Source organism: Passer montanus, unplaced genomic scaffold (assembly GCF_014805655.1).
Source record: "Passer montanus isolate IOZ18808 unplaced genomic scaffold, ASM1480565v1 scaffold108, whole genome shotgun sequence".
NCBI lineage: Eukaryota > Metazoa > Chordata > Aves > Passeriformes > Passeridae > Passer > Passer montanus.
The window spans coordinates 1639520-1757423 of NW_024357392.1; the positions used below are offsets into that span (position 1 = coordinate 1639520).

The 117904-nt window shown below is 39.5% G+C and overlaps 2 protein-coding genes across 11 annotated transcripts; both read left to right on the forward strand.

Moving 5' to 3' along the window:
- The first annotated feature begins 1654 nt into the window (after positions 1 to 1654).
- PDE5A (phosphodiesterase 5A) lies at positions 1655 to 106492 on the forward strand. Of its 10 annotated transcripts, XM_039722660.1 has the most exons (24): positions 1656 to 2333; positions 4452 to 4538; positions 33579 to 33682; positions 50637 to 50732; positions 69622 to 70204; positions 70891 to 70980; positions 76586 to 76657; positions 77724 to 77813; positions 79004 to 79141; positions 79592 to 79659; positions 81751 to 81859; positions 83566 to 83650; positions 86060 to 86235; positions 87619 to 87678; positions 90846 to 90992; positions 92464 to 92589; positions 93737 to 93831; positions 97005 to 97092; positions 98199 to 98299; positions 98394 to 98471; positions 98823 to 98886; positions 99107 to 99181; positions 99795 to 99878; positions 101180 to 101314. In XM_039722660.1, exons 4-24 carry the CDS (start codon positions 50656 to 50658, stop codon positions 101312 to 101314), a joined length of 2541 nt encoding a protein of 846 aa, XP_039578594.1. In that variant the 5' UTR covers positions 1656 to 2333; positions 4452 to 4538; positions 33579 to 33682; positions 50637 to 50655. The 10 variants fall into 10 exon arrangements, with proteins under 10 accessions (XP_039578601.1, XP_039578594.1, XP_039578619.1 ...); XM_039722667.1 differs by lacking the exon at positions 33579 to 33682 and having other exon boundaries at positions 1655 to 2333; XM_039722685.1 differs by lacking the exons at positions 1656 to 2333; positions 4452 to 4538; positions 33579 to 33682; positions 50637 to 50732 and adding an exon at positions 56966 to 57055.
- Positions 106493 to 111168: 4676 nt separating this feature from the next.
- On the forward strand, positions 111169 to 113055 carry FABP2 (fatty acid binding protein 2). The gene is made up of 4 exons (XM_039722997.1): positions 111169 to 111235; positions 111905 to 112077; positions 112668 to 112775; positions 113005 to 113055. The coding sequence occupies exons 1-4, from the start codon at positions 111169 to 111171 to the stop codon at positions 113053 to 113055; spliced, it is 399 nt and encodes a 132-aa protein (XP_039578931.1).
- Positions 113056 to 117904: the final 4849 nt, after the last annotated feature.

Genomic DNA, 117904 nt, shown 5'->3' on the forward strand with positions numbered 1-117904 from the left:
ATCAATAGCTATCACAGCACTGAAGTCATCCGACCTAATCATCCCCAGAGAGCTGCAACAATGGGAATTATAAATAGCAAAAATATCCTGGATATCATCTCCACTATTTTAAAAACATTGTTTTCATAGAGAACGGTAACTAAGAAGAAATCTCAGGACATAAAGTATCAGAATACGTGCACATTTGTCACCGCCAAGAGGTCTTTCCAAGGGCCAGGTACTTTTCCCTGAGCTAAAGCCACTTAATGCTGCGAAGGTGTCACAATGGTCTGTACATTCTCTGCCTGGCTCCTGGATTCTCTCTCATCATATTATGCAAGGGGAGAGCTGAAACTGTGCTGATAGATAGCCTGGAAATGCAATAGGTTAGACAAGGTAACAAAAAGCACTGTCCTAGCTTCTGGGTAAAAGGAAAATTGCATTCAAGTAGTTGTTTACTTCCAGTCTGTTTGCAGATGGATTCATTTTGCCATCTTCTGCACTGCAGTTTAAAGGTGTCCAGGACAGACTGACCTCTACAAGGTCTCTCTATTTGTTTTCTGCTTCCACACACACACAAAGTGTCTTAGATAATAGAATATGCATTATTCTAATAATTTAAGCATTTCTTTATTTTGGTGGAGTTACACATTTGTCCTTTCTGATGAGGATGCCTGAGAAAAGCTGGTATCGTGGACCCTTTTCACTGTTTTGATAGTATTCAGAAGATCCTCCAAATCCAGATAAAACCAACCAAAGATCTCCATACTTGTTGTTCCTTATGTTATTGTATAAAGTTTCTAATGCAGACAAAAATTGAAGTGGTTAATCAGATGTCATGGAGAAAGCCCTAACTCCATAATGTGTGAAAAGTTATAAAGCCAAACTTCAATATCTGGGTTGAAATTTCTTCTTCTTTGACTCGGTAATTTATTTTTTTAAAGTGAAGTTTGGTAGAAAATAGTTCAGCCATTTTTGGAGCAAACTTAGTGCAGGGTGGTTTTGCCAACATTCATATTTTTCATCTGTTTTCTGAAGAGCCATAGTGATTTATAAGAGGAGCTTGAAATCTGGCAGTGAGACAACCTCCAAGTTAAAATGATATCTTTGTCCCTAGGAAAATCCATTCCTAATCAGCCATGTTAGAAATTACAGAAAAAATCCCAGTTGGTATTTACAAAGCAGAAACACATTTTGATTTTCTGTGTTTCAGCTGGAGTGTGCAAGCCCTGAGCCTGCTGAGCCTCTTGTCCTGGGCAGGTACTACATGTCTATAGGAACAGCTCAGGGCAGGTTTATCTTGACCAGAGTTTTTGTTTTCTTACAGCAAAACTCTGACATAAACAAAAAAAAACATAACAGGGAAGGAAAAGCTAATTAGGAATTAGTTGGTTATGAGAGACTCCTAACATTATTAAACAGCATTAGAGCCTTTGAAACTCAGCCTGCACAATAATAATTTCCCTAGAATTTAAGGGCTTATTCTCCAGTTGTTCTAACTCAGCTCTATTAATATCACTGGAGTTACATTATTTTGCCCTGACTAATATCCTTTAGTTATGCAGACAAGCAAATAAAATTACTTTAGCTGTTCTTTTAAATTCATTCCCAAACACCATCTGAAAGGCTCCCTCAGTACAAAAAACAAACCCCAAACACAGGACCCCGATGCAGCCCTGAACTGGCTGCACATTCCATATTGAGGGTCAACGGGAGTTTCACAAGGATACCCTCGGTCACTGCTTCCTCACAGCCACTTCAGAGGGAGGGGAAGAAAGGGTTTGAAAAACATTCCAGATTTCAGCTGAGTTTATGTAGCTGTGCAGACACAGAAGTCGCTGAAATGTCCGGAGGGACAGCCCCAGCAAGCCTGTGACCTTCTATGACAAACCGGACCATGGCATTTCAGAAGGGATTTAGCTGGGATTGTTAAACATGTGCCAAAAAGAGAACTGCTTCTTGGATTTTTTCAATCAAGGAGCACTATATTTGGACTGGAAACAGCCTGTGGATGAGCAGGAATAACCATTAGAAGGCAAGTGAAAAGTTTCAAGCAGATACTACAGTCAAGGAAGAAACAACGCGAAGGTATCTGGGCAAGTTTCCATACTGACTGAAGCAACACTTTTTCCCATGACATCAGACTCAAAACAACCAATATATTATAGTCCATATGTTGATTAAGGAAAGCCCAAGCCGTGCAGAGCCATGCACCAGCCTTCTGAAGAGCGGCTGAACAAAAGCTGGATCGCTTGCAAGCCATGGGAGTTAATCAAACAAATAAAAAGCCCCAGGTTTTCAGGATAAGGCACCTGGGTCAGACTACTCAGCACCATGAGGTTGTGAATACTGAGGTAAGACTGAAAGCAAACTGCCTGGATCAGAGCTATGCAGTCTGACTAGATGACAAGGGCAATAAGTAAACAGTGCTTTGAATATGCAGCAGCCAAAAGGCTCAGAAAACTGTAAAGTTGGTTGCAGATAACGTGCTCAGAGAGCCTGGAGTTCTCTACCTACCTGAGGTCATATGGCCTTTGCATGAGAAATTTGGACTTTGGAATGGTTTGCAGTCAGAGTTCAGAAGAGCTTTTGGCAGGTTAAGCATGTTCCCAGTAAGATGATGCTGAGGATAAACATGCAAGAGAAATATATAAATGCTGTTTTCACAAGAATAGTGCTGCTTTCTTAGAACTGCCTGTATTTTAGGGAGGAAGGCTAGAATGCAGTTCTGATGGGATGCCAATACAATCCATCGAGAGCAGTTCGTAAATCACACAGCTTAGCAACTGAAAAGGACATGGTACATTTTCAAATATCAAACAAAAACAGAACCATGCTCCTCAGGAAAGAGGTACTTGTTTAGCATGTATTGATGCTGTTTACAAAAGGATTGAGAGTTTAACTCTTACTGTAAAATGGCCTAATAACATAATAATTACTGTATACAGATGAGTTCACTGAGATATTTTGTCAAACCGTGAAGTATCTGATCCATTGACCCTCTGCAGGAGGATAAGGAGCAGGAGGGCACCTTTGATCTTTCTCACAGAATTTAATAAGTCAAAATTAGAAAAGAACCCTTTCAAATGAGGACAAATTTGACTAGGAGGATAACTAGGCAAGCTGTTAAATTTTAATTGTATTTAAATAAAATTATCTAAGCTCTTAGATTTAATAGTCACAACAAATCAGAAAATAAAATGCTGCATTATTGTCACTGGTAGATTAAAGTGGCAGAACATAGGTTTATAGAAGTATTATGGGAAAAGAGCATTTCTCTTGTTTGCACAGTACTGAACACATTCACAAATCCAGCAAGAAATGTCTTGTTCCTTAGCCAGACTTGGGAAAATGCAATTCACTTAATGAGTTTTTTCTATTTGAAATGATGGATATAGTTAAAAGAGTTGTTTTCTAGTTCCATACATCTGTACATTTTTATTCCCTTATACTGTTTCCCAGTGCTTTAATCCAGGAATTACTTTTTTTAGTGTCAAACCACACAGTGAAAGTCTCGGCTAAAAAGCCCCTCTATGTAAACAAATTTGGCAACCACAATTCTTCATCATTCAATTTGGGTCTCGGAAGCCATTTCCTTTAAGATCGATTTTTGTCCACGGGGATCTTAAGACAACAGTAGACTAAATTAATCCCAGGTATTGTCAAGAAAAAAGGCACTGAAATGTGCTGCTTCCAAATAACAGCAACCCTCTGGAGACAACCGCTACAGCAAGCTGTCAGGAAGATCCAAGACCCTCAGTATTAGTGATGAGCTCCCACAGCTCTGTGGGCTTCACTGTACATCTGCCACAGTTATTTGGAACACATAGTCTTTTAAAAATTGAATTTTCCTGCCAACTGAGGTGTGTTAACATCTGCCTGCTGCTGCTGTGCTGATCATCAGTGCCTAAATCCTAAGGGAACACTTAACAGCTTTCTTCACAGATCTCTCAGTTCTGCTTTGCAGAAAGCAATGGTGGCATATTGGCCAAATTTGTGGCATGAAAAACACAAGGGTTTTGAAGAGAAAGAATTGCACATCTTTATAAGATTACCTGGATTTTAATTATCTAATTTGGTCTCCAGGTCCAGTCTGAAACCCCGGTATATAAATTAAAGACCTGCCATTGTTCCATACTCACTAGCAAGTCACTCAGGGTATAACGCACATCAAGGCTTCTTTACAACTCCAAATAAACACAAAAGATAATAACATTGGGTGCTTAACAGCTTACCTTAAGATATAGCTAACAGCAACTTGGCTTTCACTCATGACATCCATTCCGTATATTCATGAAATTCTAGAAGGAAAAAAAATGTTAACTAGTCAGGTAGCCATACCTAATCCTTAGGAAGCCATTCCTGTGAAATTATGGAAAACAAGTATGGGTATTCTAACAATTATCAGCCACAAAAGTTATCTTTTAGCCCTTGCTCTTCATTTTTAAGTTGCTGTTGTACATTCCCCTCAGTGTGAAGAAAGAAGGGAGCTCAGCCAGACCCAGCTGGGAAGAAACATTCTGAACCTGGTGACAGGGACCTGTGTGCAAGACTGACAGGTCAGTCATGTTTTCAACAGTGCTACACTTCTGCTCTTCGATGCTTAATTCTTGATGTACGGACAAGGGATGTGAAGGTAGAGACAGACATGGTGCAGTTTAACCTTGCATTTACTGCACTGCAGTGAGTACCCATTCCATAGGAAAAATCTACCTTTCGAATCTATTGTATGATTACATTATTAGGATCTTGATTAGGGTCTGTATAAAGCACTGATCACTATTACAAACCCTTCGTAGAAGCTTTCTCTGTGTTCTTATTCCAAACTCAGAAAAGTAACCTCTGCTCATTTAACAGTAAATTGTTTCAATTACAGCAAGAACCTTTTTCATTATTAATCAGCACAAATTACCCCAGTATTTGTTTCACTGGATGCATGTAAAACATCTCTGTGACTTTGTTTTGCTTTCGGTAGTTACACCACCGACAGTTAAAACCTTTCGGCTCCACAGATCATACTTTCCACAATTTACCTAGAGATTCTGTGAAACTTACTGCAGTGTAAATGCCAGCACGATTTAATAGAAAAAACAGAGATTTTCCCATTTTGTCCCCTTGTATATTTTATGCACATGATTGCTATTCAGACAATATTTATTTTAGTTTAGGAAAAGCAATTGAGTGACAGTAAAATATCAAGAAGCACTGGGCAAAGAAATGTTCTGCTGGGCTGAAGCAGCTGTCAAACATTTCTCCAAAATCCTGAAAACCATGTTAGCTGCTACATCTCAGTTTTTGTGCACCTCAGCAGTTCTTCGTTCTGGCTGGACACATAAGCTGTGAAACCACCGCTCACAGCATACCGAGTTTGGCCGTGGCCACGGTGTTCTGGAATTGTAACACTGTATTCTTTGGGGTCTATTCAATGCTAAACTAAGTTTCCAAATGTTTCTTGGCTCAGCAGCCATTAACTGGACCTTGAACTTCCCATTTGTATTCAGTGGCGGGGGGCTAAACCTGCCATCTGTTTTGACAAATGTTTTCCATTGCCTCTGCATAGCTGACAGAAAACGAGGCATATTCTTCTGAACCACCAAGAATTCTCTGAGTCCTCAGAAATCCCATCAAAACACAGCTAATTGTAATTCTGTTTGCAAAAGATTTTAGCTTGTCATGAGCTGCAGGTCTTAATATCTTCCTAGCTCCGTATCACTTGTTCTCTGAGCATCTGCCTACTCTTCATTCCTTTGGGGCAAAAATCTTCACTGAGTGGAAAATCATAGCTGCAGGCATTGTGGAAAAAAATAAAATAAAATAAAAAGACAGCATCACTTCTACTTGTGTCTTCTGCACTTTTCTCCAGCCTGAACAGTCCCAGCTTTTGGCAGAACCAGGAAAGTCAAAGGAGTCTGATAAGGGTTGCCAGTTATGATAGTAATAAACAAAAAGAGTGTCCAGGAAAAAGTAGTAATGAAAATATACTGTTCTTGACTTTTAGGGAGCTTTTCTAGATTCTGTGGAAAATATGTAATAATCAGAGACAATTGATCTTGCATAAATTGTCCTACATTATGTCCTACATAAAACGTGCATTTAAAATATTTGAAATGGAGCTGAATAATTAATTGATGCTACCACTACAAGAGAAAAAAGGAAAGATGAAAAAATATGGATGCGTTGTTAAATGAGCTCTCTAAGTTTGAGCAGACAAACCATGTCAGCATGGAAAAATATTCTTATATCATTCATGTCACATGTAAAAAAAAACCCCTACCTGTGAATGCTGCCGTGTGCCACAGAGCCACTGTGCACATGAATAAATCAAATGCTATGCAAGACATTCAATTAAGCTCAAAAAACTCAGTTTCAGATGGGAAATTTATCCACACAGATGTAGCTGTCACTATTTATAGACTAGATTGTCACTAACAGATTGTAACTAACAAAAACTAGGAGAGCAATATTCCACATCCTTTTCACTTGAAGCGTTTGGGTTCCTGGTCATAACACAGGTTCAGCCATCGTATATGTGCCAGGAATCTGTGTGAAGGATTCTGAGAGATTCCCAGCCTTCCCCTGGCAATCACCCACCCTACCAGGGCACAAGAGAGAGGTTTTGCTCTTTCCAGATGCATCAGTGGTGTCTGTGCCATCCTGTGCCCCACAAAGCATTAATGGTTTCCAGATGTTGCCTCACAGGGTGCTGACACAACTCTTGTACCATTAGAGTACAACATTATGAGAAGGAGCAGAAACATGGGACAATTTTACAGAATTTGGAATCTGCAGTGACAAAAAGAGCCAAATATGATGCTGCTGTAACAGTGAACTTGCTCAGCGTTACTTCCTAGGATCTTGTCCAGGTCAGGCTGTGCTGCAGCACCAGAAAGGGACAAACCTTTGAATTTGCTGTGCGATTTCTAGCACTAGTTATCATCCCTGAAATGCTGTGTAATTACTTAAGTAATATCATTAATAATTATTAATAGCTAGGTTTGGTTGAAAATGATACATTCATTTTACATAAAATAGTGAAACTTCATTTTCTCTTTCAATGTATTTAAACACATCCATTTCCTTTATGAAGGAAAAAATTCTTCCATATTTGTCTTTTCTCCTTGTCTTCACTTACAAAACCACACTGAGAGAAAAAGAATATAGTAAAATTTAAAAAACTGTTCATATCTCTAATTTTTTAATCATTATCAGATTAAATTATAAAACTTTCTTTAGGGAAAAAAGACTGGCAAACATAAAAGTGTAATTTAGAGTTAGAAAATACAACAACAGTAGTATTTAAAGACTTGAGACGGGTTTTAAGAAGATTAATTGAAACTTCTCCTAGCATATGTGAAAGACTTTAGACTCTGAGAAACCTGCTATTTTTCAGAGATATCATCTCAAATATAAAGAAGAATATAAGGAGTTCTTCACTTATCCCATTTTGAAATTATTCCCTTATCCATGAAAGCAGAGACAACAACTCTGTTGATATAAATGACAATAAAAGCAGCCTCTGATTTGTGGCTGCATTTGTATTGAAAAAGGTGACCATGTAACTGCCAATAAACACAAAACATGAGAAGAAGAGGGAAGCCCAGTGATAGTAACCATAAAAGATTTAAAGAGCAAAACTAAGAAAAAAATATTATTTTAACTGTTTTAGTCTATCTGACATTTTTATATCCACATTTAACTAACAGGTCATTAATATCCACACAAATGTAAGCAAGGGAATTTTGAGCCGAGATGTCTTGTTCAAAGCAATAAAAGCTTTATTCACACTCTGCTTGTACCTCAAACATTTCGTAACTTGGCAGCCCTGAGAAAGTACTCTGAGAGCCGCCAGTCCAATTGCACAGAACGGAATCAGTCAGCATCTGTTCAAAAAAATCCTTGCTCTGCTATGGAAAAAAGCAATTATCATTAAAGTTTTTCCCTCAGAAAAATCTGGCTACACATGAGGGAAAAAATGAGATAGCAAGCTGCGTGCAATAGGGAGTTTTAATTTTCCCTTTTTGCCTTCTAAGTAAAAGAGATTCCTTCAAGTGAAGTCCTTTTGCAGATTATAACTTCCTAAACAGCCACATGAGGATTTACTCATCCAAGTTCCCTTAATACAGCCCTGTCCTATCCTGAAACATTCTTCAATGCTGAGATCAGCAGATAGCAAGAACACATGTCAGAAGATGTGTTCTTTTTCATTCAGGGGAAGATACCAGGGAGCACTTTTTCAAGTTAGTTATTTGCAAATCTCAGCTTCCCACTTCAAACAATGGTTTCTGCAGCTGAATTTCTTTGTGCAGACTGTGCTTCATAGAAAACAAAATATAACAGAAAATAAGAAGGATTAAAATATTAGAACAGTATTTTTACCAGCATAGTACTTTTAATATTTTTTTCCATTTTCTTGACAAACTAAAGGGAAAAACTTGTTTCTGAGATGACCCTGTTTTTAAAAAGAAAACCAAACAAAATCCCAAGCAGAATGATGTTTTCCCAACCCTAAATCAATTTGTAAGGAATATTTCTATAAGGTTTGCATTTAGGCATGACTAAAGTTGTGACTCTCACAATACTCGTAAGACTAAAAACTTCAGTGTTCCAAATATATGCAACAATTAAATCTTCAAGAAAGGCTTCAATGACTTTGGGGTCCCCAGCTCTTTTTTTTTCACAGCTTTTTATTCTAAAAACAGCACTATGGAGCTGGTGCTGTAGGGAGTCTCATTTTGAACTGGGCTGGAACTAGGGTTCACCCTATTCACTGGGGTAAATAAGGCTTCTTTTATATATTTCCCATACTAAGGGGAGGATCCTACAGTACCTAAATCTCGTAATTTTATGGCCTGTTGGGAGAGTCATGGTGTCTTCAATTTTAATGCAGCATTCTTTAAAAATTAAAGATTATTCCTGAGGGCCTTTAGCACAACAAGCATATGTTAGTAAAAAATACACTCTGTGTACACAGAATTACTGTAATACAGAGTTAGATCAGCAATAATTCAAAGCAAAGGATGCACAAAGAAGAAGCTGATAGGAGACACAGGCCAGGCTTTGAGAAGCCTGACTGAATCAACAACATGACTAATGGTGTGAATCTCAGAGGAGAACACACTTTTTGGGAAGTGCCACTCTAAAGATGACTGGTGAGAGCAGGAAAACTGATGACTTACTTTGTCAAAAACATCTCTGAATGTCCATGCAAGCAGAGAGCATTTTCAGGATATCTGAAAATCAGATTGTTTTCTGGGCTGACATTAGTCACTGTCCATGGATCAGGCTGTGGGTTGTGTGTGCCCTTGGTGAGCTCATCTTTCCACAGCTCCAAAATATGTTGTGTGATACTGTGGCCATAGACAGCCAGTTCAGCAAATATTATTCAAGGTCAAACACTTTGAAACAATGTGGAGACAGCCACAGCGATCAGAAAAGTCTGGGTTTAATTGCAGACTGCTCAGATAATTGACATTCACATTGGATTATTACTTCAGGTCCATGATTTACCTTAACATTTCTGTAAGTAATATGCTGTGTTTAACAAACTTAGCTCATCATCTGTGATTTCAGTTTTGCTTGGAAGCCCTCTTGAAAGTTTGATTGCACTGCCACTTGTACATGCATTTTCTCTCGGTTAAATGCTAAATTAAACTGATTTACTTCAGACAATTCCTGAGGCTAAATTTCTGCAAGGCTCTGGGCTTTCCCTGTGTTAAAAACTAATGGCCTCTCCTACTTAAAATCTGAAGTGACTTTTAGTCACCATGAAGTTTTTCATGTGCCAGCGTTATCACTTAAATAATCTCTTCTCACTAGCATTTATCTTCTGTTATGCAATATGTATGACACATCACCTGTCTTCTCATTTATTAGCCTAAACATAACAAATTTTCCCATCTTTTCTTATATGTTAGATGAGCTGGTAGATTCCATCAAGCTATCTTTAATATTAATTTTTTATGTTTTTCTCCCATTTTCAGTTTCCTGACAGGTATCCTGAATGAGTTTTGTAGGTAAAATCTTTTTGCCTGTGGCGCGTGGCAGGGTCTAAATAAATCACCAGTCCCAGTCAGGAAGAAACAAGAGAGCACTCAGACTTCAGGATCTAAGTGAAACTTTTGAATTCAGAGTAATATCAATAAGTCAAAGGTGAAAATAAAGTAATCTCTTTGCTTCAGAGAATTTATCGAATCTTATCCTGAAAATTGTTGCCCCTCAGTTCTCTTGTTGTTCTCTGAGACATGTTCCTGCAGGAGAATATTTTGTACCAAATGATGAGCTCATGTTGAGAGCAGCTCTCAACAAAATTTCCATATGGCATATGAATTATAACCTTCTATCATGGACTTAACAAGCCGTGGGCTGCTGTTAGTTGTCACTTCCAGCTTTCAGTGTCGTTTATATGCCACTAATAAAACCTGCTGTTCTTCTTAATAACAAAGCAGAAAATTTTATTTTTTAAGGGATACACTTGGCACCCTACTTTCCTTCTCCTTCCTATTACATTCCTGCCATGACTCTCTCCTGTGCCTTTCGAACATAATCAGCAATAGTTCAAATCTTAATATTTTATTGAGATTTTCTTCATACCCTTTTCAAGCAAAATTCTTTGAGGGAAGAACTACATGCCAAAACCCTTCTGCTGTGTCTGTTCATTACTGAGAAGAATTTTTTCCTTTCCTGGTATTATTGTGAAGCAAATTCAGAGTCCCTTGTGAATAATATGTAAATAGAATGTGCACAATATGAAAATGCATTTAATATTTTATTATATTTTAGTTGCCTGTTAGGTATCTCACCCCAGCCAGCAATTTATAATCATGTGCAAGAGGCAGCTTCCTGAATTTCGCATAGTTTAGAAATAGCAAAGCAGAAACAACATGGTGAGGGCAATTACTTTTAAACAATATTAGAGCAGAGCTTAGTGGATCAGTGCAGCCTGTGCAAAGTTCTGCATAAGAACTGCAAAGCCTTCAGATGAGGCCCTGAAGAACATGAGCTACATAAATTCAGCCTGTTAATTGCAGAGCTTTTATTAAATTAGTTGTCAGATAATTGTAAAGCAGACGTTGGAGTTGGGTCTTCCAGAGCTGCTTGAGAAAGTTCAGGGTATAGAAAACAAACCCTGCCTGAGTGACCAGAAACAAGGCCCTGGTGTCAGCACAGTCTCTGCACAGGACTCCTGTGCTTCCCCACAGAGTTAATGGGAGCACTCAGCACCTCAGGCTGGCAAGGATCACGGCCCCAGCTCCCTCTGAGCTGGCCAGACCTGTCTGTACAGATCAGGAGGGCCCTGAATGCAGGGAGTGTGTGCCAAGAGAGGTGAGGGTGCTGAAAGGCACCATCTCCCATCAGCACATTCCTCCCCCCACAGCAGCATTCGGGAAAACAGGCCAAGGTCATCCTTCATAACCACAAAACTGCCTGGCCAGCCCATCTATGGATGGGATCTCCAAGGAAGTCACTTTAACCTCAAGGCCACACATACAGCTGTAAAACATCTACATGGCCTGGAGGGAAGGCTCCCTCCTTCAGCCTTCAAGGCATTTCCCAGCACAAAGTGCAGCTGTTTGGGGTTTGTGCTGGGAACAATTTGGAGTTACAGCTTTGAAAGGCCTTCACTTTTTATAGCTATTTGAAAAGTAAATGCAACTGGAACTCACCGCAGAGAGGTCAGCTAACCCAGCAGTGTGGTTTGCACGCTTCCTCTGGACACACATCAAAGGCAAACCCAAACAAAAAGGCTTTTCTTTGCACTTATAATTGGCACTGGGCAGAGGCCTGTTCTCTCATGCAGTAACCTGATAATGCAAGCTGGAGGCAGACAATTCAAAAGAGCTGTGCACCCCAGCAGCTACACAGATGCCTGGCAGGGCCAGTGACCCCTTCAAGCTGATTAGAGAGTAGAGGAGAGAGGCACATTCAGAGCAGGTTACAACAGCACAGCCTGGCAGCTCCAAGAGGGACAGCGTCACTTGGTCACCAAAAGCACCCCCCTATCAGCCAGCTCTGCTCAAGCCTTGGTCTCCTCACCTACACATAGGAAAAATGTTATCCTGGCTCCAGGAGAGACTATACACCATGGACTTCCATCCCTTTGTTCCAAGTGGCTCTTTTAGGTTCCAACTGCATCTTAAGCCTTTTTCTCAGTATGTTAGTCATGCTTAAAAGACAAATACTGCATGAATGCATATGAGATTCCAACATGCTACAGCCTTCATGCAAAGCAGAAATAAAATCCCAGTAAAGCTAATTTTGAGGCTGTCTCCCTCTCAGTTTCTGGGAGTAACTCCTGCTTTGCCTTTAGAAATCTCTTCTCTGGCTCCATGCACTAATACAGTTGGAACTATATGTATGTTGCATATTAAGATGTATGCACAGTACATTCCTTTAATCACTCATAAGCTTCCTGAACTGTATTATTTTTCATATGTTTTTTGAGTAAATAATACAGAAAAAAAAATTGCTGTGTTCTTGCAGTGTTTTGGAATGTGTATTTTGGGGTAAGAAAGTATTATGTTGGATTTACTGTACTTTGGTACTTCTGTCTCAGTTACTGAAGATCAAACCCAAATTCCCCCAGCCAGGGGGAGGGTGGGAACCACAGTAACCCAGGGTTACATGGTACAAATGATATTTACACTTGGCTATTATCAAACAAATCCTACCATCAGTAAGACAACCAATCATTGAAGGATACTAACCAAATTCTGTATGTTCTGTGAATTAAATCAGCTGTCCTGACTTTGTTTCCATACGCTGGCAGACATTATATACCTCCTGAATTGGTGTTATTGGCTTTAAGTTGCAGCATTTTGTTCTTTAGGGTATTTTGGAGCAACTGCATTCAGAACAGCAGAGTGTATGTTTTGGAGTATTTTCCATAACGTTAGTTATTTCAGTCAGATTTTAATTCCTACAGGAATGGTTTTATTTCATTTAAGAGGAACATCTCTGCAGCAGCTCTTCTGGCAGAGACAGCTCCTTCAGGAATCTCTTGTTTCCATACATATTGGGTCAGCTTCTCTCAGGGGTCAGTCCTGCAAACTCTTTTTGGGCCTGGGGAAAGAAGTGTTCTCTTTCTTTTGGACAGTCAAATCAGATAACTATAACCCATTTCTTGATTTATTTTTTTTTAAATTTGTCTCTTTCCTTTTGCACGCTGATTTTTTTCTCACATATTTTCTGCTGTGAACAGGCTGTGAAATATTTTCTGCCTTCAACACACATCACAGGATAAGACCTGTCCTTAGCAGAAGGAATTTTCAGACTTTCACATCCTATTCAAACCCCTCAGATTTTCATGCAAGTAGCTTCAGCAAGTACTCTGATAACACCAAACTTCCTGAAAAACATACCAGCCAATAGAGAGAGGTTCCCCAAAAGTCTCATTCATTGACCCAAAAATTTTCATTTCCCTCACTCTCTCAGATGTTTGAATCCCTACATAATCCAAATTGCAGAGAGCAGAAGTAATCCTGTGCTCAGAGGAAAGCAGAGCTGAAAGGTCAAACAAATCTCAAACTATGCTTCCTCAAGCCTTTCTGCTTCCAAAGGAGTGGCTAATGACTTGTTCTTTGGGAAGACTGGAAATAGTTCAAATATGAAGGCATGATTAAGAGAAGAGAAATCTTCCGCACCAATTACAGCTTCCACACTTTTGGCCAGAATCTATAACCCAGCTTCCAGGGGCAGCCCGATGACTCTTCAGTTGCCTTATGCTCCACAGGGTCAAAAGGATAGAGGCATGCTATCAGCTTGCTATTTTATAAGCTGGAAAAGAGAGAAATTGGATGGGCAGGCTGCCTCGGAAATTCTTTTGGAACATAATTGGCACTGAAAGTTTTCCCAGAAGAAAATTATTCAGGTCTCAAAATTTTCTGAGATTGAGGAGTGCACGCAAGCTATGCTTCTCTCCAGCTCATCATCACTATGTCTCCAGTGCCATCAAAGCATCAAAAAAACCTTCCAAACACAGGAAATTAGAATAAAGTAACAAATTCCAGCACTTTTTAAAGCACCATGCTCTGCATGCTCTCATTTGGCAGCCTGCTGCTTTCCAGCACTTGTTAGCATGCTCTTGCCTCTGCATTTGTCTGCTGCCTTTCCGGCTGACACAGCCAGAATTGCTCGCAACCATCCCAAGAGCATCCAAGGAGTTCTCCAAAGTGAGAGCTTGTGCATTTACTGATGGTTGCCCAATGATGTGGAGAGTTTCAGATCCTGACAGTGCTCTAAATACTGCCAGGTGAGTGAGAAATGTGTGACTCTGTGGTGAGGGCATAAGAAGAGAGCAGAGCAAAGATACACAGTGACAAGGCATTGTAGTGCAATACTCAGAGCTGCAGTAATGAAGGCAGAAATTTGAGAAGGAACCATCAGGATCACTGTTACAATTAGTTCCTATCCATCCTTCAGGGTTTGCCACCGATTCAGTGGATAAAACCCACAGCTCTCATGATTCTTCTTTGAGCTCCTGTAGGTTTTTTTGCCTTACCTCCACTTTACTCGACCCCAGGAGCAGTTCAAGGGTGAGGCAGGAGGAAAGGGTGCAGAAAGTATTCCAAGGGTTCCAGCTGGAAGAACAGCTTCTTTGAGAAAACATCCATGTAGCTTAATTTGCATTAGATAACATCTTGTTCCACAAAACTCAGAGAAATTATCCCATTTCATTGATCTGATAAAAAGTAATTGGGATCACCCCTGTCTTCTTCTGCATGGTTTATGAACAAAAAGAAATTGGGCCAGTGTTTGAGGTTTGACAAGCACTTGCTGTTTTTTCACTGACTGGCTTTATACAGCTATGATCAGAAGCACTTTAGGGAAGAGTGGAGCTGGTATAGATATTTCCAGTTCACCAGCAGTAATTAGATATGTGAGCATGAATATAAATCTAAAGACCTGACACCCAAATGGCTGCTTCTGGGCGTATTTCTATTTACTGCCTCAAGAGCCTTCTTTAATCTCTTGTAAAACTGTATCTCATTCAGATTAAACCCTGGGACAAATTTCTTGTCTTTCCACTTCATGCCCATGGAAATGATTTAGCTGCATTACACTGCAATTCCAAGGACATGATCCACAGATATCAGAAATGGCAAGAACTTACTTAAGTAGCAAACAACAAGCACAGCCAAGGTCACATACACCTTTAACTTAAGTGGCTGGGCTTCAGTTTTCCTCTCCAAGCAGACAACCAAATATACAGTTTTCCTTAACAGAATTGAAGACACAAGTGGAATTTCCTTTTGGATTTCCTTATTTCCTCACAAGAGCACTAATGCATTATTTCTCAATTACATTCTGTATTTTGGCACAGTTTAACTGAGTGGGAGGACAACAAACTTGGGTCCTGTGAGGGAGGAATACAGCAGGCAATGATCAGAACATGGATGTGACTGCAGCCCTTTGCCTTTTTTTTCAAAGCAAAAGTTTGTCAGAAATAACTGGGAAATGGATAGTGAGAGGATGAACAGCCTGCAGGAAGACTCATAAGCAGGACAAACAACATAATGCAGTCAGTAGCCAGCATGTTCTGCTATTTCTTTATCCATATTAAGAGTCAAGTATCGATTACCCGTAACATACAGCACATTTTACAGAGTAGCTCCAGGAGCCCTCAAATCACAAACACCCCCCTGACATTCTTCTGAATAAAAAGACATATAAGCAACTATTCCTACAAAACAGCAGCAGTGGACCAAAACAAAGCTGAAAAAAAATAAAGCCTTCTATAATATCTTTTAAAATTGTTCTTGAAACAAGGAATGTTAATACATTAATCATAAGTTAAACTTCAAGTAAAAATACCATCAAGGAGTGTTGGAAGCTCTAACATTTAATATTTTAAGTAAAAGGCAAAAGGAAACTTTAAAGTTTAAGCTGGAATACAAATTTGCTTTGTGACTTGGGGCCATGTCTTCTCTCCTTTGTGCCTCTATGAGCCCAGCTGGAAAGTGTAATAATAAATTAAGAAACACAAAAACAAAAAGCTGTCCTGCAATGAGATCCAGATGCTCCATTAAACTGCTGTTCCCCTTAAACACCTTCCAAACCATAACTAAATAGAAATATGCCTGACAGCTGGATTTTAGGCATGTCTGTGATACCATGGAACAGTCTTAATCTGTTTTCCAACAATTAGAAGCTACCATGCCTCTTCAGGAACTGGAACCACATCAGCTCCTTCTATCCATAACAAGGCAATTAGAACAGAACTACAGGGATGTCACCTCAAGATTAAAGGATCACACACTTCATGATTCTCTGTTTGCACAGTAACTTATTGTGTGGTTTACCTTGGCCAGGCAACGTGCATGCTGAGACTGCTGCGTGTTACATGAAATTCAATCTTTCCACTGTTACCATGTCTTTTCCTGGCTTTTTAATTCCCTGCCCTTTCTGAACTTTCTATGGGGTTTTCTCATCTTTTCCTGTTTAGATCACACCATTTTACCAAAGACCATTATTGCATGTACTTACAAAAGGGTGATTGGAGCTGAACCCGGGCATACAAGAAATTATGTTCAAGTGTCATTATCTCAAGATGTTTTAGTCAGAGCTTTAGCTGCACAAAAAAATCAGCAGAAAATGCAAGAAAACTGTAGGACTGCTATGTAACTAAAGACTGATACCATCACAGACACAGAAGAAATTAAACTTGCATAAGTGTTGCAACACCAGTGCTTTGTGTCTGTGATGTCGGCTTTGCTACTGCAACTTCCTTTCCAGTGTCATTTTTGTAGGAGGCATTTGCAGCACACACTACCAAACACTAGACTTCCTGCAGAACATTTGTCAGTTCTGCTGGCTCAGATTGCCCTGCTAGGATCTCAAAGTGAAGAACATGACATGGGGCTCCTTCAGAAGCAGTTTCTTCCCAGATGTTAAGGACATGCCCGTGAAGCCCTGAGTGCTTTCCACTACTAATGAAAGTGCTCTGTTGGAGTGTGACACCTACACAGGAATGCCTTCCTGCAAATGGATAAAGGGTTCCCAGAGCATCCCACAAAATCAGGAATTCCTAATGCTGACCTTACTGCAACCTGGGAGAAGTGCTGCTGAGCTCTGCTAGTGTCCTTGAAGGTTATTTTCTTGCCTCAATAGAAAAAAATCCTAGTGGATAGGATTTACCACTTTTCTCTGAAAAAGTTACAACCTCAGCATAGGCCAGAACCAAATGTGTCTCTCAGAACTCATTCTTAAATTATCGCCACCTCTCTTCTAGGTGAGCCAAGTGCTCTACATGCTCTTTTCTTATTGCTGGTAACAGGATACACTGGCTCCAGGAGATTTCATGCACAGCATAACTGCACATGATAATTGCCATTTTCTTTAAAACATCCATCACCACTTCAGTAGATTATCAGGCTCACAGCTGAAATAACAGAATGTGGTTGCTTCCCAAAGGACACAGAGAGTGTTAAAACATGACATTGCTAAGTGGCAAATGACAAAAGACAACCAAGGGAATGGAAACTGATTCACAGCAACTGGAACGAAGAAACTGCAGTCACTGGCAGCGCGCTGAGATAGATCAGAGGCCCTAAGGCGGGTACTCCATAGGAACAGGGCTTCTCCCGTGCAGTTCCCAGACTCTGCAGGGCATGGTCCTGCCGTGCCACCAGGCGCAGCGGCACAGCTCATTGCCACCTGGTGGCTCAGAACGTTTAATGCAGCCCACCTTGACTCCTGGCCTTCGCACCGTTTCAGGAGGGTATTTCTAAGCTCCTCTTACAGATCAGCCCCTTCCCGTGGTGTTGCAGGGATGCATTAAACGCACACCAGCAACTGCAACGGCAGCTGAATTTCTGTTTACTAGAAATGTCGAAGGGAGCATGTTGCTAAAGTGATTCCCTGCTTCCAAAGCAATGTGAAATCACAGTATAAGTTTCCAGCTAAGAAAGACATGCAGCTAAGCACAACCACCTGAGCTGGGACCTGCACCTCAGCAGTTGCCCAATGCTTACATTTTATCACAATGAAAAATGTTATAGAATGCTATAGATTATTCAGAATAAGGTCACAGGCATTTACTAAGAGGCTTTCATCTCTGCTGTTTGTATGGCTCACTAACTTTAAATTAAAGTGAAAGAAGAAAATTGATACAGGCAAAAAATGACCTCCATTTTTATAATAGCCTGAATATTGAACCTTAGAATCCAATACAGTTTTCTTACAGCATCCTAAAAATTACTATATACCCCTTTGCATCTGTATTTCTCAAGCTGGCCTACTCCTAACCCACTCCATCCAAAACTGGGCAGCTGAATAGTTGTGGCCAGACAATTGCCAGTTCAGATGCCAAAAATTGCCCTTTAAAAGACAAGGCCAGATGTGAATACCAAATTGCGCAAGTGCCCAAGTGAAAATAATAAAATCATAGGCTTGACCTTGCTCCACCCATCCATTTTGGGCAGAACCTGCCTAGAAAAGTTAATGGGTTTGACCTCAGTTTCAAGAGATGAAGCTAGATCATGTGGAGCAGAGCCTTTGATGTCAGTAAAGTCAAGCCTGGTTTACCCCAGCCTAGCCAAAGTTAGAATCTAGCCTGACGGTAAAAACATCTTTTAAATTACCCAGGCTAGTCCTCCCCTGTGCAGGTTTGCAGCTGCACTACAGTGGCTGTTCTCCTTTTCCTGTGACTTGGAGTATTTAATTGTTTCCTCCTGGCCACAGTGCAGGAGAGATGCTCAGGGTCACAGTTATCATGGGACAGTGAAGGAAGCTTTTCTTACAGACTTCTCATATGATCCCCTTTTCCTGCATTCTCTTCCAAGTGTTTACATCTCCAGCTCAGCAGAAGCAGGGAAATCCACTGGGTGGGATCACCTACATTTTCCCCAAGCCTGGAAAGTCAACAAGTAGTTCTAAAGTGAAAAAATATAAGAGATGAAGATACAGGTTGTATTTACTTTGGAGATCTTGAAAATCAGGATCCTCCTGCCAGCCAGAGGGATTAATGCAAGCCTAACTATTCAGGGAAGGAATACATTAGTGACAGAAGGGGTGATGAAGTAGGACTAGAAAAATCCCCTTGATCAAGCGAATAGAAAGCAAGTTCATTATTAGTTTTGACTGCCAAAATATCTTCCTCTACCTGTCCCTGCGGATAATTTAGTAAATTACATCCCACAGTGCTTTTCTCCCTACCACACAGAGCATTTACTTTCCTTTGCCTTGAAGCATCGGCTCAGTGCAGGAAAGCCAAGTGTGCTGAAAAAGGCTTTCAGGCACACACTGGCAGATGCACAATCGTTGGTCACAGCACCTGGGACCCAGCTCTGGTCCCAAAGCCTTTTGAAGGCTGCCTGGGAGCTGAACTGAGTGGCTGCACTGAGCATATTTCCCTGGGGCTCAACAAAGAGGCACTGGACAGTCTGGGAAACCTCGAGTCAGACACCAGGAATATGACTGCAAAAGGCCACGAGCATCCTGTTCTAATGTCGACATTAGCCCTGCCTGGAGCAGAGGAATGGGAATAAATCACTTCCTGAAATCCCTTCCAACATAAATATTCAGAGAAATTACCAACCTCTTTAAAATTTCACTTTTTTTTTTTTTTTTTTAACATTGGTTAAACACAAATAGCAGAACGGAACCTCTCCAGAAATAAGCTGTGCACTATTAATAAGCATTCTGTAATAAAAACTTTAAGTGAGCCTTGAGTAACCATTAAACACATAATAATGCACTTTCCTACAGACAGCAATGAAATTAAGCACTAAACACTACAGGCAGAACAAAATCATTTAGCATAGACGCCTTGAAAGTTCATTATTAAAACAAAAAGGACATTTGTTCTCTCTACATGGGGTGCCATATGATGAACTCATTCCCACATTTCTACTAGACACTGGTTTAGCTGAAATTAACTCTGTGTTTAGGAGAGCAGAGTTACACATAAAGCTTTTTAGAAGTTGCAGGAGAGATCTTTGCCTAATAGAGAATATTGTAGTAGGCTCACGTGCTTTGTTTGCAGCTTTTACAATTAGCAACACAAAACACTGGCTAGACAATGAGGAAGTAATACTGTAAAGAATATTGTTTCCTGGCCAGGTAGACAAAGTTCCTTTTGTGATACCATAACCTTGATTTGTTTGCTTTATCACTGCTTGTGTGTTCTGCAGCTTTCTTATCAGACGTTTCCAATGAATTATAGTGTTCCTGCTGCAAGCACAGATTCAGGGATGAAGCCTGCTATAGGAAATGAAAAAGTCCATGACCAGTTTTCTCAATTAATGTTGCTTTGCTTCATGCACAACACAAGCCATCAGTAAACAACTGCTTCCAAAGATGGGTGGACACCTGAGGGTGCAAATGGACTATACTATTTTTCTTAATCAGACAAAACTCATCTGTCTCAGCCAGAAAGCCAGTGTTTCTGACAGAGGTTTCAGATACACACCCCATCCCAGACAACCAAAAACTGCTGCTGACACAGAGCTACATAAAATCTAAGAACAAGTTCTTTCCATTTTCAATTTGATCAGCAGATGCAGCAAACTTTTTTCCCCCGTGTGGTGTCTCCCCTATAGGTCTACACCAAAAGTGAGGTGATCTACCTTGCACTTCCAGCCCCTTGTTGTTCTTTCTATAGTATAAGTCCAACTAGCCTTTACCCAATAAAAGAATATTTCCAGTCTTGCTGCCTTCTCTGTGTCCTGCCCAACTGCAGTGACATCACAGCGACAGCTCCCAGCACTCCGAGATGATGGGAAAGTATAAACAGTGCTCCATCTGCAGTTCATTTGCTCTCTTTGCTGTGAAAAGGAGACCAAAACAAGCTCTTGACTGATGGTTGGTTTCCACAGTTTGGTGGCAACAGCTCTGCAAATGAACTATTTCAGGCAGGAGCTGGTGGCAGTTATTTGATAAAACACAGCAGTGCTGATAATACATGAGGGGTTTTTTTAATGTGGACTTTGTAAATGATAGGATTCAAGGACAAACTTGTCAGGTCAAATCTGCCCCAGGTGCTGAATGTGGAAAAGCTGAGAGGTAGAGATTACTGCAGGGAAGATTAATGGCACTATTAACATGACTCTGTGGAGCTACATAGCTCTGCTCAGAGGAAAAGTTTGGGTAGCAGGCATAGTAAATGAAGTCTGGGTATGCTCTAGGCATATTTTTGTTCCCTTCTGTGTACGGAAATGTTTTATTTCAGAATTGTTCAAATATACTCAAGCTGTATATGTGAACTTTAAAAATTAACACATTTTAAAAATTCTTTTAGCTAATGAATCAGTTACAAGGTAAAATCAGCAGAGGTTTGCATCAAAATATCTTCTATTTAACATTATCCAGCTAACCTGTAATGAAAGTGCAAAATACAGCAATGTGCACAGCTGCTCCCTGTAACAGAACATGTTTTCCATGTTGCTGCAATGCAATCAGTGTGTCATATTTTTAATTATTATCATTTCATGTGTGTAAAACTGAGCTCTGATTCTCCTCAGGAAAACCATTCTCATAGCTCATCAGGTGTGAATAGAGAACACACTTTTTGTGTCAAACAATAAGAAGACTTGAAGCCATTGTGGACAATATTCTTTCCTTGTGAAATCAGCCAAGACTCTTCTAATTTCATTACTTCACTCATTTACATTGGCTGAAGGGATGGCACCTGAGGGAGGCAAAGCCACTCAGAGAGAAGGGCAAAAAGTTTTTTGTTCCCCTGACTTCAATTCATCCTTCATTTACAGCTGGTCCTGTTGCTGCCACCACTGTCAAGAAAAATATTGAGATCTGCTAAGAGGTTTTAGCTCATCTTCCTGTCATTCAATAATTTCAGTTTCAGGGACAAGAAGCAGTTTTGGGGGAAACTGGATTGTGAGAACACAAATATTCCTGAGGTTAATGGAAAGCTCACTGAGCTATTTTTCAGTCATTCCTGAGTTTCCAGATATGGATAAATTATTTACTCAAACATAAACATAATAAATTTTGTAATGTGTTGAATAAAGGAGCCTTTTGTTTCTCCTGATCATGGCTTGAGGCTCATTTGGGCTTAGTGGAAATGCACTACGATTAAAGCACTGCACATCACCAGAGCAACATCCTGTTCCTAGGTCAGCCCATGAGGATTGCTCCTTGCTATCAGTTTGCAAAATTCCTGAATATTCATGAGCTTTATTCTCTTCAGATTAGACTGAACTCTTGCACTACCTCTGGAGACCAGGCTGTGAATATGCAGTACTCAGATGTCTCAAATGCCAAATGGTTTTCTTTACATCACAGAGGCATGAGAAGCATGAATTAAAATACTACTAGGGAGGGCTTTTGAAGAAAGGGGTATGTAGGGACTGTGCAAATTCACCCGGTGTGTGCAGGGGTTCTCGTGCCTTTTGCTCCCACTGGAAGTTCCTGGCATGTGATGTGTCCATAATTGTATGGCAGGACTTTACTTTTGATTAAACTGCTTCTATTTCAGAATATTATAGGAAGGTAAAGAAGGAGCCTGTTGGTCATTAAAGCTGAGCACTGCTTCTCCATTTATCTCTCAAGTACCTTGCAGAGCTCCTAATTGAAAGCTTGAAGTTCTATACTAATTCATTGATATATTTATTTTAGCGCCTTTCATTCCTTCTTTTTGCAGTGAGCAACTGGAATTGCATCTTTTGTTTTTACTAAACCTGTATTCATGATGGCAACGCAGATATATCTCTCCTTTCCAGCTGGTAATTGCTGGTTGCAATCCCCTTGGACACACCAGAAATGCAGGATGAATGAAGGCCATGACAATATTAAGGCCTGTATCATGTTTTGTCTGGGTATGAAATTTCAGGGTATCTGTTAAAACCCAAAATGGCTGAGTAACTCCATCCACCTCTCCTTTCCTCATAATTATTTACATGGAACCATCAGGAGACAGCGTGTCATAATATCCATTCATTCTTGCAAATCCTAAACAAGGAGAGAGCTGAGCCAGGACTAAATCAAACATACAGAGAAAGACACAAGTACATCTGGCTGGGAATAAACAGCCAGCTTTTTGCTTCCTCTCCTGGAAACCTTCTTGACTTTTGTTCTATCTCAGTTTATCCTCTCAGAGATGGAATGGCCTGCTTTGGCATTTGTGTAGAAGTTCAAAGCATCCTCAGATTTGGGTTTCATTAAAAACTAATGTTCAAGAGCAAAAGCAGAACTGATTTTCTGAGCTGACAACCCATTGCTGTATAGATGAGCACAGGCTGAAGGAAAGAATCATGATTATATCATCAGTTCTCCATCTACAAAGCCAATACCATGAGGGGTGAGAATGATGAGCATTCCTCACTGCTCTTCTAATGTTTGAAGCACCCTGCATCGTAATGAAAGAGAGCTTGGGGAAATATACACAATAAATTGAATCAAACTGGAAATGCTGTTTGTCTCCAGAACAGACTTGGGGAATTAATGTTAGAAACCTTAATTTATTTTATCTGTCTCCATGCCATGGTAACTTGCTGTGTATTTTTAAGTACAATAAAAAGTTCAGTTTATTCTTCTCTGAAATTGTTTTAATGGAGTCAGTCATCCTCTTTTAACAAAATTGCAACAGAACATCACAAAAACATTTACTGGGGAGGCTGAAGAATGGTAAACAGAAAGAGGCTTAGGATTTAATAGTAATATTTGTCATATTTGTCATAGATGAGTAGGTACATGCAGTTATTTCTACTGACTCCTCTAATCCTAAACTTATGCTCCAGACAGAGTTCTCAAAGATATTTTTACCAAAAGGAATGAATTTTCTCAAAATTCACTCAGTAACATTTAAAAACTTCATATAGAAAAAACTGTTACAGAAAGGTAACAAAACCCCAAATTTTATCTAATGTTTTAAAGAAAAAGGTTTCTCTGATTGCAATTGGTTATTCTAAAATTAAATCATATACAGCAGAAACATGAGGGGCATTTACAAGGTTAATGCTACCAGAAGGATAAAATCTAAGTACCAGTGGTCTGTATATGGCCTTTGTTTTGTTAATTACAGTCAGTTAATTAACATTAGCTCATAGAAATTAATTTTGTAATTTTATCTGTTTCTTAGTTATAGCTCTCAGTTTTCTCCTGGCTAAGGGAACTGAGCTTTCTTACAGAAAGGATTTCCAAAGGTTTCCATAGTTCACAAATCCTGCAGCAGCAGCTCCATCTCTGCTCAATTACTCTACAGTTTAACTAAAACATCATTTCAAGAGAGAGTTTGCTTTTGCAGATTTCCTCTGCACATCTGCCTAGACTAAATCCAGAGTTCTTTTGCTTTTAGCACACAGGCTTGGAAATAAAAAGCTTGATAGCCAAAAGGTTACAAATATGAGTGTTTTTCTATAACCAAACCTGTGTGGATAGGCACATGTACTTAACTCTTCCAAATTTGAAAGAGATTACAAATGTGTAAAGTTAGGAACCTATTTTGTCTGTTGGCCTTGAATGAACTGAGCTTGCCCATAAACAGGGACCAAAGACAGAAGTTAACCATATTAGGAGGTTTTATATTTTTTGTGTGAGAAAACTTATCTTTTAGCTACATTTACCCACCTCAAACAATGAGATCACCATAAATGTATCTGCCTTGCTTTGGGAGTAAATCAGACACTATTTATATCCAGAGCTTTGAATTTTTACTGCCTAGTAACACAGGACAAGACAAAGGACATAAAAGAAGGAGCAAGTAGTTCATAGCTTTCTGAGAGTTGGTGCCTTTTCCCCATCCTGGAAAGTTCCACAAACAACTGTTGCTTATTGCTTTATGGCTTTGAGATCTCATTCTGAAATCAGTGATTTGAAATTTGGCTTGAAGACACTTCCCAAATCCGGTACTTAAGCTTTAATGATGCAAGAGTAATGAAAGGGCAGGATATGCATAGATTATTGTAAATAAATAGTATGATGTGCCAGGAAAAATGTGGAAAAGAAGTAATGAAAGACAAGTGTTCTACCAGGATTTAGTGAGTTCCATCTCAGATTGGCACTAGCACAGTGAAGTTCTCCCATTATGAACTCAAGCAAAGCTGCAAGGAGCAAAGCTGTGAGCTTTTCTTTTGTACTGAAAATGTTTTGAGAAGTTACTTTTCAGGAATTTATCATAATGAAGAGAAACTACATTTTTCCACTTGAACTTTCTCATTGTGGTTTTAATAAATTAAGGCAAATTATTCCAATTAGATATTTTTCTGAGGATTTTTTTTTTCCATTTAGGGGGAAAGAGATGACTGAGAAGGATGTAGTGCAGGCATTCAAGCTGTGCTGCTGGAAAGGGTTAGTAGCAAGTGAACAAATCTCGAATGTCAACTCATTCTCTTTATGTTTCCTTGCAGTCAGGCTTGGGTAAACCTGAGCAAACTGAAGTGTGTGCATACACACATCCTTCTGCTTATGGAATGTAAAACTCCAGGAGAGATACAATATTGTGACAGAGAACAAATACAGAATTGTATAAACAGATTTCATTGCACTTGGTAGTCCTCAGCTAAAGCTTTCTTGTATCCACGTAGTGCCAGCCCCAATAAAGACAGCATTTAACAAAACTGAATGTAAAGTCCAAACCTAGGATCCAATTACATTTTAATGTATAAATAAACTCTGGATGAAAATATTTCATTGCTAATGTGGGCACAAAAAGCTCAAGATATGACCCTCTTGCTCAGTTTTCTGCGGATCAAAGAATGCCCTAAACTTTGTCATTATTATTTTAAAATTCTCTTAATTAAACTCAGAACAAGCTGTAGCTAAAAGGCCATAATTTAAGTGCTTTAGACCATGGAGATGCAGCTCTGAGGAAAAGTGTGTTTTTGTGTTGCTAGGGAACTCTTAATGTGCTATGGCACCAGGAACATTTGGAAAAACAAGAAACGAAGCAGAAGTAAGTATTCGGTAATGAAAAACACAAGAAGATTAAATCAAGGTCTAGAAGTCCAAAAGAGGGAGAGCCTCAGCATTTTAAAGAGTATTTTAGAAGAGTGGTATAATGTCTGTTTAAAATACTTACTTAGAAAAGTTATATTTAGCTATTTCAGGGGAAAAGTTTAGACCTGAACTATTGCCAGAGATTGCTTAAATTAAAGGACTAATGGTGCTCTGAAAAGTCTCAGATGTCTGATGTCCAATCAGTGGAAAGGTGTGGACTGGGATGTTCCACAACATTTTCTCAGAAATCCAGAAAATGTTTTCTGAGAAAATATTTTTCTCAGAAATTCAGAAATCTGAAGTTTTTAAACTTCAATTTGTTCAGAATAAACTTCAGAATTTGTTACAAATCAGCTCTCAAGAAATCTGTCAATCTTACATGTGTGGTTGTGCCACTTTGTACAGTAATCTTCTCCCAGGGCAATACAAAAATCCTTTTGAACTTAAGCCTAAACAAAGACTTTCTGCATTTGTTATGGATTGAAACCACTGCTCTATATCAGAACCAATAGTTATGGGGTCAGGGGCCCAGCTGAGCAATGCCCATTTATTCCCAGGGAGCAGATAATCCATAAAAGATGGAGAAATTAATGTCAAGGAAACAAGTTTTTGTATAGCTCGAGTAGAACTGTGTGAATAATTGAATTTTTGGCCAACTGATCACACTGTGTCATTTAATGTCACTGAAGTATTAAGCGAAAATAGCTAAACCTAATCTCAAGCATAGTTTGGTATTCAAAATCACACTACCTAAATTTTGAAACAAAACATTTTGACCAGTCTCAGAGAAATCTACTTGCTTGAGTCAAAATTATTTGAATAAACAGCCTGGGGTTACTGCATCTTTTCATTGTCCTGACATTATTTTGCTGCATATATTTGAAAATATTACCAAACAGATTGGCAGGAAAGCAATCCTGATTCAGAAGTATTTTATGCCCAAATGATTGACATAATATATGTTTAATCATACAGGAACTGAGCACTGCTTGATAGAAATCTTCCTGTCTCACAGCATCCACAGAGCAATGCTAATTTACACCAGATGCACATCTGGCCTGGTCTGTGTAAAGAAGCTGTTGAGGTGGAAATTTAATATTTAAACTAGCACAAACCTACAGACTTCTGCAATAAAATTAAATTTGGGTAAAGGATTAGTTACTACTTTCATTATCTACTAATGGAGGCTTATTTTGACAGCAGACAGACATCACAAATAATTGGAATCAATATTTTTGCTGCTAATGCAGTGTCAATGTCATTACACCCTGCAAGTATTTAGCTCTGAAGTGGGTGTGTGACATGGCTAAACATGGTGACAGAGTGACCCAGCACCTCAGGTTTTCTCCCTACTTTTCTACAAAAGTTGCACACAGACATGAACTTGCTATAAAGAGATGAACTTTGACATATCACAATGCCTTAAGAAGTCATAAACCCTGAAAATCAGGGAAGATGAGAGTAGAAATATTTACCACATCAGGCTTTTTATGAATCAAGGGCTGCTGAAGACACTTTTGGGACCAAGGCTTGAGCTTAGCAAGTTCTTAAAGAAAAATGGCTTTTGCATCAGTCCCTTTTCCTCCCTAACTCCCCCAGTTCTGCTGCCTCTTCTTCCTCCTTCTTCTTCCTTCCTTCTTTTTATCGGGATATAAGGGGGAAAGGATAAGATGGGGCTCAAATTATGACTTTTCTTCTATATTTGTTTCTGTTTTCAAAAAGTGAGACTAGTCCTGAGGGCAGGTGACTGGTGCCCCCTCAGTGACTGAAGAGGATGTAGAAGAGCTGCATGGTTGGCTCCCTATTCTCCTGCCTTTCCTAAGTAAATTTTATCCTCCCCAGCCTTAATGGGATTTGTCTGGTGTTGCTATTGATGGGTCTGAGTGATCACGAGTTTCAATGTAACACCTGAAAAAGATAAACAGAGTAATAGAATATTAAGCTGCCGTGTGGTATTCCTTAGCTTCCACCTGACATTCCAGAGATTTAATTAAATTTCTCCAGTTTTGGCCACTGCTGAGAAGTGTACTGGAACAGAGAGGGATCACTGGAGTTTGTACAGTCCTTGCCTGACCTGAGGCACAGCAATGTGAGAATGTGCTGGAAAGTCCTGCAGAGAGCCAAAGGATACAAGGAACAGTCTAGTGCATCTTCACCCCCACAGCACTGAACACCTACAGAACCCTCCTCACATTATTTTCCTTGGATTAGTCTGACCTTTTCTCCAATGTGATGCCTGTTGGGTAATGGGGGCATTTAGATAACAGCTCTAATCAGCCTTACAGCTCCTACTTTTCTCTGTAATGGTGTCTGAATGGCACCTCTTCCATAGCCACCTTCAGTACTCTGAAAAAAATACCTTGTGGAAGGATGGTGGTGGGAGAAACAAAAGGCATTCACCATCAACAGGAAAGGAATAATTCTGTAGATATTTATTTGTTAATCTGTCTCAGTCTCTGTGTGCTGTGTTATTGTTTGCCCAATGAGTGAACTCGTGCAGGATTAGCAACAGACTCCCCAAAGCTCAGGGATGAGGTAATGGTGCACTGGAAGTGTGGCCAGCACGACTCTGAGTGCTGCAGGACACTGCACATGCTGCAAACACGTTGTTTATGCATTTTCAGCAACAACAGCAGCTGATGAAACACTGGAATCTGAGTGGTTTGATGTCCTTTCTTAAGAACAGATTTGAGTAAAAGACATCAAAGCACAGACAAGGACTTCATTCTGTATAAATACCCCTTTTTAACCAGGTTTGAAATATCAGCTGTTACTATTCTTTTTGGTTTAATAACTTTTTCTTACATTTCAGGCCAGCAACTAACTAATTAGCCCTAGATTTGAAAAGGGATCTTCTAGCACATATCCCTATCAGTTTGTCCCTCATGACCAACTATCAGGGAACATTCAGCACAACCTGACTTCACAATTACACAAACCTATTTGGGATATCAAAAAGCAGTCTATGCCCTTATTTCATTAAGATGTATTATTTTCATGGAGGTCTGAAAAAAAGTCATTGAAATATTTATGAAGAAATGTCTTTCCTTTTGCATGTTTTGAGCAGTCATTATTCTGCTAGGAATATCTATTGAGCATGATCAGCATTCAAAGTTCCTTTTTAAACAAATCCAAAATATTTCACCATAATACTAAAAACTCCATAACCCAAACCTGATAATCCTCTATCAAAAAATTATTGAATGATCCTGATTATGGAAGATTTCTGCCAAAAAATAGAATAGAATACAAAACAGCTACAGAAATTATAAATCAGAATTGACCTTGTGGACCATTTGGTTAATTTTTCATGCTATTTTCCCATGTTTTTATGCCTCATTATTCCCCCTGACTATGGCTTTAAATCTGTGCCCAAGGCCATAAGAGTGAGTATGAAATAATGAATCTAGGTCATGTCAGTGGACAGGACCAGACAGAAAATCTATGTGAAATGAACCCAATTTAGTAGAGTTTTCAGCACGTTATATTATTGAAAGCTATGAAAAAAAGGCAGTAAGTTACAATTAAGTCACATTCTGACAAATTAAATATGGAAACTGGTTGCTCAGTACTCTCACTCTCAGCAGATGGCTAAAGCATTGCCAGACAAGCCATGTAATATTCTTTTTTATTTGGTATTTCCAGATCCTCTGAAAGAGAGGTCTTTACTACTTAATACAAATGTGCCCTGTGGAAGATTTTCCCCTAAATGGTTAAGAAAGAAAACTGTCTTCTCTGAAAAACCAAGCCTTTGCTAGTGGTACTGAGAAAATGGCCCTCCAATTATCTGAACATAATTCCAAGAACCAGCACCAAACTTTGGATAGTGAGCCTTGTGCATTATCTAACAGCTTGGTTCATTCACCTATTTCAAAGCACATATTTCTTAGAGAAGACAATATTTTGTCCTAGTTTATTATAATATTGCATAAATCACAGGAGATTACTTTAAAGAAAAAAGGCACAAACACAAACGAGGCAAAAGGCCTAAGCAGTATTTTGCCATGTATTCTATATTTACACAGCTATATTATAAAACACAAAGTATGCAATTCCACAACCCTCAAAAGAAAAGGCAAGTGATCTGGTTTTAATTTTAGGTTTTCTACATTTATATCTGGGAACTGTATACTTCCAGGAATTATGGGTTAAGTTGGAGGAGAAACAGGAGCAATTTGCTTTGCCAGTTTAAAATAGAGTTCACTGATTTCAGGAATAGTTTCTTTTTCACATGCTGAGACTTCTCCTGAGGGAATAGCTCACTGATACAGTAAGGACAACAGCAGCAAGGTGTCTTCCTACACTGTAAAGTCAGAACAGTAATGACTAGACATAAAAATTTTTAATTTAATGCTCTGAAAGGACAAACATTTTGAAAACAGGTTTCCAAAATACATCTGCAAAATAACTTGTCCTTTTCTTTTATTCATTGTTCCATGAGACTCATGGCATTATTTTTTTGGTTGCTCAACTCCAGGCACAAATATTTTCCTGCCTAAATAACTGGCAATTTTTTTGGCAAAAAGCATAAGCCAAAGCCAGTGTGGAATGGATCTCCAGCATGGACCCACTAAAACAGTGCACTGCATCTCTGCAAGTGAGAGCAGCAGTGAAATATTATAAACATCCTTCCTCCTGATCCAGTGTTGCTCCAAATGTATTTAGATTGTACATGAGGTATATGATATTCATGGTCAAAGCTCAGAATCGTTATTGTATGTTTTTCAAAACGTATGAATAAGTTAGCAGCTGCTAAATTCATGGCTTCTGTGCCTAAATTGCACTCTATACTTCTTTTGGTACAAATAATACCAGTGGCCATGGTAGTTCCAGTGGAATGGAAAAGCTGTGGAACAGCGGCTCTGGCAGGAACAGATACAGCAATAAGACCACGATGTATGGAGGGAGCAGCCAGCACTGGGCTTGCTGCACAGCAAAAAGCAGAGAGAGTTTCTGTAGGAAATGGAAAAACACCAGAAGAAATATCTGTTAGCAGAGAGCAAAGAAGGTCAGCCAGGGCCTCTAGGATCCCTATTTATAAGAGCCTACCCCGAGTTCTCATTTGTGAAGGTGGCTGTTTTTAATAGGAATGACAGACAAGAGTCAAGTCATATCACACAAGGAGATTTGTGTACACAAAAGTATCTTCTGTGCTTCCTTTTCTTTTTCCCAGAAAGTTTGGAGTTTTGAGCTATGCAAGATGGATGAATGAGGACGTGGTCTTGTCTTTGGAGTTTACACTGTTCAGATTAAACTGAGGCTATTTTCCAAAAGCATGTGTTATGTATTTAAGAGAAGTTCACTGTGGGGTGATAGAGATCAACATTTTTTTTCCTGGAAGAAGCTTTGTTTAGTTTCCATTAAGTAATGAGCTGTTAAAGGATTTGCTGCTACAAGGATCTGAAAAAAAGACACCTTAAACACGCTACAGCGAAGTATTGTCCTGTGGGACAATTCCATGGTACAAATTGGTGCCAGTAGGCATTCCATCACTGAAATATCAACTAGGAATAGCTAAACACTGAAAATTTGTTCCAGAAACATTCTTGAGAAAATTGTTTTCCTGAAATACATAATCATGCTTATTTTTTTACATTCCAGTGTTTTTACTGGTTTGGTAGTCTTGACAGGAGGCATGAATCACAAACTTACAAGCAGACAGCATTTTGCATTCTTTTTTGTGGAAAAGTTGGGCCATAATGTTTTTTGCAAGATAGACCAAGGCAATATGCAACATGAAGATTACTTATTTGAGTTTCATGTATATAAACATGAGAAAATTGGATACTTCTATGGTTACAGCTATAAGAACATTGTGTCAAAAATATGTTCTTTATTCCTTACTTAGCAATGTAGTAACTTATTTTATATAAACAATTATTTTGACTGAAATACTCTAAGAAGTGTGCATGACTGAGAAGAGAGGGGCAGTAGAGTCAGCTGAATTTCATTCTGAGGAATTGTTGGTCAATATACCACCCACCCTTTATACTTCAGAAAGTTCCTCTTTGTTGCAAAAAGATAACCAATGTCAGCCCATATGAAATTTTTCTGAGTGCTCAGTATTCACAATTCAGTATCTGAGTTGTTTGCTCAACTTAGTTCCTTGATATTGTTTCCTCTTCCTGACCGGATAGCCTTCCGGACTAAATTTGTTTCAAATATACTCCATCTCATCATTAAACTAATCTCAATTTCAAGTCCTACGGTCACTTTCTGCAAACATATTGTCACAACAAGCAAATAAAAATGAGTGCAAGTATTTGCTGGGAAAAGGATGAATATTTTCCTATAATGCTGTTGCATTGCTCCGATCATCCAGTCTCCCGTAAAATATACCAGCAGTAAAAAAGTGATAAACAATTGGCCAACACTTATCCACTTATTTAGAAACAGTTTCTTGGTGAAGATTTGTGATTAAGACTGTGCATGTGTCCTCAGCTGTAAGACAGGATATGTATTTTATCCAGCCACACAAGAAGATCTCATCCTTAGTTCCTACTTGTGGAAGTAAATTGGGCGTGATGCCAAGCCACAGCTCCTTGCACACGCACTGTTCTCTGAAACCAAGTCTGTGAGGAGCTCACAGCACTGGCCTTGGGCTTACAGGAATCTTGTAGGGCCATAACAGCAAGCACGAGAACCAGCCCCAAACACCAGAACTCCACATATGCTTACCTAGAATTCTATTTGCTCCAGCCTTGAAATCCTCAGATTTCAAGTCAAACAAACTGCAGTGAGCTACAGGCTGACAGAAATAAATCTGGCTGGCTTTAGGTTTCCATTTCACTGGAATAGCTTGGCCCTCAAGACACTCATAGGGAAGACATCAGGTTTCAGGGCTCCATGCTGACAGCCTAGCCTTCCACACTGGAACAGTTTTCAAGCAGTTTGAACAAATAACTTTGCAAAAAATATCCAGATGAAAAGAGCTCTTCCTTGCCAGGGCATCACAAGAAGCATGGTAACAGACCCAGTTCCTTTGTGCTGGAAGAGCAGAGCTCACCAGCTCAGCTTGTGACACTTGTGTAATGGGAACAGTGCTGCTAATTTACCCATTTGCACAAGGATTTTCCTGGGAGACCACCAGGAAAACATCTGCTGTGAAGACAATAGACAAGTTCTACACAAATTTAGTTCAGGTCACTCAGTATCACTCCAAAATCTCTCTGCAGGACAAAAACACAAGTATTACTTGTAAAAGGGCCATGAGTATTTGTACAAAGTATGGGACTCCTTCATCTCTTGGCTGTTCTAAGTGCTTGCCGACTCACAGGATTAAATCTGATATTCATAAAGGAGACAACCAGGAGCTGAGATCTCTGTTTCTGCTTTGAACTGGGGTACACAACTCCATCCTCCAGAGACAAAGTTTCAACATCTGTCAAAAAAGGTCTGAAAGTACTATTTTTCCCTAAAGGGAGAATTACAAAGTGAATTAGTTAACACTTAGAAAGGGTTTAGGGTTTCAGGAAACTAAGTACCATGGAAATGCAGGGTGCTGTGATCCCTTTCTAATGGAATATTTTATCATCCAAAAGTAGCAATTTCCTTACAAGTCAAACTTTGTTCCAGTGTTATTCCATGATATCCTTAAAAACAGACACCATAGGTTTTTCCTTGCATTTCTTACTTTAGCCAGACAATCCTCCACTCCTGCTGCTTTGAAAAGAATTGAGTACAGTAATGGTTCTTCTTCCACCCTACAGAACACTTGAAGTTTTGCACTTCACACTTGGGCTCCTGCTGTAGAGGAAGTTCTAACGGTGACAGCAATGAAAGGAAACAGCCCTTCCAAGTTGTGAACTCCTAGGTGAGTTGCCTTTGTTTTCCAGAGTCAAAGCATGGTATGAATGTTCTAAATTAGGAATCGAAACATTCCATATCTCTCAGTACAGGCATAAATTAAAAGTAGGAGTTTATAAAATACTTCAATCCCTTAATCAACAGGAGGACACCACAGCCCATTCCACAATTTTGGTCCATTACCATTTTATGTACAGCTAGACATCTGACAAACACCCCCACATAACTGCACTTTTTCAAACAAATAAGCACTTTACATGTTGAAACAAAGATGTAAGTAGCAGGGGGCAAATCAAAACACCAAATGCAAACACTGGTAAATTTTCAGAACTTTGTGATCTTAAAAGAACTTGCATTCTGGATCCAAGCATTCTCATACTGACCTTGAGTTTACTGGATGGCTGGTGACTTCAGAGTGGATGCAATCCAGTCAGCAAATGCTCCAAGCTTCTAAAACTTAAATACTTACCTGAATTTGAAGTATATCATGAATTTGTCTTCAAACAGTAGAGACAATTAAAATGGCATTTGGTACCTAACCATTAAATTATGCAGACTTTTAAAATGCACAAGCTTATAATATTTTAATTCTATATGTTGAAGAAGAAACAAACCAACATAAAATATGTTATTTTAAATATGTGTTTTCAAAAATTCCTGTTTACTGCATATTAAGCATTTTTTTTCAAAATTGTATTATTGAGAAATAAAGCAGAAAGTAAAACTATGAATCTTCAATATTTAGCATTCATTAGTGTGATGTCTGTAATACTGTCTCTTATCACAGCAAATTAGGGGAAAAGGATGACCAATGGGAGTGCAGAGCTGAACAGTTCTGTTTCTTATCGAATTGGAGGATGTATCAAATGGATGTTCCACAGGGGTCTGTCCCAGTGCTGTTCAGTGCTTTCACTCCCTACCCAAAGGTCACATCACAGAAGAGGCTTGTGTGACCTGGGGACAAAAGGAAGTCTGGTACATTGCCAGAACTTTGGAGGTCAAGAATAGGATTCCACAATAACAGTTGTAACAAACTGGAGATACAAATGGAAAACTTTGTACCTTTTTTGACTTCTACAAGTGTTACCACCACAGTCAGGAATAAGAACCTACACAGACAGAAAATGTGGAATAGCTGAGGAGAGAGAAATTCAGATAGAAAAAAGCATAGAAAAGACAGCTGAGATCAGACATGTTCATGTCTGATCAGGGAGTTAATGTCATGCTGCTGCCAACACAGAATGTCATTCTGGAATGCAGCTAGCAGACAAGTTTGCAGAGGAACCCTTTTGCTAGAGCAGCACTGATAAGGCTTTAGCTGGATTGCTGTGGCTGTGTCAGGGACCACACTTCAGGAAGTCCATGGACTGGTCAGACACAGTCCCAAACATAGCAATAAAAATGACAAAGTGATCTATAAATCATGACTTAGGGTAAATATTGGAAAAGTGGGATATTTAGCCAAACAGACTGAGGAAAGCCTTGATAACAGTTTCTCAGGCATGTTAGAAGGCTATTTTATGGGTCTGCAGAAGTAGCAAGACAAAATTCAATAAATACTCAGGTTACATCATCAGAAACATTTTGTAATGGAAGGGTCATGAACAGCAGGAAAAATTGACTGAGGTTTTGTGCATCTCTACTGTAGATTTCAAGGCAGACTGACAATTGTCTGCCAGGAAGCACCCAAAGGTTGCTGCTTTTGCCTTGTATCAGGTGATTTCTTATTCTTTCCAGCCCTACAGTTGCTACAGTCCTGTGGTTCTGTTTGCTCTTTATCCTGTTTAATTCAAAGCACTAAAAGCTCTGACACACACCACACTGTGAAATACATTTGATTTCAATGAGCCCAGAATATGTTTCTGCTTATCCACCTTCTACTTTTACTTTCAGCTGAAGGCAAAGGACAAATTATTATTGTTCTCATTCACTCAGTTGTTTTAGTGAAATGTCAGTTTCTCAGTGATGATCTAGAAACTGAAAGGCTCAAGCCTGTGGGATGTGGACACTGTGGTCCTAACTCAGATAGAAAATGAAGGTTAAGAAGAAGCAAACACGTACTTGCTGTTTCAGGAAGTGTGTCAGTGTCTGGCAGCTTGTTCAGAAGTCTCGTTATCTTGTATGGAGAGACTGAGCTGTACGTGTTTCACTCAGGCAGAAAGACAACAGAAAATTAAATCTTGAACACTGCCATAAATATCTCCAAAACATTGCCTGTTTAATTTACAATTTCAGACGACTGATACAGCTCAGACTGAAAGGACAGAAACGATGCAAATAACACAAGAACTAAGAAATGCCAACAACAGTATTAATCTTTCTGTGGAGATTTTCTGGTAGCTTCATAAAAAAGTTGGATTGTAGGGAAATATATACTTTTTTTTTTTAACCAGGCTGAGTTTTATATCAAATGTTCATCCACAGCTCATTTGGGGCTATTATAGGGATTAGGTGAAAGGCATAAGCTGTAATTACAAGACAAACCATGCCAAGCCAACATGGGCATTGTTCAGGAAGTCATGCCAAATGGCATCCCAAGTGCACAATGTGGAGAAAGGATTTGCCAACAATTTTAATTTGTGAGAAATTGTTTCAGTATTTTGTTTCACTTTGATAGTAACATGTTTTTAAAAAATGTCAGCAAGTTACACAGGGGCTGGCTGCAGTCCAGAGGTGAAACTGTGATGAAGAGGGCCATTAGTGAAAAATGCCAAGCTCTGAGCTTCATGTCATTAATATTTATGACACAGTGTGAAGAATCTTATTTAAATGCCACTCTGTGTGTGGGTTGGGGTGAAGGAAAAGAGGGATGCTAGGGAAGGAGAGTAATAGCATTTATGTTAAAGTGTGCAGGCATCTTGACAAGGAACAAAGCCCTTGACAGACATGGGGTAGCAATAATTAGTCTAATGTTTGGATAGTTACACTTTAACTGACCTCTGATTTTAATGGCATAAAATTCTAAAAATGACTGTTCTGTCAGGCTGCCAAGTAAAATGCATTTAGATGGGTATTTGGAAACCAAATATCATTTTTAAATGATATCACCTATTATTTTGGGCAAATCGCCTGAAGTGGATGGAACTTCAAATATTTATTTCATGCCAGCCTGCTCATCCTGAAATTCTGTTGTGATTTCAGGCAGACAGTATGTTTTGTTCAGAACAGTGCTATAACTCCTACCAGTGCCTGCTGAAGTCCTGCTTCCAAAGAAGACAAGTTCCAAAGTGACAAATTCCTCCTTTGCAGAGAGTGGGAAAGAAACTGTGCTGCCCTAGACCCTTCCTGGGTCACAGGAGGTGGTGAGGCACTTTCACATCCAGAACTTCCATAAGCAATGGCGTTTGTGCACTTACTAGATTCAGATTCAGAATTTGGGTTTCTCCAGAGTGAAACTCTGTCCTGCTTTTGTGACTGTCCTGGGGTGACAATGCTCTGCGCTTTGTCACATGGCTGCAGTGAGTCCCTCTCATGTTTTTATAAAATTCACATAAGATTTGCATGAACTATGTAGGGAGTCCTCGTCTCCCTCTTTTTAATGCAAATTGTCTCCTCCTCTTGACATAAATAGTCTGTTTTATATCCTAACTTAATTCCTACAAACTGCTGTGTTTTTTCAACTTATGTTGTTATGTCAAGAAATAAATGAAGTGCACTGTACACATCATATTTTTCATGGAAATGTCTGGCATGTGTATTGCTTACATAAAAATACAGCATTGTTTAAAAAAGAGAATTTAGAGGGAGCTGGTATAAGAGATCCAATTTTTTTAAGCAGCAATTCCTTGGAGATTATTTTATTTTTCAAATTACAGTATTTCATAGGCTAAAAAAAATTCTGCTGTTCAAAACACAGAAAACCATAAAGTGAAATCAAAGTTACAATTTTATACAAAGGAACACTGCTATTTCTAGCATGAAAATATAAAATTAAATACTATTGGAATTAACTGCTGAAAATTTATTTTAATATGTGTTAACAGAAACTTGGTGGTGCACTCTGTTATCCAGGAAATGTATCAGCTTTGAAGTCCCTATCTCCTGTTTCTATTCAGAGAAGTTCAAAGCTAAGGTTCAGCAGGAATCCAGGAACTTTTAAGGCAAGGATGAATTAACTCATGTGGCATGCTGTCCTAAATTATTGCTTTGTAACTATATCCATCCAGAGTATGCAGTAACATCCAGAAGTTATGGATAGGTGATTGTACTTTGCACAATCAGCCCTGATATAAGAAAGAGCTTGGCTTCTCATTGACTTTTAACTGGTAAATAATAACTGTGGAGAAATTCATCCTAATGAATTTTAATAGAATCCTCATTAGTGGGGTATCCCCTTTTGCACTCCTCTGGCAGTTCTTTAATATATGAAAGTCAGTATGACTGACTTTCATACATTTGCCAGCCTCATCTCAGGGTGCATATTAATAAATACAAAAATGCTTCTGGCCATTTCAAAGAAACCTCAGTGGAAGGAGAAGGAGCCCTATTTGAAATCCTGGGAGGGCCATGTTCAAGAGGCAGTGAGGATCAGGGCTGACTGGAGGGCATCACCCAGTGCTGCTACACTGCAGCAGTGTAAAGCTAAAGGGGAGGCTGCCCAGCAACTGGAACTGTTTAGCTTTTAGTGAGCACTTTCTACTGAGCACAGAGATTATCTCATCTCCTTTCTACCTCAGTGCAGCATACAAACGTGTGTTTCAACACGATTATTGTTAGTGGGATTGCTACATTCACACAATTGCATCAACCAAGTTCCTCAGCATTTGGTCCATTCCCTGCGAAGAGGGAAGGTCTTTGACTTCAAGCCTAATGGGAGTGACTGCAAGCTGATCCCAAAGGTGCTGAACACTGATGACCAGGGCATCTCCAAATTGAGAGCTGAGGTGAAGAGTTCAGCTACGAAGGTCCCTGACTCCCAAGAGCTGTGCACCTCCTGGGAGGCACCGGGCCCCTCCAGCTGCCCCAGCCATTAATGTGAGCTGAGGTTGCTCAGTATTTTGCATAACCCAGCTATAAATGCATTACACTTAACTGCATAATCTCAGGGATAAGGGAACATCTGTCATCCAATAGCAGCAAACACCATCTGCTTTTGTATCACCATATTCCCACTTACTTGAACAAATGGAGCTCAAGGCACACTGGGCACTGCTTAAGAAAAAGCGAAATGTATTTAGACTTGTTACTTTGCCCCTTTGCACATTTGGAATAGCTATAATGAAAGGCTTTGCTCACAAAAGCTTTTGTTAGAGTGATTTGCTATTTGTGCTTTCTCTGCTATAGTTTCAGAATTCTATCATTTTTCTCTAACCAGCTCATGGAAACTATCCAAACTAATTATGAAAGAACTCACCTCCCATTACTTCCAACCTTAGCCAGTAGCCTACATCCTTTTTCAAGGTAACATTAGGAGTCTTTCTTGATCTCTTTATCTCCTGCCCAGAAGAATGGCTTGTCCAGCCTTCTGCTTCTCTTTGCTGGCACTAAAAGAAAAAGAAATGCAACGGTGGCACAGTATCAGGCAAAAAATCTTCCCTGGAAGACCTCTGGAATTTTGCCAAAAGAAATTTACAACTGAGTTGGTTTGAACACTTTCTACTGTTCATAATTTATAGTGACTTATTATTATTAATAATAATTTTAATGTCTGGAGGAAAATGAAATTATACTCTACTGCATTGTGGAGTTAAAGTTTAAAGATGTTCAAATTATCTGACTAGATAATTGTTCCTCTTCTGGCTTTTGACTATGACTGTTCCTTCTGTTACTTGATTAAACAGATAGCAGAGCATGTGTCCTGGTCTGAAGTAGGAAATGCTTCTTTAGGAAGCTTTGGGAAATCTATCACTTCTCTCACTACTCCAATGTACTCTAAAGGCAGTTAATGATAACAATTGATGCTGTGCTTTCCAAATTTAGCCCTCAAGGGATTGATGTGCTGAGTGTCCCCAGAAGAGTACTTGACTAGAAAATCAAACTTAAGGACTGGCATAGAAAAGGATGCTCAAGTAGGCCAAATATAAACACAGCTCCAAGAACTAAGAGGAAATTAGTGGAGAACTAGAACAGCTCATAAATCTAGAGAAACAAAAATACGTTTGTCTGGAATCTTGGAAATCAAATTCAATTTGTATCTAGTGCTTGGCTGAACTTTTCAGACAAAATTTTACAATGTTTGTCATACAATTTGTACATTTATTATAATTTATAGAATGAGTCTCTGTTTCTCTAAATATGTACAGGAACAAGCCCTGTAGTCAGGTTTTGTACATATTTGACCAATTACATCCCTGCAAAAACCCCCTGAAAGAATAGAGCATTTTATTTGAAATGCCTTTAAGCTCACAGATGAAGCTTTAAAGCAAACAGCATTTCTAAAGCCCCAAAGTCTCCATCAGAGTTCCACACTCACATCTCTGTTCTCACCACAAAAATGAAAAGTGACATCCCAAGGTAATGTTTAATATTATTTGTGTTCTCACAACAGTACCTGAGAAGCTGAATAACTGCTCCCACTGTATTTAGGAACTGTGCAATATCTGTAACATTAGGCTATCTTAGAGGTTTAGGTTATTAGCTTCTAACAGACTGGGGGTAGGAGGAGAAATAAGCTGGGAGAGATGAAATGCTACAGCTCTATTGAGTTCCAATCCAGCAAATGCACAACAAAACACTTAACTCCTAAATTATCAGAGAACCTGGAGCAGCCTCTGAAGCGAAACCCGTGTACTTGTGTGTCATTGCTTAAAACACAATGTTAAAACACATCTTCTAAGTCTGGAGACTGAAAGAAAGCTTTGCATCTTGTCACAAGTTGAAGGAAAGTAAGAATTTGTTCAAGTTCCCAATGAGCACATCTGGAATAGCCTCCAGTATTTTGCTGCCAAATTTCAGAGCCAGACACTGTGAGGTTTCTCTGGTTTTATCTGAACCACAAGCTGTGGTGCAGCACAGACATAATTGAGCTGTTCCTGACCACTCTGCCTCAGCTGCTGAAAACAGGATCCTTATTAGTGCTGACATTAGTGCAAGCTTATTTATCTCACTTTCCCTCCACTGGATTACTACCATGCTTCTCAGAATGTCTTCTCAGCCTCAAATTAAATTGCAAATTATAATCTAAATTAAATTGTTCTTCTTTCCTGGCTATCTTTGGTTTCAAGAAGGCCATACTTCCCAAACAAACAGTACCATACGGCCTTGAAAAAAAAAGACACGGGGAGAAGCTACTGGTCTTCTTTTGGCTGAAAATCAACTGGATAAAAAGGTTTCTGTCATGATCACACTTGTAGATTACCACCCTCTAATATTTTTTTACATAAATCAAAGGTAGTTAAACCCTTAGAACAGGTACTTCGAAATAATCCAGGTTGCTTTAAATATTACTAAAAGTACTTGTTGCTTTTGGGGTTTTTTCTCTAAATGAATGCTCTTTAACACAAATTTCATTAATACCTTTGTCATCAAATTATAGGGATCAGTAAACTCTGCTGAAGAAAAGGCAAGCCCGGATGAGAAACTTTAATGAATCTGCACTGGGGGGCATTAACCTCATTGCTGCAGTCTGCTGGAGCCTGAGCAGGGCCCAGCTCAGCAGCTTCACTGAGGACTGGCTGACAAAAACAAGTCCTGCAATATGGGATGTGAAACAAGTCAGGAAAACATCCTTTACAAGGCTGCATGGAATACAGGCTATTCCCCTGGATAATTTGCCACCATTAACCATTTCATTAGTATTGAACCCTTCAGGGCCTGTGAGAGCCCACGAGCACTCTCCAGTGCTGCACAGCCACCAGGGTGTGTTCTATATGCAATGTGTGCTGAGGCTGTGCCACGTGAGGCTTTTCAGTGTTTTCCCCTAAATAGAAAATTTTCTCTGAAAACTTTTTTTGCTTAAGCTCCAGGAAAGAATTATAAGATGTTTTGTTTTTTCCTTTTCATAGAAGACAAGTTCCAAAGTGACAATTTCATTCTTCCAGTGGGTAAAAGGAATTTGAACTTGCCCTAATAACTGAGTACTTTAGGGCAGTGTTCAAAAACTTTTGAGATAAAGATACAGATACAGATTATATAGAAAAGTGCTTTTCCAGACTTTTCAGAAGACTTAAGGAGTCTTTCAGAGATCACATGCAGTAGGTATCTACTCACTGGTAATGAAATAACAGCCTCTCTTCTCCTGCTGTTTGCAACTGATACAGACTAAACCCCTTTCCCTCTTTCTCTAATGTCCCTCATATTCTTTTACACCTATATTACAAAAGCAAGCAAAATTCTTTCCAGCACAAGCCTTAGGTGTATGATACACTTTTAACTGTGCTTGCTGGGAATATCAAAGCTGGCAGTGCAATCCTTCTTACTTCAGCAAGAGGAATAAACTCTTGTTTAATAGTTTGCTCATTCCTAGATGACCTCTTAGAAAAGATAAATTGCCAACTTTCTCCACTTCCAGTCACTGACATATTTGCATATATCAAATGAGAATAAATGGAAAAATAATGATTCAAAATCAGACATCAGTGTTCTAGCATAGAAAGCAAGCAAAATATAACCTATGACAAAGTAGATCCCACATATTTATAGTGCAGCTTCTGGCCAAATTCCACTGGATGACACTGACAGGCTGGTGTTTCAAATCCATGTTCAGTACATTGTGATTCATTTACTTCATCCATATGGGATCCTGAATTTTTATTAAGAATTAACAACATCCTTTTCAGTAATAAATAAATAATTAGTTATAACAAAAATAATTCTAATTTGTGACGGGGTAGAAATGGAGGTAAGAAATTCTGACTTTTTGTCTATCAAGTCAGTAAAATTACCCAATTAGACAAAAATGGCAGGAAATCAGAAGGAACTAAATCCCTACTGGTATGCAGGAAGGAATTGCATTGCTGGAAGCCCTGCTCACATAACTGAGACCTTGAGCCACCACAGAACTCAGTGTCTTTCTCTGGTTCACAGCTCCAGGTTTCCCCCCCTCTTTCCACAGCTGTTTTATGTCTGGTCTGTGCACAGCAGCCATGTTCACTAATTGGTGAGATGGAAACTGTCCTTTCCCATGAAGAAGCCAATTCAAAGAGCAAGTCTTTGAACAGGAGCAGGCTGGGTGAAACTGGAGGTCTGGCTCACACTAAGCCACTCACCCCGCATTCCTCCTGCTATCCTGGCAGCACGAGTGCCGGGACAGAGCTGATGGCCAGGCCCCACCACAGCCTGCCCGTGTCCCTTGCCCTCTCCCTCCTCCCAAAAGTGCCTGGCAGAGCACCCTCTGACTGAGAGCAGCCCTGGCAGCTGTGGGCATGGAGGGAGAAGCTTGGGGCTGCCCTGCTGCCCCTCTGCCTACGCACGCCTCTATCAGAAGGTGGCAGCCACAAAATATCAAAACCAGTTTTTCCTCTCCAAACTCCCTGCCCGTTGTTTTTTTCTCCAAACATGAGTCCATCTGCGTCTTCCCAAGCGATGGATGTGCGGTGACATCTGTGTCACTCTGAAAAAAGCATTTGTGTGTTTGCTTCTCACGGGAAGTGGGAATTGCCAAGAAATACTTGTCAAGACCCTTTGTTGATTTTCCCTTTTTGTACTTATTATTTCTCAGCAACCTCACCAATGCAAATCGGATTTAAGCTCACAGAGTTACGGAGAATAAGGTTCTTGAAGAATCAGAAGAAATATTCTTGATTCCAGAGGGTATCTGTCTTCTTCATTAGATCACATCGATAATGCGTATCTATACTGAGCTCTCACTGACATCACTGTACTTCCTGTGTGGCAGCAAAGTTCTCAGGGCTGCTCTTAAGGCTCATGCACTCTGTTAGTCACTCAGAGATATTCAGACTGATGGACACCTCTAAGGATTCCCAAGACAGCACTGGACACAGACACAAGGCCATTTCTGTGAGCTATTGTGGGACAGAAGCAGTAAATATGTTATTTTAGAAAAAGCTGAATCTGGTGGTTCAAGAAAAACAGTAACAGCTTTTAAAGCAAAATTGCCAAAGTGAAATAACACATTCACATCATTCAGATTTGGTTCCTCACAGTTTTGATGGAAATTCCACTTCAGGTGCAAATCTCCCAACAAGGGCAAAATGTCACCATCAACAAGCTTCTCCTTCATAGTACATTTACATAACTACAGATAAACCCTGGTGAAATTAGACACTCCAAACATACAGTACAGGGTACACAGGAGAAATTGACCCTAAAATCTGCTTCTCAGATTTAATTACTTTTGCAGTCATTAAGAGTATATGATAGTAAAAGGGACAGCAAAGTATCCAGGCACTGCTGCAGCCATTTCTGCTCCTGAGCCTGTGATGTTTCTGGTGCATTCTGTGCTTAGTGAGATCGCTGATGGGCACAAATCTGCACATCATATCCTGTCCTGCTCTCAGAAAGATGAAATAATGGACCACTCATTGCCATAAAACACCTGCCTTTCACAATTCTGCCTCTTTTTCGTCACTATGATTAATTTATTTCAAGGCAGCTACTAAGTCCAAAATATTTTTCTTCAGCTCTGCAAAAGATGTGGGATTTTCCTGAGGAAAACCAAGCCATGCAGTGACAACACTATTGATTAAAAACACAACACCTACCATCTAATGCAGTTTATGACTTATACCTTCTGTGGCAGGAGGGACATTATTTTGATAAAGGGAGTGATAAATTATGGAAAGAAATGAAAATCTTTTATCCAAACCTTTCAGATGTATCCTTAAAAAAAACCCCATCAGTTCTTCATTTATTTTTCTTTTTCTTTGGAGATTGCATTTGTGAGGTGCAGCTCATCCCTAACTAATAAAATTTTACTTAGACACAAGGTAATTGTAGCATGAAACATTCAAAGCGATGAGATGGGAATAAAAAGTTAACAGAATTTAAATATTTTGTCTTCTCAAGACCAAATTATCTTTTCAATCTCATTTAAAATCTGCTTTACAATCCCTGAAGTGAGAACTTCTGGCTCAACAGCCAAAAATACAGACTAATGCGAATGGAGTATAATTTCATAAATATTGTTGCTTATACACAAAATCTTCCAGATTAGTAAGCAAAGTCACAGGTTTATCCATCAAATTAAAATCTATGAAATCTTTGCTAGCAGTGGCATTATGTAGCAGGTTGGTATTATCTGAGACAGCTATCTGGTGGAAAGAAATCATCTTTCTACAGGAATGTTCTTGGGTGTTCACAAGACCTCTGTTTTACAATCACATTCCCAAAGTACTAGAAAGTTAGGGGAAGAGACAGATTTCCTCAGAGGGATTCCTGTCTCTGGGCACCAGTAGCTTTTTCTTCCAGACAGGATTACCCCGTGGGAGTTGTATGAACTTTCTTTGAAGGACACAATTTTTGCTTCAGAATAGCTCAGACTGTTCTGAGCTGCAGGTATTTTGAAAATAAAACTAGGTTTCCATACAAGGTTAAAAATATTCCCTGAGCCCTCTCCCACATCAGATTGCAGGAGCTGGACACTACTGTGCTATCAATACAGTCAGTATATTTTTCAGGAGCAAAATACAAACATTGAGTTAGAACACTTAATATAAGTTTGCTAAGTACTTTTACTTCCTTTCTTGGTCATGATTCTGAGAGTGTTTGTTTAAATGAGGAGGAAAATGAATAGATTCCCCAGACTTCCCTCCACTGCCAGCAAATACAGAGCTCACCGTCGTCCTTTGCATAACATGTGGTAAAAGGAGAAAAATTAGATTCCCCTGTTAAAATACTCGTTGTCTGTCACTACTTTACTTTTTACTTTTCCTATAAATGGATACTTATGGCCACTTCAGTTTGTACTGACTCTTGTAGAGACTTTGAGAAACATCTTCGGTGTAAATTCTGTGCTCTCATGGGCTGGCATTAATCCTGGCCTTTGCCACCAGCCTGACAGCAATGCTGAGGAGGAACAGGGACATGGCAGTCTGCTGTGGGACCGGCCTGAGGGTGACAGCTTTTACTGGGGAGGTTTGGCCAACCACAGCAAAAGAGTGGTGTTGAGAAGAGAAGGATGCCACTCCAGCCTCCCCTTTCTGCTGGGCTGTGCAGCTGCCTGGAACAGCACATAAAAAAGCTCTTTGAAGAGCAAGCTGTGCACTGTGCTCTGTGGGTAATGATCTCAGCCCCAGCACTGACAGATCAATTCCTTTCAAAGCACATTAAAACTCTCACATGCAAATAAAAAAGCTCCCTTCCTTAACTTCTGGGATATATACCTTCCAAGAAGGAATTTTAATGCAATGTGCCCATATTTATTTCCTACCAGATTCATGGAGATACTCTTTACAGAGATAAAGACAACAGTATTAACTATGCATTTACTTCATATCCCTTTTGTATGAATTTCTGTGTCATCATGGTGTCATCTGCCATCTTGAACCATTCTGACAAAGCTCTGGAAGCTGGCTAGGAATGACCAGGCACCAGGGAAAGCATCTGTGCTCAGGACAGCAGGGTGTAGGAATGGTGCTCCTCTGCCTGTGGACCCCAGGCCATGCCAGCTGTTTGACAGGATGAATTGGAAGGCAGATCAATGAGAGGCTCTGTGACAGAGGCCATGGCACACTCCCAAACCAGTTTTTTTTCCTTTCACTTCCCTGCTTTTATCCACTGCTCATATTGCTTCAGTTATTTAACTTCTTTAATCTGATAAACATTAATAAAGAAGCAAGTTCTCCTCCCAGCACTGAATTTTTTAATACTTTCTTTAGGCAGTGAGCTTACAGTCTGTTCCTTTGCCAGGGTCAGACAGCTCAGATTACACAGCCACCTTCCTGCATTAGCACCCAGGGATTTATGGAGAAAGTTTCTATTCTGCTTTGTAGTCAGTCAAAATCAACAGGACTGGCAGCACAACCAGCTTCGTTGTAATGACCTGTTCTGAAGGGAACATTGTTGTTGATTACTCAAATGTTTTTACCTTTAATGGTTTTCTTTAAATTGCCTCATTTCATTGTGTTGTGCTTAGCTCACTGCAGCTCACTAATCTGCTCTGCTGAGAAGTATCAGTCGTATTTTTTCATTTTTGAAATAAAGGCAGATTAGGTTGAATTCAAATTACCCATTTTGCTAACAAGGAAGAACGTAAATATTAAGAAAGCTTACCTCATCATTTTCAAGGCCTTTTATTCTCTATTTACAGCTCTTTTTATTTGAACTCCATGAACATTTGTGTGGGCAAAGCTGTGTTGGCATGAACAGTACACAGAGAGAATTTTAGGCCTGTAACAGAGAGTTGCTATCTCTGAATTAAATTCTTGATTAAGTAAACACATTCTGACAGTCTTAGAGTTGCTTTTTAAAGGTCAAGACATTCAGCCAGAGAACAGAAACACTCTGTACAAAGCACAAAGGCCTGGTCCATGTCCCAAGGACCTCTGCTAAGCAGCACAGGTCTGTGAGCAGAATACAGTGGGATCAAAAGGGGAGCAACAAAGCAGAAGCAGCAGCATGGTCAGATGATGGCTGTTGCTATTGACTCATGTCCAAGTGCTGCCAAAGAAGAGTTTGCTGAGGGAGATATGAAGACGAGAGGGTATTTTGCTCTTGCCCTAGGGTGTTAAGGTATTTTCAAGCACTGGTGATGATAAGAGCACGAATGAAAAGGAATATGGTGAAATGTGGGGAGAACACCTGACATATCACAAAAGAGCTTGACTCTAAAGCTGGAAGCTGGAGGGTTGAGGTGCAGAGGGACATTTCTCCAATTCCTTCCAGAAGGAACTAAAACTAGGAAGGCAGAATTAGGCAAGGTAACAAAGTTATGCTGTCTCCACACTCTTCTTGCAAGTAGTGGGTAAGATGTGTAAGCTCTATGTTAGCAGAGGAAAAGGAGCAAGAGAGCAGAAAGAGGCCAGCCTGAAGAAAGAGAGCTGCTAGTTCTGGGAGCATCAGAATAGACCCAGATGCATTTCTTTCTATTTGTATTTTGTGGCTGCCAGGTTTTTCAGTGAATCACATTAACGCCTTCCTGGGACTGCGCAGAGCTCCAGTTGAAGCTCCAGCACCAGCAGGCTGCTGGTTCTCTGCTGCCTGGATGCTGTCCCCTCCTGAGGTGGTCACTGACACCTCAGTGTCAGTGGCATGAAAACAGTGTCTCTTCTCAAGAGAAGACACCTATTTTTTTTTTTTTGAGGTGCTCACAGTACTTTGTTATATTTATCTTTCCACTAGATATGCTTGATGCTGACTAGTGAATTTGAAGTGTCCTGGAGTTGCAGGAACTGATAGATAGTCAAAGACACAGATAAACACACAAACTGAAAGCTATTTCAGATATTTCACCCCCATCTTTTTTTAATTACCTTGTAGTAAGAGCCTCAGTAATTATTTTATTTCATATTACTATTCATGAGCACAACTCTTCAGAAACAGCAAGAATCCTGGGGGAATTAAAAAAAAAAAAAAAAAAAAGAAAGAAAGAAAGAAGCTCTGTTTTTGAATGAGGGAGACTGTTTGTCCATTTCAATCCAAAGCTTTCCTACTGAGATGTGAAGGGACCAAACTGTCCTAGAGCTTTGAGCTACTTGGAATGAAAAACAGCCGGAACATGCACGGACCCCTGAAGCAAGTAAGGCCTGTTAGCAAATGGAAACAATAGCACTGTGCATGCTTCAGCTCCATGCTCAGCTGGGCTGTATCTGTGCTAAAATGTACTTTCTGCAAGTTTGTATGGCTGGAAAGCACTTGGGAGAACTTGCAGTGCTCACTTTCAATTTTACCAGCTTGTTTAAGAACAACTTGTATTTATTTCCTTTCCTTATTAGTAACTATAAACATTATAGAATTCTAGTTCCTGGTCCTTTTGTTTCTATGGATATATTTATATCCTTTTTTTGTTATACACTTTCCATTCTAAATAATTCAACCTCAAGCAAGCAATAGCATTACAAGATTACAGGAATGCCAAAATTTGTTTTACCTGGTTGTAACATTAAACTCCATGTATCAGTTAAAATGCATATTAGTCCATAGAAAATCAACATCTTTCAACCTCACTAAAATTCAAAACCTCCAAGAAGATTGATTTGTTTTTGTGTTGGTTTTTTTTTCCTTTTGATGGTTTTCATTATGTACAGCTCTGTATTCCCTTACCTTCCCTGAGTACTTTTAAGTAGCAAAACAAGGTCAGACTTTTATTCACACACAGAGATCAAGAAATTAAGAGTCAGCCACTAGGTATTTAGAGGGAAGAGCTGTGATTTATCTCCTACAAACTAACAAAAATATTTTGCTTAAGACAGAAATGCTAAAAGGATAAATCAATCCACATCTGAAAGACAAAGAGCAGATTAAAAGAAGACATAAATGTATAAAAAGAGCTACTCTGGTCAATTGGCAATGACATGTTTGGTTTCCTTTACATTGAAAGAATCTGTGGTGGCAAACGCTTCCTGATTTACTCTGGGTGTTCAGGGCCTTACAGTAAAAGCAGAGGAAAAGATGGGATTTAGGAGGCCTGAAGTAGCTGTTTTCCTGTTAATACAGAATGCAATCCTGTCAATACAAGTTTAATCAGCTGTGAGGTTTTCCTCACAAAACCCGTAATTCAGCTGTCACGGAAAAAATAGATGTTGGCAGTTCTAATCAAAAGGCACACACTGCAAATTCTGATAACACAGTATAAATGAATCTGAAGTCTGTATAAATGTACTGAAGTCCAGTACTGCAATACTTCTCTGCCCATGCTTTTACCTGGTAATGTCACTATACTGGAAGTGTGTAGGCAGCATAAAATTCTCATAAAAACCAGAAACTCTTCTACATCTACTAACAAAGGAAAGCAAAATGGCAAAGAGATACCATGTCCCCCCATCCCCCCCACCACACACACACAAAATCCTGCTTTTCAGTCCATTTTGCACCTCTGGCACCCAGTCTCACAGGGAAAGGAGGAAAAGAGCAGGGAATATGTATGTGCTCAGTGCAGGATGAACTGAGGAGCCAGGCTGCAGCCTTCAAGCACTCAGCTGTCCTCGTAGGCTGGCCCATGCTGTGTCACTTTTCATTTCCTCAGGGGTGCTTGTATTACTATTTGAGTCATGAGAACACCACACAAACTTGTTTCCACATAAACCTTTTACTCTGGAAATAAATAAAATAAATTTAATAAGCTCAAATAAAAACTGGGTTTTTTTCAAGGTTCTAAAAAGAGACCAGGCTTAGAAGCCAGAAATCAGGAATGTCAGGCACAACTGGTAGCTCACAAGCAGCTGGAAGAAGTTTTAGGCTCATCAAGAGCCTCCTTAATATTGTTCCATACTGGAACACTTTAGCAAAATTGTGTGCTTATTTCCATCCTGCTGCCCCCATATTCCTCACTCTTTCTGGCAGCTTTCTTCTCACACAGTTTGATTCTGCCCTGCCCTAAAATCTGCAGTGAACACCCCAAAAGTGGGGTGCCACAGCAGTGAACAGGCAGGGCTGAGCCAGCTATTTGTTTTTGGGGCTGAATGGCTGAGGTTCTCCTTCACCCTGAACCCAGGGCAGCAGATTAGGCAGCCACCAGTGAGGTACATGCTGTTTTCAGATTCTCACATTATCTATTTGGGAGAAGAGGTGCCAAATGAAGTCAGCCACCTTGTTGACACAACTCCTGCCTCTCCTAGGACCTGGTATAAGCTGCCAGAAGTGAGTGTGTAACCCTTGTGGCTGTAGAAATATGGATTAAAAATCAGCTTCCTGGTGATTCAGAAGACTAAATGTAATATTAAAACCAAGTGACTTATTTGATGTAATTTTAGCTGTGATAGAAACTTTTCCTACAAACTAAGTGAAATCCCATAAACTTTCTATTTTGCTATAGCTAATTCTTGTACAGTACCAGTGACAACTATTGCTGTCCTCACTGATCTTACAGAGGGACAAAAATTAATAAAAAAGCTCATAAACTATGTAAATTATATTTGGATTCCAACAAAAATGGATTTAATTTGTCCTTTGCATTGGTTTTACAGTCTCACATGAAGTACTACTATGCTAAAGGCTGCAGAAACACATGGCCGTGGAAAGCCTCAGAATCCTAACAGTGTGCAACCTGCCAGTGATGAAATGTAAGTAGCAATTTCAGAAATGTGGCACCAAATGTGAAAAGCTAGGTACTTATCACAATTTGGACCCAGCAGCTCTTGTAATGCTCACTAATTTCCTGAGAAGTACAGCTTCACCCCTTCAGGAAGGCAGGGTGATGCTGACCCCATGGTATTTTATGGGAGAATCTAAAAATCCATTTCACTGTTTTGTTCTAATAGTTTTCTTCTTTTATTTACCCGAGAGAAACTAGTTACCAAGTATCAAAAGGTTTTGAAAGCTCCAGGGGCTCACATCAGCCAAAGCTTTAAAAAAAGAGATGAGGAGGAATGAACAGCCATAGTGGAGAAAACCTTTCCATGAGCCTGCTGATGATTTGGGATCAGCAATGGTACATTGTGAATACTCTCATTCAGATTCCCTTGGCCAAACAAACATCAACACCACAGATGTCTCCAGGGATAGGTATGAAAAGTGAAGGAGAACAGGGAAAGATCCTGAGTATGCAAAACCCCTACAAAAAAAAAAAAATCAAATGGGATAGTCAGAAATGGACACACACTCCTGTTTAACAACCTCTTTTCAGTCTGGCTGTTCTCATATGTTTTCTTCTTCTATAATAAAAATTCTATACAAACCCTTCATATTCATTTAGCCGTGCTGCAGTGAGCCTTAGTTACAAACTAATCTCTTACACGTTTTCCTTTCACATTGTTCAGAACAGTGAAAATTTTGTGGTTATACCTTTAGGTTATAATATCAATGTTAGACATAAATGAACTATATTCACTGTATTTACTTTTTTTGTTGCTCTTTCACAGAGATTAACATTCTCCTTCAATACCAGAATATGTCTGTGCATTCCTAAAATGCCCTAAAAACAACTTTTATGTCCATTGCATAATACTTCACCAGCTCTGTGCCCCTAAAATATTCCTCATGTGATCTATTAAAGAAGAAATTTGTATATTCACTACTAAGATTCCAAAACATCAGAACTAAAATAATACCAGTTTAACAACTATGAACCCTAAACTTAAACCCTAAAAGACAAATTAAAAAGAACCAAACTAAGCAAAACATGTCTTGAAATTCCACATAAGATCCCCAAGACAGAGGAGAAGCAAGCATTGTTCCCTTATTTAATAAGGAAATTGCAGATCATTTTGCCTGACATCAACGTCAGGGAAACTGATGGAGAGGCTGGTACAGGAAGAAATCAGTGTACAATGAAAGGATGATAGTACAATTAACGCCAGTCAACACAGAAAATTAGTTTTGTCAGGAATAAAAAAACCTGCCTATTTTCCCATGAGACCATGAATTAGCTTGATAAAGTAAACTCCTGTAAGATTTCATTAGGGCTTTGGCTCACAAGTCTACAGGGTTTTTGATAAAAAGCCCTGGCAATGTATACTATCAGTCTGGTCCATACTAAATGGACCCAAATTGTACTGAATGATCTGAACAAAAAATATAAAATTATTGACGGAAAAAGCTGCAAATTACAAAAAGTTATAGAGATATAAATAACATGAAGGGCATGCCCTTAATATAGACCAACGAAGAATACTTAGTGAGGTCTGGCCTATATTTTAACAGAGAGAAATCTAAGGAACAAAGAAAATCTCATTTAAAAGATAGGAAATTATTTTTGAAAAGGAGTTACTGTGAAAATAAAGGAATAGTACCAATCGGCCCAAGCAGACACATTCCCAAAGTGTAGGCAAAATTATTCTTACTGCCCAAGGTGGATTAAACTGTGACACAGGAGTTGGTGCCACCACACCTCTCTGTGGTTTCAAAAAGATCATTACTGGGAGAATGTCCTGAAGAAACAGCTCCAGAAAGCCGAGGGTTTTACTGAGAGAAATGATACTCATTTGTGATGATAGGGGGGCCTTCAGAAACTCCAGTTGTTAGGTTAACATGTGAGAAGTTCAACAAAGAATTGTTGAAATGTACTCATATCCAGAAACAGGAGAGTGAATGCCCAAATTGCAGTGGTATGTACTTGAAAAAAATCTAACTAATTTTTCATTTATATTGTTTGCCACTGAGTCTCCATCTCCAAACAACCACAACTAGGAAAACAAGCCCCTTATAATTTGACTCAATTATTATCTGTAAGACTAGGTATAAACCAAATACTTCAATTTGAAACCACAATTACTAGTAAAAGTACTAGTAAGAGCAAGTACTAATTGAAAATTACTAAGTAATAGCTAAGAAACTCTCTAAAAATAAGCTAAGTGTCATTGTGGATGAAGAAAGGGTTTGATATGCCATTGACAAGGGCCTAGAACAAATCTGCCCTACACATTTCCTACTTATCTTCCATCTCCCAAGCAAAATCCTCCAAACCCTATGCATACATGATTCACCTACGTTTTTACCTACCTGCACCAAACCCCTATCACTGCCCAGTGATCAACCCTGCACTAAGCTTGGCCAAGTACACATTGCAGGACAGGCACAGAATTCAGCTTGATAAATTGGAGATGTATTGCAAGTACAGGATGAAATTTAAAATGTTCAAGAGCAAGAAAATGCTGTTGGGCAGAGGTAAACATAAACGCAGCACCTGAGTACATGGCAAGTATATAAATAAAGGGAACAGAGAATACAGAAGTCAACAATATCAGGCTGTTGCCAAGAAGGCATGAGCAAGGGTGATGGTATTAGCAGGAACAGAGCATGCAAGGAAAATATTCCTTTCCAAAATATTCCTTCCACTTAATTGGGATTTGATCTGTGATCAGATGGATCACTTAATCCTAGCTTGGTGAGACACTGCAGGAATAGGAATCTAGGGAATGCCCAAAGAGAAAATGATCAGAGGGCTGGAAAACATGATGATCAAGGAAGAACTGAAAGATGTGGCACTACCTAGCTTAAAAGAGAGAAGGCTGGGAAAAGGGGAGAGACTTGCTAACAGCTTTCCAACTTATCCTGAGACTTCCAATAGACATCAGAAAAAGTTAAAATTTGAGCATACTGGTAGATTTACATACCAAATGCTAACATGTTAAACTCAAATCCTAACTTACATTTTTCAGGAGATAAAGTTTGACAGTGTTTTCCAGACAAATATCCATGCATTACAATCAGCTTTGAGAAGCTGCTGCTTTCCTGAAGTGAACAATAATTTTGCCTGGTACTTTGATTGACGCAAACGCTCAGTCACATTTAAATCAAAATAGGAGGAAGCTACTATTTTCCATGGCTTCCTGTAGGACATATGCACTGTTATCCCAGAGGAGAGGGCAGGTTATGCAATTGCTGAGCAGCTCTGGGGAAACATTTCCAGCAATTATTCGGAAAGGACTGAGAGAATAAACTTATAAGACATTCTCATAATTTAGTGTTTTCATCACTAAATAACTATTAGATTTTAAATTAATTGGATTTTGGTTACTATTTCACTATCCTTATGCAACAGAATGGAAGGGAAATGAAACCTGCCTCACTAGTATTAGAATTCTTCCACTGCATGTGAGAGAAAGTGCTGGCTAATAAAGAAGTGGAATAGTTTCCTCTGCCTTATCATATTCTAGCCTCACTGGCCATATAGTACAGTTCCTAAACTTGATTTAGGAGCCAAAATGGACAAACTGTTTTCCAGATTTAAGAGATGGTAGAAAGACAGCCAATTCCCACTTCACAGCAAAGGTAAATGCTGCTCCAATTAATCTAATGAATAAGTCAGACAAGTTAACAGTGTTGACATCTGAAATGCTATTTTTTCTCTTTTAAAGGGAAATGAAATAGAATTATATTACTTTCAAATAAATTTAAATAAATATAGAGTTCTTTGGGCATAAATTATCACATAAATACTTTTCTTCTGGTTACATGCTTCCTTATTTATTCTTACTAATTATCCTGAGTTAGCAAAATTTCTAATTTGTGTGCCTTGAGCATACAGAAAACTATCCCACTTTTTTATCTCCTTACATGACAATATTTGCAAAACATCGGATTTGAAAACATCAAATAATTTTTCCATCCACTAGTCCTGCAATAGCATGGCCTACTGACAGAAAAGCTTCCTGGCTTCAACACTGAGCTCTCAAGCAGCTTCTAAACTTGAACTGGACATTTTTATTTGTGTCATTACTACAAGCCCTTCTCAGGTTTAGAGCTACTCCACATCGATTCTATCCACTGATCTCTGGAAACAAGCTGGAAAGCTGGGCGAGAGCTAAGATACACGGAGCTTTTTCAGAGCACTTTGGAAGCCAAAATTATGGAAGACTTTTTCCACTTTGACCATTCATTCTTTGTTATGCTTGGCCTTCATCCCCTCCTGTCACCTTAAAAATGAAAACAACATGTTCATTATTATTCGTGGAAATTCATTGGATACGGGGAAGGCATCCCTTTCCCCCCCCCCCCCATCTGTTCCGTTTTTATTTCTTTTGGGAAAGACTATGCCACTCTTTGCTTGGGTAGCAATCCTTTGAACTGTTGCTTTGCCACTGAATTCACCACTGATCATCAGGAAGATAATAATTTGCATTGGCTTCACTGAGTCTTATGTGCAGGCTAAATACAGGCCCCAGCAGCAGCAGCTGCAGCCACAGGTCCCAGTTCCTTGTGGCCTAAGGACGGAATACAGGGATGCTGGATGCACCTCAGCTGGCCTGCTATTTAATGTTTACAGTGCTCCTTGGTGCAACCTCTGCTCCTGACTGGGGTGTATGGGATGTTACCACAGGATAAATGCTTATTTCTATTAGTGCTACTCCTAATTACATGAAATGAGATGCCATCTATTGCAGCTGACATAATTGCATTGACCATTACCTTGTTATTCTCCTATGAGACAGAGAGAAAATACTATTCTACTTTTTAAATACTAGTAATTAAATTATATATTTTATTTCTCCTTTTGTAAACAAGCTCTTTCTGCCTCTTTACAAAAAAGATATTTCCATGTGTTTGGTCATTCTTGTGTTTCCTGTCTAGATCACCTCTGATGATTCCATAATTGCTTTTCAAGACTGGATCAGCAGTACCATGATCAATATTCCGTATGAGACCATTCAGGGAATGGCATTTCAGTTACTTATAAAATCTGCATTCTATAATTGTATGTTTTACATTGCTATTATACTCAAGCATTTTAACACAGTGTCATTTTCCAAAACCTCTGCCTAGCTTAGGAGCTTTAACTGCCATGTCTACTGTAGCCTCAGAACTCTTTTTCTGAAATGGTTAATGCAGAAATCTGTGATTTACACAACATGTTTATTTTTTTTTTCTAACATACCACTCCCAGGTTTTGGCACTAAATATCTGCTTCATTTATTGCCATGTTATCTGTTTATGCAGTTTGCTTGGTAATTCTGTATTCTCCCTGCTGAAAGATTTGTCTTTGCCTTGAAGAGCAGCTTGACTCGTGCTGTATGTAACTGGCTTATGTTTTATCTTCACATTTGCTCTCTGGTCACCATGCACAACATTTCCCCCGAAATTCCCTCCACAACTGAGTAATATTAATGTAAATCCTCCCTTTCTGTGCGCCTCATATTACACACAAACTCTCACAGCCAAAAGATACATGTGTCCAAGTCAGTACACACAGATGTGACGCAAAGACACAGAAGATAAAACTTTTCCCTCGAGCTCATGGACAGGCTCTGAATCCCTTTGCTGTGAAGTTCCTGCTGCAGAACCCCACCCCTCTACATGCAGGAGATATATCTCTGTATCAGAAGTCTATATACACCTGAAAGGCAGTTAAGAGCTGCAGACAATATTTCATACAATAGCTCGCAATAGACTACACAGGAGAATAATTTGCAAGCCTCTGTAGATTCCCTTCCCCTGACATTTTCTGATATTTTTTATCTTACCTTCAAAGACACTGCACATGTGGTAACACAGGAAGCCATAGATATGCATTAGACTTTGTGAAAGGTGCATTGTGAGTGCAGAGTATAAATTATTACAAAAGTGTGCACGTGCACATCATAGAGTGGAACTACAATATATGAAAGTGGTGCTCACTGTTAACCAGAATTGCAGACCCAGCTGCCTAATTTTGAGAAAGTGGGAGCTGTGTGTTCAGCATCCTCAAAGCTAGGCTGTACTTATTCAGAGTCTAAAAGGGACCTAACAGCTGCACTGTAGGCATGAACGACTGTAAAGCCAGGGGTTTAGTACTCGCATCGAGGCTGAGGTCTGTCAGAGATCACACAGTGACACCCGACAGCGGAACCCTCCAAAGCGACACTCGATTTGTCAAAAAGACACTTTTCCAAAGCAGGCGGGGCCGCGGTGGAGGTGGAGCCGGCTCTGTCCGCTGCGGGAACGGCAGCCGGGCCGGAGATGCGCTGAGGTACCGCGGGCCGGGCTTCCTGCTGCCCGCACACCTGGGAGCGGGGCGTGGGCGGGGGCCGGGAGGTCAGGGCACCGCAGCTGTGAAGCGGGCCGGGCCGGGAGCCGCGGCGGGAGGCGGCAGAGCGGCGGCGGGAGCATGGAGCGCTGCTCTCCCCCCGCGCCGGAGCAGGAAGCGGTGGAAGCGTGGCTGGACGATCACGGCGACTTCACCCGCTCTTACTTTGTTAGAAAAGCTACGAGGTAAGACCGGAGCGGCGGCGGATAGAGGCAGTTCCTATTTTACAGGAAAACCTCGCTCTTTTCCATTTCACTTTGCTGCCTCCAAAGAAAATAAAAAGAAGTGACTCCCACCCCCGCCGCCCCCGCTCTCGAAAGAGCAAGAACTGAAACCACCACGCAGCAGCTCCGTCTGGCTGCCACCGAAGGGCACATGCGGCGCTTCCCCGCGGGCTCTCGCCTTCAGCCCCCGGTCCGTGGCCGCTCTGCGGCGGGGAGCGCCCGCCCGGCACCGCGAGCAGCTCAGGGAAGCTGTCCCAGCCCCGGAGCTCCCTGTCCCGGGCTTTTAGGTATTTATTTTGTGTTCTCCTCGGTTCAAAACAGACATGGTCAACTTCTCGTGAGTAGCGAGCAACTATGCATTTCTCCGCCCTGCGAAGTAGGTAGAAGCCTCAAAGAGCATCTGATGTCTTTGAGGAGGGCGGGTTATGTCAGCGCTCAGTCATCTCGAAACAAAGGGCTGCTCTTCAAGAGCTCCGTCACCCTGTGAGTTCATCACCTTTTTTGACATAAGGGCGGCCCTCGGAGCGGCGAGGGCCACGGGTTAAACGCTGATGAGCCAGAGTATTCGAGACCGGAGCTCCGCCCGAGGAGGGAGGCTCAGGAGCCCGTCCAGTGGGGTGAGCGCCTCTGGGACGCTGCGCCTTCCCCCGGGAGGGAGGCGGCGGTGCAGCCCGGGCAGGGCGGCGGGCAGGGAGGGGTCGCTGCCCGGGGAGCGGGCCGGTGCCGGCAGGGGGCGGCGCGGGGCCGCCGGGCGCCGCCGCCGCTGCTCGGGGGCGGCCGCTCCGCGCTCGCCCCTTCTCGGTGCCGGTTCTTGCGAAGAACCCAATACTGAGGACCTGAAGAGCTCGTCTGGGCATTTCCCCCTCCCTTGACTTGACATGCTGCCTTTTGGAGATAAGACGAGGTATTTGCTCACTGTTGTCACACACTTCAACAGCGGGACTTCAAGTTGATTTGGAGTAAATTCGGCTATTTTTAGAAGTGGAGTCAGGTTTCCATTTTGAATATTTTCCGATAAACAAAGCCGTGGGGATGCAGAGCCCGGGCGATCTGCAGCTCCCACGGTATATCTTAGAGGGAGTTCGGGTTAGTAAGTCCTGCGGTTGGCTCCTCGGACACGGCGTCTCCGCGGGCTCGCTGCACTCCCGAGCCGCTCGCACCATCTGCTCGCCGCTGCTGATTTGCTTCTTCCCCCAGTCACTTGGCGGGGATGGATGCATTCTGAATGAGGTTTTGCTGCTGCTGCTCCTCTCTGCATGGGATGGGGCGGTAAGAGGAGAAATCCCCATTAATAATTGACTCGCAGAGAGCTAGAAAGCTTCAGGGGTCACCTGCTTGCTTGTGACCATCTGTCAGGCAGTCCCCTTTCTTCTGCTGCTGCTTCTTTAGGTTCATTTAACAGGGACAAAAGTCTTTAAAATGTCTTTTAAATGTTGAATTTATTTTTTTAAGGCTGTGCATAGGTGCAGGATGTATAGATGGAAGTCGTTAACCTTGATGCTCTCCAGAGCACCAGATCATGGTGTGGCACTGAAGGGCAGCTTGGTTGCTCAGGAAAGAGGGTGCTAGCGGCTTTGAGAAGTAGCATTTTCCTAGTTCAGCCTATCTACTCGTTTGGAAACTGGATGTAGTATTGAACAAATAGGAATGCTAATTAATAGTAACCACTGTGTCAGATTTGTTTTCCCCATGGGCAGGATAGGTCAGCTCTTTCTTTTTATTTTTTTCTTTTTTTTTTTTCCACTCTGAGGCACGGGTTTGCATTTGTGCTGTTCTGAAATAGGCACTACTTCAGAAAATACAATTCAGTCGAGTCTCCGTCACGGTAATGCCTCTGCAGTTAGAGAGGGGCTTGCAGAAATACTGTGGACTTTTGAGCCCTCACTTGGCAACAATTCTGTGATGTTTCTGAAATGACAGAAACATCCCAATTGTCTCAAAACTCTCTTCTCTGCTATCTTGCATGGAATGTTCTTTGTCCTTATGGTATAAATAGAAAACTATATATAATAAGGAATACCTCTGCTATATGTAAGTTTGTATTTAAAAAGACAAATGACAAATTACTTCACTGTATGTTAGTTCAAAGACAGTAACATGTAGGGCTGAGTGGTTTGAAAGAACAGCTGTACTTTTTAAAGAGGTTTAGGTATTTATTCCTAAAGTACCAACACACTTGGTAGTGTTATTTAGGGCTTGAAAAGAGAAAATCCTAGCATCTAATACTGTGTTTTGTTTTAGCTGAAATCTTTGCAGAACAGCAAACATTGAACAAAGACTATGCTGTTAATGTTTTGCTGCTTGACATTATATTTACTCTCTCAAGGTTTCCCTGAACTAGTTTCAACACTTTTCTAATCATAATTTACTGCTTCTCTTTTATTTTGTTTTGTTTCATAATATGCCGAAGTTCTCACAGGTCCTGGAAACAATAGATCAATAAATTAGTTAATCTGATATTTTGTGGAGCACAGAGGCGTATTGAGCTGCACATTGTGAGGCACAATTGCTAATGAATACAGATAGTTTCTGTATCTGTTTCTCAAATATTTCTGCATAGGAATAGGAAAAGATCACCAGCTCCATCTTTTATGACTGCGTAATACAAGCTGTTTTCGCTCACATTAATGAGCTTTGAATTAGAATCTAATTAAGCAATTTTATATTGAGTGTTGAATAGTTAATATATTTTTTCTGCAATTAATTAATTCAAACAGTGTTTTATATGGTAGTTCTGTTGGTAATCTCCAGACACAAAGAAGTTTTAATTAGGTGTCTAAACAACACTTAGAAGATGTATGCTTTGTGATTTTTTTTTAAAGTAGGGAGTTAGGGTTATCATCTCTTCTAACTAAGTAGTTGTGTCCTGATCCAGTTTGAATAGGGCAGTTTGATATTAGCATCCACTGTTGTGGTTTGAATAAAAATTGTGTTTTCTGGCAAGGTGGCACTTCAAATTGTGAATAGAAAGAAACATCTTTTATTCATAAAGTGACAGCTGTTGGAGTCGCTGTGCTCCCCAGTCCATGTGCTGGCTTCTTGGAGAGATGGGGTGCAGGTTGTCGGCTTAACAAGTGTGCACCTGTGCTCCTCTGTCCCCGCAACGTGTTGCAGAAAATGAGCACGTTCCAAGGGCTTACACCTTGTATTTTGATCTGCAATGCCTCGAGGTTGGCAGTGTCTGCAGGAAGGCCACATGCCGGCCTCCTTCCAGGCTGGGCTGGCTTTATGGATATTGCCCGATAAAGCTGCGGTGATTGCCTTCCACGTGAGCCGTGTGAGGCTGCAATCCTACAAGTGTGTAACCCAAGTGAACAGCTTTGAGTCCTCCCTCCTGTGAGCAGGTGAATGAACTGGGATCCCCCGAGTAGGAAGGTATGGAATCGGATATTTAGTACTTTATTTTGTACCAGGGAGGTGAGTGGCATGTGGAGGCAATATAAATAGCTGTTATCTGTGAGGTGCTGTTCCAGGATGATCAAAGTGCAGCACAACAAAGGGGAAGTGTGTCACCGGCACACTCGGGGACGAGATTAATTTGGTTCACGCAGTGAGGCTGTGCTGGCTGACAGAACTTCTGGCTGGAGAGTTTGGTACTGCACACCTAAGGGTCAAGAGTTTCTAAATGCCTCACTCCTTTAAAGTTTAAGCTTTTTTGCTTTTTTTCCTCCTGTCTTCTTATTTTTCTCTTCTCAAAGTGTTAGAATTGCCTGTCATATTCTGGCTTCCCAGAAGCAGAAACATTTTCAAGTAAGGTGGTTCTGCTTTGTTGCTGCAGCTATGGTTGTTCTAACTAGATAATATAAAGGCATAATCTGCTGGGTTTGAAGTCACATTTATGGCTAAATTCATTAGCTTTTTGTCTTCCTGAAGTTTTATCTTTTTACTTTCCTTTAAAAAAACAATGCATGCATTACCACACTCCAACATCACACTTATTTCAACCCGCTATGGAATATTTCTGTACTTCTGACTTCCTGTTTGTCCCTGTTTTAAAAATATGGGAATGATTCTTAGTGCTCTTTGCACTCAGAAGCAGCAGACTGCCAAAACAGCCAAAGTAAAACTTTTCCTCTCAGTTAGAGGTAACTGTATTCTTACAGGCAGAATTTTATCCGATTCCTTAAACGTATAGTGTGACGAAGACAAATTATTGACCTAAATCCTATATGCCCTTCAGTAGAAATAAGATTATTTTGATATAAATATATCTTGGTTTATTAGCAGGTTTGAGAAATATTTACAAATGAATTAAGGTGGGGTTGTATTTGGAAAAATAAATGTTCTTAACAGTATGGTACTTCACAGTGCTTCTGAGGATTCCAGAACTGGTGTTTACTGGGAAACTCTGCTAAAATTCAGATATTGCATTACTTGAATATATCAATTACATTTATTACTTGGAGAAAACTCAAGCACAGTTGTTTGGGGCACTTTTTTTCTTCTTGATGGCTGGTGGACAATCAATTCCTAATGTGCTGCCTGTGGTACTACATTAGCCAGTATACTTGCCTTCTAGTCTCTGTCTAGAGGGCTTTTAAAAATGTCTTTCAGTCTGAGCCAGCTATCTGAATTTCAGTCTCCTAAATATTATGTGTCATATGCATTCTATGCATTGGTAATGTGTGTGTGCTTATTTTTTTTCCTAACTGAATGAAAAATCTGATTTTCTAAGATAAAGCTATTGGATGTTTTCTGCACTGAAATGTGCTGCAGCCTGTTTTCCTTTAAAAGGTGCTGCATACCAAAAAAACCTAATAATCCTAAGAATGCACAGGTATGAATCATATGCACTCCTAACACAAGCTTGGTGAATAGCCAGTGGGCTTTGAACTTCCATGATTGAAGGACCCCAGTAGTTTTCCAGTGGAGGCACAGAATCCTGTGCAGATGTTGGGATATGCTGAAAGGGGACTGGCTTTCCTAAGTTACTCAATGTAAAGCCTTTACAAGAGGGCTGCAGACCCACTGATTCTTGGGACCATTGCTTAAAACCCACAGGAAGCAGTGGTGTTAATACAGGGGATTAGGATTTTTCTCCCATTTTCTTGGTTTTATTTGATGTTTTCTGAGCTTTTCTGAGAGCTAAGTACAGGGAAAAAATCAATTTCCGTGAGATCTTGGAAAATTTTCTTGTTGGTATAATGACGTTCATAGTTATACCACTTATAAATAATGTATCAATATCCTTCCTTATGCCTTTCATGATAACAGCAAAGCTTTAAGATGCTCCCAAAATATTTTTAAATACTGATTCAAAAAGCATTCAGGAAGCTGAGGAATGTTACCTGTATTCATCAAGTTGCAAATGTGATTGACTACTGGCATTTGCTGTTGGAAATAAAGTGAGGTGAGTGTTGGAGTATTTTGGAAACAATCTCTAAAACAGCAAGACTGAAGAAATTGTCATTTGAGAAATGATGAGAAACCACTTACTAGCAATTTACATCTTAAATTCCCCCAAAGCTCTAAACTGAACTCCTACACAGAATCTTTGTTATGGAGATGAACTAGTCAGCAGAAACTGTGAGTAGCTACAAGGAGATCGTGCTTTCTCTCAGTTCCACTCGCCCTATGCAATAAAGAAACAAATGGGTGTGCAGAATACATTAATTAAAATACACTTAGAGGATGGGTAGAAAATGAGATGGGGCAAACCACCCTGACAGTTAACATCCCCTTTTTGCCTCCTTCTGTTTCAGGCTAGCTATTACCATATTACAGTACTTTTGATCTCCTCTGCAGGAGACTCAAGAAAATTCGACACCTTTCTTTGATTTCTAAGTTATAGAGGATCATGGAGGTTCTGTATTGGGTATCTGCTGAAGAATCGTCATGTGAGGAGGATATAGGCAATACATTCTTGACTTGAACGAAAATGCTACCACCTACTTTCATTTTCACATTAGATCGTTTTGATTTTGTCATGGAAAAATATAGTTAATAAAAGCACAGTACAGAAGTATTTCTTTTCCTTACTGGAAAAGAAACATACATAAATTTGTGTGGAATGCTTTCTCATTTATATGACTGACTTGAAGAAAACTATATTTTAAAAAGGGCGTTAAATACACAAGGAGCTATTTGTAAAGTGCAGGAAAAGGAGCCCTACTCAAATAGCCCTCATGGATAACACAATGGTTATAATTTCACATTGGGTCTGGCACTGAAAATGTCACCACAAAATATATTTGCTTAGTAAAAGATATGTATTTTCCCACTTATTTGTATGTTATGTGCACTCACGCCAACAGAGAGAGCCATCTCAGAACCTCTGTACCACTTCAGTCATACTTAACCTCTGCTTTAGGAATTCAGGTGCAACTGAAGTAGTGCCGAAGATCTATATGAGGTCTCCAAGCAGGTGTGAATTTAACTTTTAATCCATTTTGCACTGAAATTACTGGTATTGTCCTACTGTTTTCCCAACAAAACTATTTGGTACCTAGTTATTTTTAGTTTTTTCCTTTTTTTGGGCTTGGAGAAAGAAGCAATAGGGAGGAGAAATAAAGGTCAGGTTTTAGAATTTTAACTTTAATCCCTGAGGATTTATTCTGTCTTTCTTTATAGTGCAACTAGAAAGTCTCTTCTGTGGAAGAAAGCATTCTTGTAAAAAGTGAAACTTGAAGTTAGGTTATTAAAGAAAACTTGAAAATAGGCAAGAATAGCCTGTCAGTGTTAGCTTTCCAATTTTGCTACAAGTAATAAAGCAATCTCTGCCTTCCATTTTTTTTAAAACGAGCATTCAGACAAGATTAAAATTTCATCATTCTAAAGTTATTTCAGTCTCTCATGAGCATGGTTTGAATCAAGAGTTAATGTTCTAAATTAAGAACTGTATTCAAACAGAAGTAATTTGTGCCAATTGAAATGTTTAAAGCTAAATGTATGTTAATATATTTGACCGAGTTTGTGCTAAAAAACTGGCACTGTCATACTTCATATTCCAGAACTGCTTGCCTACAACTGTGAGAAATGGCATCTCCACTAACTGTAATTGGGAAGGGTTTAAGGAAAAACATCTAGTATTTTGTCAACCTACTCTTCTAGTCAGTTTGAAAACACTTCTTTTACAGTCAGTTTACTGTTTCCGTCTAATGAGTCCTTATACAATTTATTTAAATCGTTCCATTGCTAGAAAGGAGAAAAAAACACTTCGAATGTGATTGTGAAATAGGAAGTACTAGAAAGAAAATAGGAAGGCAAGTATAATATTCAACTGGCTTTGCATTTCAAAATCCTTTGCTAGAACTCAATAGTTTCGGAGTTTTTGCTCTCAGAGTTTTTTTAAATGATTTCAGTGTCTAAATTATGTCAAGATGCTGAGGAGAAATTTGAAGACTTCTAGTGGTTATTTTATGGAAGGCAGTTGAGAAAACAGTTATAAAGTTTAGCTTGAAATATTATTGATTTCAGCATTGTCAGGTTTAGGCAACAGGAATTCAGACACTTGAAAGCTGGCATTTTCTAGCAGGCAAGTTTGTAATCCCTCTCTTGAAGTGTGTTACCAATAACTGCTGCTTTGAATGAAAAATTAGCAGAACAGTGCACATAAGTACTAAAACATCATACATTGTATATAAGACAGGTTTGTGAGCAATAGAGAAAACAGGGAATTATTTGCCCTTTCACTGAAAACTACTTATCGCTGTGTTTTGTTATGGATCTGCAAGTGTTACATTTTCTTTGTGCATGGTAAGTAACATGCAGTTTTTACTGTTGCTGTTGCATCAGTGTTACCTTTGCATTCTGTTTTTTGTATGTTTTCTCCAAAGGTGCCAAGCAGTTGTGGTGGATGGTCACATTGGTGTGTTCTTACATAGGCAGTGTGGCCATATGTAAGCAACACAATTGCAACCTGGCTGTTAAACATCTTCATTGGGTTGGGTTGTTGGATTGTTTGAGTTTTTTTGAGAAGTCTGCTGTGTACTTTGAAGGTAATCACAATGAAGCAAAGATGGGTACAATAAATTATTTAATATTCCTGATGTATGAGTAGCATAGTGATCAGTGTTGTGTCACTATGGTTTGATGCATATGGCGCAGGAAATACAGCTAAGTTCTCTTCAGTTCTACATGTGCCCTCCTGCGTGACCTGGCTCAAGACATGTTGCTTCCTTATGCCTGTGTTTTCTCAACCATTGATTTTTTGGTTTTATTGCCCATTAATACTGAAAACTTCTTGCTCTAGGGACAGGTCTACTTTCTGTGCAGCACTGAACAAATCAGGACCCAAGTCTTAATTCCTCTGAAGCTCACAAGGTCTCATGTTCTGCAGTTTACTTGTTCTTGTATATAAGCAGTGATAGATGGCAGGATCACACCATCTTTTTTCTTTTTTTCTTCCATGTTTTGCCTGCCAGTGCATTTTTATCCCCTTCACACTATCGCTTCAAAATTCCTCTCCAGTTTTGTCATCTGCTGATTAAGTCACCAGCCAAATTCAGCAGTCACTACTGTCATGTTTCATAGAGGAAAGATTGGATTCGGCTGATAGGAGTGACTAAAAAATGGTAACTTTATATTCTCCTATTCCTGTTCATGAGCTCTGAGATAAATGACATCTTTCTTGAGTGAAGGTTCATATTAAAGGATCATAGTGCAGTAAAGGGTGCATCCTGGTTGTGAGGCACATGGGTCCTGTAGCTCTTCAACTCACAGCGATTGCCATGGTGGGGTAGAGACACTGCACTGAGTTTAATTCTGTGCATGGATCACTGTGGATCAGTATCTGCTCTTGCAATTTCTAAACTTACAGTCAGCTCTTGACAATGCCAATGCTTACTGAAGACTGTTCATATGAACAGTCCGAAGTGTTGGTTTCTTCCTGCAGTCTTTTCAAATGACATCTTAATTGTACATGGCACTCATTGCTGGTTTCCGGGAGCCTCGCTTGTGGCTCAGGACATGTCTGGTGTCGGATATCTGCTGAGCTAATTCTGTGCTGTGGGAGTACTTGTGTTAGTCATAGTACCCTTCTTGCCATGCATTGTTAAATAGGACTGAGTGTCAACAAGCATGTCAAGACACCGAGAGATTTTAAATAGAGTTAAAATACGTCAGCTCATGCGAAATGCTGGTTCTTCCACCCGTGTGTGTAACTGGGTGAGTAAAAGGAGCTAAATAGTTTCCTTGTTAGAAGAGGCATTTGGTAAAGGTCACTGAACACTGTTCTTTTTCCAGTTGAATTTGAATGGCTTTCCTGTTGCCCAGAGTAAAATGCTTAAAAGGCTTGAAGTTGAAAGTCATGCTTTAACCAGTTTAGTTAAGGATTATTTGTTATTGTTAATCTATAGATCTTTCTGAGATTTACGTACTATGTTGGCAAATTATTGAACCATCACCCCAAGAGAAATTAAAGGACAGGAATATGTTACTCATAATTATGCAGCTCCACATATAGTTCTGTTCAATGTTAAGTGCTTCATAAACAGTGCTGATACCCAACAAGTAGTCAGTTCTTGTTAAACATAATTCCTTTCATGTGAAAGGTTTTACAGCTGTGTTCCACGTCCCTCAATAACCTCCATAAGAAATGGAGGTTATTTTACACAGTGAAGAGGCGAGAGGGTAAAAAATCAGTGATTTCACAGCCACAGTTTAAGACCAGGTATTAGCATTCAGAGTACATTGTTCTTACTGATTGCTATTGCTACATCATTGAGGCCTGGGAAAATCATAACACAACACTGCAGAATAAATAAAATGACAGGTTTCTACTGATAAATCAAATTTCTGCTGTAGTTTTTTCTTTATGCATGAAGGGTGATGGATTCTTTCTCTGCCTTGCATCTTATATCAACGCATCTGTGTATGTAAATTCAGTGTAAATCAGGAGAAGGGAAAAGGATAATTTTTTTTTATATTGTACTTTCCTCAGGAGTAAGTAGGCAGTGAATCAGATTGCTCTGCAAATTGCAGTTTCCCAACAACAGCACAGGTTCATTTCCAAACATGCCTTCAAACATGTGCATTTTCAATTACACAGCTTCTGAGCCTCATCAGTTTTTGGAGAACACCCTCCATCTGGCACTGTGTCATTACTGCTACTTTTCAATCTTACCTTCCATTAATGTCCATCCTCAGTGCTCAGAAACGGAGTCAGTGCACACGTGAATCTGGGTCAAGTCAGCAATCTTCTTTAAAACTATCAATTTTTCTATACCTACACCTACCTTCTTATGTCTGAGGTTTAAATGCCTCCAGCTGGCATTTGCAGGTTCTTTTCTGCAGCCTTAATGCTGGATGATAGTTTTGTTTTGGAGAAGCTAAAATTTCCAGGTTATTTTTTATTTTGAGGACATCACAGTAAAACAAAAAGGACTCTTATATAACACATCTGCTAACAGGAGTTAGCAGCACTGATTTTAGAGGTTGTACTGTATTTACATACAGATTTTGGTATCTTTAGCTTTTTCATTTTCTTAAGGATATTTTTGGTCATTTTAATTGAAAATCTTCATTCTTTCTCATTCAGCCTAATAAATGAGAATTCCAAGTGTAACCAAATGCTAGATTCTTATTTTGACTCAGTGGAACAACTTTTACACATGTGACACTGTCCTATGCAAATTGTATTATGCATTGCAGTAATGAATGGTCACAGTTCTCACATTTAATGTTTATCCTGTTTAAGTAATGGAAATTAATACTGTTGAAGTCAAATTTCTTATAATATATTAGTTGTTCTTTGCTTCACTGCAAGAAACACTTGGATAAGGTTACTGCATAAAAAATAGGTATCACTGCTTTAATAAAGGAGGATCATTGATTTTTAATAATTCAATTTTTATAGCATTTATTTTAAAAAATTTTAATAGCATTTTGTTTTCATACAGTTGAGGTCTCTGAATGATATGTGATTGAAGAAACTCTTTCAAGCCTTCTAACACATCAAATGAGTTTCCTTTTGTGGACGGCTTGCTATTAAAAATATTGTTTGACTTTAGATTTTAATTGATCGCTTTGCTTTGAGTTAGGGGTCAATTGTGCTTGCAGTATTGCAGCTTACAGCAGAGATAAAGGTGTGCTCTGAGGGAAATAAGACTATTGTACAGTGCTTTTCATATGTAACGTACACTGATGCGTGTAACTGATCAGCGGCTGACTAACCTGACTCTGTTCCATGGCTTCATTCAGCTTCACTCTCAGAATTCCTGTGGTCTGCTGAGCAAATAAAAAATATCCCAAATTTAAAACATGACCACCATGAAAGGTTTCCAAAAGATCAGACTTGTTAATAGGATTTTTGCTGTTCCTAGGCTCATATGTTATGTAATACAGCAAAAACCCATTTCTTCTGAGAGTAGGGCATGTGCTGTGAGGAATCCTCAACACTGAGCAAATAAAATAAAAAGCCTTGTATTTAAAAATACCCAACCAAACAAAAGACAAAAATAAACTGAAAGAAAAACCCCTTTAGATTATGGACAAGAAAATGATACAGTGACAAAAGAATGGACATTAGTGAGGACATTATTAGGGTTGACTTTCTAGTACTAAGTTAATTTGAGAAGCATGGTTAAATACTAGAGATGCATGGCATTTTTTGTTTGGTGAACTCTTAAAAATACAGTTTTAGAGTAATTCAGTATGTGGGGTTCAGTTAGACAATGAGTGTCATCTGCAAGGAAAGGAAATAGGAGAGCTGCATGAAAACAGTCTGCTCTTTCCTTATTTTGAAGGGGATTGCACTGGTAATATGCATGTTTCTTTGATGGTTTTTAAGCAAGACTTTTATGCTTTCAGTCCAACCAGCATTTTTTTATTAACTTGGAGGGCAGGGAATTTAAGTTACAAACAGTATATTGGCAACAGAAAAAATAGGGAGGACTGCAGGTGATTGACTGGGAGAATTAAAGTTCTAAATTATCTTTTTAGAGCTTAGAAATAGAAAGTTTTGTTTTCAAATGAATATATATATGTCTTTATACAGAAATCCAAATCTTAGGAATAGAAAGGACTGGAACTTTTCAGTCACAAAATGATGGTGCAAACTTCTGATCTGTAGTCTGAAAGCCACAGCAGAAGTGGCCCTCCTCTGCCCTATTCAGGTATTTCCTCTAGGCAAAAATAGCTTCTTTTTTATGGGGCAGAAAATGTTACTGCTTAATCTGGGCTAAGTGCTGCATAAAATTGGAGAATATTGATATAGAGGAGTCTAAAGGTGCATTAGTATCCTCTGTATGAAAAGGTTTAGTTATCCTCTCACAGTGTCAGCTTCCAATATGTGCTAGTGGATTTTCAATTCACGTCATTCGCTGTATTTTTGGTTTGGTTTTACAGAGAAATGGTTAATGCATGGTTTGCTGAGAGAGTTCACACCATCCCAGTCTGCAAGGAGGGAACCAAGTCCCAGAGTGAAGCCTGTGCCTGTCACCAGCCTGCCTGTGCTGAGACCACCAACTCTGGGACGCCAGCAAGGAAAATCTCCGCTTCTGAATTTGACAGACCCTTAAGGCCTATTTTTGTCAAGGACTCGGTAGGAGCAGTGAGCTTCCTCTCTGGCTCTGACAAGAAGGAACAGATGCCTCTGCCATCTCCAAGGATTGAGACCAGTGCAGGGGATCAGTGCTCGAGACTATTAGAACTTGTCAAAGATATTTCTAGTCACTTAGATGTCACAGCGCTTTGCCACAAGATCTTCCTACACATCCATGAGCTGATCGCAGCCGATCGCTACTCCCTGTTCCTGGTGTGTGAGGACAGCTCCAACGAGAAGTTCCTCGTGAGCAGGCTGTTTGATGTGGCAGAAGGATCCACCCTGGAAGAAGCTTCCAACAACTGCATTCGCCTGGAGTGGAACAAGGGCATTGTGGGTCATGTGGCAGCCATAGGGCAGCCTCTCAACATCAAGAATGCCTATGAGGTAAGCCAAGGAAATTTGTCTTCAGCAATTCTTGAAAAAGAAGAAACTACCACATTATCACCTGCTGGAATATTGCCATTTTAGTGCCTGCATTGACTCAGAGGTCAAGATGCAAACTTGACACTGATTTCGGTTATAATACATGTATTATAGATACATGTGCACACAGAAACATCAAGCTAGGACAAAAAAAATCAGAGTTCTATTGAGGTGATTATTCAGAGTTCAATGCTTCTTTCATTTATTCACTTCAGTAATCTCTGACAAAAGCAAAACCACAAACTGCATTTACGAAACTGAGTTCCTCTGTGGGCACAGATCTTTCAGTTTACTTCTGTAATTTCTTCTTGATGATAAAAGGTAAACTAGGGGTGGTTAATCCATGAACACATTTATTGTAATGATGGTTTAGGCTCAAAAACAAGGCTTCTCCTAGGGTTTGGGTTTTTTTGTTCTTTATAGCAGTGGTCTTAATCTATCGGCACTCATGTTCCACACAAATGCTTTTCTGTTGTTAACACACTGATAGGAACAACTTTATATAATTATTGGCTGGTAATGGAGCTTTTATTATCCTGGATAACAGTCAAATAAAATATTAAACTTTTCTTAATCCATAAACCAAGTAAGAAAAAGAACTGGTCTTTAGGCTAGTGGTCTAATAATTGCCTTTTTTCTTGTATCAGGATCCAAGATTCAATGCAGAAGTTGACCAGATCACAGGGTATAAGACTCAGAGCATTCTCTGTATGCCAATAAAAAATCACAGGGAAGAGGTAAGTTGCAGTATTGGGATCATTTCACGTAATACTATTTCCAGTCATGCTGATGCTTTCAACTTTCATTAGCTGGAAGTCACCATCTTCCAACCATTTATTTATTTTTTTTTAGCAAGACTGCTCATGTTTGTTTAGACTGCAATGTTGTCTTATCTAGTTGAGTAATGTAAGCACAAGGGAACTGTCAGGAAGAGTTTAATCTCAAATGCAGCAGTAGAATATATGTATTTAACTCCAGAAATGCTGTTCCTGCTTCCTGTACTCAGTATCTGTCAGCATTAAAGTTCTCTGCACACTTACTGGTCTATCTCAAATTGTGATTAAGTTACTGTACTTCAGCTTAGCTTGTATTTATATTGCTTAATTCAGAGGGCACAAACTGCATTTTATCATTTTCTAAAAACCTGATTATTTTTACACTCTCTTAACTCAACATGGTTCCTAATTTATTACTTATGAGCTAAGTGCCTGACATCAGGCATTGAAAAACACACGGTGTCAATGTGATTCAGAAAAATCATCCCAAGTCACAACTTAAATCACTCCTAATTTGAAACAATGTGAATCCACTCACTGAACTCCTGCCCATATTTCCTGTCCATGCTGCTTCTCATGGGAGCTCTCTCATCCTGTCTCATGCTATTGCAGTAGGGAGAATTCTTATTATGGGCTAACAACACCTTCTTGCCCTGAGTATTTGAAGAGTGAATTCAGTGAAGTCCGTGAAAGCCAGTGAATGGGGAAAAGAGGAGATGCACTCTTGCAGAGTAAGGAAAGTATGGTTGGGTTTTCTTTGATCCTGACTGTAGTGGCCTTTAGCCACATCACCAGTTCTAGAATACTCATAAAATGTAAGGCTCTCCACACAGTGTGTCAGAGCTTTGAAATGGAGATTTTTCTCTCCTGGAATTCATTTATTTTTCAGAGTGCTCACAGTTTGCTTCCAGAAAGCTCAAGCTCCCAAAAAGAAATGTTGCCAAGATTGATTTGAAGACATCATACCTTCTTTTTTTCTGCACTTCCATCTTTCACTCCTCTTCTAGAGTGTCACCTTGACTTATACTGCACTGAACCTTTTTTTAATTAAATGAATTTATTAAACTCCTGCATTAACTTGTTTATTGAATATTATTCTAGCTGACCCAGATGATCAGCCAGTATTTCCTTTCTTCACATACTGCAAATTTCAGCTTAAATTACTTTGTTCTGTTCTTCCAAGGACAGCACTTGATCCTTTCCTACTCCCATTCCTGCTTAAAAGTCTTCCCCTTTCTACCTGGCTGCAGTCACTGCTGGCCCTGGGCCAGGAGATGAACAAAGCAAATGCCATGTGAAGAACTGTTAGGGATTAGTAGTCCATGTCAGGCTGATACAAAGCTTCCAATTTCACCCAAGACACGCCATTTTCTTTTTGCCAAATGGAAAAAGATGGTATGCCCCACAGAAGTGGCTACAGAAATGTGCTATAAAGCCTTGCTGGCTGGGGAGCGTGGAAGTGCTCACTTCTCACCAGGTGCTGGTGGTGGGTGGGGAAGGAATGAGAGCTGCAGTCTGTTTGTCCAGCCCACCATGACTTAAGGGCTGAATAAACCTGCAATGGGCCGTGTCTTCGGCCAGCTTCCTCCTCCTGAGTGCATCAGCAAGCGGAAATGAAGCGGGAATTTGTTTATTTTGACGAGTTCAGCCAACCTGAAGTTTGAGGAGTCTTATACTCACAAGCAATAACCTGAAGGTGTTAAACTAATATTTCTTACAGGAAAGGATGGCAGTTACTAATTTTTTTCAGAGTTTTACAGTCTCTGCCAGAAGGTTTTTCTCATTCTCGCTGTAACAAATGACTGACATGTTTTTGGAGAGACACTGGAGTCAGTGAATCAGTCCTTAATTTTCGATTTGTATCCTGCTGCTTTTTCTGTTTAAAATTCCCCCAAACAACAAAACCAGAATACTGGCTCCTCCCTGTTAAAATAATAAATAGATAAAATTTAAAAATCCCCAAAGCCCCTCTAGAAATATTGAGGCTTGTGAATGCTGCCTTAGCCCAGGATGTCAGCAATTACAGTTAAAAGATGATTCTGGAAGACATCCAAAAATAAATACTGAGAAAGAGGAGCAACTGGGGCTTTCTGTTTGTTTGTTTAGTATTAGTGCTATTTTTTTTTAAACAAAAGAGTCAGTAATTGAGAGGAGGAAAATCTCATGCTGATTACTAAATCCTCTGGGCCTGCTAAAGTACGGAGATTTTTCCAGTAGATGTTTTTCACATTTGCCTATATTTCCATGAGGCATGTGAGAAACCAAAGTCTCATTTAAAAATAACAGCTAGTAAGAAATTCCATAAATGAAAACAATTTGATTCACAGAAGAGCTCATGAAAAGGACCCAAGAATAAGTAAGAATGAGATACATTGTAGTGCAGTAAGAGGACTTTACCTTTGATACAGTTTTGTAGACACTTGTAAACAAACAGTCATTTTGACAGGATTGGATAGGGAATACACATCCTTACTCCACTCCTCAACTTAAACCAACTCGTGGAGCTCTCCAGTAGGTTTGGGATACCTGGAGAATGGATGGTTTTTGAAGCACACAGCCACCACAGCTACCATACAACATCTCCAGGAGTAACATAATTTTCTATTAGTGCTGCTTTTCTTTCTCTTTTTTTTTTTTTTTTGCCTTGAGCTGGGCATAGTAATTTTCATAAAAGGAAATCTCAGTTTAATTTCTACTAAAAATCAGTAGGATTTTCTCATATGGAGCTTTTAGGTGAATTAACTGAGACATTTCTCCCAAGCTGTGAGTGTGTAAGATTGAATTTCCTAGTAGCTGGCTAGGGAAATGTTGGGGTTTTTTTCTGGCAATGTTTACTCAGTTGTTTGGTTTGTTCTTCACTGGGCCCTATCTCCTGTCACTGGAAAGCTCGTCCCAACAAATCAGGGATGCTGCTACTTACAACAGCCTTTGAAAATCCCCTGTTGAATTTTATGGTGTAAAATGGGACTGGGTATGTCACCTTTAGCCAGCTAAGTTATTTTCTCCCCCAGTGAACCCTTCAGATATCACATCCCAATCATTGCAGGATAGAGCAGGCCTAGCCAAGCTGATTTTAAAGGAAATCAGTTCCAGCAGCAGTCTTGCTGCAGGATTATGGAGGTCAGTAATTTGCTTCTTCAATGGATTTTCAGCTCTTATGCTGAGACATACACTATGGTAGCTAGACTGTTGCAAAGCGTGGAAGCTGCTGCTGACATGAACGATAGAAAGGGATGTGAAGTTTTTGTTGATAAAAAATGAAAATCTGTAAATACAGTTCTGTCACTGCAGGACAATTTTATAAGCTTGAATCCAACCTCTACAAGATCAGGACAGCAAAGTAAAATCAACACTACTTTGTCTTCTGTAGTGGGTATGTTCTCCTATCAAGTGTCAGGTTTCCCATTTCTGTTACTGTTCTTTGGCTTTAATGTAATTTTCCTTCACGTGCCAGCAAAGCAAATAAAAGATATATCTCCTTAAGAAGCAATATTAATTACATTAGAAGTCAGCTTAAGTAAGAACCTACTGAAAAAGGTACCAGCTGTCTTTAGAGCTGGAACAGCTTTCACAGAGTTAGGCCTGTAATTTTAATGTGCAAAAAATTGCAGCCTGAAACTATCCATATAAAATCCAGAGCACAGTCTTCAGCATTGAAGTCATCAGTTGTCACCTACTGGGCACTCAAGGTAGCCTGCTTCTTTTAGAGGCAGGACGCAGCTATTGCAAGAAAACAGTAAAAATGTAGTTATCTGATAATTAGAAGAAATCTCTCCTTGTAATGTGGATCAGGATTTATTAAATTTATTAAAAGCTGGAGACCAGATCAGGCCTATTATTTGTGACTTGTTTAGAATAAGTTTAAAGAATGAGGATTTGGGTTTCATACTGTGCTTAGTATTCTCTAAAATACACGCGTATGCTCTCCATGGCCCCAAATGCTACCACATGATTGACTTTTGTCCTAATTACATAATTACTTTAGTAACAGGAGCAGATCCTCTCTAGTTTCCCACATCTTCTCCTAATTACCTGGTTACAGTCAAGACTCCAATGGCTAAAAAATGCCCCTCTGAAGTTTTTCTCATTACTGTCTCTGCACCATATTCTATGGAATTCTGAAAAGTGCACTGAAATTTTAACTGACATAAATGAAGCCAGAATTTGGGTCAGTTTAATTTTTAAAACTGTTCATTTTGTATGAAAAAGAAATGGGCACAACACAGTTGTCTGGAAGCTTAGAATGCCACTGAAACAGCAACTAAAAAGAGAAGGGTTTGCATATGCACAAAATTTTCATAGTAATCAAGTCAACATGAATTTTTAGCGGGTTTATTCTCCTCCTTACATCCTCCCCCTTCAGTTAAAATCCTGTATTGAAAGACCTTATCAAAGATCTAAAACTGGCTCTTGGAATACCTGCCTTTGTTAATGTATCTGAAACCTGGAATGCTGATGAAAGGAGCCTAAATAGCCTTTTTTTCTGTGTTAATATGGTCCTTTTACTGTTTTCTTGTAGCTTTTTTTTTTAAGCATTGCAGACTTGCCTTTCATGGAGGGGATGTATTTAAACAACCAACATGAAAGCACTCACCTTTTGGGTGAAAAGCCTCTGGCCTTGTTAAAGTTGTCTTAGCTCATGCCAGATCAAAACTGAAAAAAAAAAAAATTAAATCAGCACCCAGGAGAGACAGTGGCATGAGAAGAGATCTAAGCATTAACCTCTGCACATGTAGGTGAACATAAAAGCATAATAACTTTCATTCAAAGTCTGCCAGAGGAGCATACGGGCTGGTGGTACACTGTTATTACAGAAAGGAAGTCCACTGGATGAGAAATATTCCTCACTGAAGTAAGAGGCTGACTGTGGGAAAAATGGGGTTGTATGGAATGGAGCTGACAGTTGAGCTTTATTTCAGACAGACATTTTTGAGCCCACAGTTGGCAGTGATTCATGTTAAAGAACAATGGCCTCACTTACAGCATCAGTATTTTGGGAATGCTGGGCTAAGAGATAGTAAATTGTCTTCTTTTCCATTAGAAAAATAAAACCACATGTCTTCCATCAGTTTAGCAGTTACAACTTTACAATGTTGTTAAGTTACACGGTTAAATATAACTTTTTAAACATGCTTACCACACAGTTTTCCTTCAGTTTGTCCTAAAAAAGCAAGATGAAAAAAACCTGATCATTAGCATTTTGCATTGGTTTTACACTAATTACACTTCAAAAAAAGGAAGTTCTTTGCAGCTTTTTCTATCAGTTGTTGTAATCATGCTAAAAAATCTGAAAATATGTAAAAGTTTTGCATTATACTTTGTCAGATTAATAATACCTTGTCTCAAAAGGAATGGAAACACAGAATTATATTAGGGAAAAGGGTAAGATCTTAAAATCCTGTAATCTAGGAAATGTTTCTGCATGAGAGAGAAACATTTTGATTTAATGGTGAACCAAGTAAATACCTGTAATGATCATTTATTATCTTATATAAATATGCCTAGAAATGGAATCCAGTGACATACCCCTAAAAATTAGCTGATTTCTCCATTTTGAATACACTAGGTTGTTGGTGTGGCTCAAGCAATCAACAAGAAATCTGGAATTGGTGGCACTTTCACTGAACAAGATGAAAAGGTATAAAAGCTGTCTCTTCTGTTTTTATGGGGAAGGGGGATGGATATATTTTTAATTTTCCTCCTGCTCAGAAACATTCCTAGGAATATTGCAATTTTTTTTCTTTATGAGGCCATGAGAAATGTGGATGTGAAGTAATTTAACTTCTAGATCACCATGTCATATATCTCTGAAAAACAGGCTTACTCTACTGGAATGCATTGTAAAACACTTTCATAAATTTCAATTGACATAATTTTTAGTTACTTGGTTTTAACTCTCCAGGCAAGCCCATCAAACACAATATGAATAATGAAATTTGTGGAGTGATTCTCTTTTAAATATCATGTCACTTCTCAGTATAGAATTTTCAGGAAAAGAAAAGCCTTCAGATACATTATGCATATATGAGAGAATCAGGAGAGTAGACAACATAATGGATTCCTAATTCTCCCAGTGCAGTTACTTTCCAAAAATTTCCAGACTTCATATTCAGATTGGTGGGGCAAAATCCAGGCTGTGCTCAGGCTGAAGAAGTTGACTTAACAATCAGCAATAAAAGAATCAGAATTCATTCTTTCTCTTTGAAAACTTCCCCTTTAAAATAAAATGTACACTGAGTATTTGTAGGATATCAGAATTAATCCCATCCTGAATGAGGAAAAAACTGGGGTTTTGCTATGTTGGCTGTGGGTTTGCTATGTTAGCAAATCTTTATTTCACTTCCCAAGAGACTCAGTTCCCTCAGAAGGGCTGGTTGTCTGTGGTCAGTTTTTCTAGCTGAAATATGCATTGCTGCACAATTTTTTTTTCCTTGAAGCTGCTTTTCAGATGAACCCTACTCATACCAAGATAATGATCTTCAGATTTTAGCGAAATAAAAGGAGAAGAGATTCTTGAGGAAATAAGAAATTAGGAGTAGCTGAAAAAAAAACCCAGATCCTGAACGTGTGGTTGCCAAAACCAACAAAAATATCAATTAATACTTCAGAGTGAAAACAAGATGTTGCAGTAGCTTATCTTTGAATAAAGTTCAGATGCTGTGGGACATTATCTCAGAGAGTTGTCGATGTTCATTTGTCTCCAGGATTTTGCGGCATATTTGGCATTTTGTGGAATTGTTCTTCACAACGCTCAGTTGTACGAGACGTCTCTGCTTGAGAACAGGCGCAATCAGGTACGGGCAGCAGGTTTGTCCTAGGGACACAGAAATCAGGAGGGTTTGCATGGAATCAGCACCTCCTCTTTCTGTTTCTCATGTGGCAGTTATTCCTTGGCTGCTTTTAAATGCTGTGTGGTTCTGATAAAGCTCTCACAAGCAGCACAGGGAAGAGGCTGGGCACATTCTGGCCTGGGTTGTGAGAAATGGCCTGTCTAGGGGAAGCAGGTGGAGCCATATGTCAGAAATTTCATTCCATGTTAACATACTTGATACTGCCTGCAATTACTCTGTGGCTCACCATGTGTGTTAAACAACCAGAGGTGTCAGACTCTAGAAATTACGGGCAGGAATAGCCCTGTGGAATAGCAGAGGGCATAGAGACTGTTCCTTTAGGCTGTTACCAGTATAACAGTCACTAAGCATATTTTCAGTAATGATCAAATGGAAAACTGAATTTTCTTCTGATTGCTATAGCTCTGCTTTGCTGCCAACTTGGTTTTGATGGGTTATTAGTGCCATGGCCTTTATGGGTGAATATGCTTGCCCTGTATAATGAGATGTTTCAGAGAAAAGACTAGACAGCAGTTCTTTTAAAATTTTCCTGGAAGGTCTGAATTTCCAACTGACTATCAGTGTTTGTAAATTGGTACAAATTTGGATCATTTATTAAACGCCTTCATGTTTCTTGAGAGGAAAAAAAATACGAGCAGCTAAGTCTTTCAACAGCAGCTTTGAAATACAGCAGACTGTATCTAAATGATGTTTCACCAAATGAGTTAATTAGGAGCTGTTAGAATTACAACCAAGAACAACTGTGTTCAGAAGTCTTAGAAAATGTAAATATCACTGGTTTGAAAATGCACACATGAGCCATAGGAAAACAGGTTTCCTAAGGACAGTAACTGTGTTGTCTGGATTTAATTTTGAAATGGTTTCATTTGACCTATTAATGCCTAAATCTATTCTGCTTCTCTGAATGAATGAAAACATCAGACAGCTTATTGTGCTATTTAATTCTTCCATAAAAACTGGCTAATACTGACTGTTACCTTGCAACCTGTGAAAGCCAAAACTTACTTCTGGTCACAGACATAAACATTGGCTTCCCTGATTCAAGGGAGAGGAGAAGACTCCAAGACATCAGTAACAAAAATTATTGCATAAATCACAACTAGTCAAACCCTCACAAATGACCTTTTCTTCAGGTGCTGCTTGACCTTGCCAGCCTGATTTTTGAAGAGCAGCAGTCTTTGGAGGTGATCCTGAAGAAGATAGCAGCCACTATAATATCCTTCATGCAGGTGCAGAGGTGTACCATCTTCATAGTGGATGAAGATTGTCCAGTGAGTATGTTTATTCTGTCTGAAGGCAGAAGTGTTTATTCCCTGGGAATGGGGTTGGCTTCCCTCTGTTCTCATATGTTCTGTTGTCATTTCGTTTTCTATCTTTTCTTTCATGGCATTGGCTCGGGTTGGGTGTTGACATGAGAGGTTCTGGCCTTTGTGCAATTGTAGAATTTCTGTTCTGACATAGAAATTTGGCATGGCTTTATTTCTTCTCTGGGTCATGACTAGATCAAGACACTTCAGTGGTACTTAAAGTTGTATCAAAAGATACTCTTATGGTAGGATCCAGTGTGCTTGATGACAGACGTGGAATGAAGCTAAATTTTACACTTGTCTGTAGCACAGAATAGGCCTTGATAACTGCAACAAGGTTTTAATGAGTAATACCGTTCTAAATAATGACAACCTTATACACCTGTATATTCAAGCATCCTCTTGATATTCCAGGATACATTTTCTAGTGTCTTTCACATGGAATCTGAGGAATTAGAGGATTCAGCTGAAAATCTGAAGAGGTAAACCAATTAATTCTGACTTTTGTGCATCCTAGGAGAATTCTGAAGGAATTTATGCTTTTAATATTCTTTTCATAATAACAGACTTATTTCTGCTGGATCCCATGTATTACTCCTATTTTTATAGAGCACCTTTTCCCCTGAAGTGGGCATAGACCAAGTCTCTTGCCTTAAAAAGGCCCTACTTAGCAGAGCAGGAGTAGGGCTTGATCAATTCACTTTGCCAGTCTAAGAACATATTTGTATTTCAAGGCTAAGCTATGGAAATGCACAGAGGAGCTCCTCTAAAACTGATTTCAAAGAAATCTGTGTGGATGACTATGTTATAAAGGAGACATATGCAAATTAGTAGACAATAACCAAAATAGTACTTTTAATCAATTATTTTAATCACTATCCTCAACTCATAGATAAGGAAGATGACTCAAAGAATATGTCTGTCTAAATCAAGACTGGAGTCCTAAAGTTCTAACTCTGACTCATCTTTGGGAAACCACTAAGGAGTTCAAGTGGGAGGAAAAAAAAGAGATAAAGAGCTCAATTAAAATACTCAGATAAAATAGTTCCCAAAGTTAGCCTGAACCTCTCTATTGAAGTTTAAAAATTACTGTCTCTGTCACCAAAAACAGTTATTTCAAATACTGTCAGAAAGAGACACAGTATATAAAACACTCTACTGCAGATATTTTGTGCAGGGAGGAAACAGATTTTGAGCCCCTTTGATGTTGTTTTGCAGTAAATATTTATGATATTAAGTTTAATTCCCTATATTAGAGAATGATGTCCAAAGTGTGTGACTTGAGCAACTAAAAGCTGTTCAGCTGTGTTAGTCTTAGTGTTCAACCAGAAAGTACAGAGGTATAATGGCCTGGTAAGATCACAGGTGACAAAGAAAATTCCTCTTTAGTTCTCTACTCCATAAGAAGGGAGCCTTCCTCCTAACTATCCCTTTTATGGTGACTAGTTAATGGACTTAAAATGTTATTTACCGCTTGCATGGGCTGCCAGGAACTTATTTCTCATACCTGACAGGGAAGAGGGATCTTGGAGGCTTAGTTGCCTATCAGACTCTTGTTCATGAGACAGCACAACTAAATGCCTAGGACTGCACTGGGAGCCAACCACTGCAGTTACAACTTCTGCTGTGCTCGAAGGGCACCATTTCAGGCAAGAGCAGAAATATAATGACGTGAATTAGATGGGAAAGATCACTTTACATAATGTAACATTTCAGGCTTGTTATGCAATCAAGGACACTGAATCAAGCCCCAAATCAGACTGTTTTTCCAGAATTGTGGGGCATTGCCTTGTATGTGTGAAATAACAAAAGAATAATTCCTCTTCTCTAGCCCTGGAAGATCCTTACACCAGGCAGGTAATGAAAGTCAAGTCTAATGTTGGAGGGACACACTACAGGAGCTTGATGGGAATAGGTTTATAAGTGGGATATATGCCCTCCTCCAAGGAAGGCAAAGGGTCTAAGAGAATTAAAATACCTTAAATAAATTGTGGCTAAAAAAGTGAAGATGACTGATTCTGTAAAGATACTTTGTCCTGATTTGGAAAAGACAGTTTATTTCAGTAACAAAACCTGTGACTGATTGTCTCTTTACTTTTAGAACAAATTGGAAATTAACTTAGCAGCAGAAAATTCACAAGTGATACCTACTGCACTCTCTTGAACTAATATGTGAATTTCATCCAGTATTTGTTTTTCAGGCCTACTAGATTTGTGCATGCAGTTTGTTTTCAAATAGTTCTGTTTATTTCTGTATAAACTCAGCTGTCCATTCTTTATCCTTCATCTGTGTAAACTGAGGGAATTGTTTATTTCTTCAGTTTGATGTTCAGTGTTAATGTTGTTGAACATTAAAGAAATGGTGGAAAGCATGCACCAATACATGCTGTATTTTGTGATGACAGCTGGATTAGGATACAGGATTTGAACTCAACTCCATTATAGATCTTTTGGTTGTATCCATATATCCTTCTCTCATATGGGAAAGATATTCCTATTACCTGCTTGGCATAAGGAAATTACTCACTTTTATTCAAAGGACATAATAATAATAATAATGTTGTATCCTTCAGGGACTATGACACAAACAAAATCAATTACATGTATGCTCAGTATGTCAAGAATACGATGGAGCCACTCAACATCCCAGATGTCTGCAAAGACAGAAGATTTCCATGGACAGTAAGTAAAATAAGCTTAGGGCTGAAATTCAGAAATGGGAAATGTTTCTCTGTTTAACTTTTAAACCTTTTTTGATTTCCCCTTATTTCTGTCAAGGTGACCCCAGTTAAAACAATGTAAACACACCAGTGTTGGGAGGCTCCCAGAAGTTCCTTCCCTTTTATCCTTTCCTTTCCCTTCTTGTTCTGGCACAGATTAATGCTACAGATGCAACTTCTTTGCTGCAGTGGAGATGGATCAACTTCATTTTAGTTTGGGAGCTTTTGCCCAACACTTCCTGAAGTGTGAGCTGGTGATGCAGTGGATGACTAAGCACAAGGATACTAGAGAGTGAGGAGGGAAGGTCACTTGGCAAGGCTCAGGTTCCAGTCAGGTTTCCTTCATGGTCATCACCAGCAAAAAGCAAACTTTTAATTATGTGTTTTCCCATATTTTCAATGCAGAAATTAGAAATATGTCTGCTCTTACTATTATGGTTAAGCCTGTTAGCAAGGGGGTAATGAGAAGGAGAGGGGCTACTATGGTCCAGCAGATAGCTTTTTACCAAAATTTGTCCTGAGATACGCAACAAAATTTTGAGAAAAGACAGTGCTCAGTGTGATTGTTCCAGTAAGTGGAAAGAAGGGGCAGGCTCATGGTGGGGAGCTGGGTTGTCTCCCCTTCTTTTCCTGTGCAAGGTTTCTTGGATGTTCTGGAGTGGGTTTCTGTGATGGATTGAGCAACACAGGAATTGAGTTCTCAGACTAACCCTGTGTTAACAGCAGGACTAGAAGTGCAGACAGGATCCCATGGATATACTTTATAGATTAATGAAGAGGTGATGATTTTGAAGACACTTAAAATTAATACCTTGAGAATCATCCAAACAACTGTTTGTTGGAAACAGGCTGTCCAGTAGGGTTAGAGTTATTTTGACTCTTTTCTTTCTCCTGGAATTCACCTTATGTATGTAAAAGAAACCCATAAAAAGAAGGCAATAGTGCTTTTAGAAGGAATCTGGAAATGTTTTTCAGCAACACAGAGACTGCACTTGCACTACTGCAGGAGCAGGGCAGTAGGATAAATGTTTTGAAAGCTGATGCACCCTGACATGAGGGAAATCCCAGGTGTTGCCAGTGCCCTAGAAACCTTGGCTTGCCTCTTTCTTTGGAGGACATTTCAACAGCACGCTTACTCACCTCATGAAAATCCTGCCAAGATAATCTCTATAGTCCTTGCACAGCAGCACAGCACAAGGCAACAATACAGAAAAACAAAAGATAACCTTTTGATCAGAAATATTAGCGTGTGCCCATTTCTGTTGGTGCCACACACACCAACAGAATCAGAGGTTAGACCAAACGTATTTCTAAACAGCTGCTGCATTATTCCTGGGCAGTCAGAGCAGAGCTGTGGCCTCTTCTCCCCAGGTGTTTGAAAAGGAGGCATTATCTCTGTTCTATCCTTCCACTCCCCAAATAAATTCATCTCCTTCTGTTGGAGCACGGGACATGCTGTGAAGTCCTGGGAAGATGCAGAATGCTGACCCATCTGTAGTACTTTTCCTGCCTGCTATTTGTGGGCATATTTGTTGATCACCTGGTTGTTTTTTGAAGGAAGATGTAAGCCAAGAGTAGTGGTAGAGCCCAGCTCTACAGCTTTTTCACTTCAGCCACCTGAAAAACAGCCTTTAAAATTGTAACTGTATTTTTCTGTTTGTTTAACAGAATGACAATGCAGAAAATATAAGTCGGAACATAAAGAGTTTGCTGTGTACACCAATAAAAAATGGGAAAAAGAATAAAGTGATAGGTAGGTATCGTAACAAAAATAATGCCTTACGTTTCCTAGATAAATTTATGTGCTCCACAGTAAAATCACAGCAACATGCAGTCTCAAGCCAGGAGAGAAGATCCTTAATTATCATGTTCTCATCTAATAAGTCTACTGCAAACTTGAATATAAATTGCTCACCTAATAAGCTGCCAAAGAGTAGAGAATGAGTGTCAGCCTTTGTTCCTGGCATCAGTAAGCCCTACAAGCAAACAGAAAATAAAATATACTGATCCTTAGATAGGAGAATGGATCCAATTTCATCAGCTTAAAAAAATTTGGCAAGTAAATATTAAGAGTTCCAAGAATGACTTTTTAATGATCTTAATATTTTTTTTGAGAATGATAGCAAAATTGCATGGCCCAATTTATAGGGTAAATATGATGTCCCTTTTTTGAAGACAGATTGTTTTTTAACATCTCAGGCAGAAAGAGAAACCTCATCTTTCTCTAATGGAGTTCTCTGAAATTTCTTTTGCTATTAGCTTCTTTCATGAGTTCTTTTACTACTTTATTTAAATATTGCAACAAACCCTAGAAGACCAAAATGACCTGTAGAGCTTTAATTAGGGATATTTCACCATGCTGCAAGCTATTGATAAAACAGTTGCATCTGTGGGGTTTTTTTTCTGTTGAGATTTCCTATTGAAGTTAAAACTGAAAGTTTATTCTCCTGACTTATGCATTTCTCAGGTATGTGGTAAAAGCTTTACAGAATCTTGCTGTGATTTTATAACTCTGTCCCAAGGAAAGACTTTGGAGTTCCTTAATTTGTAATCAATGGACCTCTCAGAGCTTTGGGGAGCTTTTGAAAGAGGTTGGAGTTTTAAGTAATACACAGTATATTTGCTGCAGTACTCTATTTTTTGAGACATTTATGTGCAAATACTGTGTCTTTTAAGAATTCATTTATTTTTGTGGCACATTCACTGTTGGGTCTTAATCTTGTGTTCATTACATCACAGTTGCTATGGAAATAATTATAATGTCATAAGCTGTACTAAACAGAAATCTGAAGGTCAGTTTCATGGGATTTTCCTTGAAGAGTTTTGTAAGTCAGCTTCTTTTCTCCCAGGAAAAGTTAATCTTGTTCCTTATTTGAATGAATCTTTTTCTAACAGGATTATGTGATTCAATGATCCATTCCTTTCCATCTCATTCCATAAAAGTTCAGAATTCTGTTTGCCATATTCAGATACCCCCACCCTGCCATTACATTTAATAGCTACAGCTATAATGGTCTTGGTCTCTTTAGAGGAGACTGATACAAAGTTCCCCAAACAGAATACAATTTGGAAACAGAACAAGGTTGCCTTGTCACTAGACGTCAAAACTTGTGAGGCCAACATTCTTCTAAAACCACAGTTTGTGGGTGCTGCATTTTTTTCCTTAATTTTATTAACAGCTGTAATAGGGAAGATGCACACGTGGTAACTTTTTTCAGAATTTTTAATTTGCAGCTGGACTATCTTGGCACTTGGCCAGGAAAATGCAGCTTTTATGCTCATGGGAGTGAGAAAACATTTGGACTCCACTAAGACAGTCCTCATCACCAAAGACAACATATTCCTGTAATTCAGCTGCTTCAAATAGTATTCTGATCTTAGCAGGTAAAACTAAGGGCAGGTGTATTTCTGAATTTCCCCCTGCTCACAGGGGTGTCAGGGATTTAAACTGCAGCAAAGTGTGGTAGAAGTTACCTGTCAGACTTCTTCAATGACATGTGTGCAGAAAGGCCTACAATTCTTAACAGAAAATTAACAAATGCAAATATCAGCACGTTTGAACCTAAGCTGAATTCAGTCAGATGCTTCTCAAGGAGTTCAGTAGTGTTTGCAAGAGGCTGTAATTCAACAACATCCTCAAAAAAATGGCTGAGTGTACTTCAGCTTTGAACCTCAACTTGGGTATTCCCTGTTTAGCTCATTTACTTGAAAAAAATCCTAGTACTGGCTCAAATGAGGAAGTGAAAACTCTGTGTACCACTGTTCTGACTTTGATAAATGTTCTTTTGGCATGGTTGCAAAAACTTAATTAGCCTCCAAAGGACAAATTGTCTTTAGGGATTAAATCAATCTAGAATAGTATTAATAATAAAAGTTAGCATGAAAACGACCCTAGAATTTCACAGGACAATCAAGTCTCTAAAGCTCTACATTTTTGGTGTACTAATACTAATAAATACTTTTGAATTTACAATATATATATAATATTTTAATGTTTATTTTATAGTACATTGAAACTACCCTTGGAGGGGAAAAAAAGGCAAAATCCTAAGCATTCACACATGTTGGTGGTTTATATTGTAGGCTTATCTGTCCTAAACTTAATTGCTGATGGTGATATGTTCTTTGTATTACTTCCTTTATTTTCTGTGTCCTGACCTAGGGGTTTGCCAGCTTGTGAATAAGATGGAAGAAAACTCAGGGAAAATCAAGGCTTTCAACAGAAATGATGAGGAGTTCCTGGAAGCATTTGTCATCTTTTGTGGCCTGGGGATCCAGAACACACAGATGTACGAGGCTGTAGAAAGAGCCATGGCCAAACAGATGGTGACACTAGAGGTGAGCCCAAATCTAGGTGGTCCTTAATTAGTCCCAAACAGATCCTAATGTTCCCCAGACCCTCTCTGTTCTGCATGTAAGTGCAGCTACTCACAGGGACACTCAGCAGAGGTTGTTATCCCTCAGGAGAGCAGCATTTGGACTGTTGAGCTGCTCAGGAATTTTCTGCTTGTTTCTGACTCTGCCAGCAGACTCTTTAATTTGGTATTGTGTCCTAACTTCACTCCTGAGATTTAGTGGTGAGCTGGAGGCATCTCATCCTCTCCACGAGGCTGAATGCTGGCAGCACAGTGTTCTGTTGCGTAGGAAGGGGGAAATGGTTTGGCAGATTAAGGGGCTTCCTCTTCTTGTCTGAGGGATTTTGTGATGATTTTGGCTCAGTCCTTCAGACAAACCAGTGTGAGGAGTAACAGCAGCATTATTGTAGGTTCTCAGCAATTTCCTCAGACTCCATTAAACCATATCAAGATGAACATCATCTGGTCATCATCAGCCTTTAAATTGGTTCCTGTTAAACTTCACAGTTGAAGAGGGCTTTAGTCTGAGAACTGAATTGCTCACGGGTGATAACTTGAAGCTGAAAGTGAAAAATGTGTAGACTTTGGATCTCCTAACATCCATTATGTAAACAGAGTGTTTGCAGAGCTCCTAAAATGGGATTATGTGCCCTGTGGCCTCTAAAAGAAACATTACCCTTCTCAAATAAACCTGTATTAGGTCATGTTAAATAAAAAGCTGGTAAAACTATTGTCCAAATCATTTGCTTATATGGTAAATTAGCAGTTCTGTCTCCTACTATAGCACCTTAATAGATACTATAGGAAGTCCCAGCCAGATTATAGGTTAGTGCATTAAATGGGTTCTTTACAAAAAAATAAAACTCTGTAACATTTTCATGTCGTATGTTCCCAATAGTTAAAAATCTGAGCTTATTTTTTTAATTTAAAATGAATGCATTGTCTTTCAGACTTGTGTGCCAAGTTTCAGTTAGGGTAAAGTTTTCTTTCATGTCTGAATATACTCTTGAAAGAATTACTATGGCTATAATGGCAGACTCATAATAAGAGCTGTTTCTTGTATTATTTGTCTTTGAAATTGGGCCATGAAAACTTTCCAAAGAGAAAATCAGAGTTCTTTGCTCTTTCATAGAAGCTATTTATGTTGTCTTGGCCCAATTATCTCAAGAAGATTCTGTGCTGTGGAAGAATTGTAGAAGATGCAGATATCTCCTCATATGCATTCAGAGAGCTCCCCTAAAACTGGCTTGGGTCCTGCATGAACAGAAGATTTCATCAGCAAATGCTGAAAAATCTGCTCTAGGAAAGGTACCTTGTTATCACATGGCTCTTTTGTTTGCACTAAGGTCTGTTTTTCTTCCCGTAGGTTCTCTCATACCACGCTTCTGCTGCTGAGGAGGAAACGAGGGAGCTGCAGGTAACAGTGGTAATTGAATTTTTTACTATTACTTTAGAAATATTGCTTTAGTAGAACAACCAAGAGCAGTCCTGTACACAGATGTCATCCCTAAAGGGGCAGAAGCATATGTTCCAGAAATGAAAATGACAGTGGATATCATACTGATGGGTTTCTGAGCTGAATCACATAAAAGGGAAATATTACAATGTCTACAATGAGAGAAAAAACCTGGCCAGAGCACTGTGAGACCCAGACCTGTGCTGACTGATTTGTCTCAGGAGTTTAAGACAGTCACTGGTGCAATGTCAGTATCAAACTCATAATGATTAAGTATTCCAGAAGCAAAACTTCTGGAATACTTAATGAGAATACTTAAAAATGAGAACTCTCCATTCTGCAGCGAAGTCTGAATGCTGTATATCTTACTGCTTTGGTACCTTTCAAACATCCCAAGTATGGCTGCAGCTTTATGGCCTTACATATAAATTCTGTATTGAATTTTTAATGCAATGATTAAAAAAAAAATTTTATAGTTGCTTTTCTGTGAAGCATCCTGTTCTGCTCATGTTTAATTCTGTGTTTAGAAGCCACTGCCTAAGGAATCACTACAGCTAGGATTTCAAGTGCATTTCAAAGCACAGCATGTGCTTATTTTCTCCAAGCCTTCAGCAGCTATTCCAGGGAAATAGCATCACCCCTGCTGCAGAAAAACAAACAGGAGGGATGGAGAGGAAGGAAGGCATAGGGACTATGAGCTGGGTAGAATGGGACTGGTCTGGCCAAGCGATACAACGAGGTGTGGGAAAAAGGATATTTTTAGAATGGTGTCACTTGGATTTTTGAACTCAGTCCTACCACACTGCTGCTCATCAATAAAGAGCCATGACAAGACCAGAGTGCAATTCTTCTCTTAACGTTTCTCCTCAGGGCTTGTGATGAAATCTTTGTGATTCCACCATTAGTGCTCAGTGAAACAGTGCCACAGCAAACCTAGAACTGGGCCAGTGTCCCCTGGCATGGCTTAAGTGTCCACAGCTCCCTAGCACAGTGCTGGCCTGTGTCAGCCACCACTCTCTAAGGTGATACCAGAGTGCAAGCACAGGTCTTTTACTTGCACTCATAAAATTTTAATTTTAGTTCTGATTTTTTGCACTCATATGGTTGCATAAAGATGGCCAAAACAGTTTGAATTTTTTTCTGAATATACCTTTTGCTTCTAAATAATCTGAAAATAGATACTTATCAGGCAGTTGGACTAGGAGATGTTTATAGGGCTCTCCCAACTGGTACTATTCTATTCTATTAATTATCTGCCTTATGGAATAGGCTGCAGTCAATTTTTTTTTACTTTAATCATCATTTCCAAATACTACAGAACTGCCCTACTGTATCAGTCACCTCCTTTGAGCCTGGGTCCTGTCTACAACCTGTGTTTTATCATCCAAAGCAGATGAAATAAAGCAAAGCTCTTTACAGTTGCCTCACAGTAGTCCCACATTTTCCATAACCTTCTTTTTGCTGCCGATGTATTTACAGAAACCATAGCTCAATAAATTGAAATTAAAATAGCTGATGAACTTTTGTGCTGTAAAACAGGAGGCAGAAGGCTCTAGTGGCTTCATTAAGTGAAAAAAGAAATAGCTAATCTGGTTAAACAACACCATAAACAGCTATAGAGTGCAGGGTTTTTATATTTCAGCTGAAATGAAACTTACTGTTGTGGCTGTAAAAGGTAGGAGATCAAGGAAGGGAAAGATAAATTATGAATGAAGTGAGGCATGAGGTGTCCTTTTGAGCTCCTTCTGTGTCCTTGCAGCCCCTTTCGTTGTGAAATCCCAGCATGCAGTTGCAGTTTTTCAAAATTATGTCAGTAGCTTTGCTGAACCGTTGCATTATTTAGCACTGAACATGCAAGCCTTTCATGTGTTCACAGCTGAAATCCCACATGAATCCAATCAGGGACACAGAATTACTGGCAGAAGAAATGTGCAAGAAGGGTGCATTTTTTCCCTATGTCAATACTCTTTTTCATAATCTTCTGTGACTTCTTGATTCTGACACACAAGAGAGGGGACAGCGAACTGATGTGGAACAGAGGCTGCCAGCCATAATTCTATGGATTTGCATGTTACATGTACTAATGTTGTAGATGATGACAAATGCTCCCTTTTCCTTTCCTCAGCCTTCTGGGAGACAGCTGCCCACAATGGAGAAATGTTTTCCCCTAGAATGACAAAGAGGAAGATAAACACAAAGGTTTATTTCCTTCACCATTTCAGATTTGCCTGATTTTCTTGGGACCACACTCATATTGAAGTGAAACAGCTCTGAAGCAGTAGCACTGAGAACCCCACCTTTTATTCTACTGCAGAAAATTATACTAAATTTTGTTCTATATTATAAGACTTAGCATTTATTTTGTTAGTATGAGAGTCAATATAAAACTTAGCATAACCTCAACACTGGTATTTTGAAGGGCAACCAATATAAATACTCAGTATTTTATAACTGGAAAAGGGATGTGATATATGGAGAAATTACTGACAATTAAAAACTCAGATTTAAAAATATATAGGATGGGGGGTGTATTGTGTACCTTGTAATTTCAAATTTCACATTGAAGGTTTGTTTGTATGCAAACTGTACCAAAACCACTGACCATGGGTTTTAAAGATTACTGATCACAGGTGAACTCTAATTTTTCAGATTTCTAGCCCTGAGAAAGCTCTGCCTATGGACATGTTCTGACTCCCATGATGCTGAATGTGGATTCTGTTAGAAAATCTGTTTTACTGACATCTTTCCTCACCGTTTTTAGAAAAATGCCAACAGTTACAGATTTTGCTTTCTGCATATCCATAAAAACAAACACATAGCTCTACTGCCTTATTTTTTCCTTCTCCCAATTTCATCAATACTTTTGGTTACAATTTGCCTCGGCTGATTTAGATAACCAGACTGACCAGGTAATTCTATCCTTGTTCTCTTATCTATGGAAAAGTGCTTGTTAAATCCAGGGTAATAAGGTAATGTTAAACAAGAGAGGCATGGGGAAGTAAATGAGAAGCAATCATCAGTTTTCAGTGTCACAGGAAGGTAAAATTGAGCGTCTCTTTTTAGTCAGTTGAAAAAGCAGGTATTTGTTCTGTTCTCTCTGCCCTAGTGCTGAACTGTGCTCTCTCATTCTTCTCCAGGCTGCTGTAGTACCATCTGCACAAACTCTCAACCTGACTGACTTCTACTTCAGTGACTTTGAGCTGTCAGACTTTGAAACAACACTGTGCACAATTCGAATGTTCACAGACCTCAACCTGGTGCAAAATTTCCAAATGAAACATGAGGTATGGTTGCTGCCAAATACTGCCCCACAGAAGGAGACAGTTTAATTATTAAGAATTCAGAGCAGTGAGATGTTCTCACAGTAAACAGAATTGGACATCTGTATTAAGAAGTAATTAACAAACTAGGAAGCGATATGAAAAATTGGGGTCTGTCCTCCGTTTGGTTCTACTGAAGGATTAATAATTTTACAGTCTATGATTAATGGACTGGAAAACAGAATACTGAGGAGGGAGAGGATAACTTCTCAGGAGGTGAAAAACTCCTACAAAGAGGACAAAAACATTGTTCACCATGTCCATATGAGGTAGTAATCATCTTAGTCTTTCCCTACAAAATAATAAATTAGAGATTAGGAGGAACTTCATGGTTATGGAAACAGTAAAGACTGAAGCAGATGATAACTGTGATGGGCTGTGGGAATTTCCCTGAAGGTTTTTACCAATACAACTGTCAGAAATGATCAAGACAGGTAAATAGAAAATCACTTCAACCTTTTCCACTCAGTGCACACAACATCTATTTGTAGAAACGTTCATTTTTAAATACCTTATTTTTGCTTTATAACCTTTTCAACAAAACCATTAAAACTTGTATCAAAATGCGAGATTAATTTGTAGGGCTTCATAGGCAGACACATTAGTTAAAGAAAGCATGTATTTATTGTCTAGATCAGCAGTTTATAGACCAATTTAGATTAGTGGTGTCCAAGGGCCAAAAGTGCTGTATTACCTAATCTGATCTCTTGAATATCCTGGTACTTAGCTTCACCTCTGTAGTAAGGTGAACAACCTTAAGGAATATGTCCCAATATCAAATTACTACTTGACCTTCATACACGTCACTTCCTTACAAAAAAAAGGTAGGAAAAAAGTGTGTGTGTGTGTGTGTGTATATATATATATAAAATTTTATAAACCACAATTTCTGATACAGTTGAGTAAAACATCCAGGACATGCTTTCCTTCTGCATAAAAAAGAAACTCCCCTGCAATGTAGTAATCTTTCTATCATACTTATTTGCTTTCCAAAGTCCAATTCTGCTTGGGTTTTGACAAGCTGATAGGAGGGAAAAGCTGCCTGTTCATTTTCAAAACAGGTCTTAAGATGATTCCATAACTAAATAAATTTTCTCTATCAAATATGTCATCATAAACAATGATTTTTTTCTTCCAGATATCTTAATATATGTCAGTTTCTGAATTAACAGCAGTGCTTCTGACATTAACATTTATCCCTTAGCAATAAAATCCCAAACCCACAAGTATTACACACTCAATTAGGAGCTGTACTAGTGGGTGTAATCCTGTTCTTATCTATGTTCACAGTTACAAGTGTGTTACATTTGAACTTGAAATTGAGTTAAATGGATTTTTTTTTCAGCCAGAGTTTCCAAGTGGGAGTAAGAAAGTTTTGAATGTATTAGAAATCTGTTCTTATGAAAACACATCTATGCAATGCTGTTTCTTAAAGGTTCTCTGCAGATGGATTTTAAGTGTGAAGAAAAACTATCGGAAAAACGTTGCTTATCATAATTGGAGACATGCCTTCAACACAGCACAGTGCATGTTTGCTGCTCTGAAATCTGGCAAAATTCAGGTACAATTCCAGTTCCTCTATTAAGACAAAATACACAGCTCTGATCTGATTGCCATGTTGGTAAGATGTTCATTATTCCATGATATTGCCAGTGGAATCTTCTGCTGAAGACTTCTGTCTATGAGGGCTTTGTGAAACTGCTATCGTGGGGTTTTTTTCCCCTGTTTGAGTTATCAGGATGTTCCCAATGGGAATATCTCAAATAAGGCATGTATGTGGTTGTCCTTTTTTTAAATTAAAGCTTATGCTACAAGCAAGTCAAAAATATGGAGCAAAAGAGCCTGACCCATTTTCAGGATGTTTCCTTAAAATTTTCAACAGGAATTTAAGTTCAAATGCAGAGCTGAGTACAGCTTTAGATGCACAACAGAACATAAAAACATAGAAATAAATATTGAAAGGTTTGTTCAAAGTTTTTGAATAAATTTTTAACCTTTCACTTAAAAAGACACCTAATTAAAAAACAACCTAATCATTCTGACTAGGGCTAGATGATCCTCTAAATAAAAAAAAATACTGATTCTAAATTCTTCAAAAGTATGTTTTTAGGTTTTGGGTTTATATTATTATAGGAAACAGAACGTTTCTGTTCATTGTGAATAAACATGTCTTTTAAACATTTGTAGGCCAAAACCCCATACCAATGAGGAAGAGGCATTTCTTTCCTCTACAGACTTTATCTCACTAATGAAAATGACAAAAGGTGCTGAAAGGGACCAAGGCAAGGACATCCATCTTCCTTCCCTGTTGGAATGGACATGGTAGTTTTGCTCTGTGTGCGGTCCAGCAATCTCTGATGATCCTGATAGTTTCCCTGCTATTTTTGGAATCCTGACAGTCTCCACTGCAATTTCCATAAATTGTTTATTCTTAACTACACTGGATTCACTCCCTGCTGATTCTCATGTCCTAGATTCTGCAGTCTGAACAGCATTGTACATAACTCAATTTTTTTGTAGTTTGAGAGGAAAGGCAAGCAAGCACTGGGAGATGAATCTTCCTAGCAGAAACATAAAATCAATCATTTCCAAACTGAGTTGTCTTTTGACTGTACTAAGAGCAGGTCTCATTATTCAGAAAGTAGATGTAAAACACGTTGTAATAAATAAATCCACAACTCACTTCTGGCATTACTTTTTGCATACAGAGCAAACTGACTGACTTAGAAACACTGGCTTTGCTGATAGCAACTCTGAGCCATGATCTGGATCACAGGGGAGTGAACAACTCTTACATACAAAGGTAAGTGGGTCTGAGAGAAGTTAAATAAAAAGTGAGTGAACAAACACAGAGATAAATTAGGTACAAGCTGACTGCTTTGATGATGTGAGGCTGTGCAAAGGAGCAGATTTGCACAAAGCAGAAATTGTAAGAACAGGCAGAACCATTCACGAGTCCAAAGATACAGATGCACAGCCCCAGCTGCTGACTGATGGCAGATTAAGTGAACCCTTTGCTGTGCAGGGACAAGGTTTTCCTGCTCCCAAAGTGCCCTCCCCGATTTCCCATCAAGTGACAGCAAAAAGCTGCAGTGTCCAAGGGACAGCGTGTAGGAAACATGCAGCTTCTCAGATCACTCCCTGCCCAACCCAGCTGTTCCCTTCTTGTCCGGGCCAACACAGCACTGGGGTCTGCACCCCTCTGGAACAGAAGTGTCTCCCCACTGTTTTGAACTCAGATTGTTTTACTCTTGGTTTAGTGGTATTTTTCCAGAATTCGAAGTAGTTTAGAATAAGTTACATAGTTAAAATCACATTAAAAATGTACAGTTCTTTTGCATTGATTGTGGGTTATCTGTACTCTTTAACTTTGATCCAATCTGGAATTACAGAAAGACTTTTACAATACAAAAAGGAAAATATATTTAAAGCATGGAAAAAATACTTTTACAAATAAAATATTTTGGTTTAAATGAAATATCAGAACAAGTCTAAAATTTTCCCCATATTTTCATTTTTAACTAAAGATACTGGGTTTTTTAGAATTTATTAGTAGTTTGAAATCTGCCCAATCGAGTGAATTTATTATCACTTCAAATAACATATGAGTCTTCAGTTGATTTAAAGTGTGGCTTAATGTCATTCCTGTGATATGGCAGTGTGTCCTGGTCTGACCAGAGATGGGCCAAAGATACCCAGAAATGTGCATCTTCTTCTTGAGAATGGTTTTGAAGTGACCTGTGAAGAAGTGGTCTGCTGTTCTCGCTATGTGTAAAGTAAGATAGTAGGGGAGGAAAAGCTTGTTTAAGGTACAAAATACTGAAAGGCAGAAAAAAATTAAGCTGAAGCAGAACTCCTGCATTTCAGATTTATGTGTTTGGAGTAACACTGATTGATGTGTAAAGAAAAGAAACCAAACTCCACAACATGAGAAGAGTGATCTTTTTCTAGCCTGGTAATAGAGGATTCCAGCCGTAACTGTAGCCTCACAGCAACTGGAACTAGTTAGCTATTTTTTACTTTATTTATTTAAAAATAAATTTCCTGGAAGACATCTGGAGATGCGTCATCTCCTCTCAAAAATGTCCTGGGAAAGTGTCATAGACAGCAAAATCTAACATTTACACATGTTGTAAAGCTGAGATGGCTATAGCTTCATAATTCCTTTCTCAATAGAAAGTTCCATGCATTTCTTTTTTTAAATCTAACTACAAAAGTTATTTCTAGGAACAGATTCCTTTTGTTTTTTCCTTTGAAGCAGGGAGGGTGGATATGCAGTGTATGACCCTTTTCTTAAGCAGTAGGGTTTCAAAAATTGAAATGGTCCTGGCAGTAGAAGTTACAGAAAGGGAACTGCTTGAAGGCTTTTTGGTAGTTATGCAGGGAGGGGTTATTTTCTTTTTGCTCCAATCCCACATGCAAAGTAGGAAGCACAGAAAGCTGCATAACCAAACCCCTGTGCTCAGAAAGCCACAGTGCCCTTTGGCCCGGAGTGGGGGTTTGACAGGAGGGCCACTACAGAAGTTGGAGCTGAATTTATTTCCAGCCCCAGTCAGGGTCTGTGAGTACTAAGCAAGCTCTAGTTTGGAGCAATACTTGGGAAGATAACCTAAGAGATTTCTCACATATTTCTCTCTCCAGTCAGGATGAACTCTGGGACACACAATATGCATCCCACTTCATTCAATGGGAATTTCACCCAGCATATGTTGGCACCATCCTGTGGTTTGTTTCCTTACAGAACCACACGAGTACATTTGCTCTATGCCCCTTTCATGGTGGTCTCAGAGGAGGTGCTGGGCAGCCAGCCCATTATCCTCAGGGGTTTGCATCCTTTAATCTTCCCTTCTGGGTTTTTGTTTGTCTTTCCATCTTTCTTTCCACATTTTTGTGCTTCTTAAATCCCCAGAGTCTCCTCTTATAACTTTATTTGAGCCTCTGTGCACTCACTCACACAGAGACCCCATCCTGCAGCCACTAAGTCTTGTGAATGTCTTTAACCATATAGAAAATCTCATGGAATTATATGATAAAAGAGCTACTGGCACAATTAAACATTTGTAGATCAGATTATAATTAGAGTAATAGATTCAGGATCATCAGCAAAACAGACTTCCAAAAAAAATCCAGATTTAGTTGAAGAGATTACATGAGCAATGTCGGATCAGGACTTGAAACTTTAAGACAGCAGCAAAAACCAAGAACTGTATTATGCAACAAGGAACAGGGAGAAATTGGAAGTCCTGAAGAGAGGAGGCATTTTTCTATTTTGACTAAAGCTACTCAAACAGTAAATTCTCTTTTCTAGACTAAGATACTTTTTAGTTTTGCACTAAGGTATTTTTAAGTACCTACACAATTGGTTTCCTGCTATTTTTCACTGCCTTTAGTACAATCAACATCACTGCTGGCCTCTAAGCAGTTTCCCTTTTGGATTTTACCCTGGGCAAAGGGTAGTTACAATGTTGCAGTAGTTTGGTCATGACAATAGTGGTGATGAAACACCAATACAGTTACCAACACAAGGAAATTACTTGATCAACTTTTTGGGCTCAGCACCATATTGCACTGAGGTCAGCAGGAATTTTTCCATTGGTATCAGTGGGTTTCCTATTCGGTTTGCATTATTACTTACAAGCTCAGCAGCTGAGCTGACTAAATATGCCAGGCAGGTTAAGAACATGTTGCAGAAACCAAGACTGTCTCTTAAACTGTGCTTGTGAAGAACTCTTCGTGTTACCTTTGCTTTCTATAAAGGAACTTTCACTCTCTAGGTAACCTTGTATTACATTGTCACTCCTCCCACGCAGCTGGGCTCTACAGGTAGAGAAGGCAGAACACCAGAACTGTCAGTGCTCTGACAAAGGAACTGCATTATCTTTTTATCCATATTCCTACAAAGAGGATGTTAAAAGGGAAGTTATTTCTGGATCACTAACATGTTTGTCTAATTTGATTTCTCTTTTTCCTCCTTAGAAGCGAACATCCACTGGCTCAGCTGTATTGCCACTCAATCATGGAGCATCATCATTTTGATCAATGCCTTATGATCCTGAATAGTCCAGTGAGTGCCACATTCCTGTGTACGCTGAAAGAAACTGTTTTACTTTCTATTTTTAGCTTCTGTTCTCCTTATATGTTCTTAAGTGCTCTTTATTCCTTTTTGGGTAAAGAAAGGAAATGCAGCCAACATGGAAATCACAGCTCTGCTGCTGAGTGCCACCAATGCCTTCCAAGTGCTGCCTGATAAGGGATGCCTCACTAACATCCTTCTGAGTACCTGCTTCCTTGGACCAAAGGAAACAAAAAGCTTTGTGCCATTTCACAACCTCTTAAGAACCACCAAACAAACCCCAGTCCTTCCTCTCATTTCAAAAACATTCCAGCCTACACATACCCAAAGCAGCCCTGAAAAGACCAAACCAAACACTGCTTGTGTTGACATTCCAAAGTGAAGCCAAACCTAAGTTTAGTAAATATGCAAATAAAACTACATTCTTCTTGTTTGATACTATCAACAAATTCTCAAGACCAGTTATTCAGCATTCACAATCCTTCCAAAGGACTGCTCCGTTTGTGCTACAGATTGTGGTACTTCTGGCATCCTTTGTATTGTAGTGATCCTTTCCTATTCAGGTAGGCAAATATAGAAAAACAATTGAGGCGAGTTCCATTTCACCTGCTCTGTAGTGCTTTGGTTTAGTAGGGGGCTGCTGAGTTCATACTTTCATTTAATAAATTGTTATTTATGCTGCTTCAAAAAAGGAAAATATTTTCATTTACTAGAGGTATATGGGAAGGTATGGGAATCTATTATAATTCCTTTGCTTCAGGGAGGGGAAGGATGAGAAAAGAGACTGTGATACAGCTAGTGACAAACTTAATTTTAATGAATGAAATGTACTTGAAGGCTTTGATGTTGCTCTGCTTGCAGTTTCATTTTGTAATAGTCAGTGATGATGTTGTTGCTGGCGGCTTTCTGCCATTTCTCGGGCAGATTGGACGTTTTATTTTTAAACTGGGGAATCTGCAAGAGGAAGAAGGGTAAAAGAATGACCTCAGATATCAGCAAGCAACTCGTAATGATTTGGTGACTTAGAGACACTTAAGCAAACTGTTGTGCTGTTGCCCATTTTACTGATAGCACTGGTTTTGGCTTTTTTTGTAAAGGGAAATCAGATTCTCAGCAACCTTTCCATTGAAGAATACAAGGCTACACTGAAAATGATAAAACAAGCCATTCTTGCCACAGACTTGGCACTGTACATCAAGTAAGTCAGAAGAAACTTTGGCTGAATAATCATTGCTGGATATTAGCATCATGTCAGCATCCTGCAAAATCTTTTGTTTTAACTTCTTTTTAAGGAGGAGAGGAGAATTTTTTGAACTTCTAAGGAAGAAGCAGTTTAATTGGGAAGATCCCTCACAAAAGGAGCTATTTCTGTAAGTAAAAGCAGAATAATCAAGAAATCAGTTCATATTACTGGACACCCAATTTCCCATTCCATGTTGCTGTGAACTTCATTAAACCCAGCAGGTCTTTGTGCTCTGGGCCTGTACAAGCTGCCCTTGTCACACAGATCACTGAACTTCCTGGGTCTGAACTACTAAGTGTCAACCTGTATGAGAAATTTTGTTAAATAGCATGTGGAGTTACATTTGCTTTAATTTCACTTGTTTTTCTGACTTCATGTTCCTTGAAATTCTACATTCTATTTTACTAGTCACTGGACTTGGTGGCTACATACATTTCATGTATAGTAATTTATCCCTTTCTTTCTGTTTGTTCTGCAGAGCAATGCTGATGACTGCTTGTGACTTATCAGCCATAACCAAACCATGGCCAGTTCAGCAACGGGTATGTGTTGAATTTTTAAGACAGCCTAAATGCAAACTGCATTAAAGTTTGTTTCCTCCACCCTGTCCTTACTGCAAAGGCAGTGGTGGAATGCTGAGCTGGAGTCTCACGATGTGTGAGGGGGGCTAAAATGATATATCCTAAGGAAAGACAGGAACCACTCTTGTTTGTAGGTAGCAAGCAAACTTTTAGAGCTCTCAGTGAGTGAAATCTCTTACAGATTGCTGAGCTTGTGGCTACTGAGTTCTTTGATCAAGGAGATAAAGAGCGCAAAGAACTCAACATAGAACCCACGGTAAGTGGCACCTCTTGCCAAATGTCTTTTGGAAACAGCACTTAAAATTTCTCCCAATGTCTTTTGGAAACAGCACTTAAAATTTCTCCCAATGTCTTTTGGAAACAGCACTTAAAATTTCTCCCAATGTCTTTTGGAAACAGCACTTAAAATTTCTCCCAATGTCTTTTGGAAACAGCACTTAAAGTTTCTCCCACTGACCACACTATAGGACCAGCTCCTTCCCTGGCTTCCTAGAAGCCAGTTTTGTTCTGTGGTTCCAAAACACCAATCGTGTGTCATTATCTCTGAACCAGAAGAACAGTGTTATTTCCTTTAAGTCAGTATTACTAAGTGGGCTAGGAAATATATTCCTAAATTGGTACCTGTATGCAGCTATCCAAACCCAGTAAGTTTGCCTGCTTGTCTGGGCTCTGTCAATCCAAAGCCAGACTCCAGAGGGAAGCCATGCAGTCCAGTTCCCTTCATTGCAACACCTGTAATGATACCCTGCTGTGGTGAGCTTGCTGTGCTGTTTAAGGTGCTGCTTTTAAATTCCAGACTCTCTTTGGTTTTGGTTGGGTATTTTTTTTAATGCATTTAAACACAGAGCTTGTTTACTTATTATCTGCAGGATCTAATGAACAGAGAGAAGAAAAACAAAATTCCCAGCATGCAGGTTGGATTCATAGATGCTGTTTGTTTGCAGCTGTATGAGGTATGGTGCCTAAGGAAGAACAGCAAATATCTGAAACCACAGCCACTCACTGGTAGACATAGATTTACAATTAAAATAAAAATCAAATTAAAAACTAACACCTTAAGTTAGAAAATATTTATTTTATATTACATATGGTTCATTATTCTGTTGAAAAAATTAATATTTTAGTATTTATAATTAGTTGTATATTTGTCTGATTATTTTGTCACAATTTTTTTTAAGCCTCGTTAAAATGCTGCACTCTGTGCAATTGGTGTTTTGTCCTTGGATTATCAGGGGAAGTCACAAAACTCATGCTTTGACCTCCAGGGAAAGAATGGTATCCAGGTAGTGCATTGATAGAAAATGTTTAAAATTTTTAAAGAATTCAGAATTCATTATACACAAGGTGATGTATAGGAAATTGACCCGATTTTAACATTCCCATCCCATTCTTTTCCTTCTCTGTCATCACACACCAAAGCATTACATGAGATAATTCACTGAAAAGCTTTTTTGTCCTGGTCACAAACTGTATGAGAAGCTTTTTGGTGAAATACAGTGTGAAAAACATCATGATTTCTGGGGTTTTTAAATCCAGTGCAACATTGGAGTGAAGGTCTGTTTATTTGAACTGTACCAACTATTTTACAGAAACCAAGGTGAGAAAAAGAAAGGAGATGAACGGAAAACTGAATCCTTAGGAACCTTCCAGAGGAAGGAACAGCTTGATTACTTGAATTTTTCCTTCTGACACAATTAGCTTTTGTGGAAAGAATGCACATTCACCAATTCAAAGGAAACAGGGATAGAGAAAGCGAGCTACTAGCTGCTGTCCCTGAAAATCAAGTGTTTCTGTAGAAACTGTCAAAAAAATAAAGCAGCCTGTGCTTTGAAGCCTAAGAAAACTGTCTCCAGTAGGCGGCAGGTCACTGAAGGAAGACTGAGCCTCTCTGCAAAGATGCAGATTGGACACACAGAAAACTTTACCAGAATGCCTGAGCAGACTTGAATGCCCACAGTTCTAGAGCCTGAACCTCTATACTTCTTCTGTTAGGGGGGAGCTTTACCTTTCTATTTATGACAAGACCAGAAAAACTGGAATTATTTACTCCGAAACATGCACTGCTGCTGATATCTACAGTTATCAAGTGATCCTAGTCCAGCTCTTGTGTTAGCTAACCAGTGCATTTAATGAACTACAAGTCTTCCCCTAAGTTCAGAAATCTGAAAAAAAAAATTGAGAGCTGTGTTTCATTCTCCATTTTTAAATTAAAAATTGAATGCAATTTGTTTTCCATGTTCTCAATTTATTTCAGGCCCTAACACACGTGTCAGAGGCCTGCTCCCCTTTGCTGGATGGCTGCAGAAAAAACAGGCAGAAGTGGCAAGCCTTGGCTGAGCAGCAAGAGAACCTGATCAATGGAGAAAGCAACCAAGGCAAACGGAACTGACATGCTGATTTCACCTTAAGCTCAAGTTCACGTAGGAGGCACAGTAATAGGGGAGTACTGCATTTTGCTAAACACTGTATGAATTTGGCTTATGTTTTGCCACTGCTGTATTATTTGTTCCACATTTCAAGATATAGCATGACTGTATAGATGCCAAGATTACCTGAAGACAATATGTTTCTCTTATTAACATCTGACTGAGATGGAAGAAGACCTGCAGGGGTGGTTTTTGCTATCCCAGCCCACAAGAAGGTACTGGTGCAGGCACTGACTGTGCCCTAGAGCCTGTTGCTTTACAGATGTACATAGTTGTTTAGTGATCATGTTGTGGCCAGTATCTGAAAGACTACTGCATTTTGCACCTTTTCTCTCCCTCCTCCCATTTTGCTGTGTTATGTTATAAAAGTATTGAGCAGTTTTGCCTGTTCTCTTTCCAGAGGTTCAGAGGAAAGACTGGGACTCACTGTGGGGAGCCTATTCCAAATAAACTATTGCTAACCTCTCTCAGAAAGCAGAACTGGGCTCTGAGGTGAAAAACCCCGAAACCTGTGCACCCAGCAGAGTTCGGGTTTTTTTCCATATTAGATGGATGTCTTAGCAAATGTGTTATTCCAGCTGAAGAAATGTCTTAGACCCCTGTGAATTACTAGGCAATGGGAGTCTCAGGAGTTCTGTGGTAGAGGTGTCTGAGCTCTCCATGCCCAATGGAAACTGCTTGAGACCAATGAAATGTCCCAATGTAACTGACAGGCTGCCATGGAAGAACAGCTCCCATAGAAAGCTGCCAGAAGCACACAGAGAAATGGAAACAAAGCAGGATTGGTTTTGTATGCTGGTTTTAACTTCATTTGGAAGTTGATTTTAACCTCGTCTAACCAACAGACTGGATCACAGGCAGAAGAGAATGACTGCAAGAGCTAGAGGTGAAAAGCTGAATCAGAATGATGCAGGAAGGGAACACTCCTGGTGACCATCAATGACTGATTCTTCAGGCCAGTGTTACTATGAAATGGCTATGACCACTCTGAAGAAAGTTTTATGTTAACATCTTTCACAAATAATTTTTAACATTAGTTAAAAATGATTATTCATAGTGTCTTGAAGAAATAGGAAAAAAATAATACCAAAAGCAAAAATAGCCAAGAGTGTTACAGGGAGCTGTCATTTGTATGTGAGGCTTTAATGTTCTGTAAAGTAAGAAATCAATTAACTTGCACTAGTAAAAAAGAAATTGGTGTATTATTAAATGAGGATGATTAATAAAAATGGTTTTGAATTGGGAAGCAATTAAAGAAAATATACACATTGGACAAATCCCAAAGGAGGAATACATGGAGAGTACTATTTTTTAGATGGACAGGATAAGGAGATGAATGACAGCAAGTCTAAAATGCATTAGCAGCACATGCAACTTTGGCTGCACAGAGACACAGAAAATATTCCAGTTTTTTAATCTGTAATAATGATTTTTTTAGTTAAAATCAGCATTTGGCAAAAGTAGCACATTTGGCACTGGACTTTGAAGTGTGGGAATTTAGTTCTATCACAATAATCCAGGAAATTCTAGTTGGAAACTGCAATAAATTCTTCATCCCAGGAGATTGTCAACCCAATTCGGAAGAGCTGGTCTAAAAGGGAAAACTCTCCCTTTTTATCAATTTCCTCATTTACATAAACGATGCCAGAAGCTAAGAAAAGATGAAGCCAATGTTTCAAAATGTTTGATGATACTGAGTTATAGAGTTAATATTCTTTACATGTAGAAAAAGGTATTCTGACAGCAGCATTTCTGCCACCCTGAATTATTTGTCACTGGTGAAGTCCTATCTCAGACTTCTCTAGTGAGCACCAATAGTAAATGATTGCAGCTGTGAATTTCATTTTTCTACAGAAGAATTTCTCCTTATCCTGTCCCAACAAATTTAAAAAAAAGGATGGATTGCAACACTCACTAAGAATTCCAGGACTGCTGTTTTGCAGTACTCCATATGTTTATTTCTGTGTATACACAGTCTGCAGGTGACAGCAGCCTGACCCTGCCAACACAACCCCCCAAAAAAAGGTTTTAGGTACTTTTGGATAAATAGAAAACTTTGCTTCAGGATTTGCATAGCCCTTGTATAGTCTTTTCCTTGAGTGCTTGAGATACTGAAATATAATTATTATGCTGATGAGATAAATATTTAATATAAATAGGAATAAAATATATGTATATAAAGGTGTATTCTTGCTATTATGGTTGAGACTAGTAACTCATGGTGACAACACAGCAGATAACTATGATGATATCAGTGTAGTTATGTAACTTTGACATTAATATTCCAGTATTTCTTGGGTATATTGTGTGTTCAGCAAAGCTTTATTATAACTAAATTTATAAATGCGATGAAGGAGTGCTGGATTCATACCTTTGACTTGAAAAAAAGGGCATGATGTTACATTTTTTTAAAGGTTCACTTAAAATGAACAATTATACAGTATGTGCATATATTTAATTATATATCTGTACACATTTATCCCATAGAATCTTTTCCACCATAAATGTTGGAACATACATATAAATACTGTTCCTAGTAAATAAACATTTAAATATCATAGCACACCTGTATCTGTATATATTTATACAAAACCAAAGCCTTTAAACTACTGGTTTAAGAACCTTAAAAGCATAGAGTGCTGTATTTCATGAGATTCAGAGCCTTTACAGAGTGTTTTACTCTGCCTGAAGGCAAAATCACAGTGTGACATGGCTTTGTGTGACTCAATTGCAGAAAGTGCTCCTTCCTTTCATAATGTAGACAGGGAACAATATGGGAAAAAAACCCCAAACCTAACCTGGCTACAGCAGGTTTCCTGCTTCAACTTCACTGTCTTCAGACTTCAGCCTTTTCAAAGCCAGCTGGTAGATTACAGCTATGCAGCTGTCATTAATTTGATCATGAGCTGTATCTCATTATTTCAGTCTGCTCTCAAATACATTACATTGTCTTGCTGTAACAATCATTGTGGCTTACACAAGAAACCAGCTGAAATGGAGTTTATCAGTGTCAGTTCAGCCTTAAATCCATTGAAACCATTGTCACATTTGAAATTTAAATCTCTGGGGACAAGAACTTGTCCCACTAATCCTTAATACTTCTCTCAATGAGGACAACTAAGTTAGTATCCTACTTGATCTCAGATACAAACATGATTTCTTTCAAACTCACTCCACAGCACGGTTTAATGCTTGAAGTACACTTTTACTTCTGGATTTGTTCTGAAAAAAATTACTTGTGTTAACACAAAATTACTGATTAATCCTACCTCTTCTAATTCCAAGTAACAGTGAAGCTCTTAAGCTGTAAGTACTGGTTTTTGTCCAAGAAATTAGCCACACATGCAATAATAGCTATAGCAGGCCTAGGTTTTCTTTTATACCATACAGTTAAAGAAAGTGGGGAGGAAATAATGCAATGCTGACTTTGGAGATGGTGTGACTTTATAATTAGAAGCAGTTTATAGTTAAGAGCAGATTACTCATATCTTCACTGTACAAGTGAGCTACTGATAAAAGGAAACAATTAGTTTCACTGATGATTAGCTGATTTCTCCTCAGAAGAGAGAACCAAAGCCTCTTTATACCCATCACCCCCTAACAATTGTATGCATCTTTTGAATTCCAACCCAGTACATTTTACCTGGTAGAGGTATGAACTGACAAATTCAGGGCACTTAATTAATTCATATATAAGGTTTGTCAAAATTACCAGGTAACTGATTTTCCAACCCATTATACAGAAAGATAATAAAGAATCGGGCCTAGGCCCTTAAAATTAGAGGAGTGATCCAGCTGCTGTCCCTTTGAGTCAAGCATGAGAACACAGCAAAGACTTTATATGGAAAAACATTGCCTTGCTTGTAGTAAATTCACGTTTAAAAAGGTTTTTATAAAAACCTCATATTTCAAGCAAATTTATATCGTAGTATTCATTCAGAGTCTTATATCTGTGATGCTGCAGGTTTTTTCTTCATGTTAAATTACATGCAGTTTACATTCCACAAAGTTTTCAGCTTTATCTCCTTGTTCCCTGCTGTACTTTTTCAGGGACTTGCACTAATTTAAAACATAAGCTTGAACAGCAGAATGAGTTTGGCCAGAGTATGGTAAATAATGAGGGCTGAGTTTTTTACTTTGGACTTCTGACAGGAAGAAGAAACATCACAGAATCTGTCCTGGTAATTAGTGACACTCACTAAATGCAGCAAATTGTGACAGCAGGATATTTCCTCTTGGTCATTGCGAGGTGAAGGGAAATTGCATGGGAAAGTTTCTCCTCTACATAAGGAAGGTTGTTTTCATAGAGAAGCTCATATCTGAGTACCAGTGTTTGTAAATGTGTATTTATGTGACAATGCTGTGTAACTGCTGGTTCCCACTAACTCCCACAGCATGAGCTTGGCATGCCAGGGCCTCACGCATGCTCAGATGCCCACCTGAAGTCAACATTGTGATTCCCATTTACCTCAGGGGAGCTGGGTTGTGCTGCATAGAAAGTGAAGAATGGGTCAAATTCATCTTTTCTTACCTGTAAAGAGGGACCAAATCCTTATCCTTGGTGACAGCTGCCTCACCTGCTCTTTGCTGGTTCAGCTATTCCCAGCAATGCCCAAGGTACCTTACAGATGTAACTGAAGCTAGAATTTGAGTCCTCTTTGTATTCACATGGCAGACACCTGCATGTGTCTCTTAAAGAATGTAGTTTGAAATGCACTGTAAATAGTTTTAACATACATTCCTATTATAGTTTAATAAAAACCTTAATCACAGTCACTAGTCACTGAGTTTGTCCATTTGTATTCTTCTATCTTTTAAAAATACCTGAAAAAATATATAGTTTCTGGGCACAGTATTTTTGTACTAGGTTAAGGGGTTTCTCTGTATATTATGTTTTGACTTTAAGCAGTATTAAAGTCTTCTGAATGTCATGTGTTCTCTCTTGCTTCTGTCCTATGACTTCTTAGAATAAAGCTAGTTACATTACTTAAGAGAATTGTTAGCCCTACTCACCATACAGCTGCTAGACAACATAAGGGTCAGCTTATTTTCTTTGGTCAGACTGCTGCTTATTACTTATTTCTTCATTCTTCTCTTTGTACAGTTTTCATGCATTTTGAAATAAAAAGGATGATACCAAATTTTACTGTTTGTTATAATTAATATTATTGAGGTGTAATTTTTAATGCCTGATTCAAATCATTGCTTCTGTAAATTTGTATTTCATAGTAACTTTTCTAGGTCCTAGAAATCCTGAAGAGAAAAATATCTATTAATATCAAGATACTTCTGAGTACTACTGAGATCAGCTAGAAGTAAAGTAGTTCTTGTTTCAAAACCACAAAAAATAATTCAGTGCCACTGACCACTAGAGAGCACTGGAACTGCACCTCCTGAGAGCTCTCAGAAACCATTCATTTCTCACAGAAAGCAGAACCAGTAAACACAAAAGTTACACAGATGTATCCTCATCCTCTGCTCCCATAGATCAGTTCCTGGGGGACATCACTTGCAAGAGAGATAGAAATAGTCAGCCCAGTGACTTCAACCAAAACTGGAAAAAAATTTTTTTCAACAACCAAAGCCTCATTTTGCACAACTGCTGATCCTCGAAGTAATTCTGGACCAGTGGGCTTCTTGGCAATCTCTCTTCTTTGCCTATTAGGTCCTTCCCAGCAACACTTCTGGCTCGACTTTTTTTAGCTCTAGGCAAAACCAAGAAGTATGTACACCCCTGACAAACAGCAGGCTCATTCAAGAAGTTATGAAGGGCCAGATTTAGCTCAGCACAAAACACAAGCACTGTTTGCTTGAACCGACTGCATTTATGAGTGCAACTGCACAAGTGCCCATGCATATCTGCAAACATCAGGTCACCATTTGCTGCTGGACTACAACCTTTCCATGCCCTCACCAGTCCAGCCATCCTGCTGCTCAGCCTTTCTGGCCTGCTGGAGGTTTGAATTCCCTTCTGAGAAGTGGCAGTGTTTGCAGCAGGAGCGCTGGGATCCATTTCTTACCCAGCCCTGGAAAGAACGCGACCTTGAGCGAGGGCATTTTTATTGAAGAAGTGAACAAACATCACACAGGGTCTGTCTCTTCTTGTACAGGTCTGATGCCTCATTAACAAATGGAAAAGACAAAAGCTCTTTCCTCCAGCCACATTTTTAGCAGCGGTGGTGACAGCTATTGCATTTCACATTCCCATGAGACCTCACCCTTTAAAATTTTTAGGAAAAATCTCACATGAGTGAGCTTGTTCCGATAGTAAGCTTTAGGGACAGACTTATGGAATCTGACAGTCACCGAGTTTTAGAACAGTAGCATTTCTTAGCACACACAGAACTTTAGAACCACTTCAGCTGAAAAATACCCCAGTTCATAATGGCTCTGAAATGGCTGAAAAAACTACAGTTTACACAGGTTTCTCTTGTTTAACACCATCAAATTCTAGGAGTAAATCCACGGTTCAATCATGCCAATAGTTTACACATGATACATTTGCATATAAGCATTCAGCATGCTTATATTGTAGTAGTTAATTAAGTCACTGGCAATTCATTTTATGATATATAGAGCTTCTTAATGAAAGGAAAGTTCATTTTACAGATAAGTAGAGGGGTTAATTTGGTCAAAGTCACATGGAAAATCCATTTCTGAACTGGAAAGGGCACCAGAACCTGGGTGTCTGTTCTGCTTTTATGTGAGACACATGATGCCCAAACTAAGAAAGGAATTTTAATCTGAAACCATCTTTTCCTTTTGCAAATACAAATATTTAAATATCTTAGCCATACAGGGTGCTCTCTTGCTATAATGCTGCACTTCAGAAGAACTCTGAAATTCACTATTTTACCGATTAAATTAGATTCAAGCCACTAATCCAGATAATCACAAAAAACTTTTCTGGGGTTTGGAGCTATATTATAACCAAGAGAAAAAGTCCACAATAAGCAAAACAGTTGTGTTGAAATGAGCTAAAAGTGCAGTTCAGATTTTGGAGAAACTGAAATGATTGATGCAGACTTTCAATACTGTGCATTTTTAGTTCACTGGACTATAGCTTGACCCCACTCTATGATCACATTTCATATTCTAAACAAAAAGAAATTGGGGAATAAAGGAATATTCAAGTATAAGTTTAAATACCCTTAGAAAAGCCTGACAAAAAGCCCCACAGGACAACTGGCATATCAGTCTCTGTGTGGCAAGTGTCAAATGGCACCAATGTTCAGAGATTCATTTAACCTTTTCTGGAAAAGCACACTTACTTTTACTGGCAACTGTTCACTGTCGCCTTTTTTGATTGAAACAAGACCAAATTCCATTATTCTATGTGATCCTAGGATTCATTTTAGCATACAGAAACTGACAAAATAAATATCAGGGTTGTTACTGTTTTAATCCTAAATTTTGCTTCCAGATTTTTTCAACCTGGATCTTATTAACTCCTGCACTTCAGTTCTCTCCAATAAAAAACTCTCAAAAATGCAGCACTTTATGGATCAGAGGCATTACACAGGAATTAGAAAGCAGTGTATACACACAGTTACAAGCAAGCTTTAAAACCCACAGCCCACTGCTAACTAATCACACAAATGGATCTATACTCACTGGAAATTTCTAGGCAATCCTCAAATGCTGAATTTTCTTGCTGAACAGATTTCACATTCGCAGCATCCAGGAGATTCTCCTCAAACAAAAAGAAAAGCAGAAATTCAGCAAACAGGCAGCTGCAGTAGGACAACATCTAGCTCAAGCAGGATCTAATCCAGCTGCAATGCAACACCCAACTGCAATATGTACTTGGAAATTATTTATCCAAGACATGGCATTAGTTAGGCTCCATCAAGCTCCCGGTTGCTAGGCCACCCACTGTTAGGCTTAAAGTGGCTTCACTGGCATACAGTTGTCTATTTACCACATTGATATAGAATTGAGTGTTGTGGTTCAAATGCTTAGTGAAACTTCCCAGTGAGGGATCCATCTTTGCAACCCACCCCAAGACATAATGAAGAATCATTCAGTAGAAAACACTCATACATACTGCACAATCTGCATGGTTTTTATCAGGGATTAATCTCTTATTATAGAAATCAATATTTTAATGAGTATATTATGTTTATGCTGGCACCAAGCCTTAACCAACCCAACAGTTCTACTGTTCTGGCTAATTTTAGTCAGAACTTGAATACAAGCCACAAAACAATAAACAGGGGAGATGAATACAACCCACTGCAAAAGCCTTTTTGTCACCCTGATCTTTGGAACTTCACTGCAAATTGCCATCACAATACATCTTGCTACAATCATCATCGATTGGCAGGATGAGGTTGGCATAACCATATAAGTTAATAATTTGTCATCCACCTCATCTAAAGATCAAACTTCAAAGTCAGTAAGTTTGTCCATTTTCAGTGTTCTGAAGCTGGCACGTTGGAGAAAGCCACAAAGCCAAGAACACACCCATAGCTTTCAAAACTGTCATGAAAAAAGCAATACTAGAAAACAAGATTTCAATGCACCATCAAAGAAAAAGCTATAGTTCTGAAAACCACACAAGGAAGAAGGAGACAGAAAAAGGAAAAAGGTTGTGGAATATTCCAACTAAGGAAATCTATAAAACCGATTTTAATTGTGATTTTAGAAGGAAAACTCAACTACTACAGGAGGACAAAAGAACTCTAAAGGAAGTCTAGATTGTATGATTCTAGTACATGTGAAAAACCAAAGTCATATTTTGTCATATTGAGCAGCTCACATTATTTTAGACTTCGATTTTCTCCTAAATACAGCAGAAGGTGCACTACAACCACTGTGAGAAGGAACCTTTCTGCAAAGGCTGTGAAGAGAGTTATCAGTTTTGTTATGTAACAGCTTGGATGAACCCTAACGCAACACTTCGTGTTTATGTATATAAACCACACAGATCACGTAAGTCTGCCAGTGATAACTAAAAGGTCAAGATACCCACAGTGCAGTAAAAACAGATAATCTGACTCTTAGAATAAAGTCTGCCCATTTTCTGAGCTGGCAGACGGGCATGCATTATTGGCACAGCACAGGGCATAAGCTAAAACATTTTTTGAGTTATTCAGGTGATCAAAAACTGCATGAAATTGTGGGCAAAAACCTCCATGTGAAAACTATGCACAAAAACCGACCTGTTGTTGTGAAATGCACATTTCAATGCGAGGTACTTCCCTCCTCACCCTCAGGAGTAAACAGCCTGATCACCTACCATCTGGCTGGTTTCTTCACTGAATGTGTTATAATGAAGAAAATTTGTTGATGCTGCTGGGAATTTAAACTGCATATACAAAACAAGTGATCACATGAATAGAGACTACCATCCCAGTTTTCACAGCTCAGTGTTAGACAGGCAGCAAGAGGAGAGTTTTCTGAAACAACCTGCAGACATTCAGTAAATCCTCCAGCCCATGCTTGCTGTGCTGAGCAGAACAGGCCCCAAACAAATTACAATGGACAAAGTAGAGACTTGTGTTTGTTTTGTTGGGTAAATAATATCACCTCCAGGTGCATGAAGACTCTCCCACAAGCTTGAAGATGCAACTGAGATAGAAGATGCAATAAAGATTCTGTCATGATCTGGGGGCAATAAGAGAGATTCAGCAAGCAATGTGGTCAGGACTGGGAATTTGATCAAATACCAGGAAACTTCTCCTTGGAGGGGTCAGCGTGTCGGTTGAGCTTTACTCAGCCTCGTCACGCAGTGAATTGCCTTCAAGATAAGGCAGTGCATAAATTCCCCGAGCAGAGACCCGTCCCTGCAGAGCAGCCGTCCTCAGGCACAGCCATGGCGTTCAACGGCACCTGGAAGGTTGACAGAAATGAGAACTACGAGAAGTTCATGGAGGCAATGGGTAAGGCTCATCTTTCCTTTTTTTTCCAGGAAAACATCACTGCAGCTGAATACAAACCCAAACTGTCTGAGAACTACCTTGGGGCCATCCTGGCCTTTCGCTCTTGGCTGCTCTGCCCCTGCATCTATGTTCAAAATATTCTGAGGTGGGGGGGAGGGAAGATGCTGAGAAATGTTCTCATTTTAATTACTCTGCATTAATCTTAAGCATCTTAAGTAATTCCAAGTTTATTTCAGCAGAAAAAAAGAATATCTAAGTCTAGATTTGAGGAAAAGGCTCAGACAACATGAATGGATAAACTTTATACAGAATTATATATCTGGACTATTATTTTGACAACATCAAACCAGTTTAAAAATTCAACAGGGAGGAAATCATCATTCTTCAATTTCAGAGAAACACTTAATTCAAGTAATTCTAACATCCTGATATTTACTTGAAGTTTCTATAAAGTGTGCACTATATGGACATAAATATAACTACTGCAGTTTAGACAGTGATTTCATGTGTACTAGTGAACATGGCCTTGATGAAACCTGAAGGACAAATATTTGGGTCAGAATGCTGGAATAAACTCACTTGGCCACATAGAATTGATTTAAAAAGATAAATATGATGCTCCAGAGATTTGGGGCGTTTTCTCTGGTTAATGTTAACTGATTTGTTTAGGTGTTGGCATGATGAAAAGAAAACTGGGAGCCCACGATAATCTGAAGATCACCATCCAACAAAATGGGGACAAATTTAATGTCAAAGAAGCCAGCAACTTCCGAAACATAGAGCTTGAATTTACTCTGGGAGCCAACTTTGAGTACAGCCTGGCTGATGGGACTGAACTTTCTGTAAGAGTCTTCCTACACTGTTCAATATTTACTATGTGATAATGACTTTATAATGTGCAGTTTCAAGATGAATAATTTGTCTTCCAAGTTTTTATTTAAATTCTCCTTCTGAATTACATTAAATTTTCCTGAAACTAACTGTTCAGGAATGCTTGCAACTTATACACCAAAGCACAAGGGAGTCTTTACTGTTAAAGGTTCAGCACTGTACCATGGCTGTCAGGGTTCCAGAGAGCCCAAAAACAAAGCAAGTGGCAATTTTCACAAGATGAAATCCAGGTGATTTGCAATTTTACTTCTTCTAATACTCAAGCCCATTACCTAGAGCGCAGAGTGGGTATTTGTAAGAAATGACAAATCCCTCTTGATACAATTATTTAAAAGAAGGTGTGTTCACCAGTAAAACCACCTAGGTTGGCTATTATGCATTTAAATAAGCCAATGGTTTTATTAAAATTTCATTTTTACAGCCTTTCCAAAAAGCATTATCACACTGTTTTAATCTTTTTACTCTTTTAAGCATTCTACAGCCTTAAAACCAAATCAGTGCCATAACTGTTGGAAAACATTTGGGTTTTTTCCCATCATAGGGTGCTTGGACCCTGGAAGGAAATAAACTTGTAGGCACATTTACCAGAAAAGATAATGGAAAAGTACTTAAAGCAACCAGAGAAATCGTGGGTGATGAACTCGTTCAGGTGAGTTAAGAAGTCATTTACACACAAGTTTGCAATAGAATCAACTGAAAAAGTTTTAAAAGCTTTTCTAACAGTAGAAAATATTTTCTTCAAGTCAAATAACTTCATTTATCTATAGTTAAAATTCTCAGTTGGCTATCAAGAATTTAAAACTCTCTGGGAGTTTTAAATATCTGGGAAATGAAACTGCAACTCCAGCCACTAATTTTTCCTTCTTAATTTTTAACAGACCTACGTCTATGAAGGAGTTGAGTCCAAGAGATTCTTCAAAAGGGGCTAAGCACTTCACACAGAAACTGCACCACAATGAAGGAACAATAAAAGATCATTTTCTACACATTTTCTGAGTTGTTTCCCTTTCCATCCCCTCACAACACCTCCCCAGCAGCAGTTCCCTAGCCCTGCTGAAAACACAGGCTAGTTCTTTATGTTACTGGTTTGCCTTGAATGAACAAACTCCCATCACCAAACACTAAAATCTCTTTTGTACCTAGTCCTACCAAAGTGTCAGAAAGGCTGCAGAAATTATTTTGCAAGCAGCAGAAACAAAAATTAAAGAAGACAGGAAAATAAAAAGATAGTGTCCTGGTTTCTAGAGTAATACTTCATAGAAGACATAGTTTAGGCTAACATCAAAAGGCAGCTTTAACTAAAAAATTTGTGGATTAGTTATTTGTAACTCCAGTTAATTGCACATGGCATGCCCTGTGAATCGAGAGATAATTAAACACATTAAGTGACAACAATTGAATTCTAAGAATACACTTGATCCCCTTGAGGCCCAATTTTCTCTGTTTTAATCCTGCTCACTTATTTCCACTTAAATAATAGCTCTGCTTGCCTCTGGCTGAGCAAAGTTCAGGATTACACCACTAATTAACTAGTGGCACTGGGATTTCTAGGCCTACAGAAAGTAGCAGAGACTTAAGTTGAGCAAGTGCCCTAGAAACTCTGCTATGCCACTGATTTTTACTTCTTTGGAACAGGAATTACTTCCTTGGTTCATCTGTGGTAGGGTTACATATTTTCAAAGATTACATAGCACCAGTCAATGCAAGAACATGACCTTGGAGAGAAAGCTCCCTATATTATGGAAGTCTCTGCAAGGTAATCTTAATTGTCTGAATTCCTACTTGTATGGATTCTGAGAACTTACACACAGCCCGCTTGCAAATTTTTAAGCCAAATTCTTTATGGATATCTCCAATGACTGCAAATTTAGACCTCTGAGAACTTAACTGCCTTTGCAGAATGGTATGACCAAAGGGAGCCTAAGTGAAAGGGAACTGGCTATTATACGCAATTCTGCATAAGCAGAACTTCAGTATTTTTTGCACAAGCTCTCAAATGGAAACTTAGTTTCCTTACAAAGGTACTTCTACTGAGAAAGTTTTAAATTTAAACATTTAATATTGCACAAAATTATGGGGAAACCAAAAATAAACAAGACAATACAGATGGGGATGAGGTTTAAAAGGGAAGTACTGTCATTGTTTTGCCCCAAATCTCTTAATCTGCTACACATGCTCAACCAATATCTGCTGTACAAAGACAAATCCAAACTTATTTCTATTGACAGAACTTATAAAGGAAAACTGCTACCCTTAAGTGCTTGTTGAGAAAAGTAAGCTCTGTTCAGAAGCACCTGCTTGCAATCTGCCTTATCTCTTAATAAAATCTCTTAATATCTCCTAATATTGAGGCTAAGAAGGGGTAATAGCTGCCAATAGAAAGGCCTTGTTTCACACACTCCTGGGCTTCTGGTCATTCTTCGGGGCACAAAAATGATAGCCCTGATTTCAATACGGAGTGAACTGGAAGGACTGAGGGTGGCACATCCCAGCTGTGAGTGTGGCATCAGCTTGTGGCACTTCATTTAGTTTTATTTACGCCTGCAGCTGTGTGTTGTGCACGTAAAGACAGAATACACTATCTACATGAATTTCTCCTCATTTGTTCCCTGCACAAGCTCCAACTAACCTCAAGGAGAGGAGCGCATCTTAAAACAATTTTAATTTTCCTAAACTTCTTCACAGCAGGATTCCCAAAAGGTCTCCTAGTTTTTCTCAGGGCATCATCTGCTCTCCATGAAACCGCAGCGGGACGAGGTCCTCAATGTTTATTTCCACACAAGCCCCGGCACAGGTGGCAGGACAAGCCCAACACGGTGTGACAGCACTGCCCGCCTGCTCTTCCCAATGTCCGCATCTCACCTGGCAGGGAGCAGCTGCCAGCAGCGCCCGGGAAGGAATGCCAGCCACCAGCTCTGGGGAATGCACAACGAGCATCACCCATCCCCAAAACAGAGGGACAAGCAGAAACGCTCAGCGTCTTCACCTCAAGAGCCCGCCCTACAAGAGGGTGCCTGAGGCGGGAGGGGCGGGGCTTTCCTGAGGCGGGAATGGCAGAGCTTTGCCTGAGGCGGGAATGGTGGGGGCTTTGGCTGAGGCGGGAATGTCGGGGCGGGGTCTGAAGAGGGGATTGCAAGGCTTTGGCTGAGGCGGAGCGGTGACTGAGACAGGAATGGCGGAGCTTTGGCTGAGGCGGGAATTGCGGAGCTCCCCTGAGGTGGGAATGTCGGGGCGGGGCCTGAAGAGGGGACTGCAGGGCTTTGGCTGAGGCGGAGCTTTGACAGAGGCGGGAATGGCGGAGCTTTGGCTGAGGCGGGAATGGCGAAGATTTCCCTGAGGCGGGAATTGCGGGGCGGTGCCTGAGGCGGGAGGGGCGGGGCCGCCGCGCGCGATGCCGGGGGCGTGGCCGCGGTTCGTGCGCTCCGTTCTCATTGGCGCCGCACCCGGAAGAGCAGCTGGCGCCTGCGCGGTGCCGCCGCCGCCCTGCAGCTTTCCGCCGGGATGGAGGCGGCGACGCGGCGGCGGCCGCGGGAGCCGGAAAGGCCGGAGCGGGAACGGGAGCAGGAGCAGGACGATGGTGGGCGGGTGATGTCACGGTCCCTGTCGGGACAGTCCTACTGGCTGGACCTGTGGCTCTTTATCCTCTTCGATCTGGTGCTTTTCCTGCTTATCTACTTGCTGCCCTGAGGGCGCGGCCCAGGTGAGGAGCGGCGTTCGGGGGCGGTCTGTCCGTCTGTCAGTCCGTCTGTCGGAAGGCCCTGAGGGACTGTGCCGCCTGGAGGAGCGGGACCCTGGGAGCAGCCTTGCCATTCCCACAGCCCCGCCTCACACGGCCTCGGGAGCGCAAATGCCTCTCAGGAAACTGGGAGCTGATTCCAAACCACCGCCAGCTTTATTGATTTCTTTGAGAGGTTCATTATCCGCTCTTTGTTCGGGAGGTGTGACTGATGCTCCTCACATGTCAGTGTGTCCGGACGGGCTGTGGAACATAACCAGACCTTTCCTGTTCCCCGCAGGGCCAGGGCCGGCAGGGGAATTCTCACCTATTTCGCACCTTCTGAACACAGGCAAGGGAAGAGCGGGACCGTTCGTGCGGGATAAGCAGCGGGGAACACGACTCCACTTGAGGAGGCACGGTTTTGTACTGTACCCTGATCCATCTCTGTGTCACAAGTGTCACTGCTCGGGTTTTGCCTGTGTCCTGGGCTGTGCCTTAGAGCTCCCGCAGCACAGACTGACCGTGCTTTGTGATCGTGCCTGGGGGTTTGTTGGGCAGAAATGGAAGTATGCACTGAAAGGACACCCTGCAGAGGGGCTGAGAGTAAAACCCAGCTCTTCTGTACACTGAAGATACGGCTCAGACCTGTTCCCTCAACAGATGAAGCTTGGCCAGCTGTTCTGCTTCCAAAAAGCTAATTCTGATGGGTTGATGCTGGTTGGGTTTCTTATTACACCTTTCTCTGTTTTTTCTTTCTTTACCTTCAGCAGTTACTGAGCACTCTCAGACTCAGTATTTATTGATATAAATATATACATATATAAACATGTCAGTGTTTAACCCAGCAGCAGTGTCCTGTCCTCACTTACTGATTAAGATAAATCAGGTTCTGATTGCCTTGCTGAAACTGTGAAGGAGGAGCTTACAAGAGCAGCCTTGAGTCACTGGCAGATGACACATAAAGATCCCTCCTCCTCACCACCCATGGATGGTATAAGTAGACAGTGACAGGTAATTAAAAGGTTTCAACATCAATTTCCTCTGTCTCACTAGAAGGAGACTTTCAAACTTGTGTTAAAGGGAGGAGTCTCTTGCAGTCTTTGGAGAAGGAAACAGAAGCTGAGCACATGGAGTGAGCTTTTTGCCAGGGCTGGGTTGGGGGAAGACAGTTTGCAAGCTTTGGATGAAGGGTGTTCAGTTTACTTTAGCATTTTTCCCTTGGGAATACAAATTTCTATTTCTGAGAAGTACAATCCATGCTTGGTGGCTGTTTTGGTTTATTTTTTCAGAAGTACATGTAACAAAATAACTGTATTGCAGAGACTTGGAACCACAGAGTGGTTCAGTGTCTTCCCACACAATAAATGAAAATGGACCAGGATGAGGTTAAATAGGATTGGGGATGCAAAAATAGACAGCTGCTCTTTCCTTTTATTTTTATTCCATTGTGAAGGCAGCTTTGCTCTTGGCAGTGGTTTGTTTCATGTGTCAGCCCTGTGCTGTAAGAACAGAGCTGCTGTGCCCTGCTGGCATTTATCATCGTGGCAGCTGGCACCTGTGAGAGCAGAGTGATTTCAGGGATCTTGACTCAAGGTGCACAGGAGCCCTGCATTCTCACAAACACCACACTGGCCATTCCAGTTTTTGAATGAGGCCATTACAGACAAGTTCACTACCTTTTTTTAACCCCCTTCAGGCATGATATCACAAGTGAAAGCCCCAGTGAACTAAAAGACTGTAATGTTACTCCATTTATTTTTTGATAAGGAAGACAGGTGAGATTTAAAGGCTTAGTAAATAGAATTTGAAGATATCTTCAACTAATTTAGTTTTTCCCTTCAACCAGATCTGACATTAAAGGTTTTGCTTATCTAGGAAGAGTTAAGAGCTAACAAAGTGCTGCTGTGGGCTCCAGCTGTTCCATAGGCACATGGAGCTCCTAAGTACAGAGATCCAGGTAAATTCTGCTTATCCCTAGTAAAGATAGTAAGGTAGCTTGTGTATCTGTCAATCACTTGTCACCAGGTCTGTGGGATTATGGTATAAAAATGGCTTTATGC

What these genes read in the sequence shown, in the direction of transcription:
- PDE5A (XM_039722644.1), top strand. Translation starts at nt 57,194, where the DNA reads ATGGAGCGCTGCTCTCCCCCCGCGCCGGAGCAGGAAGCGGTGGAAGCG. An exon ending in ACAGAAGATTTCCATGGACA is followed by an intron (nt 81,860 to 83,565) that starts GTAAGTAAAATA and finishes TTTGTTTAACAG; the next exon opens with AATGACAATGCAGAAAATAT. An exon ending in AACTCAACATAGAACCCACG is followed by an intron (nt 99,182 to 99,794) that starts GTAAGTGGCACC and finishes TATTATCTGCAG; the next exon opens with GATCTAATGAACAGAGAGAA.
- FABP2 (XM_039722997.1), top strand. Translation starts at nt 111,169, where the DNA reads ATGGCGTTCAACGGCACCTGGAAGGTTGACAGAAATGAGAACTACGAG. An exon ending in CTGATGGGACTGAACTTTCT is followed by an intron (nt 112,078 to 112,667) that starts GTAAGAGTCTTC and finishes TTCCCATCATAG; the next exon opens with GGTGCTTGGACCCTGGAAGG. An exon ending in TGGGTGATGAACTCGTTCAG is followed by an intron (nt 112,776 to 113,004) that starts GTGAGTTAAGAA and finishes AATTTTTAACAG; the next exon opens with ACCTACGTCTATGAAGGAGT.